This window comes from Schistocerca gregaria, chromosome 10 (assembly GCF_023897955.1).
Source record: "Schistocerca gregaria isolate iqSchGreg1 chromosome 10, iqSchGreg1.2, whole genome shotgun sequence".
Classification (NCBI taxonomy): Eukaryota; Metazoa; Arthropoda; class Insecta; order Orthoptera; family Acrididae; genus Schistocerca; species Schistocerca gregaria.
In genome coordinates this window covers 203,571,748-203,696,519 of record NC_064929.1, presented here as the reverse complement: position 1 = coordinate 203,696,519, position 124,772 = coordinate 203,571,748, and the positions used below count along the sequence as shown (strand labels likewise).

The 124,772-nt window shown below is 41.9% G+C and overlaps 1 protein-coding gene across 1 annotated transcript; it reads left to right on the top strand.

Annotated features, from left to right (window-relative positions):
* Positions 1–3,336: 3,336 nt before the first annotated feature.
* LOC126293648 (carbonic anhydrase 1-like) lies at positions 3,337–114,981 on the top strand. The gene is made up of 7 exons (XM_049986927.1): positions 3,337–3,671; positions 37,781–37,819; positions 76,460–76,624; positions 88,106–88,244; positions 94,514–94,619; positions 107,371–107,598; positions 114,754–114,981. The coding sequence occupies exons 1-7, from the start codon at positions 3,620–3,622 to the stop codon at positions 114,922–114,924; spliced, it is 900 nt and encodes a 299-aa protein (XP_049842884.1). The 5' UTR covers positions 3,337–3,619; the 3' UTR covers positions 114,925–114,981.
* Positions 114,982–124,772: the final 9,791 nt, after the last annotated feature.

Below are 124,772 nucleotides of genomic sequence, written 5' to 3'. Positions count from 1 at the left end.
ACACGTGTCGGTCACCTCTTGTTCGCATTGACGGCACTTCTAACAGTGGACGTTACATTTCAGCTGTGTTACGACCCGTGGCTCTACCCTTCATTCGATCCCTGCGAAACCCTACATTTCAGCAGGATAATGCACGACCGCATGTTGCAGGTCCTGTAGGGGCCTTTCTGGATACAGAAAATGTTCGACTGCTGCCCTGGCTAGCACATTCTCCAGATCTCTCACCAAATGAAAACGTCTTGTCAATGGTTGTTGAGCAACTGGCTCGTCCCAATACACCAGTCACTGTGGTATGAACTGTGGTATCCTGTTGAAGCTGCATGGGCAGCTGTACCTGTACACGCCATCCAAGCTCTGTTTGACCGAACGCCCAGGCGTATCAAGGCCGTTATTACGGCCAGAGGTGGTTGTTCTGGGTACTGATTTCTCAGGATGTATGCACCCAAATTGCGTGAAAATGTAATCAAATGTCAGCTCTAGTATAATATATTCGTCCAATGAACACTTGTTTATGATCTGCAGTTCTTCTTGGTGTAGTAATTTTAATGGCCAGTATGTGTGTGTGTGTGTGTGTGTGTGTGTGTGTGTGTGTGTGTGTGTGTGTATGCATTACTCACCCGAATATAATCGTTTAATGCATCTATTTAGTTGGCTTATAATTTCGTAGCAGGTTGATATTCCGGTTGCTTTTGGTTTATTTATCGATTGTTATAGAGCCCTGTTGCAATTTGAGTGTACATATTGTGATTTTGTCATTTGGAGCTGGCGAGTGGAGCTGTGGACGCTAGAAAATGGATTACCAAATGGAGAAATCTGAACATTTGTAACATATTCTTCCGTTTGAGTCCAGTAAGGATGTGACAGCAGAGAAGGCACTCAGAAACATTTGCGCCCTGTATTGGATAATGGTGTCGTACAGAGCATGGGAAGAAAATGGTTTTCTCGTTTTAAGGAGGATTAGTGACACTCTGTGTTTAGAATGACCTTTGAGGTTTGATGAAGACCTTTTAAACGCAATGATCATGATTATTTTATTTACACGTCAAGTTCCGTAGGACCAAATTGAAGAGCAAAATCTGCAAGGTCATGGAACGTGTCAGTACATGAAATTACAACTTAGAAGTAATAACAGATAAAATAAATTGTTTATGAACCCAAAAAAGTCAGTCCATAAGCGTAAGTAAACGCAGTCAACAATATAACATAAGAATCAGTTTAATTTTTCAAGCGACTGCTCAGCAGAATAGAAGAGGTGACTCATGAGGAAACTCTTCAGTTTCGATTTGAAAACGCGTGGATTACCGCTAAGATTTTTATCAATTCTTGTGGTAGCTAATTGAAATTGGATGCAGCAGCATACCGCACACCTTTCTGGACGAGAGTTAAGGAAGTCTGATCCAAATGCAGGTCGTATTTCTGCTGAGTATAAACTGAATGAAAGCTGCAGATTCTTGGGAATAAGCTGATATTGTTAACAAGAAACGACAGCAAAGTATATATATATATTTTGAGAGGTCAATGTTAAAATACCCAGACTACTGAGCAGGGGGTCGACAAGAGGTTCGCGAACCCGTTTCTGGGCCAAAAATATCCTTTTAGAATGGAAAGAGTTACACAAAAATGTAATACCGTACGACATAAGGGAATGAAAATAAGCAGAGTAGACTAATTTTCGTGTCGACCGATCACTTACTTCAGATACCGTTGGAATAGTGTAGTCGAGAACTGGCCAATGTGATTAATTGTGATCATTCCACCATCGTGCAATATCTGCATGCAATGGGGAACGTTCAAAACTCGGATGTATGGGTATGCTCAGAGACAAAATCTCAAAAATCAGCTGGTATCCATATGTCCATCTCTTTTTTCTCGCCATCAATTGGAATCATGATCAAGACCGACCATTCCTATGCTATATCGTTAAAGGTGACGTGAAATGGTGTCTTAAGGCTAACGTAAGGAAAAGAAAGGAATGGTTGAGCCCAGACAAAGCAGCAACTGCCCGTACAAAGACCTGCGCGCTTCCGCAAAAGGTAATATATCTGGTGGAATAGCAACGGTGAGGTGTTCTAGGAATTGCTTCCCCAAGGTGTGACCATCACTGCTGACATTTATTGTCAACAACTGAGACGCCCTGCACATGTAATCCAAGAACAACGACCAGGAAGACTACGGAAGTGATGCTACTCCACGAGAACACCTGCCCTCATTCTGACATACTGACGAAAACACTATACAGGAGTTGGTTTGGGAAGTCACTTCGCACCCACCTTATTCACCTGATCTTGCGCCATCGGATTTTCACCTTTTTCGCCCTCTATCGAACAACTTACAACGATCACCCTTTCCGGATGAAGATGTTCTCCAAACATGGATCGACAAGTTATTCACTTCAAAGTCAAATGATTTCTACTGTCGCGGAATCAGAAAGTTGCCCCAGCGTTGGCAGACTGTTGTAAACAGTGAAAGAGAATAGATTATTGAAGACTAGTCTCTATTGTGTGCCAACGGCCTTGCCGCAGTGTTAACACCGGTTTCCGTTAAATCACAGAAGTTAAGCGCTGTCGGGCTGGGCTAACAGTTGCATGGGTGACCATCCAGTTTGCCGAGCGCTGTTGGCAAGCGGGGTGCACTCAGCCCCTGTGAAGCAAACTGCCGGCCCTTGTGACCGAGCGGCTCTAGGCGCTACAGTCTGGAACCGCGCGGCAGCTATGGTCGCAGGTTCGAATCCTGCCTCGGGCATGGATGTGTGTGCTGTCCTTAGGTTAGTTAGGTTTAAGTAGTTCTCAGTTCTAGGGGACTGATGACCACAGAAGTTAAGTCTCATAGTACTCAGAGCCATTTGAACCATTTGAGGCAAACTGAGGAGCTACTTGATTCAGAATTAGCGGCTCCGGTCGCGTAAAGTGACATACGGCCGGGAGAGCGGTGTGCTGTCCGCATGCCCCTCCATATCTGCATCCAGCGACGCCTGTGGCCTGAGGATGACACGGCGGCCGGTCGGTAACCATTGAGAACTTCCAAGGCCTGTTCGGACAGTGTTTAGTTTAGTCTCTCTTATGTGTATCTGTTGTGTTGATCAAAGTTATGGAGAAACGCTACGAACTCGTCCACTAAGCTAATACGTAGGTAATTCTTTTCTAACGACGTGGATAATCATACGTCGTTAAGCCCCAACCCGGAAAAAGATAAACTTCTTGGAGTCGCCGTGCGGCTCTATCAGCCAGTTTGCCATAATCTGGTGACCCTGAGAGGATAACGCGCCCTTGGCGTTAGGACGTTGTTTAGGCTACCTTGTCACGCCGACTAATTTACCTAGGGAACTGAGGGTGTCTTCGGAAAAATTTGAAGCAAGTTGTAACACGTTTCGCACCTAAGTATAGAAGAATTATCTTCGGACGCGCCTCATTAAGGGCGTTCAACTGTTATGCATTGTGTGTGACGCCTTATTGTGGTGATTAACTAGTTACGAAAGATATCCCCCACCTACAGCGCTACAAGAAAATCTTGTTTTCTACGCCGCTTCATAAATTGCGCAGTGCAGATATTTTCTGTTTGCTCTTCGCCGTTGCAGGGCGAGCAAACACTAGTTCGCCCAATCCACCAGCATAGCTGAAGTATGGTGTTCCACCAGGCGCTTGTGTTGGGCATCGTTCTCTTCGCCGCCACAGGTGAGATAGTAGACAATCATTGGCCGTATTTTCGGATTAGTCTCTTATGACTGATGTAATAAATGATGTGCAGGGCGCTACAAGAGAAATATTCTTTTGAGTCATCAGTCTTCTGACTGGTTTGATGCGGCCCGAGTTTCTCTTCTGTGCCAACCTCCTCATCTCAGAGTAGCACTTGCAACCTACATCCTCAATTATTTGCTGGATGTATTCCAGTCTCTGCCTCCATCTATAGTTTTTGCCCTCTACAGCTCCCTCTAGTACCATGGAATTCATTCTCTGACGTCTTACCAGATGTCCTATCATCCTTCCCTGCTCCTTGTCAGTGTTTCCCACATGTTCCTTTCCTCTCCGATTCTACGCAGAACCTCCTCATTCCTTACCTCATCAGTCCTCCTAACTTTCAACATTACTCTGTAGCACCACATCTCAAATGCTTCGTGTCTCTTCTGTTCCAGTTTTCCCACAGTCCATGTTTCACTACCAAACAATGCTGTACTTCAGACGTACATTTTCAGAGATTTATTCCTCGAAGCACACTTTTCTTGGCCAGGAATGCCCTTTTTACCAGTGCTAGTCTGCTTTTCATGTCCTTATTCGGTCCGTCATTGGTTATTTTGCTGCCTAGGTAGCAGAATTCCTTAACTTCGTCTACTTCGTGACCATCAATCCTGATGATCAGTTTCTCGTTGTTGTCATTTCTGTTACTTCTCGTTACTTTCTTGGATTTACTCTTAGTCCATATTCTGTACTCATTAGACTCTTCATTCCATTCAGCATATCATGTAACTCATCTCCATTTTCACTCAGGATAGCAATGTCATCAGCGAATCGTATCATTGATACCCTTTCACCTTGAATTTTAATTCCACTCCTGAATCTTTCTTTTATTTCCATCATTGCTTCTTCGATGTACAGATTGATCAGTAGGGGCGAAACAGTACTTCCCTGTCTTACACCCTTTTTAATCCGAGCACATAGATCTTAGTCGTCCACTCTTGTTATTCCGTCTTGGCTCTTGTACGTACTGTATGTTACCTGTCTCTCCCCACAGCTTAACCCTGTTTTTTCAGAATTTCGCACATCTTGCACCATTTTACATTGTTGAAATCTGTATAAATAAAAATCATTTGCCGCTTGTGTGAAAGATCGCCACTTGAGAATTACTCGATCGTTTTGGATAATTTTTCTTTTGTTGTTGTTGTGTTCGTAATTGTCAGTAAGAGGTTCTGCAAGGAAGAAAATTTTAGTGAAAATCCAACGGAAAACTGGGAAATTAACGTCAATTGCCGCATGCATGTAATATCATCATCAGTTAAGAATGGCTCGCGGACAGATATGATTGATTTTTGTATTTGTTGTGTTCAGGGCCGATTCTAGAAGTCGGTCAAGAGGGGGAGGGGTGAAGGAGTTTGGGGGAATGGAATATGGCTTAAGAAAAGGAGAGTTGGGGTCCTATAACGACAAACTGTTAAGATTTGGTGTTGCTTAAAGTAGTTTTTGGTAACTGTTTTGGGGTTCAGGGTAAAAAATGTGTCTTAATAAATGATGAGACGCCTATTTTAAGTTAAATATTTATTGTTTTAGGTAGTAAGCTATTTGCTGCTCTTATTCTTTCGTCAAAATGTGTTTGGAATACATTGCAACCTATATGGCTACATGATTATAAAAGGAGATTGAATCTGTTGAAGTAACATATTCGCTGATTTCTGAAGTCATTTTATCCAGTGTAATATGATACTCCATGGGAGGGGGGACTAAAGCCCTCATAGCCCCCAGCTTGCCACCGCCCCTGCTTGTATTAGTAATTCTCAAGACAAGGTATGTACGAAAGAAAATTTTTGTAAAATCCACCGGAAAAACACGAAATTAAAATCAATTGTGAATCATCATCACTTGAGAAACGCTCGTCAATTTGGTTGATCTTTTTCTTCGTAATTGTGGATGGTAATGGTATTTCTGGTACGAAAAAAAAAAATTGAAAAAAAAAAAATGCTTTGCGTTCGATGTGACAGTTCTCTCGTTACATATTTTCATAAGTAAGAAAAATCAATTTGACTGTTATATATACTGTATAATACAAAAATACATGTGTAATATATAAAGGGAAAACTTTGTTACAGAAAATTTCGATTTACTACACATTTTTACACAACAGTCTAATGAACGTTCGAATGGACATAGCCTACACATTTTTGTAATATATATACATATATGTGTAACATATAAAGGGAAAGAGTAGTTGCCACAAATCTCGAAAGGTTCTTCAGTTATTTACTTCAAATTTTTACACGATACTCTAACTAAGATTCGGAGTGACATAGACAGATATGCTACATACTTTTGTAATATACGTAATATATACATATTTATGTAATATAGAGGGTGACTGAGGAGGAAACGTATTTGAACTAGGGGTGACAGCATTAGTGATTCTGAACAAAAAACGTGATGTGGACGTATGCCCTATTCCGAGTTGTTTCCGAGACAGAACACCTAATGTGCATTTCTATTTATTTTCTGTATTATTCATTGTCATTGTTTACAACGTACCACAGTAGTTAGAGGAAGTTGTGACGAACATTTTGATACAGGACTCTAGAGTGTGGTCTATCAAGTCGGAAAACCACCTCAAACTGGCCCACAAAAAGTACCTAAACCACAGCGCACGCGCGTCACTCCAGATTTCCAATATCCTCGCGATCTTTCCGCAAACCGTTTGTCCTAGACAAAAAATAAATAGGATCTTTTCTCTAGAACAAAATTTTCACTCTACAGCGGAGTGTACGCTGATATGAAACTTCCTGGCAGATTAAAACTGTGTGCCGGACCGAGACTCGAACTCGGGACCTTTGCTTTCCGCGGGCAAGTGCTCTACCGCCTGAGCTACCCAAGCACGACTCACGCCCCGTCCTCACAGCTTTAATTCCGCCATTACCTCGTCTCCTACCTTCCAAACTTTACAGAAGCTCTCCTGCGAACCCTGCAGCACTAGCACTCCTGAAAGAAAGGATATTGCGGAGACATGGCTTAGGCACAGCCTGGGGGATGTTTCTGCAGGGTTCGCAGGAGAGCTTCTTTGAAGTTTGGAAGGTAGGAGACGAGGTACTGGTGGAATTAAAGCTGTTAGGACCGGGCGTCAGTCGTGCTTGGGTAGCTCAGGTGGTAGAGCACTTGCCCCCGAAAGGCAAAGGTCCCGAGTTCGAGTCTCGGTCCGGCACACAGTTTTAATCTGCCACGAAGTTTCAGAACCTTTTCTGTTGTGAATTTAATTTACTTTACTTGTGTACTGAGACACGTTTTCGTTGGAGTGTGCGGTTTTCGAGTTATTAAAGAAATACGTACAAAAGCGATATTAAATGTGTTCTGTCTCGGAAACCATTCGATATAGGGCACATGTCCATATGAGGTTTTTTGTTCAGAATGACTAATACTATCGCGTCTCAAAGCATGTACCTTCCCTCCTGACTCGCCCTATATAAAGGGGGAAGCGTTGTCACGACCAACCTGGAAAAGTTTTTGATCCATTTACTTCCAGTTCTTAAACCATACGCTAATGAACATTTGGACGTACACAATATATTTTTGTAATATATTGTGTTACAGTCTTGACTTATTTACTTCAAATTTTTACATGATACTCTACTGAACATTCAGACGAAAATGGACACGGAGAGGCGGTGGAGGTGGACAGAGAGATGGGTGGAGATGTACAGAGGGAGAGAGAGGGAGGGAGGATATGAATATGGGCTCAGAGAGGGAGGCAATGAATTTAGGATATATATACAATTCCCAAATGTATATAAATAAAATTCATTTGCCGCGCGTATGAAAGATCATCACTTGAGAACGGCCCCACCGATTCAGCTGATTTGTCTTCGTTGACTTGGTAATTCTCAGGAGAAGGCTCGTATGAAAGATAGTTCTTGGAAAATCCACCGGAAAAGTCGGAAATGTGGATTTCAGCTCCGATTTGACCTCGAGGTCAAATAGCGCTGGCTGTAGGATCACCTGGAATCGCTGCCTCCTTGTTAGGAGAAGTACGAAGAATTCGTTCTGCGCTCAAACTTCCATAGAATTTGCAAAGGATAGATCAGTGGTTCCCCACCTTTCTTACACAACTACCCCTGAATGTAATCAGATATTATCTAGTACCCTGCCTCCCCCCCCCCCCCCCATGGACCAACACCCTCCCAACCCTCAAACGCTTTCCCTCTCATCCCGCCCCCTCCCCCCCCCCCCCCCCGCCACCAATCATCAACTTTAACGCCTAACTAAGCTCTAGAACGGAAAAGAATTGCTACACCAAGAAGAAATGCAGCAGATGATAAACGGGTATTCATTGGACAAATATATTATACTAGAACTGACATGTGATTACATTTTCACGCAGTTTGGGTGCATACATCCTGAGAAATCAGTACCCAGATCAACCACCTCTGGCCGTAATAACGGCCTTGATACGCCTGGGAATTGAGTCAAATAGAGCTTGGATGGCGTGTACAGGTGCAGCTTCAAGACGATACCACAGTTGATCAAGAGCTGTCACTGGCGTATTGTGACGAGCCAGTTGCTCAGCCACCGTTGACCAAACGTTTTCAATTGGTGAGAGATCTGGAGAATGTGCTGGCCAGGGCAGCGGTCGAACATTTTCTGTATCCAGAAAGGCCCGTACAGGACCTGCAACATGCGGTCGTGCATTATCCTGCTGAAATGTAGCGTTTCGCAGGCATCGAATGAAGGGTAGAGCTACGGGTCGTAACACATCTCAAATGTAACGTCCACTGTCCCAAGTGCCATCAAAGCGAACAAGAGGTGACCGAGATGTGTAACCAGTGGCACCCCATACCATCACGCCGGGTGATACGCCAGTATGGCGATGACGAATACACGCTTCCAATGAGCGTTCACCGCGGTGTCGCCAAACACGGATGCCACCATCATGATTCCGTAAACAGAACCTGGTTTCATCCGAAATAATGACGTTTTGCCATTCGTGCACCCAGGTTCGTCGTTTACTACACCATAGCAGGCGCTCCTGTCTGTGTTTCAGCGTCAAGGGTAACAGCAGCCACGGCCTGCGAGCTGATACTCCATGCTGCTGCAAACGTCGTCGAATTGTTCGTGCAGATGGTTGTTGTCTTGCAAACGTCCCCATCTGTTGACTCAGGCATCGAGACGTGGCTGCACGATCCGTTGCAGCCATGCAGATAAGATGCCTCTCATCTCGACTGCTAGTGGTACGATGCCGTTGGGATCCAGCACGACGTTCCGTATTACCCTCCTGAACCGACCGATCCCATATTCTGCTAACAGTCATTGAGTCTCGACTAACGTGAGCAGCAATGTCGCGATACGATAAACCGTAATCGCTATAGGCTACAATCCCACCTTTATCAAAGTCGGGAAAGTGATGGTACGCATTTCTCCTCCTTAGACGAGGCATCACAACAACATTTCTCCAGGCAACTGCTGTTCGTGTATGAGAAATCGATTGGAAACTTTCCTCATGTCAACACTTTGTAGGTGTCGCCACCGGCGCCAACCTTGTTTGAATGCTCCGAAACGCTAATCATTAGGATATCACAGCATCTTCTTCCTGTCGGTTACATTTCGCGTGTGTAGCACATCATCTTCGTGGTGTAGCAATTTTTATGGCCAGTAGTGTAAATGATACTTAGTTTGTGTGTGTGTGTGTGTGTGTGTGTGTGTGTGTGTGTGTGTGTGTGTGCGCGCGCTATAATGAATGATGAAGCAATTCCCGGTGAATATCGAGTGATGCCCACAACTCAGTCACCGAAGATAACTGTCCACTGTGAGTGTACACGCTTGTTACAAAACGTGCTGTCTAAGCACTCGTCCCCATAGCGGCATTTGCTCCACTCACACCATGCATCCCCATTTAAAATCCTTCTAGTTGAAATGTGAGCACTGTGGTTGCTGTTCGTAAATCACTTCTGAAGTGGCAGACATTACAAGACTTCAGGCTGTTAACGCTTGTGCCTGACCATTCCAATAACAACGATAATGTTGATAATTCTGTGCACATCCTAAAGTGTGGTGCTGCCAGTTAGTTCATATATTGGTTTCAAAGTAAGTAATGAAGCAATTTATGGTCTATTGCAGCGACTACCTACAACCTGTAGACGACATTTTCATGACATATTTACCGTTTGTGACATACACTGAAGCGTCAGAGAATCTAGTGTAGGCATGCGTATTCATAAACAGGCGGAATACGGCGCTGCGGTCGGCAGCGCCTGTACAGGGCGGTCCATGGATCGTGACCGGGCCGAATATCTCACGAAATAAGCATCAAACGAAAAAAACTGCAAAGAACAAAGTTGTCTAGCTTGAAGGGGGAAACCAGATGGCGCTATGGTTGGCCCGCTAGATGGCGCTGCCATAGGTCAAACGGATATCAACTGCGTTTTGCTAAATACGAACCCCCATTTTTTATTACATATTCGTGTAATACAAAAAGAAATATGAATATTTTCGTTGGACCACTTTTTTCGTTTTGTGATAGATGGCGCTGTAATAAACACACGGCTCACAATTTTCGACGAACAGTTGGTAACAGGTAGGTTTTTTAAACTAAAATACAGAACGTAGGTACGTTTGAACATTTTATTTCTGTTGTTCCAATGTGATACATGTACCTTTGTGAACTTATCATATCTGAGAACGCATGCTGTTACAGCGTGATTACCTGTAAATAACACATTAATGTAATAAATGCTCAAAATGATGTCCGTCAACCTCAATTCATTTGGCAATACGGGTAACGAGATTCCTCTCAACAGCGAGCAGTTCGCCTTCCGTAATGTTCGCACATGTATTGACAATGCGCTGACGCATGTTGTCAGGCGTTGTCAGTGGATCACGATAGCAAATATCCTTCAACTTTCCCCACAGAAGAAATACGGGGACGTCAGATCCGGCGGACGTGCGGGCCATGGTATGGTGCTTCGACGACCAATCTACCTGTCATGAAATATGCTACTCAATACCGCTTCAATCGCACGCGAGCTATGTGCCGGACATCCATCATGTTGGAAGTACATCGCCATTCTGTCATGCAATCAAAAATCTTGTAGTAACATCGGTAGAACATTACGTCGGAAATCTGCATACATTACACCATTTAGATTGCCATCGATAAAATTGGGGCCAATTACCCTTCGTCCCATAATGCCGCACCATACATTAACCCGCCAACGTCGATGGTGTTCCACTTGTCGCAGCCATCGTTGATTTTCCGTTGCCCAATAGTGCATATTATTCCGGAATGAGATTTTCACTCTGCAGCGGAGTGTGCGCTGATATGAAACTTCCTGGCAGATTAAAACTGTGTGCCCGACCGAGACTCGAACTCGGGACCTTTGCCTTTCGTGGGCAAGTGCTCTACCAACTGAGCTACCGAAGCACGACTCACGTCCGGTACTCACAGCTTTACTTCTGCCAGTATCCGTCTCCTACCTTCTTAACTTTACAGAAGCTCTTCTGCGAAACTTGCAGAACTAGCACTCCTGAAAGAAAGGTAGAGCACTTGCCCGCGAAAGGCAAAGGTCCCGAGTTCGAGTCTCGGTCGGGCACACAGTTTTAATCTGCCAGGAAGTTTCATATCAGCGCACACTCCGCTGCAGAGTGAAAATCTCATTCTGGAAACATCCCCCAGGCTGTGGCTAAGCCATGTCTCCGCAATATCCTTTCTTTCAGGAGTGCTAGTTCTGCAAGTTTCGCAGAAGAGCTTCTGTAAAGTTTGGAAGGTAGGAGACGGATACTGGCAGAAGTAAAGCTGTGAGTACCGGACGTGAGTCGTGCTTCGGTAGCTCAGTTGGTAGAGCACTTGCCCGCGAAAGGCAAAGGTCCCGAGTTCGAGTCTCGGTCGGGCACACAGTTTAAATCTGCCAGGAAGTTTCATATTATTCCGGTTTACGTCACCGCTGTTGGTGAATGACGCTTCGTCGGTAAACAGAACGTGTGCAAAAAATCTGCCATCGTCCCGTAACTTCTGCCGGCCGGAGTGGCCCAGCGGTTCTAGGCGATACAGTTTGGAACCGCGGTCGTAGGTTCGAATCCTGCCTCGGGCATGGATGTGTGTGATGTCCTTACGTTAATTAGGTTTAAGTAGTTCTAACTTCTAGGGGACTGATGACCTCAGCAGGTAAGTCCCATAGTGCTCAGACCCATTTTTGAACCGTAATTTCTCTTCTGCCCAGTGGCGGAACTGTACACGACGTTCAAAGTCGTTGCCATGCAATTCCTGGTGCACAGAAAAATGGTACGGGTGCAATCGATGTTGATGTAGCATTCTCAACACCGATGTTTTTGAGATCCCCGAATCTGTTACTGATGTGCGGATTAGCCGCGACAGCAGCTAAAACACCTACTTGGGCATCATCATTTGTTGTATGGAATGGTTGACGTTTCACATGTAGCTAAACGCTCCCTGTTTCCGTAAATAACGTAACTATCGGCGAACGTTCCGGACACTTGGATGATGTCGTCCAGGATACCGATTAGCATCCATAGCATACGCCCGTTGGACATTTTGATCACAATAGCCATACATCAACACGATATCGACCTTTTCCGCAATTGGTAAACGGTCCATTTTAACACTGGTAATGTATCACGAAGCAAATACCGTCCGCACTGGCGGAATGTTACGTGATGCCACGTACTTACACGTTTGTGACTATTACAGTGTCATCTAACACTAAGCGAAAAAAGTGGTCCAACTAAAACATTCATATTTCTTTACGTACTACACGAATATGTATTAAAAAATAGGGGTTCCTATTTTAAAAACCGCAGTTGATATCCGTTTGACCTATGGCAGCGCCATCTAGCGGGCCAATCATTGCGCCTTCTCGTTTTCCCTTTCAAGCTACACGAGTTTCGTTCTTTGAAGTTTTTTCGTTTGATGCTCATTTCGTGGGATATTTGGCCCGATCACTATCAATGGACCACTCTGTATAAGACAACAAGTGTCTGGCGTAGATGTTAGATAAACTACTGCTGCTACAGTGGCAGGTTATCAAGGTTTAACTGAGTAGAAAGTGGTGTTATAGCCGGTGAACGAGCGACGGGACACAGCATCTCCGAGATAGCGATGAAGTGGGGATTTTCCAGTATGACCATTTCACGAGTGTACCGTGAATATCAGGCATCCTATAAAAAATCGTATCTCTTGACATCGCTGCGGCCGGAAAAAGAGCCTGCAAGAACGGAACCAACGACGACTGAAGAGAATCGTTCAACGTGGTAGAAGTGTAACACTTCCGCAAATTGGAGCAGATTTTAATGCCGGGCCTTCAACAAGTGTTACTTTGCGAACATTATCGATGTGAGTTTTCGGAGCCGAAGGCCCACTCGTGTACCCTTGATGACTGCACGACACAAAGCTTTACTCTTCGCCTGGGCCCGTGAACACCAACATTGGACTGTTGATGGTTGCCTGGTCGGGCGAGTCTCGTTTCAAATTGTACCGAGCGGATGGATGTACACTGGTATGGACACAAGCTCATGAATACATGGATGCTGCATGTCAGCAGGGGACTGTTCAAGCTGGTGGAGGCTCTGTAATTTTGTGGGGTGAGTGATATGGGACCTCTGGTATGTCTAGATACGATTCTGACAGATGGAAATTCCGGCAGGACAATGCGACACCCCACAGGTCCAGATTACTACAGAGTGACTCCAGAAACAATCTCCTGAGATTAAACACTTTAGCTGGCCACCAAACTCCCCAGATATGAACGTTATTGAGCATATCTGGGATGCCTTGCAACGTGCTGTTCAGAAGAGATCTCCACCCTCCTCGTACTCTTACGGATTTATGGACAGCCCTGCATGATTCATGGTGTCACTTCCCTCCAGCACTTCCTCAGACATTAGTCGAGTCCATGCCACGTCGTGTTGCGGCACTTCTGCTCGTGGGGGCCCTGCACGATATTTGGCAAGTGTTCTACATCTACATCCATACTCCGCAAGCCACCTGACGGTGTGTGGCGGAGAGTACCCTGAGTACCTCTATCGGTTCTCCCTTCTACTCCATTCTCGTATTGTTCGTGGAAAGAAGGATTGTCGGTATGCTTCTGTGTGGGCTCTGATCTCTCTGATTTTATCCTCATGGTCTCTTCGCGAGATATACGTAGGAGGGAGCAATATACTGCTTGACTCTTCAGTGAAGGTATGTTCTCGAAACATTAACAAAAGCCCGTACCGAGCTACTGAGCGTCTCTCCTGCAGAGTCTTCCACTGGAGTTTATCTATCATCTCCGTAAGGCTTTCGCGATTACTAAATGATCCTGTAGCGAAGCGCGCTGCTCTCCGTTGGATCTTCCCTATCTCTTCTATCAACCCTATCTGGTACGGATCCCACACTGTTGAGCAGTATTCAAGCAGTGGGCGAACAAGCGTACTGTAACCTACTTCCTTTGTTTTCGGATTGCATTTCCTTAGGATTCTTCCAATGAATCTCAGTCTAACATCTGCTTTACCGACGATCTACTTAATATGATCATTCCATTTTAAATCACTCCGAATGCGTACTCCCAGATAATATATGGAATTAACTGCTTCCAGTTACTGAGCTGCTATTTTGTAACTAAATGATAAGGGATCTATCTTTCTATGTATTCGCAGCACATTACACTTCGCTACATTGAGATTCAATTGCCATTCCCTGCACCATGCGTCAATTCGCTGCAGATCCTCCTGCATTTCAGTATAATTTTTCATTGTTGTGCAACCTCTCGATACACCACAGCATCATCTGCAAAAAGCCTCAGTGAACTTCCGATGTCATCCACCAGGTCATTTATGTATATTGTGAATAGCAACGGTCCTATGACACTCCCCTGCGGCGCACCTGAAATCCTTCTCACTTCGGAAGACTTCTCTCCATTGAGAATGACATGCTGCGTTCTGTTATCTAGGAACTCCTCAATCCAATCACACAATTGGTCTGATAGCCCGTATGCTCTTACTTTGTTCATTAAACGACTGTGGGGAACTGTGTCAAACGCCTTGCGCAAGTCAAGAAACACGACATCTACCTGTGAACCCGTGTCTATGGCCCTCTGAGTCTCGAGGAGCTGGGTTTCACACGACCGTCTCTTTCGAAACCCATGCTGATTCCTACAGAGTAGATTTCTAGTCTCCAGAAAAGTCATTATACTCGAACATAATACGTGTTCCAAAATTCTACAAGTGATCGACGTTAGAGATATAGGTCTATAGTTCTGCACATCTGTTCGACGTCCCTTCTTGAAAACGGGGATGACCTGTGCCCTTTTCCAATCCTTTGGAACGCTTCGCTCTTCTAGAGACCTACGGACACCGCTGCAAGAAGGGGGGCAAGTTCCTTTGCGTACTCTGTGTAAAATTGAACTGGTATCCCATCAGGTCCAGCGGCCTTTCCTCTTTTGAGCGATTTTAATTGTTTCTCTATCCCTTTGTCGTCTATTTCGATATCTACCATTTTTGTCATCTGTGCGACAATCTAGAGAAGGAACTACAGTGCAGTCTTCCTCTGTGAAACAGCTTTGGAAGAAGACATTTAGTATTTCGGCGTTTAGTCTGTCATCCTCTGTTTCAGTACCATTTTGGTCACAGAGTGTCTGGACATTTTGTTTTGATCCACCTACCGCTTTGACATAGGAGCAAAATTTCTTAGGATTTTCTGCCAAGTCAGTACATAGAACTTTACTTTCGAATTCATTGAACGCCTCTCGCATAGCCCTCCTCACACTACATTTCGCTTCGCGTAATTTTTGTTTGTCTGCAAGGCTTTGGCTATGTTTATGTTTGCTGTGAAGTACCCTTTGCTTCCGCAGCAGTTTTCTAACTTAGTTGTTGTACCACGGTGGCTCTTTCCCATCTCTTACGATCTTGCTTGGCACATGCTCATCTAACGCATATTGTACGATGGTTTTGAACTTTGTCCACTGATCCTCAACACTATGTGTACTTGAGACAAAACTTTTGTGTTGAGCCGTCAGGTACTCTGAAATCTGCTTCTTGTCACTTTTGCTAAACAGAAAAATCTTCCTACCTTTTTTAATATTTCTATTTACGGTTGAAATCAGCGATGCAGTAACCGCTTAATGATCGCTCATTCCCTTTTCTGCGCTAACTGTTTCAAATAGTTCGGGTCTGCTTGTCACCAGAAGGTCTAATATGTTATTTCCACGAGTCGGTTCTCTGTTTAACTGCTCAAGGTAGTTTTTAGATAAAGCACTTTAAAACAATTTCACTGGATTCTTTTTCCCTGCCGCCTGTTATGAACGTTTGAGTCCCCCAGTCTATATTCGGATAATTAAAATCTCCACCCAGAACTATAAGATGGTGGGGAAATCTACTCGAAATATTTTCCAAATTATTCTTCAGGTGCTCAGTCACAACAGCTGCTGAGCCCGGGGGCTCTTGAGTGTATGACTCATTTTTCTTTCCTAGCTGTACAGTTCAAAGCACAAAGGACGTGTGTACTCGGTTTCCTGTGTGATTTGCCTGTGACCTCCAACGTGTGGTGGCATGCGTTAATACTAGTAATTGACGAAAACGTTATTCCTGATAACTCATATAATCCGTATCAAAGTCTTACAAAATAGAGATAACAGCAATGATGTTTTAAAAGTAATTTATTTTGATGACTGAAACACAATGAACCCTTTTGGCTTTTTAACCTCATTTTGTCCCTCAGGCGGTAGTTGCCCCCAAGGTTGGGAATCACTGCACTAGATGAACAGACGTGCAACAGCTCCAAAAATTCAGCAATGTGGAAAGTTTTACAGAACTCCATAATGATCATTTGGGATGAGTGTACGATGACACACAAACGAGAACTGGGAGAGAAGGGGGCAGAGCGGGAAGGAGCGGGAGGTACTTGATCGAAAGTTGGGAGATTTGTGCAATGATGTGGACCTCTTTGGAGGAACGATGATCCTGCTGCTGGGCCATTTTCGCCAAACGCTGCCGACCATTCAAGGTCAACAGCTGCTGGTGGAATAAACGTTAGCTAGAAGTCATCAGCGTTGTGGAGATACGTGAAAGTTCTCAAGTTAACAACAAATATGTGTTGTTGTTGTTGTGGTCTTCAGTCCAGAGACTGCTTTAATGCAGCTCTCCATGCTATTCTATCCTGTGCAAGCTTCTTCATCTCCCAGTACTTACTGCAACCTACATCCTTCTGAATCTGCTTAGTGCATTCATCTCTTCGTCTCCCTCTACGGTTTTTACCCTCCAAGCTGCCTTGCAATACTAAATTGGTGATCCCTTGATGTCTCAGAATATGTTCTACCACCCGATCCCTTCTTCTATTCAAGTTGTGCCACAAATTTCTCTTCTCTCCCATTCTATTCAATATCTCCTCATTAGTTATGTGATCTAGCCATCTAATCTTCAGCATTCTTCTGCCGCGTTAAAAAATGACGAATCTGTGGAAGTATTTTCCAAGCAATTATTAGTCCCTCGCAACGGAAAATTTTGTGTTGACGCTTCGATCGATTACATTACCGATCCAGACGAGGTCGTCAGTTATCCAGTGGAATTCCTGAATATATTGGATTTGCCGGGAATTCCACCGCGCAATTTGCCGTTCAGTGTCCGTTCGGTGATAATCATGTTATGCAATCTGAACCAAACGAAACTGTGCAGTGGAACGAGACTAGCTGTTAAGAAGCTGATGAACAACGTGACTGAAGCAATGATTGTCCACATGTACATCTACATGTACGTGATTACTCTGCTATTCACAGTGAAGTGTTTGGCAGAGTATTCAATGAACCACCTTCAAGCTGTCTCTCTACCGTTCCACTGTCGAACGGCACGCGGAAAAAACGAGCAGTTAAATTTTTCCGTGCGAGCCCTGATTACTCTTGTATTATCCTGATGATCATTTCTCCCTAAGTAGGTCGGTGCCAACAGAATGTTTTCGCAATCGGAGGAGAAAACTGGTGACTGAAATTTCATGAGAAGATCCCGTCGTAATGAAAAACGACTTTGTTTTAATGATTGCCACTCTAAAGCCGGCCGCGGTGGTCTCGCGGTTCTAGGCGCGCAGTCCGGAACCGTGCGACTGCTACGGTCGCAGGTTCGAATCCTGCCTCGGGCATGGATGTGTGTCATGTCCTTAGGTTAGTTAGGTTTAAGTAGTTCTAAATTCTAGGGGACTGATGACCACAGCAGTTGAGTCCCATAGTGCTCAGAGCCATTTGAACCATTTTTTGTCACTCCAATTCACGTATCATGTCTGTGATACTATCTCCCCTATTTCGCAATAATACAAAACGAGCTGCCTATCTTTGCACTTTTTCGATGTCATCCATCAGTCCTACCTGATGCGGATCCCACACCGCACAGCAATATTACAGAATATGGCGGACAAGCGTGGTGTAAGCAGTCTCTCTAGTTGACCTGTTGCACCTTCCAACTGTTCTGCCAGCATTTGGTTTGCTCTACCCACAACATTATCTATGTGATCGTTCCAATTTTGGTTATTTGTAATTGTGATCCCCAAGTACTTAGCTGAATTTACAGCCTTCAGATTTGTGTGACTTATCACGTAATCGAAATTTAGGTGATTTCTTTTTGTACTCATGTGAGTAACTTCGCACTTTTCTTTATTCAGGGTTTCATTTTGCAACTCGTTTTGATCATCTGATGACTTTACAAGGCGGTAAATGACAGCATCATCTGCAAACAATCTAAGACGGCTACTCAGATTGTCTCCCATGTCGTTAATTTAGATCAGGAACAACAGAAGGCCTATAACACATCCTTGGAGACGCCGGATATCACTTATGTTTAACTCGATGACTTTCCGTCTATTACTACGAACTGTGACCTTTTTGACAGGAAATCACGAATCCAGTCGCACAATTGAGGCGATACTCCGTAGGCGCGCAGATTGGTTAGAAGACGCTTGTTGGGTTGTTTTGAGGGAAGAGACCAAACTGCAAGGTCATCGGTCTCATCGGTTTAGGGCAGGACGGGGAAGGAAGTCGACCGTGCCCTTTCAAAGGAACCATCCCGGCATTTGCCTGGAGCGATTTAGGGAAATCACGGAAAACCTAAATCAGGATGGCCGGACGCGGGATTGAACCGTCGTCCTCCCGAATGCGAGTCCAGTGTGTTAACCACTGCGCCACATAAGACGCTTGTCTTCGAACCAAACTGCGTGCCTACGGAGTCATAGGAAGGTTCAAAGGCGAGGACGTTCAGACTCCAATAATTGGCTGTTTCCAACTGCCTTGCTGTTTAATTTAAGTGCGTCGAGTTTCCGGTTCGCCTTGCATTCCCAACGGCGATTGATAAATCGCAAAATCAGTCGCTGGAAGTGTGTGAAAAAACCTCGAATTGTCGTGGTTTTGTCGTGGGCTGTAGTACGTGGCGCGCTCTACAGTCGGTAAACATAGGCGCTATTCGTTTTCTCTCCCGACGGGAAAACGAAAAATATCGTTCATCACCAAGCACTATGAGGACGCATTGAAAACACCAGCAAATTATTGTCAAAACAATGAATTCCGATTTAATTCATTTCAATAAATTCATTCTGGATAACGTCTGAACTGTCAGAGTATCTTTGTGCCACTTCACTCTTCTGTTGCAAATGGCTGCTGCTCCTAGCGTTATTGCGTACTAAAAGTAACAGTTTTATTACCTCGAAGGTTCCTAGTTACACTACTGGCCATTAAAATTGCTACACCAAGAAGAAATGCAGATGATAAACGGGTATTCATTGGACAAATATATTATACTAGAACTGACATGTGATTACATTTTCACGCAATTTGGGTGCATAGATCCTGAGAAATCAGTACCCAGAACAACCACCTCTGGCCGTAATAACGGCCTCGATACGCCTGGGCATTGAGTCAAACAGAGCTTGGATGGCGTACACAGGTACAGCTGCCCATGTAGCTTCAACACAATACCACAGTTCATCATGAGTAGTGACTGGCGTATTGTGACGAGCCAGTCGCTCGGCCACCATTGACCAGATGTTTTCAATTGGTGAGAGATCTCGAGAATGTGCTGGCCAGAGCAGCTGTCGAACATTTTCTGTATCCAGAAAGGCCTGTACAGGACCTGCAACATGCGGTCGTGCATTATCCTGCTAAAATGTAGGGTTTCGCAGAGACCGAATGAACGGTAGAGCCACGGGTCGTAACACATCTGAAATGTAGCGTCCACTGTTCAAAGTGCCGTCAATGCGAACAAGAGGTGACCGAGACGTGTAACCAATGGCACTTCATACCATCACGCCGGGTGATACGCCAGTATGGCGATGACGAATACACGCTTCCAATGTGCGTTCACCGCGATGTCGCCAAACACGGAGGTGACCATCATGATGCTGTAAACAGAACCTGGATTCATCCGAAAAATGCCGTTTTGCCATTCGTGCACACAAGTTCGTCGTTGAGTACACCGTCGCAGGCGCTCTTGTCTGTGATGCAGCGTCAAGGGTAACCGCAGCCACGGTCTCCGAGCTGATAGTCCATGCTGCTGCAAACGTCGTCGAATGTTCGTGCAGATGGTTGTTGTCTTGCAAACGTCCCCATCTCTTGACTCAGGGATCGAGATGTGGCTGCACGATCCGTTACGGAGATGCGAATAAGATGCCTGCCATCTCGACTGCTAGTGATAGGAGGCCGTTGGGATCCAGCACGGCGTTCCGTATTACCCTCCTGAACCCACCGATTCCATATTCTGCTGACAGTCAATGGATCTCGACCAACTCGAGCAGCAATGTCGCGGTACGATAAACCACATTCGCGATAGGCTACAACCCGACCTTTATCAAAGTCGGAAACGTGATGGTATGCATTTCTCCTCCTTACACGAGGAATCACAACAACGTTTCACCAGGCAACGCCGGTCAACTGCTGTTTGTGTATGAGAAATCGGTTGGAAACTTTCCTCATGTCAGCACGTTGTAGGTGTCACCACCGTCGCCAACCTTGTGTGAATGCTCTAAAAGCTAATCATTTGCATATCACAGCATCTTATTCCTGTCGGTTAAATTCCGCGTCTGTAGCACGTCATCTTCGCGGTGTAGCCGCACAGTCCATGACTGCAGCGACTAGACCGAATTAGGGGATCAGCTGAGATACCTAGTTTCTGAAGTATTGTCATCGGCAGAATGAACTAAAATGGTTAGACGTCTTCCTGTCGGTTCTACGGACTGGAGACAACAACATTACGGTCACCGAGATAGTGGTAATAAAGGAAAGCTGCTGCAGAGGGGGTTGGTGCTGACTCGTGTTTACTCTACCAAAATAATTACACAAGCAGTTGGGTTCACACAGTGTAGAGAGCAGGTAGTGCAATGAAACAACAACGTGACTTACCCGACGTACGGCATGGGCAGCCACAGGACGGTTGGAAGTGGGACAGACACAGAAGGAGATGGCTGCAGGTATTGGGGTGTCCCATAGTGTAATTTCCAGGACCGGGACGCGATTTCAGACAGCTGGAGCCGCTAAAAGAATGCAAGGTCAAGGTTGTGCACGGGTAACTTCACCAAGAGATGACCGTTATCTCCGGTTAACAACCCGTCGAGCCAGGAGGCTGGATGCAGCTCAGCTGCAAAGCACCCTCCAGGCAGCAACAGGCCGCGCAATATCAACACAAACAGTCCGAAATCGCCCTCGGGAATGTGGCCTTTACGCACGGAGGCCTATGGTGTCCCCCCATTCAAACCACGACACCGTTTAGCTCGTATAAACTGGGCGGAGAAACATCGGTATCCCTCGTGATGAGTGGGTGTTTTGTGATGTCATTAGGTTAGTTGGGTTTAAGTGGTTCTAAGTTCTAGGGGACTGATGACCATAGATGTTAAGTCCCATAGTGCTCAGAGCCATTTGAACCAAACATTGGTATTGGGTCGTAGCGCATTCTGTTCACAGATGCCCGCATCTCGTGGTCGTGCTGTAGCGTTCTTGCTTCCCGCGCCCGGGTTCCCGGGTTCGATTCCCGGCGGGGTCAGGGATTTTCTCTGCCTCGTGATGGCTGGGTGTTGTGTGTTGTCCTTAGGTTAGTTAGGTTTAAATAGTTCTAAGTTCTAGGGGACTGATGACTATTAATGTTAAGTCCCATAGTGCTCAGAGTGATTTGAACCTGTTCACAGATGACTCAAGATTTTTTGTTTAGCCGGACAATCGTTGTTCCCTCATCTGGAGAGAACGTGTAACTCGGAATTTCCACAACGAAATTCTGTCTCTAAATCTGGCAGAAAACCCAAAGAGATTCTTGTCATACACAAAGCACACCAGTGGCAGGACGCAATCAATACCTTCAATGCGCGATAACGACGGTGAAGCCACTGATGACAGTGCCACTAAAGCAGAGTTATTAAACACGGTTTTCCGAAACTTCTTCACCAAAGAAGACGAAGTAAATATTCCTGAATTCCAATCAAGAACAACTGCCAAGATAAGAAAGATAGAAGTAGATATCCTTGGAGTAACGAAGCAGCTTAAATCACTTAATAAAGAGAAGGCCTCCGGTCCAGATTGTATAACAGTCAGGTTCCTCTCAGAGTATGTTGATAACATAGCTCCATATTTAGCAATTATATACAGCCACTCGCACACAGAAAGATCCGTACGTAAAGACTGGAAAATTGCTCAAGTCACACGAATACCCAAAAAGGAAATTATGAGTAATCCGCTGAATTACAGGCCCATGTCACTAGCGTCGATTTGCAGTAGGGTATTGGAACTTATATATATTCGAACATTATGAAGTACCTCGAAGAAAACGATTTATTGACACATAGCACGGATTCAGAAAATATCGTTCTTGTGAAACACAATTTATACTCATGAAGTAATAAGTGCTATCGACAGGGGATGTCAAATTGATTCCATATTTTTAGATTTCCAGAAGGCTTTCGACACCGTTCCTCAGAAGCGTCTTCTAACCAAACTGCGTGACTACGGAGTATCGCCTCAATTGTGCGACTGGATTCGTGATTTCCTGTAAGAAAGGTCACATTTCGTAGTAATAGACGGAAAGTCATCGAGTAAAACAGAAGTAATATCCGGCATTCCCCAAGGAAGTGTTATAGGCCCTCTATTGTTCCTGATCTATATTAACGACATAGGAGACAATCTGAGTAGCCGTCTTAGATTGTTTGCAGATAACGCTGTCATTTGTAAAGTCATCAGATGATCAAAACAACTTGCAAAGTGATTTAGATAATATATCTGTAAGGTGCGAAAAGTGGCTGTTGACCATGAATAAGGAAAAGTGTGAAGTTATTCACACGAGTACTAAAGAAATCAGTTACATTTAGATTACGCGATAAGTCACACAAACCTGAGGGCTGTAAATTCAACTAAATACTTAGGGATTACAAATACAAATAACCTAAATTGGAACGATCACATAGATAATGTTGTGGATAGAGCAAACCAAGGACTGCGATTCACTGGCAAAACACTTAGAAGGTGCAGCAGGTCTACTAGAGAGAATGCTTACACTACGCTTGTCCGCTCTATTCTGGAGTATTGCTGCGTGGTTTGGGATCCGCATCATGTGGGACTGACGGATGACATCGAAAAAGTACAATGAAGGGCAGCTCTTTTTGTATTATCGCGAAGTAGGGGAGATAATGCCACAGACATGATACGTGAATTGGAGTGGCGTTTTTCCTTGCGACGGGATCTTCTCATGAAATTTCAATCACCAGTTTTCTCCTCCGATTGGGCAAACATTCTGTTGGCACTCACTACATAAGGGGAAATGATCGTCAGGATAAAATAAGAGAAATCAGGGCTCGCGCAGAAAAATTTAAGTGCTCGTTTTTCCCGCGTGCCGTTCGAGAGTGGAACGGTAGTGAGACAGCTTGAAGGTTGTTCATTGAACCCTCTGCCAGGCACTTGATTGTGAATAGCAGAGTAATCACGTAGATGTAGATGTAAAACAGACCTGCAGAAAAATTTAAGTGCTCGTTTTTCCCTCGTGCCGTTCGAGAGTGGAACGGTAGAGAGACAGCTTGAAGGTGGTTCATTGAACCCTCTGCCAGGCACTTAATTGTGAATAGCAGAGTAATCACGTAGATGTAGATGTAGAACAGTGCTGCTTGTGTGCAGGAAACATCACCGTATCGTGGTGGTGGACGATTGGTGTGGGCTGGAGTCATTACTGGAGAAGGTACGGACCTCTATGCGATTCAGAATGGCGCTTTGATTACTCAGTGGTGTAGAGACGAAGTCCTTCGACCTTTTGTTGTGCCCTACGCTGGTCCCATAGGAGACGGGTTCCTTCTGGTGGACGATAACGGTGGTCCCCACAGAGCTGCGCCGGTGGACAACATTCTTGAAGCTGAGGGACTTTAAGAAATGGAGAGGCCAGGTTGTTCACCGGACGTAAACCCGATTGAGCATGTCTGGGATGCACTTGGCGTACTCTTTGCAGCCAAACCAGCCCCTCCCACAACGGTTGCAGAGCTGGGTATTGCACTAGTGGAAGAATGGCCAAATATCCCTCAAGAGCTGATTGGTAACCTCATACTGTCCATGCCACGCAGGTGTGCAACTGTACTGGCTGTCCGAGGTGATCACACACCATATTAGAGGGTAACGAGATTCAATGTTTCACTATTATGGTAGCCCCATTTTACCTCGCTCTACGTTTACGCCCTGTAAACATCAAGTAAAGAGTAGACACAGCAGAATATCGTACCGTATCACTCACAAATTACAATTGTAACAGAGATCTGAATAAAATACGTTACCAGATGTCTATTGTGCCTAATATCTCACCTGACCCTCTAATTGTTTTGAGCTGTGTAGATGTTAACTCTTACAATGTCTGTTATGAGGTATAATTTATTTTGCGTCCAGTATTTTCAAAAATGGTAAAATGTGGTATAGGGTTACTCAAAGTGACTCTGTTCATGATCTTATTGAAATTGTTCTGTTCTAAAAATCCCTTCATGATCAGTTGACGGACTGACTGACAGATTCACAGTCAACGTACAGTCTAAGCAAATGGAGGTATACAAATTTTTATACAGGGTGAAAAGTATTTAAGCCAACAAACTCTGGGAGGTTGTAGGGGACATTAAACCAAATATTTTTCCCTAATGTCATTTTTTCCGATGAGGATTATTTAAACCGGTGGAGGGTGTATTTCGCTCTTCAGTTGTTAGAGACAGTATTACGATCTTCAGTTGTTAGAGGGCGTATTACGCTCTTCATTTGTACGCAACTGCTGTCCGCCAGTGTAGTAGTGCATTGTCTCTGTTTACTAATGGAGCGATACACCTGGAGTGAGTACACCGATATGGTTGGTGCGTACTACGTAGTGCACCACAACGGACGAGCTGCACAGCGGGTTTATCAACAACAATATTCTAACCGCCGTATCCCGCATCATACGACGTTTGTTGCTGTGTACCGACGTCTGCGTGAGACCGGGTCATTTAGCAGATTACCTGGACAGGGACGCCGTCGCACGGTAAGAACGCTGCAGTTTGAGGAAGCAGTCTTGCAGCATGTGGAGCGGGATCCTTCAATCAGCACTCGTGCAATTGCACGTAACATGGGAACGAATCAGATGAATGGAGGAACAGTCCTTGGAGAACAATTGTTTGTCCATTTCACTTACAACGTGGATTGGCAGAGGTGGTCCTGTACCATGACCTGCTCGATCCCCAGATATGTCCCCTCTGGACTTTTTTGTGTGGGGAAAGATGCGCAACCTTGTTTATGCATCTCCTGTTGCATCAGAAGAGGATCTGGTTTGCCCGGATAGTAGCAGCAGCAGGAAAAATTCAGGATACTCCTGGGGTTTTTGCCCGTGTCAGACAGAACATGATCCGACGGTGTAACTTTTGTTTACGTGTCAATGGAGGAATTTTTGAAAATCTACTGTAATTGAAACTGGGTCGTGTTCATGTGTTGTCTCTTGGTCATAAAAAAATGGAAAAGTGTTTGTTGGTTTAATTAATTTGCCGCCAGAGAAATATTCCTCTACTGCTTTAAATGCTCCTCATAGGAAAAAATGACATTAGGGAAAAGTATTTGTTTTGATGTCCTCTATAACCTTCCAGAGTTTGTCGGTTTAAATACTTTTCACCCTGTATAATAATCACTCCTGTTAACCGGGTTGCGAGAAAGAACTAGCTAAGCTGTGCTACGAAAATGTATGTTTCGTTTACATTTTCGTAGTCATTTTTAACCGTAAACAGGGAAGTTCTGATTATGCCTAATTTTATAAACCAGCCTGTTCGTAGATTAAAACCATGCGAAATACTGCCATTAAAGCTACTATCCTCACAGATCCAGATCTAATGATCCCAACCGATTTACTCGTTGATTTTGACTTCTATTCTGAATCGAGGTTCATATTGCAGTAACAATAAATAAGGTCAGAAAGAGGGGGATGAGGAGGTGATGGACAGAGAAGGAGGAAGGAAACGGATTTAAAGAAAGGGAAGATGACGGAGGACGAGATGAATGGGAAGAGTCTCGTATAAGAGATGAACAGGGAGCAGGGGGAAGATGATGGACAGATTTAGGGGCGAGGAAGAGGAGGTGGACAAAGGGAGGGGGGGAAGAGGGGTTTGAGAGAGCAGAGAAGGAGAACGAGATTAGGACGTATATCAAATTCCCAAACAGATGTAGCATTTGCGAAGCATTGCCTAGTTTGTTAGTAAGAAATATTTTAGGAGGCAGTACTACAAATTATGCCTATGGAATATCGTCTCAGTTACGTGACTGGATTTGTGATTTCTGTCAGAGAGGTCACAGCTCGTAGTAATTGACGGAAAGTCATCGAGTAAAACAGAGGTGACTTCTGGCGTTCCCCAAGGTAGTGTTATAGGTTCTTCGCTGTTCCTTGTGTATATTAACGATTTTGGAGACAATCTGAGCAGCCGTCTTCGGTTGTTTGCAGATGACACTGTCGTTTATCGACTAATAAAGTCATCAGAAGACCAAACCAAAATGCAAAACTATTTAGAAAAGATATATGAATGGTGCGAAAAGTGGCAGTTGACCCTAAATAACGAAAAGTGTGAGGTCATCCACAGGAGTGCTAAAAGGAAGTCGTTAAACTTCGGTTACACGACAAATCAGTCTAATCTAAAAGCCGTAAATTCAACTAAATACCTAGGTATTACAATTACGAGCAACTAAAATTGGAAGGAACACATAGAAAATGTTGTGGGGAAGGCTAACCAAAGACTGCGTTTTATTGGCAGGACACTTAGAAAATGTAACAGATCTACTAAGGAGACTGCCTACACTACACTAGTCCGTAATCTTTTAGAATACTGATGCTCGATGTGGGATCCTTACCAGATAGGACTGATGGAGTACATCGAAAAAGTTCAAAGAAGGGCAGCACGTTGTGTATTATCGTGAAATATGGGAGAGAGTGTCACAGAAATGATACAGGATTTGGGCTGGACATCATTAAAATAAAGGCGTTTTTCGTTGCGACGGAATCTTATCACGAAATTCCAATCGCCAACTTTCTCCTCCGAATGCGAAAATATTTTGTTGACTCCGACCTACATAGGGAGGAACGATCACCACGATAACATAAGGGAAATCAGAGCTAGTACGGAAAGATATAGGTGTTCATTCTTTCCGCGCGCTGTACGTGATTGGAATAATAGAGAAATGCGAAGTTGGTTCGATGTACCCTCTGCCGGGCACTTAAATGTGATTTGCAGAGTATCCATGTAGATGTAGATGTAAGGGGGCGATCAAAAAGTTTTCCTTCGAAGGCTGTACAGCCCAGAATCGGTATGCCTGTCAGGCAAAATCGCCATGAACACTGAGGAAATCATCCCACTGGGGCACCATGTTGAGGATACCCGTTTAGTGAAACGCCGTGTCCTGCTGCGTGATGAAGTCCGTAACTGCCCGCTGTACATTCTCATCCAACAAGAATCGTTGACCCTTCAAGGGACTTTTTTAAGGGACAGAAGGATGGGGTAGAGATCAATATTATAGGGTGGGTGCTCAAGTGTCTCCCACTTGAGATGATGTAACTTCTCCATTACCACATTTGCGATATGGGGTCGCGCATTATCGTGTGGTAGCAGACCCAGCACGGAACTTGGCGCACCATTCCACATCGGTGGTTTTCGTCAGACATCCTACCCCATGCTCATTCTTCATTCTCCGATGAATATCTACTGGTGTTTGTCTTTCAGCAGCCAAGAAAAGAGTAACAGCATGTTGGTCCTGTGCAAGGAAGAAGCCTCCCCGAAGATTGTACGGATTACACAATGAAAAATCAGTACAGTCGGGCTCACCCTGGACAACGTTGCACATCGGCAGTGGCTGATTCTTCCACCACCGGGCAACACAGAAGTAGTATTCTTCGTAAAGGGTCTTTTTTTGAGACCACTTGTTATGATCTCGGTAAATATTGGGGGATTTTCGTGTGCCAAAGAGACCTTACTGGCTGATTTATGTGCGGAATATAAATGTGACATCCTTTTAGTACAAGGGACTGACCGAGGCTACAATAGCCATCAGCAAAAATTGCAGGCATGGAACGTGTTCTGGAACGGTCCCATGATAAATATGGTAGTGCCATTTTGAGCAGACCAAACCTAAGTATCACATCAACTTCGCTGACAGAGAGGAAAGACATCGAGATTCTTTCTGAATGTACGCCACACTTCTGCACTACTCCTATATACAAGCCTCCCAGTGTCGAATTCACGTTTCAAGCAGCTAACAACTTTAACTACCAGGACTTAATCCTTGGCAATTACGACTGCTGGAGCACATCATGGGGATCCCCAAACTCAGATACCAGTGGTGAAATACTAGAGACCTGGGCAGAGAGTCATGATCTTCAGCTAATTCATCATCCAAAGCTGCTGGCATCCTTCAGCAGTGGTTTGTGGAGGAGAGGCTACAACCCCGATAGTATATTCCCGTCATCAAAAGTTGCTGGGAGCCATGTCAAGATGATGGGTAAACCCATCCCATCTACACAACATAGACCTGTAATCTGCAAAGTGAATGCCAGAGGAGCTGCCTTTCAAGTGAAGATTTAATTTTCAGAAGGCCGACTGGGAAAGATTCAACAACGAGCTCGACACAGAGATTGCCAAGATTCCACCGCAACCTGAGACGTAAGATGCATTTGTCAAATGCGTCCTGTCAGTCTCGAGAAGTACCATCCCAAGAGACTGTAGAGCAAGTTACATACCAGGAGTGACTGATGACAACAAACAGCTGATGAACCACTACTAAGACCTTTTCGAGGTAGACCCATTTGGTGATGACACGATCGAGGTTGGTGAGGAATTGCTGCAAACTATTTCAGCAAATCGCAAAGCTAAGTGGACCTCGTTGGTAGAGGACCTTGACATGAAATTAAATAGTAGGCGGGCTTGCAGTCTACTGAAAAACCTGAGCAGTGACCCAACAAAATCTAGAAACGTCACCGCAATAACAACAGACCAGATTGCAACATAGTTACTAACGAACGGGAAGACTAAAGGTCGGAGTGCACTGGAGCAACTAGAACGAACCCCAGCATGTGAGAACCATAACCTCCGTGAACCTTGGATGAACTAGACTCTGCCATCTCCACCTTGAAATTGAACAAAGCTGCTGGCATTGATGAAATCAAAGTAGAACAGACCAAGAAGTTCGGCCACACCACTCTGCAATGGCTTAATCAATGTGTATCAAGGTTATATATTCTCAAGCTCTGGAGGAAAGCTCGTGTGGTTGCACTACTTAACCAACGATTCTAAAAACTTTCTCCCAGTATCACTGTTATGCCACTGTTTGAAGGTCTTTGAGCGTCTTACCCTTAATCGAATTAGAGGCATCCTCGAAGAAAAGTTCATCCCTCAACAATCTGCCTTTCGACCTAAAAATTCGTGCAGCAGTCAGATACTGAACCTCACTCAACACATCGAAGATGGTTTCGAACAGAGTGAGATAACAGGAGTTGCCTTTGTCGACGTAACAGCCGCATACAACACTATCAACCACAGGAAGTTGCTGAGGAAAATCTACCAACTCACCAAGGATTACCAACTAACATCCCTTATTGGTACTCTCTCGCAGAAGAGGAGATTCCTAGTCTCTCTTCATGGTAAGAAGAGCAGATGGCGCATACAAAAGAATGGCTTACCTCAAGGCAGTGTGCTCGCCCCTGTGCTCTTCATTGTTTACACTAATGACCAGCCCATAGCGGAAAATTCCAGGCTTTTTATCTATGCTGACGGTACTGCAATGGCTGCTCAAGGAAAGACGTTTGAAAAAGTAGTGGAAAAGTTGACTTCTTGAGGGATGTATGAAACCAACTCCAGTCGATAAAATCTACCCGATTGTTGGAATAGCTCCCCCCACTATTAGAAGGGCTGTTGTTGCTGTTGTAGAGAGGGCTGAGCAAACTTATGACCCCCGACATCCACGGCATGATCATCAGGCTGTAGTCCGTCGACTGAAGTAGAGAAAGAGCTTCACCGCCAGGACTCAACCACTAGAGGGAACACCAAAGTCTAACCACATCACCAGGTGGAAGAGCAAGCTACCACCTGATATCCCTGTAAAGGAAGAGCTAGCTCCAGGAAATGACTTGCCCTACCCTATTTGGAGATCGCTCAATCGTCTTAGGGTAGGCGTTCCTCTTTGCAAGACCAACATGCGAAAATGGGGCTTTCTTCCAGCTGATGGAGATACATCCTGCGAGTGCGGAACAACATAAGACCCGACTCACCTGCTAATTTGTCCTCAGCTTGAGCAACCCTGCACAACACAGGACCTGATCGAAGGAAACAACAATGCCATCGGAGTTGCTACCTTCTGGATGGTTCAAATGGCTCTGTGAACTACGGGACTTAACACCAGAGGTCATCAGTCCCTTAGACTTAGAACTACTTAAACCTAACTAAACTAAGGACATCACACACATACATGCCCGAGGCAGGATTCGAACCTGCGATCTTAGCAGCAGCGCGGTTCCGGACTGAAGCGCCTAGAACCGCTCGGCCACAGCGGCCGGCGCTACCTTCTGGAAATGCTGACTGGACACGGAAATGAATGAATGAATGGTCCTGTTTGGACGCGTGAGGTAATAACGTCGCTGCAGTTCACATTTCAGCATTTAGCGCGTGCACTTTGGAAAGAGACGAATGCCGCATTGATTCCTTGTCTACATGCCGGTGCTTGTATAACCGCATTGGAGTATGTGCGTGTAGACTGCATGAGTGTCCTCAAGCGGAAACGTTTTGATCGCCCCTTAAAATTCAAATAAAACATTCAGTACAACATGTGGCCGACATATGTTGGATACAGAGATACAGTTGCTTACGGAGATAAGTTTTCATTCAGCGTACTGACACTCCAATTGCTATAGGTTTACTATCGGTTGCCATTTCTGTTTTAATGTTCAAGTCGTGAGCTTGTACATGAATTTACGTAACTGGCTTTTTCAACTATCATTGTCATTGAGATTTGTTGGGTAATTTTTTTGTGCCATTAACCCTCTTCACCTCCCCACCCCCCTCCTCCGAATACAGATATTCTGTAAAGACTCTACGTTCCACGTATAAAACAGCTTAAAACGTCTGATTACTTTACAAATGAGTTAATCTGTTACATACTATGGATCTGCTATCTGCCAGAACGGTTAGAAATTTCACCGGCGCGCAGAACAAACGTCAAATATTAAGCACCAACAAGAACGTTTTTCTATGTATATTAATGGCTTTAAAAAAATGTGGAGCGTTACTTATTGAACGACCCTCGTATATTCTTCGCATAAATGGGTAAAGTAATTCGTCAAAGCGAGAAGTATAATTCCAGTCTGAAGTAGAACAACCGATTGTCATCATCATAGCGGGACGGAATGGCTGAACGTTTCTAGGCACTACAGTCTGGAACCGCGCGACCGTTTAGTCGCAGGTTCGAATCCTGCCTTGGGCATGGATGTGTGTGATGTCCTTAGGTTAGTTAGGTTTACGTAGTTCTAGCTTCTAGGGGACAGGTGACCTCAGAAGCCAAGTCCCATAGTGCTCAGAGCCATTTTGTTATGATCGTAAACTAAACTTGTCGATATAGCCACGTCCCTCTCTACATTGTCATCCTCTTCAATTCTTCATACGATTTTATCCCCATATCTTCTTTGATGTTATTAAAATACGTTGCTCTTGGCCTGCATCTTGGCTTTTTCCCTAAAACGTTTCCTTCAAATAAATTCTTTAGGAACTAGTTAAGTCTCATTAAGTGCCCTATCATTTTTAATTTTCTTCTTCCTATATAATTTAGCAGGGTTCTGTTCTCATTGACTTCTCTTAAGACCTGTTCATTACTTTTTCAATCTACCCAGCTTGTTTTCGTTGTTCTTCTCCATATCCACATTTCCACTGCTTCCAGTCTCTTTTTCTCTGCTTTTCCCAGAGTCCACCCTTCACATCCGTAAGTTGACACTAAAGAAATACGTTTTGGCAAACTTTTTCCTACTTTCTAAGCTTATATGATTGTCTGTTAGTAAATTCCTTTTATTTCGGAAAGCTTGCTTTGCCAAGGCTATTCTTCTCTTTATATCTATGATACACCTACTGTCGTCAGTGACTGAGCTGTTCAAATAACAGAAGTTCTCAAACTGCTCTAGAACATCATCTTCTAGTTTAATTTTCTTTTGGCTTCCCTACTACCATAGTTTTTGTTTTCTTCTTATTTATTTTTAGATTAAATTCTCTTAGGATTTTGGCAAATTTTAGCAACATAAACTCCATTTCCTTTACTGAGTCAGCAAGTACTACTATATCATCTGCAAAACGGATTCGGTGTATTCGTTCCCCATTAATTTTAATTCCTTTGGTTATTCTTTTCAGTTTTACAATGGTTTTTTCAATAAATAAGTCGAACAAATATGGTGATAATGGGCACCTTTGCCTTACTCCCCTCCCTTTTTTGCACAACCGATTGTGGACGTTATAAACGGTTGGTTGGTTGGTTTGAGGGGAGGGGACCAAACAGCGAGGTCATCGGTCTCATAGGATTAGGGAAGGATGGGGAACGAATTCGACCGTGCCCTTTCAAAGGAACCGTCCCGGCATTTGCCTGGAGCGATTTACGAAAATCATCGTCGCCGGACGCGGGTTTGAACCGACATCCATCCGAATGCGAGTCCAGTGTACTAACCACTGCGCCACCTCGCTGGGTCAGTTATAAACGAATTCGCCTGTATGTTCAGAGAAAGATACATCGGTAATTACAAAGGGGCGCTTGTTTACTTTAAATTAAAGTCACCAAAGTAATGCAGCATCTTGCAAATCGCCAATATGATTCTATAGGTGACCTAGTGCATGACAAACGCACTCCATAATAGATATCGTTGCCCGAAATGCTTTTTTTTTTCTGTGACGACAGCAGCAAGTGAATTTGCTTAACATGAATAGACGTATGATTCAGTGCAAGCAGACGACTGTTATAGGGCAACCTGATGTTTCAAGACATAGACATGGCGGTTAACTTTCTTACTGATTTCAAATATGGCGCCTCCCTGACCAGTCTATGATGTTTGTATAGGCCGCTGCTAACTCTTAAATTGGGGTCCAACACCTCGTCCGGTTTTCCCGACGGGCAATGATGCCACTTTTCCCGATCGGACGTCACGTCGCCGTTAGTGGTTCACAGATCAGACTGACAAAGAAAAAGCAAGAAAATACACAGAGTGGCGCACGATAAGTCACTTGATTTCTTTCATGAATAACACATTTGTTGTTGACAAGATTTGTAATTTATTGATGTAGAAGTAAAGAATACAACTTGGAAATATAACCAGTGCTGTTTTTCTGAGGGAACACTGGGAGATGCGTACCCTTAAACTTTTTCGTCGACAAAGTAATTTTTTTTTTACGATGTTGAGAACTTTGAAGAGTGCCAAAGATTTATTTCACGGAAGTAAATTTTTTGTTTCATTTTTTCGATTTGGTAACGATACCAGTACAGTTTTTGGTGGGAAAAGCGATCTCATTGACTGGAGGGTTGATTGGCCTCACCTGTTTCATCTGAGGTCAATTGAAGTGTACGATACCATTTTCTTTTATTGTTCAGGAGTTGATGGGAATCGCATACTTCATTTTAGGTGAAGTAAACTGAAGTGTTCGATACCACATTCTGTCGCATGTTTGGGTGTCTCTCGGTGTCGCCTGCTTAATTTGAGCTTGAATCAATTGAAAAGCCCGATACCTTTTTTTAAGTTCGACATGTAGATGTCGTCATGGCTAAAAGCAGACAGGTGGTATCCCGTGCTTTAGTAATAAGTACTTTTCGTTGCAATATATCCAATGTCGGAGTACCCTCAAACATTTTTTCAGAGGAAAAGCACAGAGTATAACCTAATGAATCACATGTTCAATATGACTGCCGTTTTGTTTTACAACTTCTTCAACTTGCACACGTCCATTTGTGACGACTCTCTAACATAAATCTTTTGGAATGGCGCGGCATAACTCCACAATGATGGCTCTAAGTTGCACGGCATTTTCGAGTTTTGTGTGATGCAACTTCTCTTTAAGGAACCCCCAAACGAAGAAGTCACATGGGTTGATGTCCGGGATGTGTTCATCGGAGGTGAGGGTATCATCTGGGGTGCCCCAGATATTTTGGAGAGGGTGCATAGCAATGTGCAGCTGTTTGTTGATGATGCTGTAGTGTACGGGAAGGTGTCGTCGTTGAGTGACTGTAGGAGGATGCAAGATGACTTGGATAGGATTTGTGATTTGTGTAAAGAATGGTAGCTAACTCTAAATGTAGATAAATTAATGCAGATGAATAGGAAAAAGAATCCTCTAATGTTTGAATACTTCATTAGTAGTGTAGCGCTTGACACAGTCACGTCGAGTAGATATTTGGGCGTAACATTGCAGAGCGATATGAAGTGGGAGAAGGATGTAATGGCAGTTGTGGGGAAGGCGGATGGTCGTCTTCCGTTCATTGGTAGAATTTAGGGAAGATGTGGTTCATCTGTAAAGGAGACCGCTTATAAAACACTAATACGACCTACTCTTGAGTACTGCTGGAGCGTTTGGGATCCCTGTCAGGTCAGATTGAGGGAGGACATAGAAGCAATTCAGAGGCGGGCTGCTAGATTTGTTACTGGTAGGTTTGATCATCACGCGAGTGTTACGGAAATGCTTCAGGAACTCGGGTGGGAGTCTCTGGAGGAAAGGAGGCGTTCTTTTCGTGAATCACTACTGAGGAAATTTAGAGAACCAGCATTTGAGGCTGACTGCAGTGCAATTTTACTGCCGCCAACTTATATTTCGCGGAAAGACCACAAAGATAAGAGAGATTAGGGCTCGTACAGAGGCATATAGGCAATCATTTTTCCCTCGTTCTGTTTGGGAGTGGAACAGGGAGAGAAGATGCTAGTTGTGGTACGAGGTACCCTCCGGCACGCACCGTATGGTGGATTGCGGAGTATCTATGTAGATGTAGATGTAGATGTGGGCGGCCACATTCCTCCTTCTGCATAACGTTCTGGAAATCTATTTGACGATACCCTAAGGCCAAGTCTTTCGTGTAGGAAATCGAGCGTAACGTTGTCATTACGGGGGCGTGCTCCATCGTTCATGAAACATTGTGTCTGCAATAGAAGAGACGAGGTCATGAGTTGAGGAAAGAACTGGTTTTGCAGTATGTGCAACTAGCGTTCATCAGTTGCTGTAGCATCGAAGAAAAACGTACCGATGATTCCACGGCTTGACATCGCGACACACACGCACACTATCTCCCCGTAGGTGTCTTTCGTGTGGATTATTCGCGGAGGGTCACGTGCCCAGACTCGTCGTGTTTGTTCACAACACCGTTCACGTACAAATAAGCTTCGTTAGAAAATCATGTATTGTGTCGCACTGCCTCTTGGTCTTGCTCGTTTGCCCACCTTGCAATCTGCAGTCTCCGTTCCTTATCTCTCGCAGTAAGCTTAAGCGCCACACTCATCTTGCATGGTTCCTAGCGAAGGTCGCATTGAATAATTCTTTGTACAGATCGGCGTGAAATTCCCAACTCGGCTCTGGCTCTTCTTGTTGATTTACTCAGACTAAGAGTCGAAGCAACTCAAACTGCTTCAATGTTTTGCGGAGAACGTACAGTACGTACAAGTGGCCGGAGTGGCCGTGCGGTTCTAGGCGCTACAGTCTGGAACCGCGCGACAGCTACGGTCGCAGGTTCGAATCCTACCTCGGGCATGGATGTGTGTGATGTCCTTAGGTTAGTTAGGTTTAAGTAGTTCTAAGTTCTAGGGGACTGATGACCTCAGAAGTTAAGTCCCTTAGTGCTCAGAGCCATTTGACCCATTTGACACTCCAAAAGAGATCCAGTACGTCAAATTTTTGATGTAATCTGCGTATTGTCTGTGGGCTGGGAGCACACCGCGTTCCGAAATGAACACGATACCATCTTTGTGTCAATGTAACGCAGTTCGGCGCCGCGAAAAGTGACACAATCTTCGTCTTTTGTGCGACAGCCAACTGTCCTTTGTCCGCCATCGCGGCAAACTGAAATAGCGGACTCACAACGGAAGCAATGGACTGGCAACGATATCTGGCGCAATTTCCATGAACTGCACGAAGTTGGGCGCACAATTTAAAGCTATTGCCCCAATAGTATACTTGAAGGATCTAAATTCAATCTTGTGACTTATCGTAAGCCACACTGTAGTTCTAGGCCAAATGACGTAGTTTAAACAATGATATTATTCAAAAATTTTACTCTATGTGTGAGTAGGCTAACAAGAGTAATAGATTTGACGACTGAGAATCAGGAAAACTTTTACTGGTCCAAGTAGCCTCTGTAAAATTCGCTGGCAACAATGATGCAGTGCAATAGAACTGGGGTGACTGGATTTGGCAAGCAGCAGCGCCATTCAAGACAAAAAACATGCAATGGATTCTCTTCGTGCCCTGGTAATTTTTTTCCTTTTTCCTTCTTCCCTTCTAATTTTTCTCCCTTTCACAATTGCTCTCTTCTTCTTCTTCTTCTTCTTCTTCTCTCTCTCTCTCTCTCTCTCTCTCTCTCTCTCCCTCCCCTTCCTCTCTCTCTCTCTCCCTCCCCTTCCTCTTTTCTCTGTCTCTTTTTCTTCTCTATCTGTACACCCCACTATTTTTGTTTTTCCCTCTCCTTTTGCCATGTCTCTCACTTATTCTCTTTGTTTGTCACCACCTTTATATTTCTCTTACTCTTAGCGTTTTTCTGTCTTGCTCTTCAATTGTATCTACCTTCCTTGCTTACTTTGTTTCTATCTAATTCACTGTCTTTGTCTCTAGTTCTGTCTCTCACCCTAATTCTCTCTCTCCACACACACACACACACACACACACACACACACACACACACACACACACACACACACACACACACACACACACAACAATACATGAAGATGAGAAGCAGTCTGAAAAGGTTGTAAGGGTGTTGCAGGGTAGGTTGTGCTCAGAAATAGTGCTTAAAAAATTCGATATATTGTGCCATTTCTGAGTTAATTATCACTGAGGTTACACAATCAGACTGTTGTACGTGCAAATTCAAGTGGCCTGTCAGATACTGTGTTGCCAGATGTGTTCGTTTTGTTTCCTAAACAGAGCGATACAAAAATTGGGCATGGTACAGCAGTCTAAACCAAATCCATGTCAAAGGCTGAGCAGTGCCGTGCGCTATCATTTATGCTGTGAGAACAACTTTCACTAACTGTATGTGGCAGGCCACTTGAATATGTGCATGAAACGGACTGATTGGCTAACTTCAATGCTAATTAGCTCGAAAACGGCGCAATGTGTTGAATTTTTTCTTAAGAATTACTTCTCATCGCAACCTGTGCTGCAACATCCTTACAAGCTTTTCAGACTGTTTCTGACTACCCTCTGAGTACACAAAGTAATGAATGAATATTCAACAGCTGACAACAAGTTGTAAGGGAAGAGACTTATGTGAGCATCAGAAATTTAGTTTGGTGGGAGAGTTGTGACTGAACTCAAGGGAGGAATCTCACACAAACCTTCACAGAGAGTATTTCAGATGGAGATTCTAGATAAGCTACTCATCGCAGATTAAAATATTTTAACCTTATTTTTTCGTTTATTTCAGGAAAAGCCCAGGTGGATTTTTCATACGAAGGAGAAGATGGTGAGTACAATTCTGCATCCTACCTAATTCACAGGGTGTAGAAGCCAAGTGTGAAAAGAAACATATAATACAGAGAAGTAGCAAATTATTATTATTATTCTATATCGTCATTGTTTATGCTAATGTTCTTCCAGCCAAATGAAACAGTGGCGCAGTGCTATGCCTGAATATCAATACTCTTGCCCTTTCGTTCTGTTGCTTTTTTCCTTATCTGAGATTATTTCCTTATTGTGTGACCATACATGTTGGAAACTATTACATTTATTTATTTATCATACGATCATTTCATCGAACGGTAGCAACTTCTATTGTTGAATGCCAATTCTGTCACCTTAAGCGTAAGGTGGAATTCTTCTACATGTTTTCGGTGTTTTTTTTTAACAAGGAATCCATTACTTTTTCTCCAGAAAACTGTCCCACGATTAATTCACCACAAACAGCTGTTAGTCATGGAACGACTGAATAAATTGTAATGGACTCTTATACACGTGTGTATTGCGTTTATTACTGCTATACACTGACGTGGCAAAGAGTCATGGGATAGCGACATGCAGATATATAGATGGCTGTAGTACCGCAACGAACAACGTACGCTACTGGACATTAAAATTGCTACACCACGAAGATGACGTGCTATAGACGCAAAATTTAACCGACAGGAAGAAGACGCTGTAATATGCAAATGACTAGCTTTTCAGAGCATTCACACAAGGTTGTTGTCGGTGGCGACACCTACAACGTGCTGACACGAGGAAAGATTCCAACCGATTTCTCATACACAAACGGCACTTGACCGGCGTTGCCTGCTGAAACGTTGTTGTGATGTCTCGTGTAAGGAGGAGAAATGCGTACCATCACGTTTCCGACTTTGATAACAGTCGGATTGTAGCCTATCGCGATTGCGGTTTATCGTGTCGCGACATTGCTGCTCGCGTTGGTCGAGATCCAATGACTGTTAGCAGAATATGGGATCGGTGGGTTCAGGAGGGTAATACGGAATGCCGTGCTGGATCACAACGGCCTCGTATCACTAGCAATCGAAATGACAGGCATCTTAACCGCATGGCTGTAACGGATCGAGCAGCCACGTCTCGATCCCCGAGTCAACAGATGGGGACGTTTGCAAGACAACAACCATCTGCACGAACAGTTCGACAGCGTTTGCAGCAGCATGGACTATCAGCTCGGAGACCATGGCTGCGGTTACCCTTGACGCTACATCACAGACAGGAGCACCTGCGACGGTGTACTTGACGACGAACCTGGGTGCACGAATGGCAAAACGTCATTTTTTTGGATGAATGCAGGCTCTTTTTACAGCATCATGATAGTCGCATCCGTGTTTGGCGACATCGCGGTGAACACACATTGGAAGCGTGTATTCGTCATCGCCATACTGGCGTATCAACCGGCGTGATGGTATGAGATGCCATTGGTTACACGTCTCGGTCACCTTTTGTTCCCATTGACGGCACTGTTAACAGTGGCTCTACCCGTCACTCGATCCCTGCGAAACCCTACATTTCAGCAGGATAATGCACGACCGCATGTTGCAGGTCCTGTACATGCCTTTCTGGATACAGAAAATGTTCGACTGCTGCCATGGCCAGCACATTCTCCAGATCTCTAACCAATTGAAAACGTCTGGTCGACTGCGGACGAGCAACTGGCTCGTCACAATACGCCAGCCACTACTCTTGATGAACTGTGGTATCGTGTTGAAGCTGCATGGGCAGCTGTACCTGTACACGCCATCCAAGCACTGTTTGACACAATGCGCAGGCGTATCAAGGCTGTTATTACGGCCAGAGGTGGTTCTTCTGGGTACTGATTTCTCAGGATCTATGCACCCAAATTGCGTGAAAATGTAATCACATGTCAGTTCTGGTGTAATATATTTGTCCAATGAATACCCGTTTATCATCTGCATTTCTTCTTGGGGTAGCAATTTTAATGGCCAGTAGTGTATAAAAGTGCAGTGCATTGACAGAGTTGTCATTTGTACTCGGGTGATTCATGTGAAAAGGTTTCTGACGTGGTTATGATCACACGATGAGAATTGACAGATTTTGAACGCATAGTTGTAGCTAGACACATGGGACATGCCATTTCTGAAATGGTTAGGGAGTCCGATATTGTTCGATCCACAGTGTCAAGAGGGTGCTGAGAACACCAAGTTTCAAGCATTAGCTCTCACCACAGATAACACAGTGGCTGAAGGCCTTCACTTAACGACTGAGAGCAGCCGCATCTGCGTAGAGTTGTCAGTGCTAACAGACAAGCAATTATGAGTAAAATAACCGCAGAAATCAACATGGGACGTACGACGAATGTGTCCGTTCGGACAGTGTGGCGGTATATGAGTTAATGGGCTGCGGCAGCAACGACCGAAGTGAGTGCCTTTGCTAACAGCACGCCATCGACTGCAGCGCCTCTCCTGAGCTGGTGACCATATTGGTTGGATCCTAGCCGACTATAATACTGCGTACTGGTCAGGTGTGTCCAGCTTTCATTTGGTAGGAGCTGATGGCAGGCTGCGAGTGTGGCGCAGAGCGCACGAAGCCGCGGACCCAACTTGTCAACAAGGAACTATTCAAGCTGGTGGTGGCGTGGGACTGGGATGGACTGTGGTCCAACCAAACTGATTATTTATTGGAAATAGTTATGTTCGGCTACTTGGAGAACACTTGCAGCCATTTCATGTTCCCAGAAAGCGATGCGCCTTGTCATTGGGGTTTGAAGAACACACTGGACAATTCGAGCCACTTAGATCACCCAGCATGAGCCGAACGTTCATGGGACATAATCGAGACGTCAGTTGTAATATACTGTATATCCCTGCTACAGGAGTGTTATCTTGAAGCTGTGAGAAAGGAGGACAGGTACTCCAAGTACTTCTGCACTGGCCCCTGTTGTAAGTGATATTCATGCTTTTCCTAATGCTAGAACTGGCCTCCAGTGCATTAGTTAGTCCTTTCTGGAATAAACAACTGTTTCAAAACCCTGTTTGTCCAAGAGTCTCCACGACGAGTTCCCTACCGAGTCTCACCACCTGCATGTCTAGTAAATGCCTGCACCACTGCTGGCTCAGACAGAAGAAAACAATCAAATGCCTTCACTGTGAATTGTCCTTCTGCCTTCTGCTCTGTACCGCTCGGGAGAGCAGACACACCAGTAACCCCTTTTCTCCCCCTCCCACCTATGCCAGTTTGTGCAGAAGATCCTGCACCAGAAACGCTTTCGAAATTGCGAACCACTATAGAGACAGCATGGCTCAATACCGTGCTTCTGCAGATGACTTCCAACGACTTGTTGAATCCATGCCACGTCGATTTTCTACACTACGCCGGGCTTAATGAGGTCCGCCACTTTATTAGGAAATGTCCAGTGACTTTTGACACCTCAGTGTGGTCCATTACATGAATTGTAACGGTATAGAAATAGTAAATTTATATCCTGGAGGAATCAATCCGGCTTTAAGAAATGCAGTCTTACGTGACTAGGTGTTTCATACTTTTGGCATCAAACATAAGGAGGTGATATATGACATCATGGGGAACAACCTTCGTTAGAAGCAAAATCTTCGCTCATGTTTCCCTTTGATACTAGCCGTCCTTCAGTAGTCACTATCCCTGGGGCTACGAGATTTCACCAGACCAGTAGAGCCCGTTAAACAGATGTGCTGCATTCTGTATACCAAAGGAAATTTAAATAGTATTTTTCAGGACGAAAACCTTAAGAATGGGTTTAATTAGCGAGTTTAATATTCCTTGCCTACCCAATGTCTCGCTGACCAGACGACTGTAATATAGGCAACACACAAGACACATACATGCTGTGGAGTGCCTACCCGCTTCAGATTCTCAGGGAGATAACCAGTACAAAAGTACGAGGGGGTACCCAAACTTTTTTAACTTATTTATTCACATTTGAAGCACAGACCTTCAGTCCCCTTCAAACTACCCTTCACTTGCACTAATACACTTGTCCAACCGGTTATTCCACTTTTGAAAATGTTGTGTGACTTCATCTCTTGTGATGCTAGACAGGGCCTCCATTATATTTTTTCACCTCACAAAAACTTTTCCTTTCGTGCCTCCTTTCATTCTAGGAAAGAAAAAAAAGAGTCGCACGATGCAAGTTCGCGCGCGCGTCTGTGTGTGTGGGAGGGGGAGGAGAGGGGGGTGGAACAGTGGTCATACCATTTTTGGTCAAGGATTCTCGTGCAGACTGGACTGTGTGTGCAGGGGCATTGTCATGATGGAAAATCCAGTCACCCGACTGCCGCAACTCAGGATGCTTCTGCCGCTTACTGTTCCGGAGTCATTGCAAAACTTCTAACTACACTACTGGCCATTAAAATGCAGATGATAAACGGGTATTCATTGGACAAATATATTATACTAGAACTGTCATGTGATTACATTTTCACGCAGTTTGGGTGCATAGATCCTGAGAAATCAGTACCCAGAACAACCACCTCTGGCCGTAATAATGGCCTTTATACGCCTGGGGATTGAGTCAAACAGATGGCTTGTACAGGTACAGCTGCCCAAGCAGCTTCAACACGATACCACAGTTCATCAAGGGTAGTGGCTTGCGTATTGTGACGAGCCAGTTGCTCGGCCACCATTGACCAGACGTTTTCAATTGGTGAGAGATCTGGAGAATGTGCTGGCCTTGGCAGTTGTCGAACATTTTCGGTATCCACAAAGGCCTGTACAGGATCTGCAACATGTGGTCGTGCATTATCCTGCTAAAATGTAGGGTTTCGCAGGGATCGAATGAATGGTAGAGCCACAGGTCGTAACACATCTGAAATGTAACGTCCACTGTTCAAAGTTCCGTCAATGCGAACAAGAGGTGACCGAGACGTGTAACCGATGACACCCCATACGATCACGTCGGGTGATACGCCAGTATGGCGATGACGAATATACGCTTCCAATGTGCGTTCACCATGATATTGCCAAACAAGGATGCGACCATCCTGATGCTGTAAACAGAACCTGGATTCATCTGAAAAAATGACGTGCACTCAGGTTCGCAGGTGCTCCTGTCTGTGATGCACCGTCAAGGGTAACCGCAGCCATGGTCTCTGAGCTGATAGTCCATGCTGCTGGAAACGTCGTCGAACTGTTCGTGCAGATGGTTCTTGTCTTGCAAACGTCCCCATCTGTTGACTCAGGGATCGAAACGTGGCTGCACGATCCGTTACAGCCGTCGTCATCGAACTGTTCGTGCAGATGGTTGTTGTCTTGCAAACGTCCCCATCTGTTGACTCAGGGATCGAGACGTGGCTGCACGGTCCGTTACAGCCGTGCGGATAAGATGCGTGTCATCTCGACTTCTAGTGATGCGAGGCCGTTGGGATCCAGCACGGCGTTCCGTATTACCCTCCTGAACACACCGAATTCATATTCTCGACTAAGGCGAGCAGCAATGTCGCGATACGATAAACCGCAATCGCGATAGGCTACAAACCGACCTTTATCAAAGTCGGAAACGTGTTGGTACGCATTTACTCCTCCTTCCACGAGACATCACAACAACGTTTCACCAGGTAACGCCGGTCAACTGCTGTTTGTGTATGAGAAATCGGCTGGAAACTTTTCTCTTGTCAGTACCTTGTAGGTGTCGCCACCGGAGCCAACCTTGTGTGAATGCTCTGAATCATTTGCATATCAGAGCATCTTCTTCCTGTCGGTTAAATTTGGAGTCTGTAGCACGTCATCGTCGTGGTGTAGAAATTTTAATCGCCAGTAGTGTACAAAGCCTGTTTAACTGTCTGACCCTGCGGAGCATAGCACGAATATAAGAATCCTCTCACATCGAAAAAACAAATCAGCATTGTTTTAATGTTGAATTTCACGTGACGAGTTTTCTTGGGGCGAGGCGAACTTGAAGCCTTCCACTGACTCGATTGTTGCTCTCATTGGGAATCGTAGGCATAGAACCAAATTTCGTCACCCGTGATAGTTTTTGAAAAAGGTTTGGACTATTTCGAGATTCTTCTTTCAAAGCATGCTTCCACGGGACCTTGATTTTACTCCGCAGTCGACAGTCGTGGCACAAATTTGGCAGCCATCTTTTTTTCATTCCCAAATCTTCTGTCATAATCCGCTGCACTGAACTCCAAGTCAGCCCCGACAGCTCCACTGTTTCTTCTATGGTCTGTCGTCTCTCTTCGCTGATGGTTGCACGAATGTTGTCAACGTTTTCATGTGCTCGGGCCGTGGAAAGACGATCAGAACGAGGTTTCTCATTAATTGACATTTCATCATTTTTGAAATAGGAAAACCACTCAAATACTTGAGTTTTCCTCACAGCGTCGTCCTTGTACGCCGTTTTTAACATCTCAAGTGTTTATGTTCCACTTTTTCCGAGCAAAAAGAAGAATTTTACTGCCGCACGCTGTTCACGAAAATCAGCCATTGCGAAAACGACAATCACACAAAGCATTTATCACTATAAATACTGTTGAAACTAGTTTCGACCTTCTCCAGCGACGGCACTCCGCTTACTCACTCGGGAATGTTCGCTCTATGCTCTCCTAGCGGCAAAATGCGCTACTACAAGAACCCTGACCTCCAAAAAAATTAAGGCCGGCCGGTGTGACCATGCGGTTCTAGGCGCTTCAGTCTGGAACCGCGTGACCGCTGCGGTCGTAGGTTCGAATCCTGCCTCGGGAATGGATGTGTGTGATGTCCTTAGGTTGGTTAGGTTTAGGTAGTTCTAAGTTCTAGGGAACTGATGACCACAGATGTTAAGTCCCATAGTGCTCAGAGCCTCCAAAAAATTAGTTCGTATTCTTTCGGATTAGCCCTTGTATACTTAGACTAGCCGCGAAGTACCTGCTGATAAACTGCATCAAAGTAAAGTTGTTCCCCAGGACATGCTATGTCAGACATAGTCCTTTGCTGCAAAGACTTCGGAAGAATGGGCCAAGTCACGTGAGTAGTACCATGCATTTAGTTTTGTGAGGGGCTCGGGATGTTAGTAAGGGGTATTGGCTCTGAGCACTATGGGACTTAACTGCTGAGCTCATCAGTCCCCTAGAACTTAGAACCACTTAAACCTAACTAACCTAGGGACATCCATGCCCGAGGCAGGATTCGAACCTGCAACCGTAGCGGTCGCGCGGTTCCAGACTGAAGCGCCAGAACCGCCCGGCCACCTCGGCCGGCCTGGTGGGGGTGGGGGGGGGGGGGGGGGGAGGGGGTAATTCACTGAAGGGACGCACACAAATGAACATGCAATTTCTGTTGTATCGATGGTAGGCATTGAAAATCTCGTAACTCGTATTTTGTTAAATATTGCAGGGGAAGTACAGTCGGCGTCTTAAAAAATAATATACAGGGTGTCCCATTTATCTTGACAACCCTAAATAACTGTTTGTCCAGATGTAAATTACAAAATGTTTCAAGAAAATGTACTTTAGCCGTCAGGGGGACATCAGTTAGCATGATTAGCTTTGTTGTAGCTTTTTTTCTTTTTCTTTTCTTTTTTTTTTTTTTTGCAAAGATATGAATAGCGGTATGACGTTTTTAAATGGCACCCTGTATTTTTATTTTGGAATTCATTTCCTCTCCTAAAGCTTCATTCAAAATGTATCACAGTGTACTATTCATTGAAACACAACGTTATTAATTACATAAAAATGTCTCTGAGCACTGTGGGACTTAACATCTGAGGTTATCAGTCTACTAGAACATAGAACTACTTAAACCTAACTAACCTAAGGACATCATATACATCCATTCCCGAGGCAGAATTCGAACCTGCGACCGTAGCAGCTCCGGTTCCGGACTGAAGCTCCTAGAACCGCTCAGCCACTGCGGCCAGCCTATTAATTACATAACACAACATTGACTTTGAGCCTGGGATCACACACTCGTCCACTCGCTGGCGATGTCAGAAACCAAAATTGAGTTTGAGCACCTTTGAATGCTCCACTCCTGGGCAATGGTACAGGAGAGTCAAAGTGGTGACCCTGGACACCGATGCACTGGTGTACTCATTGAAGAATGATTTACTGCTTCCAGTGTTGCCTGCTGGAGAGAATTACAAGCAAGCACGATACGTTCCTGCATGTCCTCTGGAGTTGTTGGAATATCACGATAGACAACGTCTTTAATGCATCCCCGAAGAAAAAAAGTCCAGAGGATTTAAATCAGGAGACCTAGCAGGGCAAGTGACTGTTCCTCCTCGACCAATCCATCTGGCAGGATGCCTTCGTTTTAGAACACAACATGCACGCAAGGCATTATGTGCTGGACATACATCGTTTAGATACCACATAAGCATTTTGATTCTTAGCGGCACTCCATCCAGAACAGGAGGAATACACACGAGAAGTTTCTCCATTGACGCTGAGGTTCCACCTGTCTTAGCCATCGTGGGTTGTCGCTGGACCAATAATGCATGTTCCTTTTCTTTACCTATCCTTTGTTTGAGAAGGAACATTCATCGGTAAATACACTCATGTTCGTAAATTTAGGATAATGCTGATACATGGTGAAACAACGCTCTGGTGGGCGGTTTCCGGGTTTAAATCACCTCGGGGTATGACCATGAGGCACATTTGACCTGCAGTCGTCGCACGGTGGCGCTGGCAGCAGTCCACATACGCAGAGGTTTGTTGGTGCAGGTCAGTGTACGATGCAGCGAGTAAGTGTGCAGACGTTTCCAGACGTGTTAATGGTGACTGTGTGTTGAAAATGGCTCAAAGAACACAAATTGATGACCTTATGAGGGGTAGAATACCAGGGCGACTGGAGGCTGGCCAAACACAGCAGGTCGTAGCACGGGTCCTCCGTGTGCCACAAAGTTCATCTCAAGATTATGGCAATGATTCCAGCAGACAGGAAACGTGTCCAGGTGATACAGTGCGGGACGTCCACAGTGTACAACACCACAAGAAGACCGATATCTCAGCATCAGTGCCTGCAGACGGCCATGGAGTACAGCAGGTAGCCTCGCTCGGGACCTTACCGCAACCACTGGAACAGTTGTCTCCAGATACACAGTCTACAGACGACCGGACAGACACGATTTATTCGCCTAGAGGCCTGCATTCCACTGACCCCTGGTCACAGGAGAGCACGTAAGGCCTGGTGTCAAGAGCACAGCACATGATCATTGGAACAGTGGTCCCAGGTTATGTTCTCGGACGAGTCCAGGTATAGTTGGAACAGTGATCCCAGGTTATGTTCTCGGACGAGTCCAGGTATAGTTGGAACAGTGATTCTCGTCGGGTTTTCATCTTGCGTGGACCAGGAACCAGATACCAACCCCTTAATGTCCTTGAAAGGGAACTGTGTGGAGATCGTGGTTCGATGGTGAGTGGTGGGATTATGATTGGTGCACGTACACCCCTGCATGTCTTTGACAGAGGAACTGTAACAGGTCAAGTGTATCGGGACGTCGATTTGCACCAGAATGTCCGCCTTTTCAGGGGTGCAGTGGGTCCCACCTTCTTCCTGATGGATGATAACGCATGGCCCCACCGAGCTGCATCGTGGAGAACTATCTTGAAACAAGAGATATCAAGCAAATGGAGTGGCATGCCTGTTCTCCAGACCTAAACCCCATCGAGCACGTCTGGGATGCTCTCCGTCGACGTATCGCTGCACGTTTTCAAACCCCTACGACACTTCAGGAGCTGCGACAGGCACTGATGCAAGAATGGTAGGCTATACCCCAGCAGCTGCTCGACCACCTGATCCAGAGTATGCCAACCCGTTGTGGGGCCTGTGTACGTGTGCATGGTGATCATATCCCATATTGATGTCAGGGTACATGCGCAGGAAACAGTGGCGTTTTGTAACACATGTGTTTCGGGACTGTTTTTCTCAACACTCTATGTGCCTATGCTATTAGAGCCAGTTTTGTGTAGTGCCACGTTGTGTGGCACCACATTCAGCAATTATCCCTAATTTATGAGCATGGATGTAGAACATTGAAGAAGACGTTCGGGTTGGCGAGGATTTGCTGCTGTGCCCACTGAGAGAACTGTACACGATTCTGGAAATCATTCCCATGCAATTCTTGATGCAGATGTACATGGTAAGGATGACACCGTTGACGTGTGAGAATACGATGTACACTTGTTTTAGGAATGCCAATCTCGTATTCAAGCTGTCGTGTGCTCACATGTGGATTCATAGCAACGGGAGCGAGAACGGTAACTTCGGCAGCTTCGTCTGTGTTTGTCATGGGTTGCGTTGTCGTGGGTTGAAACTTCCCGTTTCCTGAAGTGTCGCAACAAGACGAGAAATCATCCGTCGGGAAGGTGGGTTCTTGTCAGGATATCGCTCTCTGTACAGTTCCGATGTAGTTTGTAGGAAGGACAGCCTTTACTGTATGCCTACTCTACACGACAGTATTTAAAAGGACTGACTACTGTACTAAATGTACCCATACATAAGAAAACAGTTATGCAATTACTGTTCTTCTAACTTCCATTCCCAATAGATGAGTATCATTTCTACCTTCTCTTCAACTGACGATGGTTAACGGAATGGCGGGTGTGCATTCTACTTATGTTTACATTTGTCCTCTGGCAACGTCAGCACGTGGATGTGTTCCATTAGCCCGAGTACCTGCACTAAGCGCTGGGAGCGTCAACGTCAATGTTATGTTGTTTTATGTAATTAATGACTTTGTCTTTCAGTGAATGGTACACTGTGATACTTCCTGGCAGATTAAAACTGTGTGCCCGACCGAGACTCGAACTCGGGACCTTTGCCTTTCGCGGGCAAGTGCTCTAGCAACTGAGCTACCGAAGCACGACTCACGCCCGGTACTCACAGCTTTACTTCTGCCAGGTCCCGAGTTCGAGTCTCGGTCGGGCACACAGTTTTAATCTGCCAGGAAGTTTCATATCAGCGCACACTCCGCTGCAGAGTGAAAATCTCATTCTGGAGGCATTTTTGAATAGGTCTTTAGGAGAGAAAATGACTTACCTAATTAAAAATACAGGGTACCATTTAAAGAAGTCATACCGCTGTTCATATCTTTATAAAAAAAAAAGCTACAACGAAGGCAGTCATGCTGATTGATATCCCCAGACGGCTACAGAACATTTTCTTGAAACATTTTGTAATTTGTTTCTGGACAAACAGCTATTTAGGGTGGCCGAGGTAAATAGGACACCCTGCACAGTGTACAGATAAAGTTTCTACATCTATAACTATACAATAAGAGCCTAGTTATCGACAGATTAGAGAAATCCATGCACTTTCAAAACTTTGATAGCTTTCTCATGTCCAAATGTTAATGCAAAATATTAGGTACCCATTCATTCGAGATGCCCACAGTACTAGCAATCTCACGCACATTAACTCTTCTGCCATCCATCACCGTATCATGGATTTTATCAATAATTTCTGGAGTCGTGAACACCACAGGGCGTCCAGAACGTTCAGCATCACTTGTGCTCATATGGCCACTCCGAAAATTTTTAAACCACTTATAAACTGTTCTAATCGAAGGTGCAGAGTCGCCGTAATGTTTATCAAGCTTCTCTTTAATCTCTTGAGGCGTTTTGCCTTTCATAAAGTAATGTTTAATCGCTACACGAAATTCTTTTTCCTCCATTTTTTCATAGTCACTCGACTTCCTTAATACACACGAATGCCGAACACAAAGAAATAGACTAATATGGCTGAAACTTGGTGTGCGTTCTCTCCAGAGATGCTACTAACAAAACATGACATCGATATGCGCCGGTGGTGCCATCTCTCGGACTTTGCACGGACTTTTCAAACGCCCCTCGTATCAACCAACCGGGTGCATATTAGTTTTGTGTCCTACATGACATCAGCAGTTACATTACGCAATACATATTGGGTGTAATCAAATCGCGAATATATGAAACCTGCAAACTCGTTTATTTAAATGTTTTCGAATGAAAGCAATTCCCCAAATCTTGAAGAACGCTGTCATTATTCCCTTACACAAGAAAGGAGGCAGACAACATAAGACGACGTGCTACAAAGTAACGCTTCCGAGTTTTTTATCCTGTTCCCAGTATCGTTTGAGGAATTTACATGGCATGTATATTACTCAGTCCACATTCTCGTTTAGCTAATGCAAGCTGCAACCCTCTGCCGCTGTAATCCATTCATTGTGAGAACAATCCTGATGTAAACATTGCACCGAGGTGACAGAAGTCATGGGTCAACTCCTAATATCGTGTCGGACCTCATTTTGTAGTACAGCAGCTCGATATGACATGAACTCAAGTCGCTGTAAGTCTCCTACAGAAACATTGAGCCATGCTGCCTCTAGAGACGTCCGTAACTGCGAAAGTGTTGCGTGTGCAGGAGTTTGTGTACGAATTCGATTATGTCCCATAATTGTTAGATGGGCGATCTCTGTTCAAATGGTTCAAATGGCTCTGAGTACCATGGGACTTAACATGTGAGGTCATCAGCCCCTAGAACTTAGAACTACTTAAACCTAACGAACGTAAGGACATCACACACATCCATGCCCGAGGCAGGATTCGAACCTGCGATCGTAGTGGTCGCACGGCTCGAGACTGTAGCGCTTAGAACCGCTCGGCCACCCCGACCGGCGCGATATCTGTAGCGACATCATTTACTCCAATTGTCTTGAACGTTCCTCAAAAATTGCTGCACGATGACATGTTTGCGAACATGAATGTTTGCAAATGGTCTTTCAGTAGCCGAATGTAATTATTTCCAGTGAATCATCGGTTCAGTTGGAACAGAGGACGCAGTCCACTCCATGTAAGACAGCCCACATCATTATGGAGCCACCACCAGCTTGCACAGTGCGTTGATGACAACTCAGGTCTATAGCTTCGTGGGGTCTGTGCCGCATTCGAACTCACCATGAGCTCTTACCAACTGAAATCGGGACTCATCTGAGCAAAGCACTGTTCTTAGGCATCTAGGATCCAACCGTTGTGGTCACAAGCCCAGGAGATGAGGTGTCATTAACAAAGGCATTCGCATCGCTCGTCTGCTGCTATAGCCCTATCTATCCATATCCGGATCCCGCTCCAGCTACTGCCGGGTCTGGGTGCTGACGAGTGCTCTCCATTTGGCTTGGTCCTCCCACCACTTGCTGCCAGGTTACACCTCTCCCTTCCACAGACATTAACACTCCCATTTTCCACTGTGTTCTTGGGCGCCCTCTGGGTCTTTTCCCATCCATCTTCAGTTCTTCCACAATTTTGGGGAGTCTCTACCCATGCATCCTATTAACATGCCCATACTATCTTAAGTAGTAAAATGTCACCAATAGGAGTTTTCTGTGACTTGTCCAAAGAATTTGATTGTGTGAACCATGACTTTATGTTACAGAAATTACAATTCCATGGTATAAATACTTACAGAACAGGAGGCAAAAAGTTTCCTCATAATGGTCAAGTGATTTAAATAAGTTTGCCACTTCATGTAATTGGGGTGATATTACATTAGGTGTTCCACATGGTTCAGTCCTGGGTCCCCTCTGTTCTTGATATATGTGAACGACCTCCCTTCCTATCTGAAACAGGATGCTGAACTGACACTGTTTGCTGATGATACAAGCACCATTATTAATCCAGTAAAAGAAACTCCAATTGAAAGTGATACAAATAAGGTCTTTGGAAAAGTCATTAATTGGTTTTCTGCAAATGGACTTGCTTTAAACTTTGAAAAAAAACACATTACATCCAATTTTCTGTTGAAAAAATTACAGTTCCTTCAATAAATATAACACATCAACTGAAGTCAGTAGGCAGGGTACTAAGTTTCTGGGTGTACATATAGATGAAAATCGCAATTGGAAAATTCACATTTTGGATCTTCTAAAGCGACTAGGTTTAGCAACTTTTGCATCAGAATAATTGCCAATTTCGAGGATGTAGAAATTAGTAAGCTAACATACTTTGCATACTTTCGCTCTCTGATGTCATACAGAATAATATTTTGGGGTAACTCAATATGTAGGCAAGAAGGATTCACTGCTCAAAAGAAAGTGGTTAGAATAATGTGTGGGGTTCATAGTCTCACATCTTGTATTCATCTTTTAAAAGATTGAGAGTTCTTACAACACCCTCACAGTACATTTACTCACAAATAAAATTTGTTCTCAACAACGTGGACCAGTTTAAAAACGACAGTGACATTCATGATTATAATACCAGAAAAAAGAAAGAGTTACACTGTCCTTTACTCAACCTGTCTTTGGCACAGAAACGGGTAAAATACGCTACTATAAAAATTTTCAACAAATTACCAGATGAAATAAAATGTCTGACAGACAGCAGTAATAGCTTCAAAAATAAATTGAAATCATCTCTCCTTGACAACTCCTTCTAGACCACAGATGAATTCTTGAATAGGAATAAATAAGTCTGTAAATATAGTATATGCATTTTGTGACATTTAAAGGAATGGGGTAAATAATATATTGCACTTGATATGTTCCACAACATAATCGCTACCATACTGTGCATTGTTCAATGGAACATGGAACCAACTAACTAACTCAACAAGACACACTGCAAGCTAATGGCGTCTCCATAATGGTGTGGACTGTGTTTACTTGGAATGAACTGGAGCCGCTGGACCAGCTGAACCGATAATTGACCACCTGCAGCCATTCGTGGACTTTTTGTTCCCAAACAACTGTGGAATGTTTATGACGGCATGTCACTGACACACAACTGTTCACGATTGGTTTGATGAATATTGTGGACAATTCGAGTGAATGATATGGCCACCCAGTCGCCCAACATGAGTCCCGCTGGACATTTATTGCACATAATTAAGAGTTCATTTCGTGCACAGTCCCACATCGGCAACACTTTTGCAATTATGGATGACTGTAGAGACAGCATGGCTCAGTATTTCTTCAGGGGACTTGTTGAGTCCATGTCACATTGAGCTGTTGCAGTACATGGGGCAAAAAGGGGTCCGACACGATATTAGAGATATCCCACGACTTTTCAACCTCAGCGTTCTCTCAGGTGTACAACAAATGATGTGATTTCGATAAACATTAAGAAAATTAACTTAGAGTGGAATAGAACGCATAACCTTGCGTGTACAAGTCAGGTACTATATCCATCACGCTACAACAACTGTGTAGATTGGTGATATTTTTATAATAATGCAAAACTACAAAGAGGGTGAAAACATTAGCGTTTCGGCATTTCATACTCAAAGGACAAATACATATTGATACATATTTACAAACCAAGCCGACATGTACAAGTCTGGCGACGCTCACACAGTTATTCAGAGAAAGCTACTGGACGCCGAGATTTGAAATAAGAAAAGTTTATGTCGTTTATAGATACATCACTTTTAACGACGTATTGGCTATAAAAACGAAATCCAACGTTCTCGTCTCTCAGTCCCAAGTAAACGCTGTATTTAAAAGAAATCGCTTAGCACGAAATCGCTTATTACGAGGTGCATTCAAGTTCTAAAGCCTCCGATTTTTTTTTCTAATTAACTACTCACCCGAAATCGATGAAACTGGCGTTACTTCTCGACGTAATGTTCCTGCAGACGTACACATTTTTCACAACGCTGACGCCATGATTCCATGGCAGCGGCGAAGCCTTCTTTAGGAGTCTGTTTTGCCACTGGAAAATCGCTGAGGCAGTAGCACCACGGCTGGTGAATGTGCGGCCACGGAGAGTGTCTTTCATTGTTCGAAAAAGCCAAAAGTCACTAGGAGCCAGGTCAGGTGAGTAGGGAGCATGAGGAATCACTTCAAAGTTTTTATCACGAAGAAACTACTGCGTAACGTTAGCTCAATGTGCGGGTGCGTTGTCTTGGTGAAACAGCACACGCGCAGCCCTTCCCGGACGTTTTTTGTATTGCAGGAAGGAATTTGTTCTTCAAAACATTTATGTAGGATGCACCTGTTACCGTAGTGCCCTTTGAAACGCAATGGGTAAGGATTACGCCCTCGCTGTCCCAGAACATGGGCACCATCATTTTTTCAGCACTGGCGGTTACCTGAAATTTTTTTGGTAGCGGTGAATCTGTGTGCTTCCATTGAGCTGACTGGCGCTTTGTTTCTGGATTGAAAAATGGCATCCACGTCTCATCCATTGTCACAACGGACGAAAAGAAAGTTCCATTCATGCTGTCGTTGCGCGTCAACATTGCTTGGCAACATGCCACACGGGCAGCCATGTGGTCGTCCGTCAGCATTCGTGGCACCCACCTGGATGACACTTTTCGCATTTTCAGGTCGTCATGCAGGATTGTGTGCACAGAACCCACAGAAATGCCAACTCTGGAGGCGATCTGTTCAACAGTCATTTGGCGATCCCCCAAAACAATTCTCTCCACTTTCTCGATCATGTCGTCAGACCGGATTGTGCCAGCCCGAGGTTGTTTCGGTTTGTTGTCACACGATGTTCTGCCTTCATTAAACTGTCGCACCCACGAATGCACTTTCGACACATCCATAACTCCATCACCACATGTCTCCTTCAACTGTCGATGAATTTCAATTGGTTTCACATCATGCAAATTCAGAAAACGAATGATTGCACGCTGTTCAAGTAAGGAAAACGTCGCCAAAAATCGGAGGCCTTAGAACTTGAATGCACCTCGTACAGCTCATTGTGTGAAACAACGCATTTTTTTTAATTAAATTTTCGGAGAAATATACAAGCTATAACGCTTGCTGTTCATTTTTGTTTGTTACGTATTTGGAGTTAGTATCAACAACGTAATATTTATTTTCAGGCTCTTGTTTTCTGTAGATTCTTGGTTTCAAATCAGTCATTAAAAGGAATGCATCGTCAACTACAAAAAGCAAACAAAGCTAACTGATTATCTTAAACAGAGCAGTATACTGTATATGCGTTACTGATTTGTATTTTAAATGTAAAGCAAATGGTTAAAAAAGCGATACAACACTGTCTTTTCTATGATTATAGAAAACTAGAAAATTAAATTCGAATATGCGAAGTATGGCATGGAGTAGTATTGTATTCGTTACTGATGTTTTCACAACTTGACCAGAAGAAGGGATCGGATGGTAGGACATGTTCTGAGGCATCAAGGGATCACCAATTTAGTGTTAGAGGGCAGTGTGGAGGGTAAAAATCGTAGAGGGAGACCAAGAGATGAATACACTAAGCATATTCAGAAGGATGTAGGTTGCAGTAGGTACTGGGAGATGAAGAAGCTTGCACAGGATAGAGTAGCATGGAGAGCTGCATCAAAACAGTCTCAGGACTGAAGACCACAACAACAACAACAACAACAACAACAACAACAACAACAACTGATATTTTTTGGCAATGTATGTTAAATATTTACAATGGGTTTGGTACTGTACAAAAATGGTTCGAATGGCTCTGAGCACTATGGGACTTAACTTCTGAGGTCATCTGTCCCCTAAAACTTAGAACCACTTAACCCTAACTAACCTAAGGACATCACTCACATCCATGCCCGAGGCAGGATTCGAACCTGCGACCGTAGCGGTCGCGCTGTTCCAGACTGTAGGTACAGTACATTTCTACAACATTTTAAAGAGCAATGAGGAAGAAAGTGTAGGCCATCGTCTTATTTGCGTATAGAATCCTGTCTTATCATTTTGGTACTGTAGGTTAATTTCTTCAATACAGTAACTGGAACGAAGTTGTGTCATTTACGACTATTGTATTGTACTGCACTTTACAAAAACTTTTGTACATACTCAACTTTTATCTCAAGACCGTGTTCGCCATTACTGAACAATTTACATTGTTGCTACTTCTTTCTTCTCTTGTTAAAGATTTTTACGCCTTTCTGGCAATTTATAGCTATACGTACTGCATAAACATAAGGATAGTCCTCCTATTTATTGTATTGTACCGTAAATACTGTAAGTGTACTACATTTCTTCTACTTTTTGTAGTGTTATCGTTATGGCAGCTTCTAATTTACATATACGAAGTTTTTATCAAGAAAACGAAACAAAAACCCTGTTTGTGTTACTATCGGCTGTAACAACCGTAATCCATCGGCCCCTTCGATGCCGTTGTAACCGGTTTCGACTGCACATGTCGTAAGCACTTAGCATACTGGACAGCAAAACCATTGCTGCCTGTTAATGCTTTAGAACGTCTTACGGTTTCATTGGCGGTAGGGTATAATACAAAATATCTAATACATAATTAGGATCTACTTTCAGTGGCGTAACAACACCCGTGAACGTGTGCTACGACCTCTGAGCTTTCGCCGCACATCAATTTTTTTAAAATCAGGGTCGTTCTTACAATGAAAAGAGGGTTTCCAATTGTAACGCGTAACCTAACTGTGTTAGTGCGTGAGAAACAGCATGCTGTAATCTGGTTTCCAGCCGAAGAAGAGTTCGTCCACACACGGATCTTCTTCAGCACGATAACGCCAGACCACACACACAGTGCTAAATGTAAATGTCTTGTGACTAGGGCCTCCCGTTGGGTAGACCGTTCGCCGGGTGCAAGTCTTTCGATTTGACGCCACGTCGGCAACTTGCGCTTCGATGGTAATGAAATGATGATGATTAGGACAACACAACACCCAGTCTCTGAGCGGAGAAAAATCTCCTACCCAGCCGGGAATCGAACCCGGGCCCTAAGGATTGACATTCTGTCGCGCTGTCCAGCGATGTTTGCAACAATCCGACGCCTTGGGTTCACTGTCGTCGATCATCTTCCACACAGACACGACTTAGCCCCATCCCTTTTCACCTGTTTTCAAAACTTAAAGAACACCATCGAGGACTTCAATTAGAAAGTGATGAAGAGGTGCAAGCAGAGATGAGGCTGTGGCTTCGTCAACAAAGTCAAACATTCTACAGCAACAAATCAACAAACTGGGCTCTCGTTGGGACAAAAGTGTTGGTCGTCAGGTTGACTATGCTAAGACATACGTATGTAGACGTAAAGAATAGCGATATAGAATGTCGACAAAGCTTGTTTTATTTAAAAAAGTTTAAGAGTTTTCACATCTATACAAGGGTCGTTCAATAAATAATGCCCCAATTTTTTTAAAAATAAAAAACATTAATAAACATATACAAATGTCCTCGTTAGTGCTTCATATTCGATGTTTGTTCTGTGCGCCGGTGAAGTTTCGAACTGTTCTGGTAGATGGCAGAGCCGTAGTACAGCGTCAAAATGGCGTCTACATACGACTCGTGCTACAAGCAGCGTGCTACTATTGAATTCTATTGTGAAAAATAGTGTATAAATAAATAAAAATAAAAAAGGTATCTTGGGGAACATCCATAAAAGGTTGTGTGCAGTGTGTGGCGATGCTACAGTTGATAGAAGTACAGATGGGCGATGGATAAAGAAAGTTACAGCCCCGGAAAATGCTGAAACAGAGCTCTGTGACCAGCCACGCTCGGGACGTCCTGTCACAGCCACTGCTCCAGACATGCTGAATCGTGCGAATGCCTTTATTCGAGCCAACGCCACTTGAAGGTTCTCTACGGGGAACACACTTTGAAGATGACGAGAGTGTCAGTCACGCAGTGAAAACATGGCTACACCTAGAGGACAAGAGCTTTTACCAGCAGGGAATACGTGCTCTTCCACTATGTTGGCGTACGGCCATAGAACGTGATGGAGACTACGTAGAAAAATAGGACATGGAAAAGACATGTTAATGTATATTGTCGCCAAATTCTGACTTTTAACAATGAATATGTTCTGAGAAAAAAAAGTGGGGGATTACTTATTGCACGACCCTCGTAATTTGGTAGCATTACTTTTAAGCACGCCCTCGGACAAAAACTACAGGTCTGCTAGGTCTAACAAAGGACATCATCTGAATTTATCTCCAGTCTTGTAGGGCAGGGTTTTGAAACAATGTGTCGCTGCTGCTCATTAGCGTCGGTGTCTTAAAGTAGGGGTGCTGTGTTGCTTTCATAAAAATAGTTTACTTTGTTTCTAAATAACGAAACATCGTGTGTGATTGTAGTAATAGCAGGGAAGTACAAGGTTTTATTCATGATCGCAATACACCGTATTAGTCCTCACTCTTTTGGCCACAAAACCCTATTTTTCTACATAATCTACTTTCGGATTACGGTCGTTATAGCCGATAGTCGCACAAACATGGTTTTTGCTTCGTTTTCTTGATAAAAATTTCGTATCTGTAAATTAGGGGCTGCCATAAAGACACAACAGGATGCGAAATGCATCGTGTAAAGAATAAAACACTAAAAGTTGTGACTGAAGGCTGGAATGTATTGAGTACAGTCATGTTTGAAGCTGCAAAATATGGACAAAACTAAATGTTTTTCTTTTTTCTTTAATCGAATTTCTATGTTCACAAATTGCAACTTTTCTAAACTTTTCACGCTAATTGAGGTCACAGAAGCATTGTCTTTTCCGAAATGTACTTCTGACCAAAAACCGATTCTGGAGTCTAAGATTTTTATTAATGAGGACTTTTGCGTTCTTAAGAATATATTTCCGTAGATATAATTTCTTTATATCTGACTGAGAACTGAAATACCAGTTTCAAAGATTAAGTTTTAAATTTTTTTAATGTAACGAAATATTTCCTTAAATATTTTCATCTCCAATTTCACCCCATTAGGGGCTGGATTTCCAAAAAGAGTTACATGCGTATCTTTGGTTTCTAACATAGAAGCCACATTTAAATTTTCATAGATTTAGCTTCAAAATATTTTCATAAAACATCTCATCCCCAGTTCACCTCCTTAGTGGTTGAATTTCTAAAAACACTGAAACACGTGTTTTTTATTTGTAACCGAGAAGTCAAATATTAGTTTTCACAGATGTAACTTTAAAAATATTTTGTAGTTCTTGAATAATAACACATTTTCAAAAAACGTTCATCCACTATTTCATCCCCATAGAGCTAAATTTCCAAAAATGCTGAAACACACATTTCTTTTTTTCTGACCGAGAAATCAAATACTACTTTCGCATTTCTAGCTTCAAAACTCCCTTAACAGCGACATATTTTCAAAAAAGCCTTTGTTCAGATGGCTCTGAGCACTATCGGACTTAACTTCTGAGGTCATCAGTTTCCTATAACTTAGAACTACTTAAAGCTAACTAACCTAAGGACATCAAACACATCTATGCCCGGGGCAGGATTCGAACCTGCGACCGCAGCGATCGCGTGGTTCCAGACTGTAGAGCCTGGAATCGCTCGGTCACCCCGGCCGGCAAAAAAGCCTTCATCCCCTATTTCGTGGAGATTCTCTTCCGAAACGACGCCTATAGTATAAGATTAGCACCCTCTGCAACATATAACTTTGTTTATAGTTAATCATACTTTGTGCAAAAAAGTGATGCCCGAAGCATAAAACTATTAAAAAACACACTGTTTATATCAAGTTTATTCATCTGATGAACAAACACACGCCCGCATCTCGTGGTCGTGCGGTAGCGTTCTCGCTTCCCACAACCGGATTCCCGGGTTCGATTCCCGGCGGGGTCAGAGATTTTCTCTGCCTCGTGATGGCTGGGTGTTGTGTGATGTCCTTAGGTTTAAGTAGTTCTAAGTTCTAGGGGACTGATGACCATAGATGTTAAGTCCCATAGTGCTCAGAGCCATTTGAACAAACACAAGCCGGCCGAAGTGGCCGTGCGGTTCTAGGCGGTGCAGTCTGGAACCGCGAGACCGCTACGGTCGCAGGTTCGAATCCTGCCTCGGGCATGGATGTGTGTGATGTCCTTAGGTTAGTTAGGTTTAACTAGTTCTATGTTCTAGGGGACTCAGAAGTAGAGTCCCATAGTGCTCAAAGCCATTTGAACCATTTTTGAATAAAGACAAACGCGATGATTGGTCAGAAGCCGTAGCACACGTACACTTCTTCCAAGAGCGTAAAAATATCAGTGTTAAGTAAACTGTTTAGGTTTTTATGTTGGTAACGCCACGTATTGCTCTGTATGAAAATCGCTGACTGCGTTGTGTGCAGTCTGTGGCTGGTTGGACTCACTGATGGAATATTCCCTTGTGTTGTGTTGGGATGTGGACAACGCGTAGCGTTGGGCAGTTGGAGGTGAGCCGCCAGCAGTGGTGGATGTAGAGAGAGAGATGCCAGAGTTTTGAGCGGACGATCTGGACGTGTGTCCGTCAGAAAAAGGAAATTTGTTTAATTGGATGTCACAGAACTATATATATTATGACTTTTGAACGCTATTAAGGTAAGTACAGTCTTTGTTCTCCATCAATATCTTTCATTTGCTAACTATGCCTATCAGTAGTTAATGCCTTCAGTAGTTAGAATCTTCTATTTAGCTGACAGTATTGGCGCTCGCTGTATTGCAGTAGTTCGAGTAACGAAGATTTTTGTGAGGTAAGTGATTCGTCAAAGGTATAGGTTATTGTTAGTCAGGGCCATTCTTTTGTAGGGATTATTGAAAGTCAGATTGCGTTGCACTAAAAATATTGTGTGTCAGTTTAGTGTTGATCAGAATAAGTAAAGAGACAAATGTCTGAGTACTTTCAGTTTTACTCAGCTGTTTCTGTATCAAATAACGTAAGACTTTTTCCAGCACAGTCATTCTTAATTTTTCAACGGGGACGTTTCAGTAGGTCCTACTTATGTATCAGATATATTATTACTAACTTACGTTCGATGAAACTAAGTTATTACAATATATTAACAGCCATCATCGTTCTTGTTAGTCACGGTTTAGCTATGTCGTGTTTGTTTCAAAGCTTGTGTAGCGTCACAGTGTCTAAACTGCTGTGCTCAGACTGTCGTGCTGTTAATACGCAGTATGAAAATGAATGAGGCTGCTTCCTGCTCCGTAGCAAAACACGCGTGTGGAACACGGTTGAAACGTGCCGAGAAATAGGTGGTTCTTAACTTTTCTCACAAATTTAAAGAAAAACCGGCTTTGAAGTTTTCTGAGGAACTGTATTTGGTAATTCGTGCTACATATACACACCCCGAATGAATAGCCGAGTAGATTGCTAACCTAGTGCAGTTCATGGGTCGCGAGTTAAAGTCTCGTCTTAGCTACCTTTTCTTACGTACAATTTGAAATACTTACACCTTGCAGCTGTAAAATTCATCAGTTTTTATGAATAATGCACGTCTTCTTGTTTCTAATTACATATTGCACGCGAAATTCCTGTTTTTATTTCAAGTATAAATTCTTGGTTACCGATATTTTATGAAATATTGTTAAGAATGGCTGCTTAAATTAAAAAAAAAACATAAAAATTTAATTTTTTTACGGCAAAAATTAAAACTCAAAAACTCTTTATTTGGACTATGTCCACTGTCTTATGCCACTTATATAGTCTCACATGTACCATTACAATATGAACCCAACAGAACTGATCTGGAGCCAAGTTAAGGGATTTTGCCCGAAAAATAACAAGACTGTTAAGCTGCCAGATATACTGGAACTAAGGCACGTAGCTTATTCACGTGTAACTGCCGAACACTGGAGAGATATAGAACGGCACGTCATAAAAGAACAGGAGAAAATTCGGCGCCTGTTGTTGATCGACTCGTTATTAACGTAGTGGATGACAGAGAACTGGAATGTATTTCACGGATTCGAATAAGGAAGGAGCTAAGAGATTATCAGACGACTGACTGTAATTAATACCCTCCGTGACTTCAGTATACAATCGTACGGTGAAGTCTCTGCAGTACGCTTTTGCATTACACACAGCTTGCTCAGAAAAATTACCCTGTCTTTAAGTTAGGAGTTTTCGTCACTCTTGATTGTAATTAGAATTCAATGTAAGGTGAGAACGAGAGTATTTTATGCTTTTTGTCTGGTCATCTAAGAAGCGTGCGGTAGAGCTAGAGATTTGCCGAATGTTATTTCATTCCCTTTAAAAATTAATTGACATTCGAAGCTGTATTGTTTCTTTGATCGTCTCTTTTTTACGTCTTAATTGAAACTGGTTACACCGTTTCAGGTCATGGAGCAGCTGACTGGCCACTGCTGCCGAAGTGGTAAAGCTGTTGCACGCATTATCGCTCAGTCGCCATGCGTGTTGACACTGCATATAACGTATGCTTACCCTCGTACTTGACTGTACTAGACGCAGCTTGGCTTCTGCTCAAAGTTGAACGAAATCCAATGAGATTCAAGCAAAACCTGTTTACATCAGGTTTATTCTGATCATGGCCAGAGTATAGTAGCTCCGTCATGCCTTAGCAAAAGATTTTGCAGAGAACCCGAGAAAATTCTAGCAGCCGGCCGCTGTGACCGAGCGGTTCTAGGCGCTTCGGTCCGGAACTGCGCTTCTGCTACGGTCGCAGGTTCGAATCCTGCCTCGGGCATGGATGTGTGTGATGTCCTTAGTTTGTGTTGTATTGCACTGTATGTTAACCGGGAACCTAGAAACGACGGAGAGACTCCGTCCCCGCCGCAGCCTCAGTGGTCCACAACCCCACGACGACTACCGCAGTTCACTTCACCCCTCCGCCGCCCCACACCGAACCCAGCGTTACTGTGCGGTTCGGCCCCCAGTGGACCCCCTAGGGAACGTCTCACACCAGACGAGTGTAACCCCTATGTTTGCGTGGTAGAGTAATGGTGGTGTACGCGTACGTGGAGAACTTGTTTTCGCAACAATCGCCGACATAGTGTGACTAAGGCGGAATAAGGAGAACCAGCGTGCATTCGCGAAGGCAGATGGAAAACCGCCTAAAAACCATCCACAGACTGCCCGGTTCACCGGACCTCGACACAAACCCGCTGGGCGGATTCGTGCTGGGGACCAAGTGCTCCTTCGCAATCCGGAAAGCCGTGCGTCAGACCGCACGGCCAACCGGGCGGGCTGTCCGTTAGGTTTAAGTACACTACTGGCCGTTAAAATTGCTACCCCACGAAGATGATGTGCTACAAACGCGTAATTTAACTGATAGGAAGAAGATGCTGTGATATGCAAATGATTAGCATTTCAGAGCATTCACACAAGGTTGGCGCCGGTGGCAACACCTACAACGTGCTGATATGAGGAAAGTTTCCAACCGATTTCTCATACACAGCAGCAGTTGCCTGGTGCAACGTTCTTCTGATGCCTCGTGTAAGGAGGAGAAGTACGTACCATGACGTTTCCGACTATGATAAAGGTCGGATTGTAGCCTATCGCGATTGCGGTTTATCATATCGCGACATTGCTGCTCGCGTTGGTCGAGATCCAATTACTGTTAGCAGAATATGGAATCGGTGGGTTCAGGAGGGTAATACGGATTGCCGTGCTGGATCCCAGCGGCCTCGTATCACTATGAGTCGAGATGACAGGCATCTTATCCGCATGGCTGTAACGGATCGTGCAGCCACGTCTCGATCTCTAAGTTAACTGATGGGGACGTTTGCAAGACGACAACCATCTGCACGAACAGTTCGACGTCGTTTGCAGCAGCATGGACTATCAGCTCGGTGACCACGGCTGTGGTTACCCTTCACGCTGCATCACAGACAGGAGTGCCTGCGACGGTGTACTCAACGACAAACCTGGGTTCACGAATGGCAAAACGTCATTTTTTCGGACGAATCCAGGTTCCGTTTACAGCGTCACGATGGTCGCATCCGTGTTTGGCGACATCGCGGTGTACGCACACTAGAAGCGTGTATTCGTCATCGCCTTACTGGGGTATCAGCCGGCGTGATGGTATGGGGTGCCATTGGCTACACGTCTCGGTCTCCTCTTGTTCGCATTGACGGTACTTTGAACAGTGGACGTTACATTTAAGATGTGTGACGACCCATGGCTGTACCCTTCATTCAATCCCTGCGAAACCCTAAATTTCAGCAGGATAATGCACGACCGCATGTTGCAGATCCTGTACAGGCCTTTCTGGATACAGAAAATGTTCGACTGCTGCCCTGGCCAGCACATTCTCCTGATCTCTCACCAATTGAAAACGTCTGGTCAATGGTGGCCGAGAAACTGTCTCGTCACAATACGCCAGTCACTACTCGTGATGAGCTGTGGTATCAAGTTGAAGCTGTATGGGCAGCTGTACCTGTACATGCCAGCCAAGCTCTGTTTGACTAAGTGGCCAGGCGTATCAAGGCCGTTATTACGGCCCGAGGTGGTTTTTCTGGGTCTTAGTCACTCGATGAGGAGTATGGTGTGGCAACAGAAGACATCAAAACGAGAGCTTATGTTTTAAATTTCGCTTTTAAGAAAACGTTCACAAAGGAGAATACTACAAACAAACCATCGCCTGACCATCGAACAGGCTCCCATATGGACGGCATTGTAATAAACATCCCTGGCGTAGAAAAACAACTGAGAGTGTTGAAAACAGACAAATCGCCAGATTTGGATACAATCCCAATTCGGGTTTCATAGGGAGAACTATACGGCAATGGCCCCTTACCTAGCATCACATTTCGCGTATCTCTTGCCCAGTGACTCGAAAAAAGCACAGGTGACTAGTGTGTATAACAAGGGTAAAAGAACTGACCCTCAAAATTACAGATCAACAATCCTTAAGATTGGGTTGCTGCAGAATTCTTTAACATATTCTCAGTTTTAATATATATTAAATTTTCATGAGACAGAGAAATTTATGTCCACGAACCAGCGTGGTTTTAGAAAGCATCGCTCGCGCGAAACTCGGTTTACCCTTCTCTCACAAACTGTCAACGGGCAGATTTCAAATTCCTGGATCTCCGAAAAGCCTTCGACACGCTAGCCCACTGCAGACTGATAACGAAGGCACGGCCATATGGAATAGGTTCCCGGAAAATGTGAGTGGCTCGAAGGTGTCTTAAGTAATAGAACCCAGTGCGTTGTTCTCGACGGCGAGTCTTCATGAGAGACAAGGGAATTTTGGTAGAATCGTTCTTGTTCTCTATACACATCAACAATTTGGCGAACAGGGTGAGCATCAATCCACGGCTCTCTGTTGATGATGCTGTGGTGCACGGGAAGGTGCCGTGGTTGAGTGACCGTTGCAGCATACAAGATGATTTAGACAGCATTTCTAGTTGGTGTGATGAATTTCAGCTAACTCTAAATGTAAGAAAATGTAAGACAATACAGATGAGTACCTTCGAATACAGCGTTAGTAGTATGCTATTTGACACAGTCGGCTCGATTAAAAGTCTAGACGTAACGCTGCAAAGTGATATGAAGTGGAACGAACACGTCATGGTGATATGAGGGGCCTTTGAAAAGTCCGTGCAAAAATCAAAAATACTTACGTGTTTGGAGTAAACCTTTTTTTTCGACATAGTCTGCTTTTAGACTTATACAATTTATGCAATGCTGTTCTAATTTGTTGATCCCTTACGAATAATAGGAATTGTCCAAGTATGCAAAATAGCTGTTAGTTTCTGCAATCACTACCTGATTTGAATAAAATCTTTATCCTGCCAGCCATTTCTTCAAATTGGGCAACAAATAGTAGTCCGAGGGAGCCAAGTCTGGAGAATAGGGGGGATGTGAAACGAGTTGGAATCATATTTCCATTAATTTTGCGACCACAACTGCTGAGGTGTGTGCTGGTGCATTGTCGTGATGGAAAAGACTTTTTGCGGTCCAATGGGCGGCGGTTTTCTTGCAGCTCGGGTTTCGAACGGTCCAATAACGATGAATAATGTAGTAATAATTTTACTCTTTTCCAGATAGTCGATGAGGATTATCCCTTGCGAATCCGAAAAGACAGTCACCATAACCTTTCCTGCTGAAGGAATGATCTTCGCCGTTTTTGGTGCAGGTTCTCCCTTGGTAACACATTATTTAGATTGTTCTTTGGTCTCAGGAGTATAGTAATGTATCTCTGTTTCATCCACAGTGACGAAACAACATTAAAGTCCTGCGGATTCTTCCTGAACAGCTACAAACCATCCTTGCAACACTTCACACGATTCCGTTTTTGGTCAAACGTGAGCAATCGCGGAACCCATCTTGCAGATAGCTTGCTCATGTCCAAATGTTTATGCAAAATATTATGTACTCGTTCATTCGAGATGGCCACAGCATTAGCAGTCCCACACACATTAACTCTTCTGCCATCCATCACCATATCATGGATTTTATTAATGATTTCTGGAGTCGTGTCCTCCACAGGGCGTCCAGAACGTTCAGCACCACTTGTGCCCCTATGACCACTTCGAAAATTTTGAAACCACTTATAAACTATTCTAATCGAAGGTGCAGGGTCACCGTAATGTTTATCAAGCTTCTCTTTAGTCTCCTGGGGCGTTTTGTCTTTCATAAAGTAATGTTTAATCGCTACACGAAATTCCTTTTCGTCCATTTTTTGAGAATCATTCTTTTTCCTTGATTCACACGAATGCCAAACACAAAGAAATAGACCAATATGGTTGAAACTTGGTGTGCGCTCTCTCCAAAGATGCTACTTAGAAAACATGACCTCGACACGCGCCGGTGGTGCCATCTCTCGGACTTTGCACGGACTTTTCAAACGCCCCTCGTATTAGGGAAGGCGAACCTACATCTACTGTATCTGCATACATACTCTGCAAGCCACCGTACGGTGCGTAGCGGAGGGCACCATGTACCAGTACTAATCATTCCTCCCCTATACCTCTCGCAAATACAGCGTGGAAGAAATGACTGTTTGCTCCGTATGAGCCCTAATTTCTCGTATCTTATCTTCGCGGTCCTTACGCGCTATGTATGGTGGCGGAAGTACAATCATTCGGCGATCTGGTTGAAGTGCCGATTCTCTAAATTTTCTCAATAGTTTTCCTCGAAAAGAACGTCGCCAGTGCAAAAAGAAGCATCAACAACTGTGTACCAATAAGACTGTAACAATGAGAAGTCTTTGCTAGTAGATTCGGAAGCATCTGACCCACCGGCGGTGGGTTACTCTGTACTGTTAATGAAATAAATAAAATAAAAAAATGATTCCCATTTCAGTTTTCCATTTGAGTTCCCGAAGCATCTCTGTAACACTTACGTGTTTTTTTTTTTTTTGATCTACTGGTAACAAATATAACAGCCCACCTCTGAATTGCTTCGATGTCTTCCTTCAGTCCTACCTGATACGGATCCCAAACAATCGAGCAGTACTCAAGAATAGGTCACACCCACGTCCTGTATGTGGTCTCCTTTACAGGTGAACCACTCTTTCCTACACTTCTCCCCATGAACCCAAGTCGAGCATTCGCCTTCCTTTACACGATCCTCACATGTTCGTTCCATTTCATATCGCTTTGCAACGCTACAGCCAGATATTTAAACGACTCCACGGTGTCTAGCAGGACACTAGTAATGCTGTATCCGAGCATTACAGGTTTGTTCTTTCTACTCATCGGCATTAACTTACATTTTTCCACATTTTTTTAGGTGCCATTCATCACACCAACTACAAATTTTGTCTAACAAGGGGGACCCTCCATACTGTAAATCATGGATTTCGATGCGCTTCAAATACGTTATGAGGGCACTTACCCTGAGTACCTGGCCATCCGGTTTTTTAACGACGGACTTGGTGTTCGAGAAAATCGATTTTGAAGTTCATTACGCGATTTGTATACCTGTAACATTACACTTGTTCCGAGCAAGTCATCGTAGCGCAGCGCTAAAGATTCACAGCTGCCGTGCTGGAGTTAACGTGTTCGAATACTGCTCCCATATGTTTTTTATGTATATAAGAAATGTCAGGAAAATTTGGTCCTAACGTTCAAAAACGAGTAGACGAATTAATTGGGAAATACAGAAATGTAGTCGTGTCCTGCGTGAAATCCGGGAAGTTCACGAAACTGGTGTACGAAGAATTTGTGTGTTCTGTAAGTGAGATAGAAAACTTTTTTGTGCATTATCGATTCGTGGGGAGGACAAACCGACTCAGCTTAACACGATCATCTATTCACTGATGAAAGGAAAGCGAGCACCTGTACCCTAAAAGTGGCCCTACCAAAGTGCACTCCTTATTGGCAGCCCTGCAATGTTTGTTTTTACCGACAGGTGAAAATCTTCACGAAAATTTCAGAATGCTCCTAACCTGATGAAAGACAATAGAGAGATCTCTTCTAAGGAAGGTTCAATAAAATTACATTCGTTAATTGTACATCAATTTAGCACCCCTAATTTTGAAAGCATGATTAGATGCACATGGATCGCAACGAAATTAGCGGATGAAAGATAAATATTTTTGAATGCAAAAGAATTGTGTTTCTCGATATCGCTCATGAAGAAACCGCGCCCCTGCAATACTATTCCTTTCATAAAACGCACGAGGTGCTGCGAAAATTTGTGCTTCGGTTGTTTCTATGATAAGTATCTCCCATAATATTGTTCTGGCTCATCAAGAAATGTGGACGATGGAGAATAAGATTTTGTAATATTGTATGAAAGAAAAAAATTAATAACTGAATATATCTTTATAATGTTGCACACCTTAAACTATGCTGATAATCTTTGAAAAAAATTGAAAAAAATCGGTCGATTTTGACAAAAAAAAGTACAGCAGCAGGATTCGAACACGGTACGTCCAGCACACCAGCTGTGAACATTTACCGCTGCGCTACGCTAAATTGGTAGGAGCACAGGTAATGCTACAAGTATAGAAATCGCGTAGTGAACTTCAAAATCGATTTTCTCAAAAACCAAGGCCCGTCGCTAAAAATCAGATAGCCAGGTACTCAGGGTAAGTGCCTCTACAACATATTTGAAGCGCATCGAAATCCGTGATTTACAGTACGGAGGGTCCCCTTGTAAGTCGCCTAGTACCTTCCTACAGTCATTCAACTTCGACACCTTACCGAACGCCACAGTACCATCAGCAAACACCCCACCATGTCCGCCATATCATTTATGTATATAGAGAACAACAGGGGTCCTATCTCACTTCGCTGGGCCTCTCGTGACGTTACCCTTGTCTCTAATGAACACTCGCCGTCGAGGACAACATACTGGGTGGAATAGCGGACTTCAGTTTATCGGGAGGTTTTAGAAAAATATGATTCACCTGTAGAAGGGGCTGTGTATAGGACACTAATGCGATGCTTTCTTGTTTGGGAGCTCCGCCAGGTCGGGTTGCAGAAAGACGCCGAAGCAATTCAGTGGCGGACTGCTGTAGCAGTTACTGGTACGGCCCATCAGCATGTGAGTATTACGGAGATGCTTCGGGGTCCGAAATGGGAGTCGCCGGAGGAAAGCCGGCGTTATTTTGGTGTAACACTAGTGTGAAAATTTATATAAACGGCATTCGAACATGACTGCAGAACGATTCAGCTTCCAACATTTCGCGCAAGAACCATGAAGATAAGAGAAATTACGGCTCATACGTAGGCATATTGATAGTCGTTTTTCCCTCGCTCTGTTTGCGAGTGGAACAGGAAAGGAAATGACTGGTAGTGGTAGAAGGTCCCTACGCCATACACCGTGGGGTGTCTTGCGGAGTATGTGTGTGGATGTATACACAGGCTCGAATTTCAAAAGATAAAGAAAAAAACGATAGACGGTGTAACATTACAGGACATATTGGGACATATTGAAGTATTCGATACTGTAGACTTTTAGGGGATGTCGGTACAGATATGCAAAATGTAAAGGGAAACTTTGGTGATGTTTAAATATTGTACTGTGTCAATATTAGGACATTTTGCACAGAAAGAACAAAAATAGAATTAATGTAAATATATATTAGTGATAGTAACCTATTTTCATTCAATTTTGTACTTATATTTCATTTTGTAAAAGAAAGACTCACTGTTTGCTGTAGCTTGGATTAATTGTATAAATTATCAGTTTTGAGCTAAATTATTTCGTATAATATGGACAAGATACTTTTAAAAACTCACCAGCTAAAGAGAAAGTCTGTAAATGAACGTTTAATGCACACTTCTGGAACTTTCTATGGAGAAATTCTATATTATGATCGCAAAAATACGAAAACTTGTGAAAACTGTTTCATAACCTAATTTCGAAAGACGATTTGTATCAAGAAATATTGCTAAAAAGATTTATTTACGTTTTGAAACACGATTTAAATCATTTTACATATAAGTAGTTGTTCTAAATCACTCAAGAAATATCCAGAATCAAATGTCAAGATATTTCTGGAAACATCGGTACAAATCTGGTAAAGGTTATCCAGAAGCTGATTGAAAAATGTTATAAAATCTATTTGGAAATTATGCTTGTAAGAATTTATATGTACTGATCCTTTTACTTACTTTAATCTGTACTAAAATTCTGTAATGTCTAATTTAGTTTTAAGTCGTGAATTGCTATCGTATTGTAAACAAAACATTGTCAAAGACTCTCATTGTTTGGAAAGATATTAATACACCTAGGAGTTGTCAGTTCGGATATGCAGTGCGGTTAGCTCGGAGAGTCAGTTGTTGAGTCTGTGAAGTCTGTTCGGATATGCAGTGCGGTTAGCTCGGAGAGTCAGTTGTTGAGTCTGTGAAGTCTGTAAGTTCTGTTTGTAAATAAACGTCTGTAATGAAGAATTACTTGCTGTCGTCAATATGAACTCAAGACCTTTTGCACGAAGCAGACACCTCCTAATGCAACGTTTTAATTTGGTGTTGAGGAGCTGAAATGTTATAACGTGTTATGGCGTTAGATCGTTGCGTCACCAAACAAGTCTCCGCCAAATTAAATTGAATTGCCAAAATTCATTTACTACACACGGTTTAAGTCAGGAAAACTGAAAGATAGATCATTTTACAAATAAAAGTGGAGTCTGAAAGAAAGTGAAACGATTATTGTGGGCAACAAACATACAAAGGGGCCACTTACGTCTGTACCGTACCGCTCCTGGCAGAGGTAGAAAGAGACAAATTGCTGTCGTCTCTTGCGTATACAAAGCAGTTACAACTTCGTAGAACAAATATCAGTGTTATGTTGAAGTTTTGCAGAGATTAATTTTCAGAAGTATTGGCGTTTTATAAATGCAGCTTTCTACTGTTCGTTTAGCGTTACTATCACAATGTGCTGGCCACGACAGCAGTCGAACATTTCTGTATCCAGAAAGGATCGTACAGGACCTGCAACATGCGGTCGTGCATTATCCTGCTGAAATGTAGTGTTTCACATGGATCGAATGAAAGGTAGAGCCACGAGTCGTAACACATTTGAAATGTAACGTCCACTGTTCAAAGTGCCGTCAATGCGAACAAGAGGTGACCGAGCCGTGTAACCAATGGCACCCCTTACCATCACGCCGTGTGATATGCCAGTATGGCGATGGACGCATACACGCTTCCAATGTGCCTTCACTGCGATGTCGCGAAACACGGATGCGACCATCGTGATGCTGTAAACAGAACATTGATTCATCCGAAAAAATGACGTTTTGCCATTCGTGCACCCACGTTCGTCGTTGAGTACACCATCGCAGCTGCTCCTGTCTGTGATGTAGCGTCAAGGGCAACCGCAACCATGGTCTCCGAGCTGATAGGCCATGCTGGTGCAAACGTCGTCGAACTGTTCGTGCAAATGTTTGTTGTCTTGCGCAAACTTCACCATCTGTTGACTCAGGGATCGAGACGTGGCTGCACGATCCGTTTCAGCCATGTGGACAAGATGCCTGTCATCTCGACTGCTATTGATTCGAGGCCATTGGGATCCAGCACGGCGTTCCGTATTACCCTCCTTTACCCACCAATTCCATATTCGACCAACGCGATCAGCAATGTCGCGATACGATAAACCGCAATCGTTATAGGCTACAATCCGACCTTTATCAAAGTCGGAAACGTGATGCTACGCATTTCTCCTCCTTACACAACAACGTTTCACCAGGCCACGCCGGTCAACTGCTGTTTGTGTATGAGAAATCGGTTGGAAACTTTCCTCATGTCAGCATGTTGTCGATGTCACCACCGGCGCCAACCTTGTGTGAATGCTCTGAAAAGCTAATCATTTGCATATCACAGCATCTTCTTCCTGTCGGTTGAATTTCGCGTCTCTAGCACGTCATCTTCGTGGTGTAGCAATTTTAATGGCCAGTAGTGTACATATCGATAACGCCGCTGCTGCTACTAGAGGACAGACAACGCTTGCGAAACCAAGTCAACACAAGAAGAAGACGAACAACCGCAACCATGTCAACTACACGATGCAGTCTGGCCTCCAGCACCAACCTAAAACAGCACCAACGCGAGCCGCAGAACGGATCAACTACTGAGAAAATTTGGATAAACGGCATTTAAAGCAGACTGCAGACCGATTCTACTTCCAACAGTGTACATTCTGCGCAATAACCATGAAGATAAGAGAAATTACGGCTCATGCGGAGGTACGTAGACAGTAGTTTTTCCCTCGCTCTGTTTGCGAGTGTATCAGGAAAGGAAATGACTAGTGGTTGCAGGAGGTACCCTCCGCCATACACCGTGGGGTGTCTTGCAGAGTATGTGTGTAGTTGTATATACAGGCTCGAATTTCAAAAGATAAAGAACAAACGATAGACCTCTTACGGCGATCCATCACTGCGTCACCAAACAAGTCTCCTCCAAATTAAAATCAATTACCAAAATTGATTTCCTACACACGGTTAAGTGAGGAAAACTGAAAGGTAGCTCATTGGACAAATTAAAGTGGAATTTGAAAGAAAGTAAACCGGTTATTGTGGGCAACAATCTTACAACAGAGACACTTACGTCTGTACCGTACCGCTGTTGGAAAGAGGTTGAAAGAGACAAATTACTGTCGTTTCTTGCGTCTACAAAGCAATTACAACTTCGTAGAACAAATATTAGTATTATGTAGAAGTTTTGCAGATATTAATTTTTAAGAAGTATTTGCGTTTATAAATGCAGCTTTTTACTGTTCATCTAGCGTTACTATCATAATTCCACAGCGCCCGGGTTCGATTCCAGGCGGGGTCAGGGATTTTCTCTGCCTCGTGATGACTGGGTGTTGTGCGATGTCCTTAGGTTAGTTAGGTTTAAGTAGTTCTAAGTGCTAGGGGACTGATGACCATTGATGTTAAGTCCCATAGTGCTCAGAGCCATTTGAACCATAATTCCACAAACATATTAACTGAAATCATGTTAGTAATTACTACGCAGAAGGCCATAAGAAGAAATATTACTGCGGTCATTTGAAAAGGTACACCTTGCTATACAAAGTTTGAAAACCGTTGGTGTAGGAAGAACAACACATCAAAGTTTAACAATGCAAAGGAAAAAAAGGGTTTTAGAACTGGAGATGCCACAATGGTCCAGCCCCAAGTCGATAATAAACCATAGAACACGGCATTGAGTACGAATTACCACTTTGACATTTAAACATTTTAAGATGCTTTTAATGTACATTCAAAAAGTACTGACGGCTCTTGGTAAATAAGAGTGTATCGAGTCAACGTGTGTTAGTACTCGTATACAGGGTGAATTACAACTAATGATGTAAACTGACGTCCCTCGTATTACAGGGCGACGGTTATTGATCTATATGAGAAAAAACGTAAATTAATTACAAACTGTAGAGTCCACACACTTTATGCAACATGTAAATGTCGCTAAAGATATTCGCATTTAGGTTATGACATGTTCGATATGCCCGCCATCATTGGCGTTGTTGTGGCACAGACGAATAGCGAAATTATGCATGATCCGCTGAAGTGTGGGAACATCGATGCTGTCGATGAGCTCCTGAATGGCTGTTTTCAGCTCAGCAGTGGTTGTGGGGTTATTGCTGTACGCCTTGTCTTTAATACGGCCCCACAAAAAGGAATCGCATGTGTTCAGATCTGGAGAATATGGCGGCCAACCGAGGCCCGTGTCAGTGGCCTCTGGGTACTTCAGAGTCGGAATGTGGTTCCTAGAGTGCTCCTCCAGGGCATCAAACACTCTCCTGCTTCGATGGGGTCCTGCTCCGTCTTCCACGAACCACAAACAACAATCATCGGTGAGGCCGAGCGGTTCTAGGCTCTTCAGTCTGGAACCGCATGACCGCTGCGGTCGCAGGTTCGAATCCTGCCTCGGGCATGGATGTGTATGATGTATTTAGGATAGTTAGGTTTAAGTAGTTCTAAGTTCTATGGGACTGATGAACTCAAATGTTAAGTCCCATAGTGCTCAGAGCCATTTGAGTCATTTTGAACCATGAAATCATCTTCCAAAACCTGCATGTACCGTTCAGTAGTAAGTGTACCATCGAGAAATATGTCACTGCCTATTACGTAACTAGACATTGCACACCACAGTGTCAACCGTTGAGGGTGAAGACGCTTCTCAACCGCGAAATGCGGATTCTCAATCCCACAAATGCGCCAGTTTTGCTTATTGACGAACCAATCCAAACGAAAATGGGCTTCGTCACTAACCAAACCACACACGTATGCACACTACCTCCCATAATGCCCCACAGCCAGCTGTGCAGGTTGAATGCCCTAACGCAAACCGCTCAGATGATGATGATGATGATGAAGTCCCATACTCCTTGACAGAGCATAGGGAAGCAATGCGGGAAACCTGCACCGTCATACCAGGTAAGGTCCTAATGGAGGTGGTTTGCCATTGTCTTCTCCAACCGTAATGGGGAAGAATAATGATGATGAAGACGACACAATAACACCCAGTCATCTCAAGGCCGGTGTAAATCCCTGACCCCGTCGGAAATCGAACCCGGAACCCCATGCTCAGGAAGCAAGAATGCTACTGCGAGACCTCGAGCTGCGGACAACTGCTCAGAAGCTATGGCGATTTCATTTAGTCACCTTGTATGTAAAAACTCCGCCTGAACAGGCCATGAAGGCCCAACGGCACCGACCGACCGCCGTGCCATCCTCTCCCTGCAGGCGTCACTGGGCGCGGATATGAAAGGGCAAGTGGTCAGCACACCACTCTCCCTGCCATATGTCAGTTTACGAGACTGGAGCCGCTACTTCTCATTCAAGTAGCTCCTTAGTTTGCCTCACAAGAGCTGAGTGCACTCCGCTTGCCAACAGCGCTCGGCAGACTGGATGGTCACCCATCCAAGTGCTAACCCAGCCCGACGGCGCTTAGCTTTAGTGATCTGATTGGAATCGGTATTACCACTGTAGCAAGGCCGTTGGAACCCTGTTTATAAGGAGCAGTCAAATGAAAACCAAACACCCGCCACATCAGGACCATGGAATGGTTCCATTCAAAACTAATCACCACACACATTAAGAAATCTATCCCACTGGGAGACGAGACGATCTAATCCTGTTTCGTAGAAAACGGGCGGATGCTGACGGATCCACCCACTCTTTAACTTCTTCGTCTGTCTGAAACAGACATCCAATTCGATTCTACACGGAGTACGCAAAAGAACTTGGCCCCCTTCTAACAGCCATGTACCGCAAGTCTCTAGAGGAGCGGAAGGTTCCAAATGATTGGAAAAGAGCAGAGGTAGTCCCAGTATTCAAGAAGGGTCGTCGAGCAGACGCGCAAAACTATAGACCTATATCCCTGACATTGATCTGTTTCGGAATTTTAGAACATGTTTGCTCGCATATCTTGTCGTTTCTGGAAATCCAGAATCTACTCTGTAGGAATCAACATGGATTCCGTAAACAGTCATTTATAATTCATATGGCGTATGAAACGTCCCCTTAGAAAAATTATGAATTACTGTGCTGGTAAACCTCTTATGTTATTTGATTTACAAACAGCTGAGCAAAACTGAACGTACTCAGACAGTTTTCTCTTTACTTATCCTGATCATCAATAAATTGACGCACAATATTTTAGCGCAACGCAGTCTGACTTTCAATAATCCCTACTAAAGAATGGCCCTGACTAACAATAACCTTTACCTTTCATGAATCACTTAGCTCACAAAAATCTTCGTTATTCGGACTATTGCAATTCAGTAAGCGCCAATACTGCCAGCTAAATAAAAGATTCTAACTACTGAAGGCACTAACTACTGACAGGCATAGATAGCAAATGAAAGATTTTGATAGAGAACAAAAAAAATGTGTGTGAAATCTTAGGGGTCTTAACTGCTAAGGTCATCAGTCCCAAAGCTTACACACTACTTAACCTAAATTACCCTAAGGACAAACACACACAGCCATGCCCGAGGGAGGACTCGATCCCCCGCCGGGACCAGCCGCACAATCCATGACTGCACTCTAGACTGCTCGGCTAATCCCGTGCGGCGATAGAGAACAAACAATGTATTTACCTTAATAATGTTCAAAAGTCTTATATATCCAACTGCCCAACACTACAATAGCGAATATTCCAACAATTCCAAACAGCCACAAACTGCACACAACACAGTCAATGATTTACATACAGAGCGCTACGTGTCGTTGCCAGCATTAAAAACCTAAACAGCCTACTTACAAGGTCACGTTTGCCTCTGGGCAGCTAGCACTGACGCCATGACACCATGACACCGCCAAGCACAGATACTCTGGTGTCGTGAGAGAGTCGACTGGAGAGTGGAAAGCTGCTCTGTTGTCTTTAGCTATGAGTGTAGGTTCTGGCTGCATACGAGTGATGGATGTGCAGTTTTATGGAATAGATCTGTGAGCTGCCTATTCCACAGTGCATTCGCCCACGACACCCAGTTCTCATCCTAGGTTTCATGGTAGGGGAAAGGTGCATCTGTTACAACTTGCGGTCACATTGGGTGTTCCTGCAGATTGGAGAACCAGTGTCCACTACATTGCACTGGCTGTTATCTGCATGCTGTCATTTCCTTGACAGGATGGTGATGTGGGTTTTCTAAGTCGATGGAATCTGTATCTATCATTTGCAAGAAGTCATGTAGAAGTGGTTCCCTTGTGTTGTAGGTCCAGACCACTGGGCAGAGCTGTATCCCATGTGCGGAGGCAGTCGACAGAGCCCAGTCAACATCCAGGAGGACCGCACAAAGAAATCGTCTTCCCCAGCACTCTGGCTGTACTATCCTGGCTCCATCCCATGGGAGGCCAACCTCACCAACAATGGACACACCGGTAAGCCTGCCATAGGGCGAGCAAAATAAAACCTTCCTGGAAAAATCTTTCATGCACCTTAGGGGACATTGTACATGAAATTCGTTGAATTTTGACTTTTCTGTTTTCTAATCCATAATATACTTTGGACTTTCCTGAACATTTTGGTATAATATACCATTATATTATAATACATTAAAATCAGAAAATTGTGAGACCTTCAATAATATGTTAACATGTGACTGACAAAATTTTGCGACTACGCATTTACTGTGACAGTTGAACAGTCATATCTTGGGAACTACACAGTCTAGAAGGCTGTGAATTGCTTTGTTTTGTGCCTACTGTAGGTCTCAGAAATTAGTATTATGAATAAACAAATCAGTCCTATGAGCAAGGCTGGGTAAGACAAAACTCTGACGGCAAGACAATACAATGTGCTGGAAGATTAACAGGCAAAGTAATTGATGAGTTACAGAAATATTATGGGAAGGCCATTAGAGATAACTGTGACAGTTTAGAGAAGATGAAAAGAGTTGTGTGGAGCACTTTCTTTTATCAAATATCAACTGTTGAAAAGCCATTTCATGCTTTGTGTCCACCTCCACCAAACACTTGGTGTAAACATAGGCAAGCTGAATTTTCTGACACTCTGCCTGAATTTACTCATAAAAATTCTCTTCCTTTGGCAGTAATAGAGGCAATCAAACCTATTTACAAAGACTACTAAAGAAGTGTTTACATAGATAGATCCAGAATGCGAATGAGTCCTTCAATAATGTTGTATGGTGCCATGTGCCTAAAAATGTATTTGTTGGCCTTATGACTCTACAGCTAGCAATGTCTGATTCATCAATAACTTTTAATGTTGGGAACTATGGAAGACTTAAGGTTCTGGAGAAGATAGGCGTTAGCTTGGGACAGAACACAGCTAAAGGACTGCCAGAATCGGAAGAGTGTCGTGTATGTGAAGCAGAGTTAGCTGCTCAGCAAATGACAAAAGAAGCAAGAAAGAAAAGGAGGAGGCAAGCACTGGGCTGTTGTGATACTGAAGAAGACACTGTCTATGGTCCAGAGCAATTCTAGTGTATAAAAGATGCAGTAATGTAAGTCTGTATAAGAATTTGTAATAAAAAAGTTTTAAACCTCAATATCCCTGACCTAAATTTTTTGCAATAAATGACCCACTGTTTAAAAAAAAGTACCGATGATAGCGACATGAAATTTTCACAGCATGCCAAGTGTGAGAGTTAACACATATGGAATCAGATATCCTAAGTTGTTTTGTTGTTGTCTTCATTTATTTACAAAATTCTGTCAAAAAATTGAGTGTTCGAAAAAAAAGATATTATTTCCCACAATACAGTTTTAGTAATAATTCTATTCAGTGTATCTACATAGGTGCATTCAATAATTATGGAAAATTGGAAGTTGGTGTCTTAAAAAGTTTCCAAGATAATGGGTCACAAAAATCAATAATTTAACGTTTGCGGCATAGAACATAAAATGTTCCCTTGAGATAGGCAACATGACTTACATCAACTGCCACAGATGTGGATGTCTGTTGAGTTGCCTGTCTTAGGGCACATGATGTATGGGACAGCTGCGAGAAATGCATGCTTGGACATAAACGTAGACACTAACCAAACTTGCAGCTGGCGCTGCTGTATTGGTCCAGGACTGCCAGCTGTGAAAGGTCTTCATTGCGTTGCAACTGTCAGTCAAGGTCAGAACAGTGTGCTGTGTTGGAGCTGTGTGAGTTAGAATGTGGGCATATTGTTTGTACTCGTATGGAGCGTGCTTCTGGAACCAAGACAGCCGAAGTGTTTGGGGCATCAAGGGGCACTGTATCCGAGTTTTATACTGTGTAGAGGGCAAGCGGACACACATAATCCACGAAGTCACAATTCGGGTGGAAGTGTGAGGTGAGTCATCGAGCCAGACGGTCATTGAAGAGGATTGTGACGAAAAGTAGGAGACAATACCTGTAAAAGTCACTGCAGAACTGAATGTCACAGTCATGCATATTGACAGCACCAAAACAATATGGAGGGATGCAAATGCCCATAGCAGGAGAATTTGGTGCTGTGCCTAAGCCACAAAAGTTGGATGATTTTGTAGGTTTGGCTCACTAGATCAATTTTATAAAAAATTGCTTTTAACACTCACAATTTTGTTATATTTCACAAAAATGACTTAATTATCCAGAATCTACAAAATCATCCTACTTCCCTTTACCTAATAATAAATAATTATAATATAATCTCAATTACTATAATAATAACTATAATAAAAAATCACTTATTTTACATACATTTCCCATAGGTGAATGTGATACATTAAATATAACAAATATATGATAAATGAAATATAAAACATTATTACTCACTCCTTTAGCAGCCATAAGATTATTATGATTTGTTGTTTGTAAATGTCTGTTTTTGGGGAATACTTATTTACAGTTCTACCACATACACAAGTAACTTTAATTTTCTGATGTTCTTTGCAGCATTATTTACATACATATCTATGTCCACTTTTTTAATCAAACATTCAATACACTGTCTTAACTGTGGCTTAGTGTTGTCCATTTAAAGAAAATAAAATTAATAAGAAAAATAATTTTTTTTGAAACATTTTACATTGTAAACTCTATATCATGAAATTCATTATTACTATTTTTAAGTTTCTTTATTCCTTTATATTTAATTGAATTTGGCCTTATTTAATTATTTCAAAATCTAAATCATCATTTAATATAGAAAATCTATTTGGAAAAATAACTTTAAAATCATTATTGAGTTCTTGACAAAGTTATTATCCAAATCTAGTATTGAAATGTTCACAGTTCGTAATATTATATACAAAATTTACCTCTTGCACATTTACTTTTCTAATATGTTTAGAAATACTTAAATTCTTTAGCTTCTTGATCAAAGTAAACATTAATATAGAAAAAATTATTATTAATTTTTCAAAAATAAATTTAAAGTTTGTATTAGAGATATATTTAAAAAATTCTATTTTTGAGATCATATCTAAATGACATATGATTATTTTTTATAAATCTAATAATTTTTTTCTTAAAAATGGAGGATCTAAACGAAACATAAACTAAACTAAAAGAAACGTATGTACTAATTAGCTATGTAAAGAAGGCATCAATTGACCTATTTGTTTACGTAATGAAAATAAAAACCAGTATATTAAAACAAGTGGCAATCATTTTTCATAAAGAATGTATTGATAAATGGTTAAAGCAAAAAGAAAATAATCCACTTCGTAGAATTATTATTAAAAATACAGAACCAATATCAGTTCACATAATGATAACACTTGATTCTGTACCAGTAACTATAATTAGATCTTTCGATCAATTAATTGATTCTTTGGCATGAGCAACAAGAACTTTTCATCCTTTGTTTGAAAAAATTAAACAGCTTAGAAATCAGTATTATGAATCTGATGAAGGTTCTGATGATTCTTATTTTTAAAATATTTTATATGAATAAATTAAAAAATTTAGAAATTATAATAAATATAATAATTATAAAAATTATAAAGATATACTTTTTTATAAATCTAATAAATTTTCGTATATTTAAATGGAGCAAGTTTTACAAGATCGTTATGTAAAAACTAAATTTGGTATTTATTGTAACACACAGATATCAATTGTTACTTTACTTTAAAAATATAAAAACGTGGTCATAGAACTATATGTAGACCATGTATAAATAGATTATCATGAACAAAATTACAATAAAAATCTAATTCCTTGTGTATGTGGAAAAAGTGTTGCTAAATATTATTTTAAAGAAAATTTAAGACGAAATACTAGTGAATAACATACAAAAATATTATTAGCAATGGATAAAGAAGAAAAATCTAAATCTACTATGAATAATGATGAAGTTGTAATTGAAGAAACAAATACATCTACAAAGAGATGTAAAATTTGTCAATATATTGAAGATTTAAATTGCTTTTATATAAATCCATCACAGAAAGATAAATATCACAATAAATGTAAGAAATGTGCTTTAGAATATATTAATGTACTTTAGAAAACAATAAGAATAAGAAAGCTTTAACTTTATGATTTTTATTTATTAAATAAAAATGCTTCACGATCAATTATCTATTACTTAATAATATGAATCCATCTATTAAATAATATCAGTTTATTAATATAAACTATTTTTAGGAATATAATGAATTTCTGTGTAATAAATAGAAGAGCAAACTAATTAACTGTTAAAATAAATAATAAACTAGTTCTCTTTTTGATTAATTGTTTATTAAATAATAATCCTCCTCTATCTATTATTTAATTACCATTTTTTTACTAAAAGTAAAACGAAAAAATGAATAAAACGAAAATAATGTTTAGTAAACTTATTTATATTTGATTAAGTGCACTTGACTTATCTAAGGAATTAATGTATGGTTTTCACTATAGAGATATGAAACATAATATATATTCTATAATGAATTGTGATATCAAGATATAGTTATATTTATAACATTAAAAAAGAAGATATCTACGAAGATCTAAAATCAATGATTGATTACTTTGATACAAGTGATTATCCAGCAGATAATATATATAATGTTCCAAAAAAAAATAATTGGTAAACTGAGAGATGAAAGTAATCGAAAAGTAATGGAAGAATTTTGTGGTTTAAGATCAAAGATGTATGTATGTAAAGTTGTTGACAAAATAGAGAAGAAACCTAAAACAATTAAAAAAGGTCTTGTTAAAAATATAATACGTTTAGAAGATTAGAACGATTGTTTAACAATAAAGAACAATATAGAAATTGAAATTTAATTAAAAGTGAAAAAAATGAAATTGAAGTAAACAAAAAAACACGAAGTCCCATGATAATAAAAGTTATGTATTGGAAAATAAAACAAATACATTACCATAAGGTAACAATAAGTTATTAAATTAATATATTAGTTCTATATAAAATTAAGTAATTTCTTATATATAACATTTTATATATAAATGGTATCTTTTTACAAAGACAAAGTTTAAATTAAACAATGAAATAATTAAACTAGAAGATCAGAGAATTAAATTAAAATATGAAAGAAAAAAAAAGATGAAGCAATTAAATCAAAAGATGTTCAAATTCAATATTTGATTGAATTATTTGATACTTATTTTTTAAAACGTAATTAATTGTTAAACTAAACAGTTCTGCATAAAATTACTTTATAAAGTAACTTTATAAAGTTATTTATATCTTTGTCTCAATTATCAAATCTTAACCATTTAAAATAAACTTTACCTCCTTTCTTTCTTAAAACGATTCAACTAAGTATACATCGGTATATTTTGTTTTTTTACGTTTCTTGTTTATAAAAATTTCCTTTTATATCTTTCATTTTATTAGAATGAATAATATCTGTAATTTCAAATTTTTCTGTTGACCAATTATCTGTATATCCTTTCTCAAAAAGACCTTTAAATTTACTAATTCTAACTTTATCACCTTTTTTAAATATAGCCTCAGCTAAAACAGACTTCAGTCCGTGACTAGGTTCTTCATTAGAAAAAATATTATTTATTTACAAATTTTTTACATTTACTTCTAATGGTTTCTTTTTTATTTAGAATGTTTTGTATTATTATATTAATCATTTTGATTTTTCACTACATTTAACCATTTATAATTTCATTGTAAAGGAAATTTCTTCCACATCTTTTATTTAGGTGTTCTGTTAAAATGTTCAACAACAGATGATTTTCATCCTGAAAAAGTTGATTACTGATTAATATTTTATTTCATCAGTTAATTCCTTAAGTACTTCGTTATAAAATACTTTACCATTACCTGTTTGTAAATTATTTGGCTTTCTATTTTTTGGAAAGCATCAACTTCTTTCTTACTTGTTTTATCTTTAATAGGACCAGCAAATGCATATATTGAAAAAACATCAACTATTGTAAAAAAATATCTATGATCTTTATTTATTTTTGAAATTCGTTTTCAATTACCGCAATCCACCTCTACTAGATCTGCTAGGCATGAATCTTCCGTATTAAAAGAAATAACATTTCTTCCTTTATAATTCTTTCTAATTGGTTTATGTAATTCATTAATTATATTTTCACAAAAATTATTATTATTGTTATTATTTAAACCTTCGCCATATACAAATATTTTGTATCAAACTTCCTTTTTTATTTACAAATTATGCAAAGACCTTCAATTCTTTGTCGATCATTTTTAGTTTAGTCTTATATCAGACAGACAGCACGCACCATCGAATATCATTGCTGAGAACGTCAAAGGCACACTTGACTGAAATATCCAAGTATGTCGGCGGTAGCAGAGGACTGTTAGTCCAAGAAAAACGAGATGGATTATGACTGTACCAGACCTCTAAATTTTGGAACAGCATTATAAGGGAGGCTATCGAAAATGGTACCAGGAATGAACTGATCAACCGAGATTGCGACTAGAATCTCAGCAAGGCTTGTACCCAGAATTGAATGTAATTAATAAGACTCTCAGCAAGAAGTACGAAATGGCGACCAGGGCAGACATAGCAAGCACATCAATGCTACAACAGATTCTGCCGCCCATGTCTTCGCAACCGCCGGCGCGATGTCGCGGATGGCTAAGAGAGGGGCCTGCGGGGGGGGGGGGGGGGGGGGGATTTAAATCGGCCGACTGCCCGCAGGACCTCAGTTCGTCAGCGCACCTGACGATGGCGACGTGTCTGATCGCTGAACTATTGTGCCCTTTGGACACTATGAACCAGCAGTATACGCATCGACTGTTCTAGCAACAAATATGCGGGGAGAAACTGAAGAATAACTTAAAATTAATCTAATGATTTCAATACTTCTATATCTTCAAGCACTTCCTTAACTAAGCTTTTATTAATTCGTCATTGCAATGATTTAACATAACTTTCTACTAAATCAATTTCAGCTAATGCACTAAGAAGACTATTTTTGTATTATATATTTCTTTATTATAATGTTGTATAATACCATGCATAATGCCATTTCTTTGCTTTAAATCTAAAAGTAATTTGTAATAATCGTCTTTATTAATATAGTTACTAAATTGTGTTACAATGCTTGTGTATTCTGGTTTGTTAATATATTCTTTTTCTAAGAATTGTTTGTTAACTACATCTTCTAAATCATTTGAATAATTTACATTAGCAAGCCTTATATTTTTAAAACTAATATACCTTTAGTTATTTTAAAAATAACATTAAATTTGTTTGAAATTGTTTAATTGCATTACTTATATTTGGATCTATTGATGATTGTAGTTATTTAATACCATTTTCAATATTTTTTAAATTTTATGTAGATGTATTAACTACTTGTTCATTTTGTTTAATTAAATGTATCTTATTTCCAAAAATGTCGATTTATTATATCTAAAATATCATTAAAATTATAAATATCTCAAAGCAATTTTGAAACAAAAAGCACAAGTTACTACATGTTACTTCATCAAAATTTTGTACTCTTTCCGTATTGTAGTATAATACATATTTTCCTAAATAATTATTTTGGTATATTACCACCAAATGAATCAGAAACAACTTTTTATTATTGTTTTTATAGCGACAAATCCAAAGAGACCAGGATTATCAGATGTATCTAATTTAACTATATTTGGTTAAGCAGCTAATAATTATAATGGTAAAAATCCACCTTGATGTTGTGTTAGTCCTTTAACATGTTTCTTTTGTGTTAAATATTCAATTTTTTTTTAACAGGAGGAATAGTTTATGTAACAAGCAAATTTCCATCAACTTTCTTTTCTGTTTTCCTTTTTTGAAGATCTGTTGAAATGGTTCAGTTGGAATTAATTGTTCATTATTTAACTTTAATTTAATTGGATTTGGTTTAGTTATGCACTAGGTAGCAAAGTATAATTTATTGTAAAATTATTGTTTCATATAATTAAAATTTTAAGATTTTTATAAAGTTTAAAAATGTATAAAGTTTAAAATTTATAATGATTTTTTATATAGTTAAAAATTTATAAAAAAATTATAATCCGCAACTATTTTCATCAAGATCTCAACCCATACCTAATTTTCTTTTTCGATACATTATTCCTCTAATAGCTGTTGCTGCTACTTTTTCACCAAATGAAGAAACACTTGCATACATTCTTTGTTTTTCAGTTGACTGAAGTTCTTTATGAGCACCATGTGTTTTTTGTAAATCTTTATTATCTCTATAAGCCATACCATGCTCTTTACAAGCTTCATCTAATGGATTTGTACCTTTATCACCTATAGCTAATCTTTCTTCTAATTTTGATTCTGGTCCTCAAAATCTGTAACCTGGAAGATGCATTTCAAATCGTAGTTTGTTAGCTGAAGTGTTTAGTAATCCTTTTCCATATTTATCACTTTGCAAAATGTATTCCGAAGATTATTTAAAAATCTAATTAAATACGGAATTCCTTTTGAATTTTCAGTTATAAAATCACTAAATCGATTTGTTTACATTTGTGTAATACTAACTTTTTCATTGTAATAATTATTATTTCCAGCTAGTTCTTCACCATGAATTACTGAGAATCTATCAATTAATTCCAGAATGAGATTTTCACTCTGCAGCGGAGTGTACGCACACTCCGCTGCAGAGTGAAAATCTCATTCTGGAAACATCCCCCAGGCTGTGGCTAAGCCATGTCTCCGCAGTATCCTTTCTTTCAGGAGTGCTAGTTCTGCAAGTTTCGCAGAAGAGCTTCTGTAAAGTTTGGAAGGTAGGAGACGGATACTGGCAGAAGTAAAGCTGTGAGTACCGGACGTGAGTCGTGCTTCGGTAGCTCAGTTGGTAGAGCACTTGCCCGCGAAAGGCAAAGGTCCCGAGTTCGAGTCTCGGTCGGGTACACAGTTTTAATCTGCCAGGAAGTTTCATATCAATTAATTGTTTAACAACATTCATCCAAACATATTCAATCGATTTATCTATATATTTTTTTTAAACCTTTACCTTTTCATCCTAGAGAACTATAATTTAAAGAATCTATAGTGTGTGATGTTTATTTTCCAAATTTAAGAAAAAATTTCTTTTATTAAGTAATTATATTTATACCTCTACTTCATCTTATTTTATTTGGATTATGATCAGAATATAATGCTCCTGAATTAAATTATATATCTGCATAATTAGATAAATCTACAGCATCAAACTTGTAATTTAAACCTTCATAGTAATTTGTTTTTAAGTTAAAAGTTTCATTACTCAATCTGTACCTTTGTATGTTTTATCACCATTTTTTAATTATCACCATTAAATTCTATAAGTAAATTACCAACATATTTTAACATTCCGACAGGTTTTAAACCAAATACTTTATCTTCACTTCGATTTATATACTTTAAAAAGATAAATGTTAGGGAAAGAATGTTAGTTTCGTTTATAGTTTTATTTTTATTTTCATTTATATTTTTAATTTTATTTTCTTCTTCATATTTACTAAATACATCATTAATTTCTGTTTCACTTAATGTATAATCATATTTTCCAGGAATATCATCAGACGAATGTTTTAATGTTTTAATTGGTCATAAACCTCCAAAATCTTCTATATGACGACGATTTGGAAACGTTTGATTTTCAACTTCCCTATTTTCTTTAATTGGTTTTAAAACATTATCACCTAAACCTTCAATACCTTGTTTTACATTTTCAGCAGCATCAATAACAGGTTGATCTTCCTGTTAATATGTTTCATATTCTGTTCCTGGTTGCTGCACCATTGCAGGCTAACATCTGCATAAATGGTCAAGCAAACATTTCTGAAGGTGCTTCGATATTTTTGTGTAGCCATTCTAATGTTACATCGGATCTTATTGCCTGTAGATAGGCAATGTGATCAACAGATTTCCAATGCAAGCAGCTGTCCCACATTTCTGGGCAGCAGCAGTTGTGCTTTCGAAGAACTGCATGCCAGTATTGATGTTTGCTATGACAGTGTGAGTTGTAAACTTGGAGATGTGCTCTATTCACTCATACGCTTCTGTTTTCTGTGTTCCTTGTAGTTTTTATACAATCATCTCCTGAAACCCTACAAGTAGAAGCAGTATGTTTTTAAGTAAGTGCCGTTTTGGAATGTAAAAAAGGCATGATAAGATATCTCAATAATTTTATTTTTACGTGAAAGCCTATACCTTAATCTACTTTTCCACATAATTACCATCAATACTGAGGCACTTGTCATAAGATTGTATCAGTTTTTGAATACTCTCCTCATAGAATTCTGCTGCCTGACTTGTTAACCACTGCATCACAACTGTTTTGACTTCGTCATCGTCTTGAAGACACTAACCGCACAGGTGTTTCTTCAAATGCAGGAACAGATGGTAGTCACTGGGCGCAAGATCAGGGCTGTAGAGAGGATGATCTAGAGTTTCCAATCGAAAAGATGTGGTGAGGTCTTTGGTGTGCTTGGTCACATGTGGATGGGCATTGTCTTGCAGCAAAACAATGCCCTTGCTCAACTTGCCACGTCTTTTGTTCTGAATTGAACGGCGCAGATTGTGCAATGTCTTACAGTGAGCTGCTGCATTGATTGTCTAATTACGAGGCAAAAATTTCACAAGCAACATTCCTTTTCTGTCCCAAAAAACTGTGCACATGATTTTCTGAGCAGAAATTGTTTGCTTAAACTTTACTTTTCTCGATGAATCTGAATGCCGCCATTCCATTGACTGTTACTTTGATTCTGGTGTGACGTAGGCCACTCCATGTTTCATTGCACATAACAATTTGGCTTAATAAATCATCACCGTCGTTGTAGTACCGCTCAAGGAAAGTGAATGCACTGTCTAAACGTTTGGTTTTTTGCACATCTGTCAACATTTTCAATACCCAACGTGCGCACAGTTTTCGGTAATTCAAGTGCTCCGTCACACTGCCATACAAAACACTACGAGAAACATTACGAAAGTCATCCCGCAAGGAGGAAATGGTGAAGCGTCTGTTTTCTCTCACATTATTGTCCACTTCCTGCGCCAAACTTTCATTAATGTCCGAAGGACGCCCACTCCGTTGTCCATCATGCACATTTGTGCGGCCATCTTTAAATACTCTCACCCACTTTCTTACCATTCCATCACTCATAATGTCTTCTCCGTAAACTGCACAGATCTCACGACGAATATCGATCACTTTTAGGCCTTTAGCACTAAGAAATCTTATAACAGTCCGTACTCCACAGCCAGCGGGACTCACGATTATCGGAGGCACCTTAAACACTCAGTACACAACGTAAACAAGGAATAATCAGACTGTAATGGAGTCATTGCGTAGACAACAGATGTAGGTACCCAGTGCGCATGTGCAGAACGCCGACCGCAGCGCTGCGGCCGCGGTGTGGCAAAACGGTACTTAAAAAAAACACGCGTCGTGCCTACCAATAACACTGCACGTTGTGTACAGTAATGGCCCGGAACACTACCTTATGGTCTGCTCAACTGTTGTGTCGTTGTTTTCAGCGCTGCTGAAACTGAATCCGGCACTGCCCATCACGCTGCACGGAGGACCTCTGTCGGCGCCGTACGTCTTCCAACAGCTGCACTTTCACTGGGGCAGTAACGACTCCGTGGGCAGCGAGCACGCAATCAACTCGCACTTGTAAGCTCTCACTGCACTCTAACTCCTCGCCACATGCTGCCTAACATCAGGTGGTGCCTTCAATAAACACCTGTAAAGTGTCGGCAGACGCAAGCTGCTTAGACTGGGGCTTGACAGTTTTTTGACATATCATTTCGAGAAACGGGCGTTGTCTCAGTACCCTGCATGGAATTGGTGTTCTTCAGCTACATTGACCATGCTTTCGATGTACGGTATCATGACGAAAAACAGCTCTGTGACTTCCTAAGAAATATAAAGCTCGGTGCCAGTGGCAGATTTACTGTTGATATGGTCTTCAGCACAAACTGTATACGCTCTCCACTCTGCTCTACCCTGTGTAAGCCTCTACATTTCCGCCTGATTACTGCAAAATACACTAATGGCCATTAAAATTGCTACACCACGAAGATGACGTGCTACAGACGCGAAATTTAACCGACAGGAAGAAGATGCTGTGATATGCAAATGGTTAGCTTTTCAAAGCATTCACACAAGGTTGGCGCCGGTGGCGGCACCTACAACGTGCTGACATGAGGAAAGTTTCCAACCGATTACTCATACACAAAAAGCAGTTGACCGGCGTTGCCTGGTGAAACGAAGTTGTGATGCCTCGTGTAAGGAGGAGAAATGCGTACCATCACGTTTCCGACTTTGATGAAGGTCGGATTGTAGCCTATCGCGATTGCGGTTTATCGTATCGCAACATTGCTGCTCGAGATCCAATGACTGCTAGCAGAATATGGAATAGATGGGTTCAGGAGGGTAATACGGAACGCCGTGCTGGATCCCAACAGCCTATTATAACCAGCAGTCGAGATGACGATGACAGGCATCTTATCCGCATGGCTCTAACGGATCGAGCAGCCACGTCTCGATCCCTGACTCAACAGATGGGGACGTTTGCAAGACAACAACCATCTGCACGAACAGTTCGACGACGTTTGCTTGCAGCAGCACATGCTATCAGTTCAGAGACCGTCGCTGCGGTTACCCCTGATGCTGCATCAGAGACAGGAGTGGATGCGATGGTGTACTCAACGACGAGCCTGCGTGCACTAATGGTAAAACGTCATTTTTTCGGATGGATCTAGGTTCTGTTTACAGCATCATGATGGTCGCATCCGTGTTTGGCGACATCGCAGTGAACGCACACTGGAAGCGTATGTTCTTCATCGCCATACTGGTACAGCACCCGGTGTGATGGTATGGGGTGCCATTGGTTACACATCTCTGTCACCTCTTGTTCGCATTGACGGCACTTTGAACAGTGGACGTTACATTTCAGATGTGTTACGACCCGTGGCCCTACCCTTCATTCGATCCCTGCGAAACCCTACATTTCAGCAGGATAATGCACGACCGCATGTTGCAGGTCCTATACGGGCCTTTCTGGATACAGAAAATGTTCGAATGCTGCCCTGGCCAGCACATTCTCTAGATCTCCCACGAATTGAAAACGTCAATGGTGACTGAGCAACTGGCTCATCACAATACGGCAGTCACTACTCTTGATGAAGTGTGGTATCATGTTGAAGCTGCATGGGCAGCTGTACCTGTACACGCCATCCAAGCTGAGTTTGACTCAATATCCATGTGTATGTGGGCCGTTATTACGTCCAGTGGTGGTTGTTCAGGGTACTGATTTCTCAGGATCTATGCACCCAAATTGCATGAAAATGTAATCACATGTCAATTCTAGTATAATATATTTGTCCAATGAATACCCGTTTATCATCTGCATTTATCCTTGTTGTAGCAATTTTAATGGCCAGTAGTGTATGTACATTTGCACTTGCTTGTTACCAAACTGAAGATTCCTTGATGCTTCAGCTTTTCGGGTGAGGGTCGGGGGTGCAGCAGGGGGGAGTCTTCACTGTTGCGACTGGTTTGACGCAGCCCACCAGTAATTCCTCTCCTGTGCAAACCTCTACATCTCAGAGTAGTATTCACAACCTACGTCCTCAGTTATTTGTTCAGCATACAGGGTGAACCACCTAAAACTTGCAGCACAAATATTGCGGAAATGGAAAGTGTTGTTGATGTGCGGTTTTCACAGAATTAATTGGTAGTCAGGATCTCGCATTGTTAGCCAAAGAGCAGATTCTAATAATACCTAGAAAGGGTAATTTTTTGTGCAAGCATACACGTTTTTGAAATGGAACAATGCCTGTTGATATTAACCAAGTAAAAGTAGGTTAAATTAAAAGGTCTATGGTGTTTGTTGCAGGATTCTAATGCAAATCGCTTGCAAGATATCGTATTTTGGAAAGTTCCCACACCAACACTAGTACAATGTGGTAGCACACGCTAAAGAACAACACAGTTGCATACATTAGTTACATAGATTCCGACAGTAACCAGATAATTGACCATCTTAGGTTGTGTTCAAAATTACCAACGGCAGCGTCAATACACGCTTCCAGTCTGGTACAGAACGACTGGTGCGCACATGCTAGCCTTTCAGTCGAGATGTCCGAACAGGCTGCAGTGATACATTGTCTCATGTTATCTGGTGCAGTTGGTTTGTCCTTGAAGACAATGTCATTCAGCTTTCCCCACAGAAGAAAAGTATATGGACGTCAAATCTGGGTAGTGGGAAGCTGAAGTATAGATCCACTGTGTCCAACCCAACGATTTAGAAACAATGCGTGAAGACATGCTGTGGTACTTCGTGCCTATGGGTTGGACAGCCATCCTGTTGGTACCACAGGTTCCTCTTAGTCTGAAGAGGTACGTGGTCTATCATCTGTGGAAGATGGTCTGTTAGGAGGTTGCAATAATAGTGTGCATTCAGTGCTTCATCTATGAAGAACTGGCCTATGAGCTCGTGGTTCACTGTCCCACCCCACACTCTAAGGATCAATGGACCAATGAGGACTGTCAACAGATCTATACTGTATATGTAGACGGTTTACCTGACAATGATTGGTAAATGTGGCTTCCGCACTAAACAACATACACGATACATCTTCAGTGTCTTGTCTCAAAGCCCACGTACAGAAGTTAATACAATTCTCATAATCGTTTCCCTGCAGCTCTTGACTCAGAGCGACGTGGTAGGGATGGCCCCTAAGTCAATGGAGAATACGTAGGACACTTGCCCGAGTCATTGCACTTCCTCATGCTCGCCAACTAACATGCTGATCTACTGCAAATTCCCCCTCGTCTGTCGTCACTTGTTTCCTTTTGTTACATCGTTTAGGTGTTACACTACCACTTTCACGTAACTGATTGAAGAGGTTGATAACTAACTGCCGAAATGGTTGACGTCTTTTGGGATATCTTACTGCACACACCATCCAGGAACAAACAGCATTCTTCCTACAACTGAGCATGTCGGCTTTTTCTGCATTGGTAAATCCCATTGTCCACTCACGTCATACAGCTTCGACTGTCACTCACTGACCGACTAGCACGTCACAACACACTCAAGGAACACACAAACACAGTCAGAAAACATAACAACCTAATTATCACGCAGGCTGTAGGACAGACAATGGTCAGCGCGGAAACTTTTCAAATACAACACCTAGTAAATGACATGCACTAGAATCCTACAAGAAACACCACTGACATCCTAATTTACCCTATTTTTATTCTGTTAATGTCAATATGCATTGTTCCATATAAAATGTGTATGTTTGATGGAAGACTAAACTTTGTAAATATTATTACAGTCTGTTTATTGGCTAACAATATGAGCCCCTGACTACCAGTCCATTCTGTGAAAACAGCACATTAATAGCACTTTCCATGCCAAGCAACATTTGGGGTGCATCTTTTAGGTGATTCCTGCTGTATGAAGTGTTAGAGGTAGAAATGCAGGTATTTTTATTCCTGACTGACAACAGAGCACTGATCAACATGACATCATTATTTACTTCATTTGCAGATTAATAATTATAACTATTAGGAGAAGTATATTTTTAGGTTGGTTAGTACATCGAAGTACATGTGGCAAGAGCAAACTATTAAACTTATTTACTATTATAATGTTAAACTTATTTCCCCTTAGGCAACTGGTTAGGTGTTGCAGTACATAAACATGGACACAAAACAGTTAGTCTATACTGACAGGCGTACTCCACTTAATTATGCTGTTACGACCACGCAGAAAGCAGCGAGTAGTAAATTATGTGACGTGTTTTTGCGGGAAGACTGTTAGACACAGAGAATGAAAGAAAAAGTAGGACACTGAAGTGCGAACATATTAAATTATGTGACGTGTTTGCAGGAAGATTTTTGGGTGCAGAGGGGAAAAAAACATTTAAGTAGGAACATATTAAAATACCAGTGATTACAATATTTGCAGTGGTATCCCTAACATCCTGCATATAATTCTACACTTCCCCTATCGTTTTGACACTCTGCAGCTCCCCTTAGTACGTGGAAGTTGTTCGCTCATGTCTTAAAAAATGTCTTATCATCCGATCGGTTCTTCTTATCAGCAACATATATCAGACCTTTCATTTTCTTCTTTTTAGTTTTTTCCCCACAGTCCATGGTTCATTACCAGCTGCCTTTTGGGTTTCAAAAAGGTAATTTTGGAGCATTACATGGAGAGGGGATTAACAGTGACCATAATTAATTCTTAAATCTGCTGTGAAATCACCTTCAACAAGTAATCAGGAATAAATGACAAGGATTTTCAGAATTTTTCTCTATTATATTTATCATGTGTCACCCCACAATGAGAAAAACTGTGCACTTGAATTTCAATTATGAAGCATGTGACAATTACAGAATATTGTGGTGGCAGGAAAAAGTCACAGTTCTATTTGAGATTCTCAACCAGAAAGTTTGATTGCCCACTGCCCACTGCAATAACATAGGCTTGAACTGTATTATTTGAGGTGGTTGGTATATATATATATATGCGCTAATTAATTTTGTATAAACATTTTGACTGAATTTTCACAAAAAAATCAGATGTGTGTACTGACATGATCTTGCGCACACACATAAACTGAACTTAGAGTGCCCATACTCATATGTCAATAGGTTTCATAGATCTAGCTGCCTGAGTATAAATAAAATTTTAGCAATCAGAACCAGTTCAGTTATTATTGATAGTAGTATTTAACTTAATTATCGTTTTTAGAAATTATGACAAGTTACTAAAATACAATTCCTTACTAGACAAATTATAAATACGGATTTTCTACTGAGAATTTCGTAATTTACATTCTTTCAACTTCAAATTAACATCGTAACTTGCTTTCAACAATCAGAAATTATCAAATTTTAATCAAACACGTAATAACGATCTATCATTGTATCAACTTTTGTGTCTGAACATCATATTGTGTTGAATGACGTTATATGTTCAATTCTATTTGAAATTATGTTAACACTAGGAATATAACAGTGTGTATGCGGCAAATAAATATTGGTTCTATGAGGTAATGATCAATAGCTACAGTGAGTGGAAAATTAAAGTTGCAGTGATAATTGTTCATGTACATAGTACAATGTGTATCAGGTCAATTACTAAAGATGTGTATAGCATTTTCATTACCTCACTCAATCTGATACATTACAAAACTCATTTGCATAATAATAAATAATTGTGGTTTGCAATTTAATCATCCTAGCATGTTATCCATTGCACATAAATGTTATATTATGTATTTAACCACTGAACATAAGCATGCTGTTTGAAAAGGTCAGTATCTATTGACTACATGTAAATATTTTAGTGTTCTTCATCTCCCTCTATATCTGCATGTACATGTGTGTGCATGTGCGTGCGTGCATGCATGGATGTCTGTGTGAGTGCCCGTGTGTGTGCGCGCGTGTGTGCATGTGTGTGTAGTGTATTTTTTATTAAAGGAACGATGGGGAAGGGTAATAGCATGTCTATTCCACAGTGGTGTCGTAGGCATTGTGGGATGCGAGTTGTAGAATGTTGAGTGTGGGGTAACTAACTGTCAGGGAGTGAGTATAAAGAAGAGGCGAAGGAGGTGTAATTGTTCAGATGACTGAGTTTTTGGTTTAGTGGTTATTTGGAGGGGATCAGGAGAGAGTGGAAGGCAGTATTCTGATGATCAACTTTGTTATGTTATTTAACTATTATACCTGTTAGTGTTACTGGCCACACCACTACACTTATCTGTGACAGATGCAACAGAAGTAGCTCCGACACACACACACACACACACACACACACACACACACACACACACACACACACACACACACACACTCTTCCAGTGCATTTCACCGACATCCCTCCTGACCCTAGCTTTTTATTTTTTCCTCATTTTCAGCTCCACGATGGAGATGCACATGGTGTTCTACAAGGACGAGTACGGCAGCCCATCCAATGCCGCCAAATATAGCGACGGCTTCACTGTGCTGTCGGTCCTCTTGGACGTAAGATTTCACCACTGCGTATTTTATCCTCTGTTTCATATATACCCACAACACCTATGTGAGAAAATAATGTGGGGTGGCACAGGTTCCTTATTGCATGTGTGTAATTTCTCCAATGATTACCAGCGGATAGATTCCATCCCTGTTCTGCTAATTTGAAAAGTTCACGAAATACCTGTCAGTTGCTGCCATTATCTACGCATCCAGCTGAAAGTGTTTTGCGAAGATTTATGTCATGTGAGAGTATCTGAATGCCAGAAGGTGTCAAGGCCAGTAAAAAGAAGGAAGGAAGTTTATAATTTAACGTCCTGTCGACAGTACTGTTATTACAGTTGAGAAACAGGAATTGTTACAGCAGTCTTCAGTCTGAAAATTGATTTGAAGTACATCTCCATGCAAGTCTTCACTTTGCTTAAGTATTGCAACCAGCTTCCATTGGAACCTATTTAGTGTACTGAAGCCATAGTCTCCCTCTACCATTATACAGTCCTTTCTAGCCTAGCCCCCTATTTCTCTCAGCTCCAATTTCTTCGATGTTACACTAAACACATACTGATCAGCCAGAACATTATGACCACTGACCTACTATCGGTATAAATCTGTCCAGGTATAGAAGCGTTGCCTGGCGAGGTATGACTAATAGGCGAGGATCTCCTCAACAGTGCATGTAGTATCAGTGAGTATGCCGGCTACGTGTAGAATGAAGAAGGTGCGTGCTCTGTCTGAGTTTGACCATGCGCAAATTGCGATGGCCGAGAGGCTTGGCACAAGGAATTCGAAACTGGATGACTTATCTGGTGTTTGAGGAGTGCTGCGGTGAGTGTCTTCAACACATGACGAAACCAAGAAGAAAGCACGTCCAAATGTAATGGGATTGGGCAGATATACCTCGTTACAGATGTCAGACGTCGTAGGCTGGGCAGACTGGTTAAACAGGACACGTGGCGAACTGTGGTGGAACTAACATCAGACTTTAATGTTGGGCAGTGTACAAGTGTGTCAGAACACACATTGAACTGAACACTCCTAAATATGTGCCTCCATAGCTGGTGACTTGTGCATGTGCCAATGCCAACACTATGACATCATCAGCTATGAATGAAATGGGCACATGACCATCAGCACAAGACGTTGGCACAGAGGCTGAGTGTTGCACGGTCTGATGAAACCTGATACTGCGGGATGGAGACAAGCTGGCGGCGGCTGCCTTATGCTCTGGGGAATATTAATAAAAATGGTTCAAATGGCTCTGAGCACTATGGGACTTAACTTCTGAGGTCATCAGTCGCCTAGAACTTAGAACTACTTAAACCTAACTCACCTAAGGACATCACACACATCCATGCCTGAGGCAGGATTCGAACCTGCGACTGTAGCGGATGGGGATATTCACGCGGGCATTCACAGGCCCAGTGGAGCTCATGCAAGGCATCAAGAAGGCCAAGAAGTATCTTACATAGGTACTTCTTGGCCCTCTTGATGCCTTGCATGAGCTCCACTGGGCCTGTGAATGCCGCGTGAATATCCCCTCCGCTACGCTTGCAGGTTCGAATCCTGCCTCAGGCATGGATGTGTGTGATGTCCTTAGGTGAGTTACGGTTTAAGTAGTTCTAAGTTCTAGGCGACTGATGACCTCAGAAGATAAGTCCCATAGTGCTCAGAGCCATTTGATTTGCACCCTCATGTCGACCATGTTTCCCAATGGCAGTGGCATTTTTCAAGAAGATAAATGCTCCATGTGATGAGGCCAGGAGTGTGGTGGAGTTGTTCGAAGAACACAGTCGCGAGTTCCACTTGTTGTGCTGTTCCCGCCCCCCCCCCCCCCCCCAACTCGCCATATCTGAACCCGATCAAACATATTTGGGATGTGATTGAACCCAGCGTCGGAGGTTATAGACCCCCTCCCCAGAATTTACAGTAATTACGTGACTTGTATATGCAGATGTGGTGTCAACTCCCTCCAGTGACCTATAAAAGCATCACTACTTCCATGCCACGATTCGTCGTCGATGTTATCCATACGAAAGGTGGAGATACTAGTTCTTAGGCAGATGTGGTCATAATATTCTGACTGATCAGTTTATGTAAACTTATTACTACTATTACCAGATTGAAAAATGCTCCCATCATAGCACGAAAAAGAGCGAATATGTCCTGGACATAGTTAGAGACTTACAAGAATGAAACTAGCTTTTGGACATATCTGGTAGTTTCAAAGACATTTAAATCAAAATATCTTTACATATTCGAGCTTTTTTCCCGTACTAGCGTTACTTCCACCTTCAGAAACTATTTCCCTCCTGAAAAAGTTTTTTAGCTATTACATGTGTGGTCTTAAGCCATTTGTTACATATTGTTTACCATGGCTGGTGGATCCTCTGGATTTTGGGCGCAGGTTCAGGGACTTCAGCTCATAAATTGCAAAATACAGGTGCGCCAACACAATGCAACTGAGAGAACTCACTGCGCTGGGGAAGTAGGGTTAATTCGTAAAAATGAGCGAAAACGTCAAGATGTTCTCATTAAAATGTCTTTAAAGCTCGCAAGTAGGTCGAAAATCTATTTCCCTTCTTTTACATCCCTAACTCTGCTCAGGACATATTCGCCTTTTTTGTGCAATTAAAGGAACAATTTTCATTATGGTTCCGAACTTTATCTGTACCATAATTTTGACATTACACCACCATAGCTTGGCAACTGGTATGATTTTTCTTGACAAGGGCAACGACTGATTAGATATAGATATTTTTACTGTCTTTATTTATTTATTTATTTACAGTCAATTTCCGTAGGACCACATTGAGGGGCAAATCTCCGAGGTCATGGGACGTGTCAGTACATTGAATTACAACATAAAAGTAGCAACATATAAAAATGAATGTTTATGAACCTGAAAAAAGTCAGTCCATAAGTTTAAGTAAACACAATCAGCAATACAATAAGAATCAGCGTAATTGTTCAAGGAACTCCTCGATAAAATAGTAGTGACCCATGAGGAAACTCTTCAGTTTCGATTTGAAAGTGCATGGATTACTGCTAAGATTTTTGAATTTGAGTGGTAGCTTATTGAAAATGGATGGAACAGTATACTGCACACCTTTTTGCTCAAGAGGTGAGGAAATCCGGACCAAATTCAGGTTTCGTTTCTGCCGAGTGTTAACCGAGTGAAAGCTGCTAATTCTTGGGAATAAGCTAATATTATTAACAAGAAATGATAATAAGGAATATATATTTTGAGAGCCCAGTGTCAAAATACCCAGACTCGTGAACAGGTGTCAACAAGAGGTTGGTGAACTTACACCACTTATTGACCAAGCCGCCCATTTCTGAGCAAAATATATCCTTTTAGAATGGGAACAGTAACACCAAAATATAACACAATACGACATAAGCGAATGAAAATAAGCAAAGTAGACTAATTTTCATGTCGAACGATCACACTTCTAATTGCATTCAAATAGTAAAAATGGCAGTATTAAGTCTTTGAACAAGATCCTGAACATGGGCTTTCCACGACAGCTTACTATCTATCTGAACACCTAGAAATTTGAACTGTTCAGTTTCACTAATCATTTGCCCGTTTTGTGAAATTAAAACTTTAGGTTTTGTTGAATTGTGTGTTAGAAATTGTAAAAACTGATTATTACTGTGATTTAGCATTAGTTTATTTTCAACAAGCCATGAACTAAGGTCATGTGCTACACTATTTGAAACCGAGCCAATGTTTCACATGACATCCTTTCCTACCAAGCTAGTGTCATCAGCAAACAGAAATATTTTAGAGTTACCCGTAATACTAGATGGCATATCATTTATATAAATAAGGAACAGAAGTGGCTGCAGCACTGATCCCTGGGGCACCCCCTACTTGACAGTACCCCACTCAGACCCCACATCACAGCCATTTTCAACATTGTGAATAATCGCTTTTCCTGCCTGTTGCTAAAGTAAGAGGTGAACCATTTGTGAGCTACTCCCTGTATTCCATAATGGTCCAAGTTCTGGAGCAATATTTTGTGATCAACACAATCAAATGCCTTAGTTAAATCAAAAAATATGCCAAGAGTTCGAAACCTTTAGTTTAGCCCATCCAGTACCTCACAGAGAAAAGAGAATAGAGTATTTTCAGTTTTTAAACGACTTCTAAAGCCAAACAGTACATTTGATAACAAGTCGTGTGATATAAAATGATCAATTATCCTTGCATAAACAGCCTTTTCAATAACTTTTGCGAACACTGATGGCATAGAAATAGGTCTAAAATTATCTACATTATCCCTTTGTCCCTTTTTATAAAGTGGCTTTACTACTGAGTACTTTAATCACCCAGGAAACTGGCCATTCCTAAAGGAAAAATTACAAATATTGCTAAATACAGACTAACATGTGCAGCACAGTCCTTTAATATTCTGCTAGACACTGTATCATAACGATAGGATTTCATTACTGACTCCATCTCCCTCTTGTCTATATCACCTAGGAGTATTTCAGACATCAATCTCGAAAAGACATTTGCCAACAAAGTTATACGATTTCCTGTAGTAACGAAATTTTTATTTAATTCAATGCTCAGAAAATGATTGTTAAATACTGTACATATATCTGATTTATCAGTAATAGAAATATTTTAACTGCAAACTGACTTTATATTGGTTGACCTTGTGCTGCTGACCAGACACATCTTTCACAACTGACCATATGGTTTTAATTTTATCCTGTTAATTAGCTATTCTATTTGCATGCCACATACTCTTTGCCTTTGTAATAACATGTTTGAGCACCTTAAAATTCTGTCTGTAATGGGCTACTGTAGCTTGATTGTGACTACTTCTAACATTATGATACAATTCCCACTTTGTTCTAAACATATCCTTATCCCACTAGTCAGCCACCTGGGCTGCCTATTAATGCTAGTACCTGATTTAGAACGTTCTAATGATAAGCAGCTCTCAAACAACATGAGAAGTGTGTTAAGGAAAGCATTGTGTTTATCATCTATGTTATCGTCACTAAAAACGTCGTGCCACTCTTGTTCCTTGACAAGGTTTAGAAAACTCTCTATTACTGTTGGACTAACTTTCCTACATAGTTTGTAATTATATATGACATTGGTTTGAGTACAAAATCCTTTTAGTGTTAAAATTTGTGCATCGTGGTGTGAAAGGCCATTCACCCTTTTACTAACAGAATGCCTATCTAGTAATGAAGAATGAATAAAAATATTGTCTATGGTTGTGCTACTATTCCTCTGCACCCTAGTCGAAAAAAAAAAATACAATCTGCATCAGATCATATAAATTTAGGAGGTCTATCAACATCTTTTTTCTTGCACAATCATATACATAATCAATATTTCAGTATCCACATATAACTAATTCCTGGTACTTCCTACAAAGTGAATCAAGAACCCTCTCTAGCTTGAGCAGAAATGATCTGAAGTCGGAGTTAGGGGACCTATAAACAACAGCAATTAGAAGTTTGGTTTCACTAAACTCAGCTGCTCCTTCACAACACTCCAATACCTGTTCAGTGCAGCGCCATGATACGTCTCTGACTCAAATGGAATACTGCTTTTTACATTCATGGCCGCTCCCCTACTCCACAAGGGACTCCTTGAACAACAGCCAGCTAATCTGTAGTCTGGTAAAGGAAGCCTCTGAACTGTCAGATTATTAAGTGGTGCTCTGATGTACTAATAATTTCAGAGTCAACATCTATAACCAGTTCGCTAACTTTATCTCTAATACCTCTACTTGGAAACATTGCATCCTCAGAAGGTGAGCCCTTAGTTAGAGGGACTTACTTTAAGCAGGTATACATATCAGCTGACTTATATCTAAAATGGGTGCAGGTCTAACACGAACTGCTATAGGAACCGTAGTAACGGATAAAGCTTTCCCAAAACCATGGGATGACGATTAATTACACGTATTTTTCTATCTTCACACAAAATTTGAACCGATTCGAACAATTTGCAAACATACCAGGGGGGACCCAAAATTAACAGGAATTGGTCTGTGGTCGGCAGTGAGAGTGGGGGAACCCATTGTTCGATCAGGTGTCCGTTATGGTCACACCACCTGAGTCAGTGTGCGAAGTTGTCGCGCTGTGTCTGCATCGATTTGCCGTGAGGTGGTTTTTTTTTTGTACTAAAACAACTTTTCCCATTTCGGCGGAAACGTGGCGGGAGATTGTAGAGAGCGACGCGCGGCTGTGAAATTTTGTTTCCTGTTGGGGAAATCGGCCATGGAAACTATTGTAATGCTCAAGATTACGAGTAGTTTTCATGTTTTAAAAATATAGAAGTGTCAATTAAAGACCAACTCCGTCAAGGACGCCCTCAACGTCAAGAAGTGACGAAAACGTCAACAAAATCAATGCTCTCGTTCGTGAAGACCGTCGCATAACCATTGATCAACTCTGTGAGATACCTGGAGTTTCATGGAGTTCAATACAGAGAATTTTATCGGAAGATTTGCACATGAGAAGGGTTGCAACCAGATTTGTCCCTCGCCTTCTCACAGACGAGCAAAGGGGGTGTCGGCTTCAGGCATGTTTTGAGCTTCAAAATCAGCTCAAAGAGGACCCTGAACTATTTCCAAGGTGATTACTGGTGACGAATCGTAGTGCTATGGATGCAACCTTGAAACAAAGCGGCAATCGAGCCAGTGCAAGATGAGTGGCTCTCCTCATACCAAAATAGCTCACCATGTGAAGTCAGACATCAAGGCATTGTTCATTTGTTTCTCCGATGGCAGAGGTGTTGTGCACGCAGAGTTCGTTCCCTGGGTGAAACTGTCAACCAGAAGTTCTGCTTGGAGGTTTTGAAAAGATTGAGGGAGAGTATTCAGAAGAAAAGGGCGTGTCTTTGGCGCACAGGGAACTGGTTCTTCCATCATGACAACGCGCCAGCCCACACTGCACTTTCTGTAAAGCAGTTTTTGGACCAAAAACGGCATGACACCAATTGTCCACCTCCGCCCCGCCGCCCCCCCCCCCCTTTCCGTGCTCACTAGATCAAACAACCCGTGATTTCTTTTTGTTTCCAAGGTAAAACAAAAATCGTTGGAAGTGAATTTTAGAACTGTTTTGAACAATGGAAGGATCGTTTGAAGAAGTGTGTTGTGGTCAATGGAGAATAACTTTGAGGGTGATCAAAATCTGTTGTATAAATATTAAGAAATAAAGATGTTGTCACGAATATCTGTTCCTTTTTTTGCGGGGGGGGGGGGGGGGGGGGGGAGGGGGAGTCTCCCCTCGTGTAAGTGGACCGCGTAAAGAGTCACGAAAACACGTTCTTTTGAATGTAATATGCACGTGCACACAGATTTTTGAAGTCAGAATTTCAGTTTTATCGTAAGAACACTTTTTTTTTGTTTATTTTGAATCTCTTTAAGCCGTTTGTGCGGATTCACTTCACGCAAGAATGACTTTTACATGCTAAAATTACCTCGACTTTAAACCATCGTATATTGACAAGGGATAAAGCTTATCGGATAAAAAAATCTTTATCCATTTATCTACCTCAGTGCAAAGGTTGAACTGATTCGTGCACTTTTAAAGCGTAGAAGTGGTTTGCTTCAAAAACTCCGAGAAAGACGCGTTTTTTGCACTTATTTGCATATAAACCCAAACGGTGCACATGCAAATGATGCCATTAGCTGCGCATTAATTCTAGCCCAATTACAAGCTTTTGCAAAACGAATTGGCCTGTGCGCATGCTCCAGTTCATTGTTCAAACCTCACTTAATATACTGTAACACATCTATAGTAAGACAGATGTTCGAATCGCTACTGAAATGTATATCCCATGGTGATATTTCAGATAGCTTTTCCAACATATTTGTTAAAGCGCTTTCGCGCTGCAGCGATTGGATGACAACACATTTCTCTTTTTCAGTAAAGCTTCTCTTACTATTACAATTCTGTATTTAATGCCATCTCTGCTGTTATCATCATCACTTCTTCTGCAGCCCAAATAGTAAAACTCATCTACCACTTGTAGTGTCTCACTTCCTAATATTGTTCCCCTCAATATCCCATGATTTAATTCCGCTAGATTCCAAATTAGCCTTCCTTTGCTATTTCTATACTTCAGTTCATTTTAAAATACCTCGAGGACATATGACGATATTAAGGGTTTATAGTCCACAAGAAGGCGGAAAAGATGAAAAGGAGAAATTCTACTAGAAACTACAACCTGATACCAAAGAGATTAATAAAACAGATAGACTAGACTTTTGTGGAAACTGGAATGCCCGAGTAGGGAAATTTCCTATCGAGGGCATTGTAGGATATTTCAGAGAAGCCAGAATTAACAATAAGGACGAGAATTTTGCACATATAATGCCTTGAAGGTAACTAATACGTGCTACAAGAAAAGAGTCATTCACAATTACCGATACATCTGGAGTGATAGAGGCTCTGGTTATGTGAATAGAAAAAGACCATTTCTAGTGAATGACGTAAGAGTATGCTGAGGATGTGTATGTACAGCGACCATTACCTACTGATGTCCAAACTTTTTCTGAGAACTAGATGGTCAAAACGTTAGAAACAAATTAGCACTAGAAAAGAAGATGAAGGAAGTTATAGAATTACACTGTTAAAGGAAACCGCAATAGCAGACCTCTGTCAGCAAAGAAGAAAGAAGGAAATTAATGAAGAACAGAGGGAAGAAAGAACTACATGCAAAGAGAAGAGTAAAAGGTATTTGCAAACAAATCATCTGGAAACGAAAGGAAGATTTGAGAGTATAGAACGACAAAAAAGAAAAAAAACCTGTGGGATACGAAAATAGGGTGTGAAATGGACAAAGAAAGGAAACAGGTCAAGACAGACAACGTTATATAGCTCCTAGAAATATTGCAATATCTATAACAAGAAGATCACTCAGAAACAGCCAACAAAAATTCCTGAGTGGTGCAGAACATCATGTATATGGGAGACAAGATTTTGCTTATAAATTGTTAAAGAATTTAAGTAAACCAGAAAGAGACAGCACACGAAGAGGTAACACTTGAGAAATGGATTAAACATAATGAAAGTGTTTGGCTTAACTCTGAGGTAGACATTTCTGCTAATCCTGAAGATATGAACGCAGAATTAGTAACAATATTGAGTTACTTACTTTATGAGACAAAGGCAATAATAAGAAAACGAAAGAACTTCCAGCTCAAGTTTTCATTAATATATAGTCCCAAAACTCTGGAGCATTCTGCCATATTTACTGGCTCCTGTTTATGTATACATCAGCAGTTGGCTTGACAATTTGTTGTTCAGAACTGAATACAGTGTGTTTTGCTCAAAATTTAGAGAGAGCCCATTTTCAGGGAATCACTCAACGTCAATAACAATCTCTTTTGTTGCTTCCTCTCTAACTAGAGATACTATACCACTAGTAATCATCTGCAAAAAGTGCTTGCTGAATGCTAAGTTGAGGGTCATTCACATATGTTGGGAATAGGAGTGGATACTAAACTAATCCTTGTGGAATACCCTTTGTGATTTCTTCCCCACACATGAAAATTTTCTGCACTTCCAACACTGTTTGAATTATTCATCACAGCTTTTTGCACTCTTTGTGAAGCATGATTCACAGTGGTTGCATGTAAAGCCATCATAAATTCCATAAAACTTGAGTTTTTCTAAGAGTTTGTAGTCTGAATTACACAGACACCTAGGAAAGACGACGAAAAATACTAACTAGCGATATTGTATTATTAAAGGCGTATAATATCAATATTTTGCTTGATCACAGGGACAAATCTGGAGTCCTCGTGCATTTTGAAACTGAGCCACAGAATCGAAGCAATCCACTACATGATCCAAAAGAAAGTGGTGGAGTCCATCTCTGCTTTCTTGATGGGCTCTACCATTTTCTTTTGTCTCATCTAGTGGCAGCTGTGGCCACCTAGTTGGTTCTTCACATGCTATCCATTGCTATGGAAATTTTTGGTCCAGGAACTCACAAGCAGAATACTCAGACTATATGCACCTAGTATTTGAAAATGAGAGAAGTTAGAGGCTTCCAACAAACTTTACACATAACTTCAAACCTTTCTGTACCTTTTCCTCGCTGACAGTACCAGCAAAACAAAACAAAAATTCATCGCTTAGTACATTATTGGTGTTCATGGACTGAAATTTCAGCAGCATACTTACAGTTTTTATTTATTACTTCTTTACTACTAGCTTTATTCACAACACATTTTGAGGACAGTATCCAAAATACTCCTGAATGTAGCTGCAAAGTTATGTCTTTGTATGATACATAGTTTGGAAGACATGAAGTTTTACACATGGATGTTAGATTCTTTAAAAAACCGAGGTGGGCAGTTTACTTGTAAGATACCAAAACAAGCTGAAGTTTCGGTGATGTTGCAGCGACTGTCCACGGAAACTTTGCCGTGAGGACGGCCGCTAGAGGTCGGCCGAAACATCGTTTTTTTTTAAAACTATTTTTAGCAATTTTAGCATTTCATTAGATGATACAGCGGTACAGATATTTTTATGCTAGCAGGGGTGATGTAAGTTCCAGAAAATCATCTGAAGATGAACCTGAAAAGGTTCGAAAACTGGTTCATGGAATAATAAACAACTATTACAAACTGATTGCAGTTTTATGTATTTACATTCAATTAACAGTCATGGGTTCTAAAATATCCATAATGGATAAGCATAATATTTAATAAGATCGTCGCTGGCAACAGAAGCCTATGTCCAATCGTATTCAGGAGGGGGGGAAAAAAAACCAGGGCACTTTGAACGACCTGAGATGGAACATTCATATTCGAAGGACATGTACATTAGTATGTTCTGCAGAAATGATCAGCATTTCAGTCACGTCGGTTTAGCGGTTTAGCATGTGTTCTGTTGCCTAGTATGCACATTGTCTGCCATGGGCCCTGATAATTCATTCCGTGCACGATGGCATCAGTGTGCATAAGGTGTAAATGGCGTCCTGTGGTATAGCATTCAATGCTGCATTCACCTGGTTTCAAAATTCATCTGTGGTGGTCAGCACTGGGTCACAGTGCTGAACCCTTCATTTCATCATATCCCACACATTCTCTAGTGGCGATAAGTCTGGTGATCCGGCCAGCCAGTATAGAAGACTGACATCCTGTGACACTAAGAATACATGTGTTAGTGCTGCAACATGTGATGGTGTCTGGTGTGTTGTGCAGAAAGACTATGGTTACGGGTCGCAGGATGTCATTCATGTAGCCCACTCTGGCACAGTGCCCTGGACACGAAGCAACTGTGATTTGTTGCTGTACCCCATAGCATCCCACACCACGAGGCATTGAGTTGGAGCTGCATGACTTGTGCGAATCCAGTCGCTATGATGTCGCTCCCCCTGTCTGTGGTGAAACAAAAAGCGGCCATCTTTTCCAAAAAACCATAATCTGGATTAGTTCGAAAACTCTATCGGACGTTATTCCTATCCCCAGTGATGTCATTCCACACACCATTGCCGTACACCATCTTTTGGCACATTCGTCAAAGATATACGGAGAAATGGACGACGCACACTTAAGCCATGCCATAATAAAAGGTGATGGATTTTCATCCGTGTTGCAACAGGGCCGAGGAGGATGCAGATCTGTTCTGCAACGTCATTTGGATGAGAAGTTGGTCTTTTTGCGCGCGTGCGCGCGTGCGCGCGCGCGCGCGCGCGCGCGTGCGCGCTTGCGTGTGTGTGTGTGTGTGTGTGTGTGTGTGTGTGTGTGCGTGCGTGCGTGCGTGCGTGCGGGTGTGAGGGTGTGAGAGCATGTGTGTGGGGGAGGGAGAGGGCCGGCGGGGATCAGGTTGGTGCGACTTGACCCATCTTGCCATGTCCTATGGCCTTCCATGAACCATTTTGCACACACCTGTTGCACTGCCGAAACACTTCATCCCTCTTGAGTAGCAGTTTTCCCAATTTCCCAGATGGATGGGACTGATAACCCAGCAGTTTAGTCCCTTCACTCCCCAAACCAACCAACCAACTGGATGCATGCATCACAAACTCTCATGACAATAATGCACCCTCTTTGAAAGGCACTGATTTGACAGTACGGTTCGCACATATGTCTGCAAGGCATCCTGCATGTCTGCTCAACTCACATTGATCCATTATCTTTGGTTTACAGTGACAATGAGAGCCGTAGGCAGACTTACCGATAGGTGGTGTTGCGTCAAGATATCTATGTTGACCTTGAACCTGCAGGCTGACATGGTTCAAATGTTAATCATTTCTACAGAACATACTAATGTACATGTCCTGAATATGAAGTCCTAATTCCAGTCATTCAAGGTGTTCTGTTTTTTTTTTTTTTTTTCATGATTAGTGTTTGTATTGTGCTCACTGCTATTATAGTTCCCAAATCAGTTGCATGACACATCTACACAATCTCATCAAAAGTATCCGGACAGCTCTGAGTGGACATCAATTTCAGTTTGTCCATCTTTTGTTGGGAACGCTCTCAATGAAGTGCCTTAATGTCTGTGGAGGGATGGCAGCGCAACTGAAAGAATTGGGAGAAAAAGTGGTGTACTTAAATGGTGAATAAAACCATCCGGCTTTCAGAAAAAAAGTGTGTAGCATTATTTACTGGACAAACTTCATAGAAAATTTTACCTTCTTAGAATTAAGACTTTGTGACTACCTGTCATATGTTAGGTGAACACACATTCGACAGAGATCTCCAATTGTAGGCACGGTTGGTGGGACCTGACCTTTCTGACACGCACACTGGTTTTGCAGCACAACGAAAACGGCAACCCAGTTCTGCCTCCAGTTGTGTGGGCACTGCAGCGCATCCAGAATTATGGTGATGTGACCAACCTGGACACCGGGCTGGCCCTCGAATCACTTCTACCCAATGACAGGCACCTGTACTACACGTACCCTGGATCACTGACGACACCGCCCTGTGATGAGGCTGTCACCTGGATCATCTTCCGCCAGCACGTCCCCATCTCCAGCGAGCAGGTAGTATTGCACCATTCTATGTAACGTACAGTGTACCATGATACGATTATATGGTTGGGAACATGGGTATCAAACAAAATTTGTAATATTATAATGTCTTGGATGGAGGGTCATCAGCATAAGCAGAAGTTACTTCAGATGTGACGACCCCAGGAAGTGTATATTGGGAAGGTTGCTGTTCATGTTGCAATGTAACAGACCAAGATTCGCCAATTGAAGAACACAAAACCATGATTAATACATATTATGATGCATTTGCATATTTCACTTTCCGTAGCTAATGTTTCAATTTTTATATGAAGAACTCGGCTAGACAAGTGATGAGGGGCAAGATGGTTGTTTTCAGAAACTGTGCATTAAAGTTTCCCTCAGATCTCATAAAAAAGATATTTCAAGCACATCCCTTGTGTTTCTTTTAATTCAGATGGGTCTCTGTTTTCAAATATTTCTAGAATAACGACTTTTTCAGAAATTGTGCGTGAAAGTTTCAATGAAATCTCGTAGAGAAGATATTTTAAGTACATCCACGATTATTTTTAAATTCAGATTGGTCTTTGTTTTCAAATATTTAATGTAACAATGTATTTTTGTAATGGTAAAATCTACCCAAATTTTTCTTCTTAAAAATGTGTCAGTGGTTGCTTAACATTATTTACTTACAAATTCAGTGCAATTGACATTGACTTACCACTGTTCACTTGCTGGGCAAGTTAACAAAGCGTTATTCTCAAAACTCTCAAATATACAAATTTAGAAGTTGGAATTGTTCCACTTTGTGATATTAATATCTGCATCACTGACATTTGCAACAATAAAGTAATACAACGTTAAAAATTAATCTGTGATTCTGCACATTATAAAATAACGATTAGCTAGCATCTTACTATAGCATGTACACAATGTTAAGGATGGCCCGTAACATTTCTGCCATCACTCTGTCACTTAAATTCAAGTAATCTGTAGTAAGGGACACAATTCAACACTGCTTACTTGCTTAAGTGATTAGCAACAACTTCAGTGCTTAAGTGATTAGCAACAACTTCTGAAGGCCATGCACCCGCAGGAATATATTCAGAATCTTTATTCGAGTCACAGTTACCCTCAGGTTTACAGCATCATCCCTAAGAGCAGTTTTCTGGCATGGATGCTACTACTGGTTGCCATATTTTGGCAGTTACCACTGTTTATTCAAGCACATCTTAATGAAGGTGTCATTAGTGAGAATCTAAAATTAGAGATGAGCTGCCACTTGTCAGTTTCTCGTGGATCTATCAAATATTACCAATTAAGTATATCACATATCATGTTTCGCATGTGATAACTTCGTTTGTCATCGAATGGGTACCATTATTTGCAGGCGACATCTTCATAAATATTTATTGGTAGTATTAAATTGTTACTTTCAAATTCTGCTCATTTTTCTGTAATTTTTCTTTTGTTTTCATTCTATATTTTATAAATGCAGCAACTGACCAGATGAAACAATCATAGGTGTATCCAGGAAACTAATATGTCCTCCTATCTGCAGCCAATTATGTAACTGCAACAGTGCAGTGGACTTAGAATAATAATATTTACATAAAAAATTCATAGTGTACCACATTTTTAAAATTGACAAAAAAGTATTAAATAATTTCTTCTAGACCCATACATATTCCTAACCCCATACAGATAGTCCTGAAAATTTGTGCTTGTGAATTTGTAGGACCTATAAAAATATATGTAGAATAAAATAACGTTAAAAAACATATTAAAAATGGCAGGGCACATGAACAGTTCACCTACTTACTATAACTCTTTCATGTATTAATTATGTATTGCATGTACCCCACGTTTTTCATTTGAAATTCTACAAATATTTTCACAGCTTTTAAAAATTTACAACCACAGATTTTTAGAAGTATCTGTATGGATGTTAGTAATCAGTGTGGGGCTAGGAGAAACTATTTTATACTTTTTAGTCCATTTTAGGAGCGTATTATATAAAAAAACTTTTTTTAAAAAAAAGTAATTATTTTCTGCGTTTTAGTCTTGTGTGCACCAAATTTTTCAATCGATTTGAGACATTTTGATGAGATTACAACAGAAATATGTAGTAAATTTCGGTATTATTTCAGTTTTCTCTTCACCTCGGTCAACCAAGTCAATGCTCCCTCCTACTATTACCTCATGAAAAGACCTTGAACGTAAAAATTAGAGAATGACAAGCTCATACAGGGGCTTTACCAGTAATCATTCTTTCAACAAAACATTCGCAAGTAGAACAGAAAATGTGGGAAATGGCGGTACTGTACAATGTACTCTCTGCCATGTACCAGACACGAAATCGGGTTAACATTACACTATCATTGACTTCTGCACTATGTTGATAGATTCAAGTATTTAACCTATAGAGAAATGATAGTGGTAAGCAAAGAATACTTCGCCACATACCAGAGAAGAAAGCAAGTTAATATTGCATTTTAATCCAGTTCTGAGCTATGTTGAATGTTTTAAGTATCTTAGCTCATCGGAAAAGCGATAGCGGTTCACGAAGTACCCTCCACCACACACCAGACATGAAAGTGAGTTAATATTGCATTATAATTCAGTTCTGAGCTATGCTGATCAAGTTACTTTAAAATCTATTTGTGACACGTCTAACTAGTGGTAAAAGAAGTCATATACACTTAACAAAGTATGTCTACCACAAGCAGTGAATTGAAAATTTAGATTTCTTGGTGATATAAAGATCTCATGAACTACAATATAAAGTAAAGACATCACTTTATCTCTCTCTTATCGCTTGTGTTTTTGATCTTGTTGCTCAGCCCTTGTCTTTTCTTGCAATCTAGTTCTGTATGCCATTCGATGTATAGAGGGTTGTTGCCTATTCATGTAAGTTAATTAACATTAAATAATAATTATCAGCATTTAATTTTTAAATTTTAGTCTTGTTTTGGAATGGAAATCTTTTCCTCTGCTTACCATTTACAGAAATGTGGCCAGTCCTTGTATGGATGGAAGCTCATGTGGTATTTCAATTTAATTCCAAAAATAGATTAAAATTAGTTTTCTTTCATATTGCATAGTCTGAACAACCTGCATTTTAATGTTACATACGAAGTCAGATTTTGTTAACACAGCATGGTTATCTTTGGTTGTTGAAAATTTATCTTTACCTAAAACCACACTAGCAGAAGCTTGCATTCGCTGTGCCTTAAGCATAACTAAGTAAATGGAAATGCCGTATGACTAGCGCCTACTGTCGGGTATACCGTTCGCCTGCTGGAAGTCTCTCGAGTTGACACTACTTTGGTGACATTTGCATCGATGGGGGTGAAATGATGATAAGGATAAACAGCACCCAGTCTCTGAGCGGAGAAAATCTCCGACCCAGCTGGGAATTGAACCTGGAGCGTTAGGTGTGTCATTGCGTTCCACTGACCATTCAGCTACCAGGTGCGGACAGGACAGCATGACTTAGTAATATTTCAGAATTAAAAGAATATTCAATTTATTTTGAGTCAGAAAGAAAAATATTTCATACTCATACCACAGATAATTTTTTGTAGCTGTAAAATATATCTATGATCTCAAAGTAATATCTCCTAACATCATGATATTTTCACATTAAGTAAGGATACAGGTGAAGTGTAATTTCCATCATTAAATGTAGAAACACAAGTTCATAATAATAAAAGGTATTATAACTGTTTAGAGAAATATTTTCTCAATTTCCTGTAACAAAATCACTCAAGTCATAAGAAAGCACTGGTAGGGTTCAGTTTAAATTGCAAAATCTGTACCAAACAAATAGACAAGAAAGCAACCTAATGAAAAGATGTTTGAGTTTTCACAAAACGAATATACTCAATCGCAAAAATAAAATACTTATTTGGTAGGTTTCTTTGTTGTCCATAGTCGACCAAAAGTATATGTTACAGGACAAAAAACGGAGCGAGAAATACCATTTTTCATTTCGCGCAAATGTGTAATCATTTGACACTTTGAACAAGAAGACAGCATCCAAATTTCACAAACAGAGTTAGTAATTGATACAAATGTAACACACCATTGATACGAACTTGAGGTCTTTGCAGTTACCCTGGATCATGAAGCAAATGCCCTTTCATCTCACATCCACGTTCATATAAATGATTATTGTCAGTTATCAGCAATTTTTGTATGGCCAAAATTTTAACTTACGAACTTTATCTACAATGATGAATTCAACATTCACAAAGTTCTAGTGATGACAACATTTGTTGTTGTTGTTGTTGTGGTCTTCAGTCCCGAGACTGGTTGGATGCAGCTCTCCATGCTACTCTATCCTGTACAAGCTTCTTCAACTCCCAGTACTTACTGCAACCTACAACCTTCTGAATCTGCTTAGTGTATTCATCTCTTGGTCTCCCTCTATGATTTTTACCCTTCACACTGCCCTCCAATGCTAATTTTGTGATCCCTTGATGCCTCAGAATATGTCCTACCAACCGATCCCTTCTTCTAGTCAAGTTGTGCAACAAACTTCTTTTCTCTCCAATTCTGTATCAATATCTCCTCATTAGTTATGTGATCTACCCATCTAATCTTTAGCATTCTTCTGTGGCACCACATTTCGAAAGCTTCTATTCTCTTCTTGTCCAAACTATTTATCGTCCATGTTTCACTTCTATACAGGGCTACACTCCATACAAATACTTTCAGAAATGACTTCCTGACACTTAAATCTATACTCGATGTTAACAAATTTCTCTTCTTCAGAAACGCTTTCCTTGCCATTGTCAGTCTACATTTTATATCCTCTCTACTTTGACCATCATCAGTTATTTTGCTCCCCAAATAGCAAAACTCATTTACCACTGTAAGCCTCTCATTTCCTAATCTAATTCCCTCAGCATCACCCGACTTAATTCGACTACATTCCATTATCCTCGTTTTGCTTTTGTTGATGTTCATCTTATATCCTCCTTTCAAGACACAGTCCATTCCGTTCAACTGTTCTTCCAAGTCCTTTGCCGTCTCTGACAAAATTACAATGTCATCGGTGAACCTCAAAGTTTTCATTTCTTCTCCATGGATTTTAATACCTACTCCAAATTTTTCTTTTGTTTCCTTTACTGCTTGCTCAATATACAGATTGAGTAACATCGGGGATAAGCTACAACCCTGTCTCACTCCCTTTCCAACCACTGCTTCCATTTCATGCCCCTCGACTCTCACAACTGCCATCTGGTTTCTGTACAAATTGTAAATAGCCTTTTGCTCCCTATATTTTACCCCTGCCACCTTCAGAATTTGAAAGAGAGTATTCCAGTCAACATTGTCAAAAGCTTTCTCTAAGTCTACAAATGATAGAAATGTAGGTTTGCCTTTCCTTAATCTATCTTCTAAAATAAGTCATAGGGTCAGTATTGCCAATATTTCTACGGAACCCAAACTGATCTTCCCCAAGGTCAGCTTCTACCATTTTTTCCATTTGTCTGTAAAGAATCTGTGTTAGTATTTTGCAGCCGTGACTTATTAAACTTATAGTTCGCTAATTTTCACACCTGTCAACACCTGCTTTCTTTGAGATTGGAATTATTATATTCTTCTTGAAATCTGAGGGTACTTTGTCTCACACATCTTGCTCACCAGATGGTAGAGTTTTGTCAGGATTGGCTCTCCCAAGGCTGTCAGTAGTTCTAATGGAATGTTGTCTACTCCCGGGTCCTTGTTTCACCTTAGGTCTTTTAGTGCTGTGTCAAACTCTTCACGCAGTATCATATCTCCCATTTCATCTTCATCCACATCCTCTCCCGTTTCCATAATATTGTCCTCAAGTACATTGCCCTTGTATAGACCCTCTATATACTCCTCCCACCTTTCTGCTTTCCCTTCTTTGCTCAGAGCCGGGTTTCCATCTGAGCTCTTGATATTCATACAAGGTCGCTTTAATTTTCCTGTTGGCAGTATCTATCTTACCCCTAGTGATATATGTCTCTACATCCTTAAATTTGTCCACATCATTACATTTGTCCTCTTGCCATCCTTGCTTAACCATTTGCACTTCCTGTCGATCTCATTTTTGAGATATTTGTATTCCTTTTTGCCTGCTTCATTTACTGAATTTTTGTATTTTCTCCTTACATCAATTAAATTCATTATTCCTTTTGTTACCCAAGGATTTCTACTAGCCCTTGATCCTCTGCTCCCTTCACTCTTTTATTTCTCAAAGCTACCCATTCTTCTTCTACTGTATTTCTTTCCCCCATTCTTGTCAATTTTTTGCTAATGCTCTCTCTGAATCTCTCTACAACCTCTGGTTCTTTCAGTTTATCCAGGTCCCATCTCCTTCAATTTCCACCTTTTGCAGTTTCTTCAGTTTTAGTCTACAGTTCATAACCAGTAGATTGTGGTAAGAGTCCACATCTGACCCTGGAAATTCCTTACAATTTAAAAACTGTTTTTTCAGTCTCTGTCTTACCCTTATATAATCTATCTGAAACCTTCCACTGTCTCCAGGCCTCTTCCACTTACACAAATTTCTTTCATCAAACCAAGTGTTAGCTATGATTAAGTTATGCTCTGTGCAAAATTCTACCAGGCAGCTTCATCTTTCATTCCTTACCCCCATTCCATAGTCACATACTACTTTTCCTTCTCTTTGTATTCCTACAATTGATTTCCAGTCCCCTATGACTATTAAATTTTCATCTCCCTTCACTATCTGAAAATTTCTTTTACCCCCTCATACATTTCTTCAATCACTTCATCATCTGAGGAGCTAGTCGGCATATAAACTTGTACTTCTGTGGTAGGCATGGACTTCGTGTCTATCTTGGCCACAATAGTGCGTTCACTATGCTGTTTTTGTAGCTTACCTGCACATTATTACATTATACTGCCCAAATAGCAAAACTTGTTGAGTACTTCTACTGCCTCATTTCCTAATCTAATTGTGTCCACATCACCTGACTTAATTTTATTACATTTTATTAGCTTTTTTTATATTTGTTATTATACATGCCCTATATATGATTTAATTGACTGTGTTTTTCATTAAAATATGGAATTGCTTTGTTCATTCAAATGAGTGTTGTACAATGTGCAGTTTGATACCGCAGTGTACAGGAACTGTCGTTGACTCACTGTGGCCACAGCATACTGGGTGCATTCTGATGCCGACAGGTGGCTGCCTTCCACACCCTAAAGACGGAGGACGGCAGCCTGTTGACCTCGAACCGTCGGCCCCTGCAGCCGCTGGGTAACCGTACCGTCAGCTTGGTCAGCTTCAGCAGCAGCCGCCGCCGCGGTTCTGCCACCAGGAGAAGGGGACAGCACGGCAGGCGCCGCCAGTAGATGCCGAGCTCAGTCTTCCAGTGTATAACAGCTGTCAATAAAACTTACTGAGCAACACACTGTTTGCAACATAGTCTTTCCCAGTCATTCCAGCTCATCCAGTATACCCTCCTATCTAATTTGGAGCATAAAGCTGAAAAAAAAGAAGGGAGAGAGGGAGAATGAATGAGCGAGTGAGTGAGTGAGTGATGGGATAGGAGGAGGAGGAGGAGGAGGAGAAGGAGGAGGAGGAGAAGAATAATCCACATAACGTTTTGACAGGAGGAATATATACACTGACAGAAAAAAGATGCAACACTAAAAATTATTTATGCAAAGCAATGAAATTTTGGGAATACATCTGTCTAGGTAACATATTGAATGGATTAACATTGCAAAGGTCACAGGTTAATGTAAGCATGAGATAAGCCATTGGAAATGTGAAATACTGGTACTCTTGGAGATAAGAGAACCACTTGTATGAACATCAAGAGCTCAGATGGAAACCCAGTTCTAAGCAAAGAAGGGAAAGCAGGAAGGTGGAAGTAGTATATAGAGGGTCTATACAAGGGTGATGTACTTGAGGACAATATTATGGAAATGGAAGAGGATGTAGATGAAGATGAAATGGGAGATACGTTACTGCGTGAAGAGTTTGACAGAGCACTGAGAGACCTGAGTTGAACAAGGCCCCCGGAGTAGACAGCATTCCATTGGAACTACTGACGGGCTTAGGAGAGCCAGTCCTGACAAAACTCTACCATCTGGTGAGCAAGATGTATGAAATAGGCGAAATATGGACGATAAATAGTTTGGACAAGAAGAGAATAAAAGCTTTCGAAATGTGGTGCTACAGAAGAATGCTGAATATTAGATGGGTAGATCACATAACTAATGAGGAAGTATTGAATAGGATTGGGGAGACGAGGAGTTTGTGGCACAACTTGACCAGAAGAAGGGATCGGTTGGTAGGGCATGTTTTGAGGCATCAAGGGATCACCAATTTAGTATTGGAGGGCAGCGTGGAGGGTAAAAATCGTAGAGGCAGACTAGGAGATGACTACGCTAAGCAAATTCAGAAGGATGTAGGTTGCAGTAGGTACTGGGAGATGAAGAAGCTTGCACAGGATAGAGTAGCAAGGAGAGCTGCATCAAACCAGTCTCAGGACTGAAGACCACAACAACAACAACAACAACAACAATGACCTATGTAACCAGCAGAATGTTGAATTCAGGTGTGCAAAGCTGCTCACATTGTGTTGTCAGGTGTCAGGTAGTGGGATGAATTTCCATGCCTGATGCACTTAGTCATTTAGTGAAGGGACAGTTAATGGTGTTTGTGGATGACGATGGAGTAGTTGTCTGATGTCCCATATACAGGGTGGTAGGAAATTCCCATTACAAACTAGGACTTGTAGAGGGTAGTGAGTACAGAACATTTTGAATAGGATTCCATGTCAGGAATCTCATCATTTCTGTTCTATGACAGTTTCAATTCAGATGTGTACCTCGTCAATGTCTGCCTAGGGTAACAGAAACGTCTCAGAGTTGCCTGTCCTGGTATGCAACATGGTAGACACGATGAAGTGTACTATGTCAAACGATCCCCAGATGTCACTTATTGTCCACTTTGCTGTGAGACGGAGTCAATACCTGTGCGTCACCGATAGAGGAAACTTGGTGCAGGACACATTTGCGGAATACACAGACATGCTCCTTGCATGTGGCGAAGCTGGAGGTAGTGGAAGAGCTGCTAGTAGGCTGTATCACAAACGTTTTCCACACCATCACACTCCATCGCACAAACTGTTTGCCCAAGTTACACAATGGTTACGAGAAACGGGTACCTTCAGTGTGAGGAGGCAGGGCTGATGGGTCCCGCATACTTAGTCTTCCTACAACACATAATGGACCCATTCTTGGAAGCTGTGCCACTGAATGCCCATCAGGAAATGTGGTTTCAGCATGATGGAGCACCACCTCACTTTTCACTGGCTGTCCAGAAACATCTCAACAGACTGTATGGTGAAAGAGGGATAGGCTGTGGTAGTCCAACTGCATGGCCACCACAATTGCTGGATTTAACCACTATGGACTACTTCTTGTGGGGTCATATGAAGAGCCTAATATCTGAGACACCTGTAGAGACAGATGAAGATCTGCTGGCCCAAGTTCTGGCCGCTACATAAGACATTGAAGAGACACCAGGTGGGATGGAGAAAGTGTACCAGAATGTGCTTCAGAGGTGCAATGTGTGTAACAACGTTGGTGGTCACCACATTAAGCTGCTGTTGTAATGCATCGGTACATTGTGGCTGGCACTGTGGATGCTGGGTTCTTGTTGTTGTCAACTAGTGTAAACCATAAGGTGTAAGTTAGTCCCCCCCCCCACCCACCCCCCCACCACCCATGAACCATGGACCTTGCCGTTGGTGGGGGGGTTTGTGTGCCCCAGCAATACAGATAGCCGTACCGTAGGTGCAACCACAACCGAAGGGTATCTGTTGAGAGGTCAGACAAACGTGTGGTTCCTAAAGAAGGGCAGCAGTCTTTTCAGTAGTTGCAGGGGCAACAGTCTCTATGATCGACTGATCTGGCCTTGTAACACTAACCAAAACAACCTGGCTGTGCTGGTACTGCGAACGGCTGAAAGCAAGGGGAAACTACGGCCGTAATTTTTTCCCGAGGGCATGCAGCTTTACTGTATGATTAAATGACGATGGCGTCCTCTTGGGTAAAATATTCCGGAGATAAAATAGTCCCCCATTCGGATCTCCGGGCGGGGCCTACTCAAGAGGATGTTGTTATGAGGAGAAAGAAAACTGGTGTTCTACAGATCGGAGTGTGGAATGTCAGATCCCTTAATTGGGCAGGTAGGTTAGAAAATTTAAAAAGGGAAATGGATATGTTAAAGTTAGATATAGTGGGAATTAGTGAAGTTTGGTGGCAGGAGGAACAAGACTTCTGGTCAGGTGACTACAGGGTTATAAACACAAAATCAAATAGGGTAATGCAGGAGTAGGTTTAATAATGAATAGGAAAATAGAAATGCGGGTACGCTACTACAAACAGCATAGTGAACACATCATTGTGGCCAAGATAGATACAAAGCTCACACCTACTACAGTAGTACAAGTTTATATGCCAACTGGCTCTGCAGATGACGAAGAAATTGAAGAAATGTATGATGAAATAAAAGAAATTATTCAGATAGTGAAGGGTGACGAAAATTTAATAGTCATGGGTGACTGGAGTTCGGTAGTAGGAAAAGGGAGAGAAGGAAACGTAGTAGGTGAATATGGATTGGGGCAAAGAAATGAAAGAGGATGCCGCCTGGTAGAATTTTGCACAGAGTATAACTTAATCATAGCTAACACTTGGTTCAAGAATCATAAAAGAAGGCTGTATACATGGAAGAAGCCTGGAGATACTGACGGGTTTCAGATAGATTATATAATGGTAAGACAGAGATTTAGTAATCAGGTTTTAAATTGTAAGGAATTTCCAGGGGCAGATGCGGACTCTGACCACAATCTATTGGTTATGACCTGTAGATTAAAACTGAAGAAACTGCAAAAAGGTGGGAATATAAGGAGATGGGACCTGGATAAACTGAAAGAACCAAAGGTTGTACAGAGTTTCAGGGAGAGCATAAGGGAACAATTGACAGGAATGGGGGAAAGAAATACAGTAGAAGAAGAATGGATAGCTTTGAGGGATGAAGTAGTGAAGGCAGCAGAGGATCAAGTAGGTAAAAAGACTAGGGCAAGTAGAAATCCTTGGGTAACAGAAGAAATATTAAATTTCATTGATGAAAGGAGAAAATATAAAAATGCAGTAAATGAAGCAGGAAAAAGGAATACAGATGTCTCAAAAATGATATCGACACGAAGTGCAAAATGGCTAAGCACGGATGGCTAGAGGACAAATGCAAGGATGTAGAGGCTTATCTTACTAGGGGTAAGATAAATACTGCATATAGGAAAATTAAAGAGACCTTTGGAGAAAAGAGAACGACTTGTATGAATATCAAGAACTCAGATGGAAACCCAGTTCTAAGCAAAGAAGGGAAAGCAGGAAGGTGGAAGGTGGAAGGAGTATATAGAGGGTCTATACAAGGGCAATGTACTTGAGGACAATATTATGGCAATGGATGAGGATGTAGATGAAGAGGAAATGGCAGATATGATACTGCGTGAAGAGTTTGACACAGCACTGAAAGACCTGAGTCAAAAAAAGGCCCCGGCAGTAGACAACATTCCATTGGAACTACCGACGGCCTTGGGAAAGCCAGTCCTGACAAAACTCTACCATCTGGTGAGCAAGATGTATGAAACAGGCGAAATAGACTTCAAGAAGAATATAATAATTCCAATCCCAAAGAAAGCAGGTGTTGACAGATGTGAAAATTACCGAACTATCAGTTTACTAAGTCACAGCTGCAAAATGCTAACACGGATTCTTTACAGACGAATGGAAAAACTAGTAGAAGCCAATCTCGGGGAAGATCAGTTTGGTTTCCATAGAAATATTGGAACACGTGAGGAAATACTGACCCTACGACTTATCTTAGAAGCTAGATTAAGGAAGGGCAAACCTACATTTCTAGCATTTGTAGACTTAGAGAAAGCTTTTGAGAATGTTGACTGGAATACTCTCTTTCAAATTCTGAAGGTGGCAGGGGTAAAATACAGGGAGCAAAAGGCTATTTACAATTTGTACAGAAACCAGATGGCAGTTATAAGAGTCAAGGGGCATGATAGGGAAGCAGCGATTGGGAAGGGAGTGAGACAGGGTTGTAGTCTCTCCCCGATGTTATTCAATCTGTATATTGAGCAAGCAGTAAAGGAAACAAAAGAATAACTCGGAGTAGGTATTAAAATCCATGGAGAAGAAATAAAAACTTTGAGGGTCGCTGATGACATTGTAATTCTGTCAGAGACAGCAAAGGACTTGGAAGAGCAGTTGAACGGAATGGATAGGGTCTTGAAAGGAGGATATAAGATGAACATCAACAAAAGCAAAACGAGGGTAATGGAATGTAGTCGAATTAAGTCATGTGATTCTGAGGGAATTAGATTAGGAAATGAGACACTGAAAGTAGTAAAAGGGTTTGGCTATTTGGGGAGCAAAATAACTGATGATGGTCGAAGTAGGGAGGATATAAAATGTAGACTGACAATGGCAAGGAATGCGTTTCTGAAGAAGAGAAATGTGTTAACATCGAGTATAGATTTAAGTGTCAGGAAGTCATTTCTGAAAGTATTTGTATGGTGTGTAGCCATGTATGGAAGTGAAACATGGACGATAAATAGTTTAGACAAGAAGAGAATATAAGCTTTTGAAATGTGGTGCTACAGAAGAATGCTGAAGATTAGATGGGTAGATCACATAACTAATGATGAAGTATTGAATAGAATTGGGGAGAAGAGGAGTTTGTGGCACAACTTGACTAGAAGAAGGGATCGGTTGGTAGGACATATTCTGAGACATCAATGGATCACCAATTTAGTATTGGAGGGCAGTGTGGAGGGTAAAAATTGTAGAGGGAGACCAAGAGACGAATACACTAAGCAGATTCAAAAGGATGTAGGTTGCAGTAGGTACTGGGAGATGAAGAAGCTTGCACAGGATTGAGTAGCATGGAGAGCTGCATCAAACCAGTCTCAGGACTGAAGACCACAACAACAACAAGGTGCAAGTTGTAATTCAAATGCGTAAGTACTAACGAAATGGATTTTCAAATGGATTGCAACAATTGTACTGGGTCACACCTAAGTACATTCCTCACATAGGTGCGGATGAGATAATCATTTGCATTGAAACTGTCATAGAATGGAAACGATACGTTTCTGGACATGGGTTCCTATTCAAAACGTTATGTACTTACTACCTTCTACATGTCCTACAAGTTTGTAATGGCAGTTTCCGACCACCCTGTATTTACTCAATTGGAGATAGATCTGGTGATCGACTAAGCCAAGGCAACAAGTTGACACACTACAGGGCACGTTGGGTTGCAACAGTAGTATGTGAGTGGTGGTTGTTTGTTGGTAAACAGCTCAGCAGGTTGAATCACCAGACTGGCACATTGAACTGCACTCAGGGTGCATGGGATAACCACGGGAGGGCTCCTGCTATACAAAATCTCACCCCAGACCAGAACTTCAGGTGTAGGTCCAGTGTGACTAGCATGCAGAATAGTTGGGTGTAAGTTCTCAACTGGCCTCCTTTTAACCAACACACAGCTACCACTGGCATCGAGGCAGAACCGGCTTTCATCAGAAAACTCAACAGACCTCCACCCTGCCCTTCAATGAGCTGTTGCTTGACTCCACTGAAGTCATAAATGGCGGTGGACTGGAGTCAGTGGAGTGCACGCTGAAGGGCGTCTGGTTCGGAACTGTCCTTGAAGTAACCGATTTGTAACAGTTTGTTGTTTCACTGTGGTGCAATGCCTGCCCAAGTTGTTGCTGCAAAGGTAGTACTGTGTGCCAGAACCATACACCAATATGATGGTTTTCCTTCTCAATACTGCCACGTAGGCATACAGAAGCATCTTCTTGTGAGCGTGTATTGTTGTGACCACTGCTGCCACCAATCATGTACAGTGGCTAGTCTTTCTGCAGTATCACAGAAGGTACATCAAACTTCTTATAGGTCTATTACATGACCTTGTTTAAACCCAGTTAGGCGTTGATAATGGTGTCTTTGTCGCCTTTAAGGCGTACTTGACTAACATTAATTCACCGCTTCCAGACCGAGCGAGGTGGCGCAGTGGTTAGACACTGGACTTGCATTCAGGAGGTCGACGGTTCAGTCACGCGTCCGGCCACTCTGATTTAGGTTTTCCGTGATTTCCCGAAATCAGTCCAGGCAAATGCCAGGATGGTTCCTCTGAAAGGGCACAGTCGACTTCCTTCCCCATCCTTCCCTAATCCGATGAGACTGATGACCTCACTGTCTGGTCTCCTTCCCCAAACAACCCAACCCAATCCAACCCAACCCCAACCACTTCCAGTCTCACAGGTAACTAATGCTCATCACCATTACAGCGTGTATTGAAAACAAACCTGATTTGCATCCTCGTAGTGGTGCTACTAGTGCCACTCTAATGCAACAGCTGCAAAATTGGAATATATATCATCTTCCAGACGTAGAAACGTGCCTACCAGCTTTCGTTCATCTCACTTGGCTGCTCGTTGGTGCTGCAATGTTTTTCTACCAGTGTAGAATCTTAACAAGCACTTATCTGTTAAATTTGGCACATTGGGTAAGATCACAAAAGGTCCATGGCATAATTCCAATTTCAAAGTGAAACATCATATTTCCCATCATGTAATTATGTATTGACTCATCATTTAAAACAGTGTCAAAATTTCAAACTGTTGAAGAATAATACATTTTTGATTCAAAGAAATCTGCCATTTAACTAATACAAAGTGAGATCATCTTTCCAACAATCAACAACTCTCTTAGCTCTCCTTACTGGTAGTTGGGAGCTCCAATGTCAGGCGTGTAATGGGGCCCCTTAGGGATATGGCAGCAAGAGAGGGTAAGATAACTAATTTGCACTCCGTGTGCATATGGGGGGGGAGTCATTCCAGATCTGGAAAGGGTCCTTTCGGATGCCACGAAGGGTACAGGGTGCACCCATCTGCAGGTGGTCGCTCATGTCAGCATCAATGATGTGTATCGCTACGGATCGGAGGAAATCCTCTCTGGCTTCTGGCGGCTATCTGATTTGGTGAAGACTGCCAGTCTCACCAGCAGGATGAAAGCAGAGCTCACCATCTGCAGCATTGTCGACAGGACTGACTGTGGACCTTTGGTACAGACCCGAGTGGAGGATCTAAATCAGAGGCTGAGACGATTCTGCGACCATGTGGGCTGCACATTCCTCGACTTGCGCCGTAGGGTGTTGGAGTTTCGGGTTCCGCTGGATAGGTCAGGAGTCCACTACACACAGCAGGTGGCTACATGGGTAGCAGGGGTTGTGCGGTGTGGACTGGGCAGTTTTTTTAGGTTAGATGGCTTCGGGCAACTACAGAAAAGGCAACAGCCTCAAAGGGTGCAGGACAAAGTCAGGACATGCAGAGACCAAGCAGCACTCATTATTGTAATTGTAAACTGTCGAAGCTGCGTTGGTAAAGTACTGGAACTTCAGGTGCTGATAGAAAGCACCGAAGCTGAAATCAGTATAGGTACGGAAAGCTGGCTGAAGCCAGAGATAAATTCTGCCAAAATTTTTACAAAGGCACAGATGGTGTTTAGGAAGGATAGTATGCATGCAACCGGTGGTGGCGTGTTTGTCGCTGTTAGAAGAAGTAGTTTATCCTGTAATGAAGTAGAAGTGGATAGTTACTGTGAATTGTTATGGGTGGAGGTTACAATCAACAACCGAGCTAGGTTAATAATTGGCTCCTTTTACCGACCCCCCGACTCAGCGGCATTATGGCAGAACAACTGAGAGAAAATTTGGAATACATTTCACATAAATTTTCTCAGCATATTATAGTCTTAGGTGGAGGTTTCAGTTTACCAGATATAGATTGGGACACTCAGATGTTTAGGACAGGTGGTAGGGTCACAGCATCGAGTGACATTGTACTGAGTGCACTATCTGAAAATTACCTCAAGCAATTAAACAGAGAACCAACTTGTGGAGATAACATCTTGGACCTACTGATAACAAACAGACCTGAACTTTTCGACTCTGTCAGCACAGAACAGGGAATCAGTGATCATAAGGCCATTGCAGCATCCCTGAACATGGAAGTAAATAGGAATATAAAAGAGGGAGGAAGGTTTATCTGTTTAGCAAGAGTAATAGAAGGCAGATTTCAGAGTACCTAACAGATCAAAACGAAAATTTCTGTTCAGACACTGACAATGTTGAGTGTTTATGGAAAATGTTCAAGGCAATTGTAAAATGCGTTTTAGACAGGTACGTGCCGAGTAAAACTGTGAGGGACGGGAAAAACCCACCGTGGTTCAACAACAAAGTTAGGAAACTACTCCAGAAGCAAAGAGAGCTTCACTCCAAGTTTAAACGCAGCCAAAACCTCTCAGACAAACAGAACCTAAATGATGTCAAAGTTAGCGTAAGGAGGGCTATGCGTGAAGCGTTCAGTGAATTCGAAAGTAAAATTCTATATACCGACTTGACAGAAAATCCTAGGAAGTTCTGGTCTTACGTTAAATCAGTAATTGGCTCGAAACAGCATATCCACACACTCCGTAATGATGATGGCTTTGAAACAGAGGATGACACGCGTAAAGCTGAAATACTAAACACCTTTTTCCAAAGCTGTTTCACAGAGGAAGACCGCACTGTAGTTCCTTCTCTAAATCCTCGCACTCACAAAAAAATGGCTGACATTGAAATAAGTGTCCAAGGAACAGAAAAGCAACTGAAATCACACAACAGAGAAAAGTCCATTGGACCTGATAGGATACCAATTCGATTCTACACAGAGTACGTGAAAGAACTTGCCCCCTTCTAACAGCCATGTACCGCAAGTCTCTAGAGGAACGAAAGGTTCCAAATGATTGGAAAAGAGCACAGGTAGTCCCAGTCTTCAAAAAGGGTCACCGAGCAGATGTGGAAAACTATAGGCCCATATCTCTGACATCGATTTGTTGTAGAATTTTAGAACATGTTTTTTGCTCACGATCATGTCATTTCTGGAAACCCAGAATCTACTCTGTAGAAATCAACATGGATTCTGGAAACAGCGATTGTGTGAGACCCAACTCGCTTTATTTGTTCATGAGACCCAGAAAATATTAGATAAGGCTCCTAGGTAGATGCCATTTTTCTTGACTTCCAGAAGGCGTTCAGTACAGTTCTGCACTGTAGCCTGTTA

What these genes read in the sequence shown, in the direction of transcription:
- LOC126293648 (XM_049986927.1), top strand. Translation starts at nt 3,620, where the DNA reads ATGGTGTTCCACCAGGCGCTTGTGTTGGGCATCGTTCTCTTCGCCGCC. An exon ending in CACCAACAATGGACACACCG is followed by an intron (nt 76,625 to 88,105) that starts GTAAGCCTGCCA and finishes CGTTGTTTTCAG; the next exon opens with CGCTGCTGAAACTGAATCCG. An exon ending in CACGCAATCAACTCGCACTT is followed by an intron (nt 88,245 to 94,513) that starts GTAAGCTCTCAC and finishes CCTCATTTTCAG; the next exon opens with CTCCACGATGGAGATGCACA.